This window comes from Gastrolobium bilobum, unplaced genomic scaffold (assembly GCF_033153095.1).
Source record: "Gastrolobium bilobum isolate Gb01-03AN ecotype WA unplaced genomic scaffold, APGP_CSIRO_Gbil_v1 utg8280, whole genome shotgun sequence".
Taxonomy (NCBI): domain Eukaryota; kingdom Viridiplantae; phylum Streptophyta; class Magnoliopsida; order Fabales; family Fabaceae; genus Gastrolobium; species Gastrolobium bilobum.
This window is the reverse complement of record NW_026897959.1, coordinates 159,697-297,500: the sequence shown is the minus strand read 5'-3', so window position 1 is coordinate 297,500 and position 137,804 is coordinate 159,697. Positions and strand designations below refer to the sequence as shown.

The following is a 137,804-nucleotide window of genomic DNA, read 5'->3' as shown; positions in this document are numbered from 1 at the left end:
AGCTACCTCAGCTCCTTCAGAGCCTTGTGATTGTGATGAGGAGAATCAAACTTTGTTTTGTTATCCAAGTTGGTGCAGATTCTTAATGTACGAAGCAGATTTTGGGTGGGGGAAACCAATATGGGTGACAACTAGTGGTTGCCCTATGAAAACTGGTTCGAATTATTACAAAAAAAAAAAAGAAAAGCTGATTCGAAACCGGTTCAGAAATGGTTCTAGTTTAGAATTGGTTTGAAACCAGTTCATAATTGGTTTGGGTCGAACCGGTTCGGAACAAGTTCGAACCATTTTTAAGCCAAACTGAACCGGTTCGATTTTAAAAAACAAGTTTGGTTTAAAGAACCGAACCAGTTTAAACCAGTTCGGTTCGGTTCTTCAAAAAATCCGGTTCGGAGCTACCCGTGCTCATTCCTAGAACTAATGTCTTTCATTCTTAAGATACTTTGGTGAAAGATCCCACGGTGTACTAGATATATGAATATTCAAGTTTTCGTATGTTAAATTATAATTCACTATACTTTTTGGAAATTTAGTGAAAGGTGGTACTTGGTATTTTAATACAATTTATTGCTCTAAACCCTACACGCAATTAAATAGCAGCAGAATTATCTAATGTTAATAAAATCAGCTCAGTTATTGACTCGGTCGAAGTATTGGGTCATTGGTTTAAACAGTGAGTCATTAGTTGAACGATAGTGGCAGACCCAAAACTTTTTATAGTAGGGGGCGAATTTTTTTTATATTATTAAGAAAAGTACATACAATTATATATGAACCTAATATAAAAGTTTGAAAGAGTTTTATTACAAAATTCAAGGTCAATTCACTTAACTCTTGCTCTACTTTTTTTATATTGTTAAACTCTTCTATAATTGAATCTGTGCTAAAATTCAAAACAATTTCTTTTTCAATATATATAATCAAAGAATCATCAAGAAATTGGTCTTTCATTCAATTTCAAAGTCTAGTCTTGATTATCTTTCATTCGACAATGGATGCAAACTCTTTTCCTTCCCAACATTTAGCTCAAAAAATAGGAACCCTTGTTTGTGTTTTGCTGTTGTCTTCTTTGACAATGATTTTCGCCACCCTCTTGATAATCAAGTGTGCCTGATTTTGAAATTTGTTCTTCAGCTCTAAAAGTTTGCTACTTCCGTTGAAGAAAACTACTATTTCAATCTCTAAAGTTGTGTTTGTTTAAGTTTTTTTTGAAACTTTCAGCCCAATTACTTAATTTTTTTAGTTCAAAATTAATTTTTTTTGGCCCAAAATTATATATATATATATATATATATATATATATATATATATATATATATATATATATATATTGTCTAATAAAGGATTAAAAAAATATATAATGCTTGTCATACTGATGTTTCAAGTTCACTAAATCACATCTCTAACTATAAATCAAATCAAAATTCCCTGCATAGTACATAATTGAGATAATATTAATATTGTAGGTACATAACTTTTGTAAGTCAATAAACAACAGATCACTCAAATATGTCAATTATGATTTTTTTATAAAAAAAAAATTTGGCAAATATTTTTTTTAAAAAATAAATTGAGCCGGACCATCGGTTTTCACTAAAATCAATCGGATTGTACCGAGTCTGATACTTAACCGATCTAATGTGATAATCAGATCAATCAGATGGCCGATTCACCAAATTCCGAATCGAGCCGATTCAGTCCGGTTTTTACTTCATTGGTATTAACATCACTCGACTCTCAAACAGTTTTCGGAAAGACTTTTCTTAATTTTGTGCTTACAAAGAGTTTTTGGAAAAAAATATCTTTGATTACACAATTTAATTTTATTCGGTATGCTAATAAATAGTGTGTCACGAAATAATATATATTTCTTATTTACGCTAATTTATATTCGTGAGCTATTTGTTCATTTTCTAAAATAGAAAAAATAAATCGATTTAATTTATCAAACACTATTATTAAACACTTATGTTATAATAAACAAAGAAGAAAATATATTTTTGAGACCATTTGATCTTTGAAAGCGGGAGACAACTGGAATCATAGAAAACTAATTATTCATTGTCTTCTTGTACTGTAGAAAGAAAAATATGTACTCAATCCCGAAGGATATAGTTTCAGGTATTCCACACGTAATAAACATTATTACATCTAAATCAATCTTCACAGTCCTTTTCTGGCTCTTTCGCCAGCGTTTAAATTGATAATTTATAACTTCAAAGCAATGAACATGTTAACTTCATAAGCTAATTACATAAAAATCCGGGATATCGTTTAAGACATGGTCTACGAAATGTGACAAAACGCCAGCTTTTCAACGTTTGTCCATGCATGATCTTTGATCTTTATTTTTCCTTTGCTATTTTTGAAAGACGTCCATTAGTAAAAATTCCAAGATTCCGTTCTCAAATAATGGAGTTGCGTTTCGCACATAAAAAGCTAGTGTAACTATTAGTTGACTGGTCTACCATCAATTTTTAGTCCCGTGTTGAATTATTACAAACAAGGAAATATGCACAAAAGCCATCACTTTATCTATAGAAAATTCCATTATTATCAAAAGCCATCACTATAGCCACATACTGGTATAGTGAGTTTCTTATCCGCATATGTGCTCTCCCCATGAGCCCCATTTTGTTCTTTAGTTGCATCAAACATTAACAGATACCTGAGATGAATTTTTTAGGTACTTTAGACCAAGAATATTTTTTTATTTAATTTTATCATTCAATATGATTACGATTTCATCTATCTAGATTGTCTCTTCATCTAATTACCTTTTAATGCTATAACTCAAGAGGTAGTACATGGGACAACTATCAATTTGACACGATTTGGAAAAAAATAAATATTAATTTTTCAAATTATTTTTTAAAATGCTATGATTGAATTCCGATATTGAATCCAGGGGGATAACTTTTGAAATTCAATTGGACTCACGTTCTTTTCCACGTGACAAACGTATAAAATTCGATACCACTTACTCAACCAGCTGAACTCACGTCCTTTTGTCACATTGCAAAACTTGTCCAGCTGGAGTGATGTTATTGTGGTCCGGGAGCAAAAAAAAAAAAAAAAAAAAATAGATAGAAATGAAGTGAGGAAAAGAGAGAAAAGGTTGAAGAGAGAGGAGAGAGAAATTTTTTTTAATAAAAGTATCAAATTTTGAGTGAAAGAACCATAATAATCCTGGAACATATTAAAAAATTCCATCCAACTGGCGCAATAGCTAGACTTTAGGTGTTGGAGAAAGGAAAATAATTTTTCAAGTATGACATTATGATTTTTTATTTTCAAAAGATGGCACTTTGGTTATTGTCCTGTACAAAAGTAGTGAGATTTTTTTCAAGAATATTTAATAATTTCTCACCCTTTGAGTAATAGTAATAATAATGATAATAATAATATTGTCACAATTTTTTGTCTCATTTGTTTTAGGGGAAGGATATTGTGACAATCAAGTTATGTTACTATCAAGTGACTACCAATCAATCTTACCGTTAGATCGATTATATTGATCCAACGGTTATATTTATTTCTATCTTTGTATGGTCATGATTCCCCAAATTTAATACTTTATATTTGTTTTCACCTTTGTATGGTTATGATTTCTTATATTTAATGCTTTCACTTTAAATATGGGGAATCATGACCATGTAAAGATGGAAATAAATATAACCGTTGGATCAACATAATCAATCTGACGGTGAGATTGATTGGTAGTCACCTGGTAGTAACACAACTTGGTTGTCACAATATCCTTCCCCTTTGTTTTATACCTATCTCAAGGAAAATAATTCATACACACTAATTTTTTTTTTTATAATAACTAACAAAAACTTAATTATTGATTAACAATCATAAATTAGTAATCTAACTTATTAATGATACGTCATTATAATATTAGCCTCATTTTTATACACAACAAGCATCATTCGAGGCTGGTGTCAGCAAAAATTGTCATAACTCATTAGCCCCAATTTTTTTTTTTTTTTTTTTTTTTTTTTTGTTTAGACGAAGACAGATCATAAAAGAGTTGGACTAATGACTTTGACGAAATGGGACCATATAGCCCCATTTTTTTGACCATATAGCCCCACTTTTTTTTGTCATAAGCCCCACTTTTTTGACAACTTCATCTACGAAAAACTCCATTATCATTTTGAGGATTGCATTATAGACACATACTGGTACAGCGAGTCTATTCTGATCATAATGTATGCTATCCGCTTTGAGGCCATATATAACCCAAAAATGGGGTTTTGGGTTTGTGAAAAATAAAATAAAATCAGTGTATTTTAATAAAAGTAATAATACAACAAAATAGTGAAATTTTCAAAAATTCATGTATTGTTTTTCTTAAAAATCAAAACGTTTTAATGTTGGAGGAAATAATTTCATCGCATGTTATATATATATATATATATATATATATATATATATATATATATATATATATATATATAGAGAGAGAGAGAGAGAGAGAGAGAGGGGTAAGATCCTTTGACACATCATTTGAGAGTCATTGGATCAAAAAAGATCAATGGTGTCACATGCTTACAAATCAGAGTCATTGATCTTTTTTGATCCAATGGCTCTCAGATGAGGTGTCAAATTTGAAATTTGACACTCGTGTGAGACCGTTGTTGCTCCAAAAAATCCTGAGCCTGAACGCCTAGGCTGTGGACAGCGCATTCGTAGACCACCAATGTATCTACAAGAGTTCTCATGTAATAATGTGCATACACACACACTTCCTTGTGCTTCTTCCCAAGGCAATCCTTCCTCAAGTACACCCTACCCCATTGCTAATTATGTTTCTTATTCTAAGTTTTCATCGCAGCATCAACGATTCCTAGCTGCTATAAGTGTTTAGAAAGAATCCCATTCTTTCAAAGATGCCATGTGTGATGAACGATGGCGTGTAGCAATGAAGAATGAAATCGACGCGCTTGAACAAAATCACACACGGGTTCTAACTACTCTTCCTCCTGGGAAAAGAGTTATTCCTTGCAAATGGGTGTACCGAAATAAATATAACTCTAATGGCAGTATGGAGCAATTCAAAGCTTGACTAGTTATTGTAAGAAATAATCAGATTGAAGGAGTCAACTTTCATGAGAAGTTTGCTACTGTCACCGAAATGGTTAGTGTTCGTACATTTCTCTCTGTAGCTGTGGCCAAAAATTGGGAGCTTCACGAGCTTGATGTGAATAACACTTTCTTAAATAGGGATTTCAATGAGGAAGTTTATATGTGCTTTCCTCCTGGTTTTCATTCTGATACACAAGGTATGAATTGTAAGCTCAGAAAATCATTGTATGACCTTTGACAATCTCACGAAATTGGTTTGAAAAATTGCACTCTTCTCTTTTGAGTTATGATTTTGTTCAGTCACGGGCTGATTATATACTTTTTACACTTAAGCGTGGCACCAGTTTTGTTGCTCTTTTGGCTTACGTCGATGATATCATTACTGCTGGTAATAATCATGCCTGCTGCGAACAAGTTAAATCTTATTTACATTCCTGTTTCAAAATCAAAGACCTTGGCAAGTTAAAATATTTTCTTGGTGTTGAGGTGGCTCGTAATCTGTCAGGTCTTGTTTTAAGTCAACACAAGTATGCTTTAGAAATTTTGTCTGATACAAGGATGTTAGGCTCTAAGCCATCCAAGTTTCCTTTGGAACAAAATCACTATCTTGCCTTGACTACTGAGAATTTTTTTCCAGATCCTGCACGATATCGTTGCATTGTTGGTAAATTGGTATATTTAACCATTACACGCCCTGATATTACTTACGCGGTGCATATTTTGTCTCAATTTTTGCATGAGCCAAAGGAGAAACATTTCACTGTGATACAATGTTTGTTGCGTTATATAAAAATTAATCTTATACAGGGTTTGTTTCTTCATTCTAATTGTGATCTCTATATGCTTATAGTGATTTCAATTGGGGTAGTTGTGTGGTGACTTGTCGCTCTCCTACTGGATATTTTGTGACTCATTTTGTCTCCTATCTCTTGGAAAAAAAGAAACAAGTCACAGTCTCTCATTCTTCAGCTGAAGCGGAATATAGGGCTATGGTTGTTGCTACTTCTGAAGTTCTTGGGCTAAAATCATTTCTATGTTCCTTGGGAGTCGATCATTCTCAGCCAGTTAAACTTTATTATGACAACTAGGTTGCTTTGCATATAGAAGCTAATCCAGTCTTTCATGAGCGCACGAAACATATTGAACATGACTTTCATTTCATCAGAGATTATATATTGGCACGCGATATAGTTACAGCTCACATTGGTTCGCGTCAACAACCTCTTGATATCTTTATTAAAGCACTGGGTCATAATTCATTTCAAAGTATTTTATCCAAGTTGGGCATTTCAAATCTGCATGCTCCAGGAGAGTATTAGAGGAAGAAAATACTCTGCATTTAATATGTAGATAATGATAGGATTATAATAGTTGTCAGCATAATTAGTATGCATTGTCAGCATATCGTCAGCATAGGATTAGAATTAGTTGTCAATATAATTAGTATGTTAATATTCTACTTTAAATAGAATTAGTTGTTAGCATAAATTCAAAATTCAAATTGTAAGTCTTTCTATTGTATTCGTTTTGTATTTAAGAGCCATGTTGGCACAACAATAAGCCAATAAGATGGGGTGTATTCTTGTCAATTTTATTACCTGTGACAAGAGAAACGTTAATATCATATATGGAAAAATATTTTTCTAGCCACATGAGATAAACTTATCTCAAGCTACCCCTTTTAACTATGTATTACAGTAGTACATAGTTATAATATTAAAGTTATTTTTTTTCTGTCCACATCAGCAGACAAGTTCTGAAAAGTGACTGAGAAAAGAGAAAAAAAAACAAATTTAACATTATAGTTATGTACTATCCGTAGTACATAGTTAAAAAAGATAACTTAAGATAAACTTATCTCAAGTGGCTGGAGAAATATTAACCCCATATAGGGATTAATGTTTCTCCCATAACTGGAGATAAAGTTATCTCCTATATCCCCAAAATATCATCGTTTTGGGGTTGAAAATTAAAAAGTAAGGATATTTTAGTAAAATTCATGATTTAAAAAATGCAAAATTTTCAAAGTACACTTTATTTTTAATCTAAACCTCAAAATGACATAGTTTTGGAGTTGCATGAGATAATTATCTCATGACAGGAGAAATATTTTTTAATATATATGTATGTATGTATGTATGTATGTATGTATGTATATGTATTTTGATGTATGTAGATTATTACTTTAAATTTAAATGCAGTTTAATTAAGGTTGTACAAATTAATAGACGTATAGCGAAAAACAAAATGATTTTTTTTTACTCCCAAAATACTTAAGAATTTATCACAAGTCACAACAATAACAAAAACCTTTTTTTTTTTGGAGTTACCCAACCCTAATTATCTCTTTGAGACGAGTTGGCTTCCTCCGGTATCCCCACGAGCTTCGACTCTTTGAGCCGGCTATGGGACTAATCTAGAGTGCGGGGGAACAGTGATGGCTAAAGGTTCAGCCCCCTCCCCAAGAATGCATTCAGCGGGAATCGAACACATATCCAACCCCACAAAAACCTTATTAATAATGATAATAATTATTATTTATCAAATTTCACTATTTTTATCCATTGTGTTTCATACTTAACTCATTCTTTTTTTTTCCTAGTAAGTAACTGAAAAATGACTTGCTCAAAAATTTTTACACCATTTTTATTCTGAAAATGAAGCTATATATCATTCGTTCACATTTATATTGATTGGTTATGATGAGGTAACTTCACATTCCAAGACGTCATAGGCCCAGCGCAGGCAAATGTTGTCAAAAGCCACTTTTTTTTGTTTTCTAGAAGGCAATTCAGCAAATAATTTTGACTACATTACCAACACATTAGTTCTAGAAGGGACCACACCATGCCACCAATAAACCAATTGGATACCGAAAACAATAGCAAGTTGACTCAGGTAAAACATGCCGCACGTGGACTAGTGCTATGCTGGCGAGAATCTGAGTAGAAAATCCAAAGTTATGAGTTGAGGTAATGTGTTTAAGAAAGAAGGATTTGGGGCACGGTTGGTAATTGAAAAGTTTGGAATGCTTAATAATATTACTTTCATCTTAGAAAATTCTAGAGATAATATGCTTAGGCTACAGTCCATATGAATCCAAAAAATCATGTTTTTACTTACTAAGCTTGTATATAAACATATTATTAAATTATATTATAAGTAATGTTTTTTTCATGTTATTGGAGAGGAATGAAGTTTCCTACACACTCAAATTCATGGTGGGACCCACACATAAAAAATAAAGAAAACAAAAAAATTATTGCACGCAAAAACGAACTCTCATAAACACAAGAAGAGAACTCTCCTACAACATAAGAATTCTTTTTTCCTTATATTATTAATATATCCAACAAAGAGTTGAGGTATAATGTACTAAAGAAATAAATAAAAAAAGTTGAGGTATCTACTAGCTACTTTAAGCACCAAGGAAACTCCTATTAATTGAAGTACCCCTCACCAGTATATATAACTCGTAGATGCCATTGCATACTTCAAAAAAACTACTCAATAATCATTAGCTCTTATACCCAATGGCTTCCTATAACCAAAGCCACTATGTTTTAGCTCTGTTCCTCATTCTCACTATATGGACATCACATGTAATGTCTCAAAGGCTTCTTGATGCCTACACATCCGAGACACATGAGAAGTGGATGTCACTTCATGGTAAGTCTTACAAGGATGCTGCTCAGAAGCAAAAACGTTACCAAATATTCAAGGACAATTTAGGGTTCATTGAGTCCTTCAATGCTGCTCAGGACAAACCCTTCAACCTCAGCATTAACCAATTTGCTGACCTAACCAATGAAGAATTTAAGGCTTCACTTAATGGTCAGAAGAAGGCCCATGTTCAGGGGCCATCAACACAAACGACATCGTTTAAGTATGCCAATGTAACTTCCATTCCTACTACCATGGATTGGAGGAAAAGAGGTGCTGTTACTCCAATCAAGGACCAAGGCTCATGTGGTATAATAAAAGATTTTATATTATAACCAATTACTATATCATTCTGCTTTCCATATTCATCACTGCAATTATATTCTATATTAATTAACATGGTTTTTGTTTGCAAAAACAGGTAGCTGTTGGGCATTTTCAACTGTGGCTTCAACAGAGGGTATCCACCAAATAACCAAAGGTGAATTAGTGTCACTCTCTGAGCAAGAACTAGTAGATTGTGTTAAAGGTAAGAGTGAAGGATGCAATGGTGGTTATGTGGAAGATTCATTTGAGTTTATAGTGAAGAAAGGAGGAATAGCAAGTGAAGCATACTATCCCTACAAAGGAGTAGATAGGAAATGTAAGGTTAAGAAGAAAATAACCAATCATGGAGTTAAGATTAAAGGGTACGAGAAAGTTCCTGCTAATAGTGAAGAGGCACTCCTAAAAGCTGTGGCAAATCAACCAGTGTCAGTTTATATTGATGCTGGAGGATCTGCTTTCCAATTTTATTCAAGTGGAGTGTTTACAGGAAAATGTGGAACTGACACAGATCATGTTGTTACAGTAGTTGGATATGGTGAATCTCATGATGGCACCAAGTATTGGCTGGTGAAAAATTCCTGGGGCACGGAATGGGGTGAAGAAGGATACATAAGAATGAAGCGAGACATACATAGCAAGAAAGGTTTATGTGGAATTGCAACAAATCCCTCTTATCCAATTGCTTAAGTACTACTGTTGCTAATCCATGAATATGAAGGTTATAGTACATGCACGTAGTATGTGCAACCATCATTTTCGTTTTTAATATTAATATATATATATATGTGTGTGTGTGTGTGTAGGCAGTGTTCGTACGGAATAAATAGCTTGTGTTTGAACTTATGGGTATATGTAAACCTTTTTTTTTTTTTTTTTTTGATAAATTTCAACCAAATAATGAAAATAAGTTATTAATTAGTAGTAATCTGTGTTCTTTTATTGTTGTTCATTATATATTAACCTAAATAGTTTTGATCACCATATATAAGCATTGAATGGTTTCAGCTGTAATAACAAGTTGTCATATATTTAATTAAATTGTCCCAACTTATAATTGTTAATATAATGAAGTTTATTAAATGAGATGTCAAGAAAAGTTAATGATAGTATAAATTTTTTCTACAGGAGAATACTTCAAAATTTGTCTGTTATTATAGATTTATAGACGCATTCAATGTTTTGTCCCCGTCGCTGTTTGTTTGGGTTCTCGAGAATTGAAAATAAAAATAAAAATCACTCATTTGATTTACAAATTAAGTCTTATACCCAATATTATTAAAACCAACTAATTCATTAACCTGATCCAAGTACCGAGTTATTGGTCAAACTGTTTGATCGGGTAAATGAAAAACACGAAGATTGTGATAAAGCTTATTGCATTATTTAATATATAGGTTCATTTTTTCTGCAATTACTGCATATAAATTATCTGCAGTAAACCTAATACGACGTCGTTTTAGGGCAAAATTATGATGTTTTTATAATTTTAATTTATTTCAGAATTATTATAGTTTTTATAATTATAATATTTTAATACTTCAATATCAAAACGACGTCGTTTTGAAAATAAATGCAGATAATTTATCTGCAATAACTGTAGAAATATCTTTCTTGTTAATATATTAACATAACATTTTTCACATGCATTTAACGTACGAGAAAGTTAGGGAAGGGAATAAACACAAAACAAAATCGCCTCAAAATGCAACACATTACTATGTAAAAATTCCCCCGTCACAAATAGTACAACTTGTGGCATTCCGTATAAGAAGTTATTTGAATGTTCAACGCAAAGAACAGTAGCCAAGGACCGTTTCTTTTTAATTTTATATCAGGCTTATCTTATTATCTCTTAGATTTTTTAATGTCTCATATCTTTCTCTTATTCGTTTGGTAGCGTTTTATTTATGGGTTAATATTTTGTCATGAGAAAATATTTTTTTTCTATATACACAAATCAAAGGTGGAGTTTTTTTTTTCTTGTCTCCTCTATTTTGTGTGTGTATGAGATTAAATTTTTCTAATATAATATGAGAAAAGATTAATCCTTTATTTATTTTATTGTATCAGGACTTATTAGTATATGAACACAATATTGAATCTTCTATTATATGAAATGAGCTACCTGATCAGTTTGGGTTTGCCCCTCTTCTGTTTTCTAATATAAAACTAAAACTGAGATCTATATTCTAAAAACAAGCTATTTTCCATAATGGGGTTCATCCATTGGAATACAATCTTATTCTGTTTAAGGTTAAGATATTCCTCCTTTAGGAGACAATTTTTTACAACCTCAATATTTAGGTCTAGCTGCTTTTTTTAACATTCCCTATAACTGGTTAGTATAAATGATATTATATTAATTCTTAAATTTTATTTTAAATAAGAGAACAAAAATTATGATGAGATTCTAAAGCAGCAGATATAAAATAAAGCATATGATAAAATATTCTTAAAATTTAACTATACACATGACTGAGTCAAATACATTAATTTCTTATCTCTAAACTATGTTACATCAAGTAGGAACTTTAACTAAGCTTGTATATACGATCTTCAAGAACTTCGTACGATCCTCATAATCTTTAATAATGATATTTCATCATACTCCAATGATACAGTATTGGCCTGTTTATTTTCTGGAAATATTAGCATAAAAACAAACAAACGGGAGATAAAATCTAAGTAATATTGAATTTTCGAACCATAACCAATCCAGCCACTTTAGTGGAAAATATCATTCTCCAAAGTAAATTTATAAGGATAAAATAATTACAGAAACAATCACATGTAATAAATTGTATAAAATTTAACTGAAGTTATTAGTGCCCAAATTCTATGGATCTCTGAATATTATATATATGGAGAGAGATCATTTGACTCAAGAGTAAGACTTATAAGTCTTCCTCCTCATCTCAGCCTATATATATAGATCATTTGACTCAAGAGTATGACTTATAAGTCTTACTTCCTATCTCAGCATATATATATATATATATATATGGGAAAAATACTTCTCAAGCTGTTTGAGACAAATTTATTTCCGGCCACCCCAAAACTACGTCGTTTGATTATTTATTTCCTCATATGTATTGATTCACCTTTGAATAGTCATGATTTCCCTTTTCTCTCTCTTCCTTTATCACCATTGATCCATCTTTGTACGGTTATGATTTAGTAACCGGAGATAACTTTATCTCCGGCAGCTTGAGAAATGATAAGCTATATATATATATATATATATATATATATATATATATATATATATAGGGGAGGGTTCTTTTGACTCCAGAGTAAGACTTTTAAGTCTTACTCCAAATCCCAGCCGTTGATGGACGGAAATCAACGGTTGTCATTAATAGTATAATTAATAATTAATTAATTAATATAACTTCCTAAATTATAACCGTGGGATGGACGAAAATCAACGGTTATGATGGAGAGTAAGACTTATAAGTCTTACTCTTGAGTCAAATGATCTCTCTCCATATATATATATATATATATATATATATATATATATATATATATATAGGGAGGGTTCTTTTGAATCCAGAGTAAGACTTTTAAGTCTTACTCCTCATATTAACCGTTGATGGAGGGAAATCAACGGTTGTCATTTGTAATGTAATTAATAATTAATTAATTAATATAACTTCCTAAACTATAAATCTTACTCTAGAGAGTCAAATGATCTCTTATATATATATATATATGGGGAGGGATCATTTGACTCCAGAGTAAGATTTAAAAGTCTTACTCCTCATCCCAGCCCTTGATTTCCGTTCATCCAACGGTTAGCATTTATTTAAAATTAATAATTAATTAATTGTTGTTACTTATTAAATGTTAACCGTTGGATGAACGGAAATCAAGAGCTGGGATGAGGAGTAAGACTTTTAAATCTTACTCTGGAGTCAAATGATCCCTCCCCTATATATATATATATATATATATATATGGGTCAAGATTGTTTGATATCAAATTTTAACTATTGACTTCCTTGAATCTAATAATTTAATTTATTGAGTCATACTTTTTCATTAATCATTAATTCACATAAATTATAATCATAAATTAGCGAAAATCAACAATGTAGTTTGTAAAGTCAAAAAAAATCATGGCAAAACACCGCTTAAGCAAAAACTGAAAAATGTTAGGGGTTTGTTTCAGTAAGAGTCCATAGAAATTGCTCTTAGGTTCTCCCCTTCCACCGCTTAACAGCAACGGTTCGATGACTAAGCAAAGAAACATATGTAAATCAGTTAAAATGACTATTCACTAATAACCTTAGCTCAATGGGATAAAACAATAATCATTTTGAGTCCTTCTGTCTGTTCTTATCTTCTCAAATGTCATTCGATATGATTATTGTTGAATATGAAATTATTAGCTGATGATCCGAGGTGCTTCGATTATTCCTAAAGGGGATTTACCGTAATCCTATTTCAAATAATGAAGACAAAATTCATTTTAAGGCTAGAGTTCTCTTCATGTTTCAATCGTAGTTGATTTCTATATCCATTTTCTTTTATAATATTCTTCGATATTATGGACGACTACGTACTACCAAATAAAATAAAATAAAGCGCAGCTTTTCCATGTTTGTCAATGGATTTGTGTGTGTGTGTGTGTTAGTTCACATTGAAAGATATATCAATTAGTCAAAAATTACAAGAGCCCATTCGCAAATAATGCAGTTGTTTTTCGCGCAGAAAAGCTACTTTAACTAATAGTTGATTTGTCCATCATCAATTTGTATTCCCATATAGAATCATTTGAAACATAAAACTTTTCAGAAAAGCAATCCCTTCATCTACGAATAACTCCATTATCATTTTGAGGATTGCATTACAGCCACATTTTGGTACAGCGAGTTTCTCTCATGATCAGAATGTATGCTATCCTCTATGAGGTATGTGTATATATATATATATATATATATATATATATATATATATATATATATATATATATATATATATATATATATATATATATATATAGAGGGATAAGATCAACTTACACCGGCGTAAGAATAATAAATCTTACACTAAATCTTAACCATTGATTTCCGTGCATCCAAGGGTTGAGATTTATTGAGAATTAAAAATTAATTAATAAGTGAGACCTAATAAATCTTAACCGTTGGATGCAGAAAATTAATGGTTAAGATTTGGTGTAAGACTTATTCATCTTACACCGGTGTAAGATGATCTTGCCCCATATATATATATATATATATATATATATATATATATATATATATATATATATGATTGAGTGTAAGACTTCTAACTCTTACACTAGTGTAAGAATATCCTGCCCCTATATATATATATTAGGATCTTTTAACACCGATGTCAAATTTTAAAATTTGACACCAAATCCTAACCGTTGATTTTCGTTAATCAACAGTTAGGATCAGGTATAAGAATAATTAGTCTTATATCAAATCTTAATCGTTAATTTCTGTGCATCTAATTGTAGAAATTTATTGAGAATAATTAATTAATGAGTGAGATCCAATAAATCTTAACTATTAGAAGCACGAGAATCAACAGTTAAGATTTAAGTAAGACTTATTATTCTTACACCAGTATAAGATGATCCTGCCCCAACATATATAGGTTATTCTACCTACCTTTCTTTTATGCCTATCTTACCTATCACTATCTAACACCGTTAGGTCAGAATCTCAAGAGGAGAGAAAATGAAAAATATTAGTTGAGATTCTGCTTTAACGGTGTTTGAGATTGGTAGGTAAGGTAGACAAAATAACTGATATATATATATATATATATATATATATATATATATATATATATATATATATATATATATATATATATATATATATATGAGTTCATCTTTTCCTAAGTCACTTGAGATTACCTTATCCCTGGACTTCCTAAAACTACGTCGTTTTGGACGTTATGAGAATTAATGAAGTGTGCTTTGGTAAATTTCATATAATAAATAATCAAACAAAAATATCAAAACACCCTTCACTAATTCTTCTAACACCCAAACACCCTTTATTAATTCTCCTAAATCCCAAAAAAAGACGTAGTTTTGGGTGGCCAGATATAAGGTTATTTCAAGTGACTTGAGAAATATTTCTCTCTCTCTTTCTCTGTATATATATATATATATATATATGTATATATATATATATATATATATATATATATATATAATAATTCTTCAGTCAATGGAAATAAGTTATCTCTGGTGAACCCAAAACAACGTTATTTTAAGAATGCGAAAAATATATTTTTGTAATTTAAATTTATTCTAGAATTATATTAGTCTTTATTATTATAATTTTGCTTCACTTTGGCGCCATCATGCTTTGACTTTGGTGCCACTTGGCTCCATTTTGGCGCCAAGTGGCGCCATGCTTCTGTGCATTTTTAATTCTTCCAGAATCCGGCGCCGGTTGGCGCCACTTGCAAAGTTCCGCTGTGAGGTTCGCAAACTGGCGCGGGTTCGCGCCAATGTGGTGCCGGTCCGCGCCATGTTGCTGTCCATTGTACTGTGATACATCTGTGTGGAGTCGCGTCTACAAGCTTTTTATAATTTGTAATTTTCACTCTTTTTTCCTGTATAAACACAACCAATAGGTGAGAAATATTATTGATATAGAAAGAATCAATATAATTAGCAAATATATATTTAAATTGCTCTTTTATGACTCAATTCTTATCAATTTTAACACAGAAAATCACACTTGCTAGAGGCACATCATAATCCCTCTTGAATTAAGCATTAAGCAAATGAATTAAAAGTCTACAATCTATGTAAGCCTATGTCTAGGTCATGCACAAATTGTTATTCTACCCTTGTCCAGACTAAAACCCCAATATATCTATTGTGAGTCCTAACCCTCAAAGCCCTATAATTAGAGTGGCCAGTGCTAAACAGGATATGGAAAAATTAACATAGGTAGAATAAAACAAACTAACTAATTAAATTATAAAAATTATATAGAAAATATAAAGGATTCACATCGAGTCGGTGATCCCAACTACAAAAAGAAATTAGCCAGACATATTCATGTCTGACTTAAACAAATTAAAAGAATAAAAATTGTTCATAAACTAAGAAGAATAGAAGAAGAAGAATAAAAACTCAATGGTCTTCAGTCTTCAACTCCGGTGGAATCCTGATCCCCAACGCGAGTCTCCAAGATTTGTCTCAATTCTCTGATCCACACAATTCTCTCCAGCCAAAGATGTCCGTCTCTGAGAGTCTAAGCCTCTATTTATAGACTTTGTGTCTTGCTTAGATATCTTGATTAAATCTTCGTCGTAAATCTCCGTCCAATCTTTCGCTGATACAGAATAAGATTGATGACTGATTTGTCCGCACCTCCCACGCTACTAGCGTGGATCCCATGCTGTCAGCGTGGGAGTTCGGTTTACTGTAAGAACCCGCACCGTTAAATTAGGAAGTTAATTAAGTAATTATGAGAAATTAGAAAAAGAAATTCGGTAATTGACCCTAATAATTATGATAAGGCCTAAATAATTATGGTAAGTGATTAATAATGCTGAAAGTCGCTTTTCTGACAAAAAGCGCAGATACCGGTTCTGCTCCTCGGTATAAATGCGTACCGATGAAGTATCTCGGAAAATTATAATAAGTGTGAGAATATTCCTAGAATAATTTATAGGACTTGTAAAACAAGTTTAAAGTTAAAATAATGAGAACTGGTGCCAGAACTGATAATGGCTATGGAAAAGCGCGTACCGGAAAGGTGCTGCGAAAAATAAAATAAAAATAAGATAAATCTTAGAAAAATGAGTAGGTTCAGAACCCTAAGTTTGGGATTAAAATGCTAAGCGTAGCTATTAGCGCTAATACAGTGCAATTAAGACTTAAATAGCTATATATAGATAAGGGCACATGATCCTAGGTTATTTGGTGCCTCCTACGTGAATATTTTCTGAGCTTCAGTTGCTGCCTTCCCCTTGCCACCTTCTCCTCTCTTCATTTGCCAAGGAGCCACCTTTCTTCATGAAACCTTCACCTAAACACCATTGTTGAGTGAGCTTTGTTCTTGTGAGTGTGTGAGGTGCCTTCTTTTCTGAGTTTGGCCTCTGTGTTGGAAGTGTGAGGGCTGAGTTTCTTTGTTTGGGTGTTGGGAGCCATTTCCTTGGTTGTGGGAGCTCCAAGGAGTGATCTTTGGTACAAAGAACCAACCTTTGATCACCATTTTTGTGCACCTTGAGAGACAGAACTATGGAGCTGACTTGAGAGCTCCAAGAGCATCATCCACCTCTGTTTTGAGCTTGAGGTAGGATCATCACCTTTGATTTGAGCTTGGGGTAAGATCATCACCTTTGTTCTTGAGTTTCTTTAGTTAAAAATGAAGCCTTGATGCATGTAATGAACTAAACTTGATAACTTAAGGTTGGATAAGGTTAAACACACCTAGAAATGCATGTTTAAGCTTCTGAAATCGTGAAATGAACCACCTTTGGGAGAGATATCTCGCAAAATGAAGAACTGCATTCTGTCGCGAAATATCTGGATATTAATATCCGGATATGATATCCGGATATGAGGTCTGTTGATATCCGAATATGGATATCCGGATATGCATATCCGGATATTGATATCTGGATATGACCCCGACATATATCCGGATATTTTGGGTTTCTGAGAACAGTAACGGTACTGTTCATACAGAAGGCTGTTTTGGGTGTGTGGACCCTAGATTGATGATGTGAGACTTCTGTAATAATTAAACTAAGTCAGAATCTATGTGATTAAGGGCTTGTGGCTTTGTGAGAAGCCTAAAGACATGAAACGTAAAAGAGAAGCGTTGTCTTTACTTTATATGCTTATGAGATATGGTTGTTGATATGATTACTGGTCCGAAACAGATTGTGATTCTGCTGTGTTTGGACTTTGAGCTTGTGTGGACTCTTGGCTTGGATAGCTAGCTTGCAAGGTAAGCTTTCGTGTCCTCGGTTTAGCCATTGTTTGTTCCACCATGTCCCATGGGGGGATGGTTTATATGCATGATGTGTTTTTCATGTATTGTTTTATTGAAATGCTTTTGAGTTGTTAAGTGCAAATGCTTATGCTGATTATGTTGGGATGCTGGATTATGTTTGTTTCTATTATGCTATTAGCTTCATGTTATGAATTATTGAGATGAGACTCTGCTGGTTATGTTGTTTTATTTGGTGAGCATGGGGATTGTCCATGTCACGTTGACTTGACTATGTCTTAGTTTAAATTCGAGTTGTAATAAAGTATCAGGATATTGTCCGGACTATGTGTTGTAGATCCGTGACATAGATACTCACTTGTTTATATACGAGGTATTTCAGTTAGCTGTCTTTTGCAATTTACATACAGGCAATGTTTTGAAAATGAATTAAGTAATTCAACTTGGTAATGATAATGACGTCATAATTGAAAGGAAAAAGATATTCCGCATTTTATATTAAGCATGGCTTAATATGATGACATGTTAACAAACCGGGTATACACGGACTGTTACATTTTATGGTATCAGAGCACTTTCTAGGGAAAAACCTGTATGTATTACAATAACTTAGGATGTTTTGTGGTGAGTCGTGTCTATGTGTTCTCTCTATTGGGTTTTTCTATGATAATGCATATGTGACCACATTGCGTGGGCCTGATCAACTTATTCTTTGTGTAAATTGTGCAGAGTCATGGTACTACCTCGGAGGAACCGAGACACTAGCGGGGATCAACCTGATCCTGTCCTGGATGCATTGGCTGAGATGTAGACGGCTCGACTAGCCGACCAGGAGGCCATAAGAAAGGCAAACCAAGCTATGCTAGACGCTGTCAGAGAGGCGAACAGGAAAGCCACTGAGGATGTATTGGAGGCGAACCGCCTGGCGAACATGACTATGATGAGGGTCATGTTGGAGGAGATGAGGGCTGGTTCTGCTGTTGGTCAGTTCCCTCCGCCACCACCCCCACCTAGTCTTCAGGACGAGAGCCTGAGTCACGTTGAGGGTGTCACTCCTCTTACTGGGGTGATGGAACGCTACATGGAGCCTGCTGAGTACCGTGATGTGATTGACCGTCGGCTTAATGCTTTTCGCAAGCATAAGCCACCTACCTTTGATGGATCTTATGATCCTATTGCTGATGCAAGATGGCTACAGGCGTTAGATAAGATCTTTCGGGTCATGCAGTGTACCGACCCGCAGAAGCTGATGTTCGCCACATATATGCTGGAAAATTTAAAAGAATTGAGTTATTATTAATTTGAAAATTCCAATGTAGAAAGCAGTGAGACATTGAATGAGTTGTCTGCCACCACAAATTGTTCACTTAAATTTTCATTTATTTTATTTTGATTTATAGATTAAATTTTATATTTTTTAATTTCGACGATTTACTAAAGGAAGAAATTTTTCAAATGACATGTAGTGTGAACATATTTATAGATAATAAATTTAAATTTAATATAAAATATAAATCAAATGAAAAAATATTTAAAATTTTAAAAATATGTGTATAGTTGTAAAAAAGATGAAAAAAATATTAAATTTAAATGCAAAAAACAAATAAGAAATGACATATTTATACTACAAAAGAAAATAAATAAAAATATTTAACTTAAAAAAATAATACAAAAAGAGACAAAAATTCGAACAAGTATTTTTTTAAAAAAAACAATTAACATAAATATTTTAAATATATATATGTATATCTAATCTTAAACTTACAAATTAAAAGATAAAAAATTAATTTTTTGAATAATATGTATAATTAATAAAAAAATTACATCTATCATTCTGTAAAAAAAATATATAAAAATTTAATCACTTAAAAATGAATGACCATTTAGTGACCAATGACTATCTAACTCCTGCATCGTAAAAAGATGTTTGTCATTAAGTATTTTACAAACTATTTTAATGTTTCTCATTATTTTTTGAAAGGAATATTGTTAAGCCTATTAATAATATTATTTAGGGAAAACTTCAAAACTTCCCCTATGAGTTATCTTATTTATCACTTACCCCCCTCATAAAATTTCTGAATCACTTACAGTCTTACACTCTTATTTAGATTTTTTTATCACTTACTCCCCTGACTTAAAGTTTTTTTTATCACTTATCTCCCTCACTTAGGGGGGTAACTGATAAAAAAACTTTAAGTCAGGGGGTAAATGATTCAAAATTTTATGAGGGGGGTAAGTGATTATAAGAAAAGTAACAGGGGTGAGAGAATATTTAATGTTTATAATTCAAAGGTTTTAAATTTAAATTTTGAACTTAATAGGTGAGAAAAGAGTTTCAAGCAAAAATTGAAATGATCAAAAATTAAAATTTGATTAAACAGAGTATCAAGAAGATAAATGATTACACATGTGCTTACAAAAAAAATGATTACACATGTAAAATAGTTAATTTATAATAAAAATTTAAGGTGCTAAAATTAAAATTTAATAAACTTAAGTATAAAGGAAATAAATTTAGAATATACTACTTATTTAATCTTACGTTATAATATCTATATACATATATACACACACACATATATATATATGCGTGTGCGCGCGCGTTTAATATTTTCTAATGTACAAAACCGTAAAACATGTGTCATTCAGCTGGTATCATACTATTTTATGAAAAGATAAAATAAAATTTAAGCTAAAAGTATGTTAGCACACTTGATATCAAGTTAGAATACAAAGTTTTAATAATGATTTAAATTCTTTAATTTATCTTTTTTTTTAATGTGTAATAGAGTTTTTTTCTTTCAACAACATTTTGTTTGCTAAAAAAAGTAAATTAGTGTATATATATATATATATATATATATATATATATATATATATTCTAATTGTTTTTACTTAAATAATAACTTATTTGATTATATTAAATGCAATTCAATTCTATTCACCAAACATTTAATTTAGTAGAATAATTTTTTGTATCAACTCATATTTGTTCATTATATTTTTGTTATAAATATAATAAAATATGCACAATGAAGACAAAAGAATTTAAATTTTTATTTTAAATAAAAAATGACATTCATCATTCTATAAAAAATAAAGAGTAAATACTCTTTTTCGTCCTTGGAAATTTTTGCGAAGCACAATTTAGTCCCTCGGTTTTAAAAAAGTCATATTTCAGTGTCTGATTTTTGAAAAAAAAGGGACACGTTTATCCTTCTGTTAAGTGGAAAGTGACGGCCCTGTTCACGGACGCCACCTGGAACGTTAAGTGGCTGAGTCACTAACGCCTTGCCCTCGTGGAGAGAAAACGACGTCGTTTAGATAGGCCCCTTGTGTCTAGTTGGATGTTTGGACATGTGACTGTTGCATGAAAGGGTGAGTGACCCAATATAGTCCCTGTCAAATTAGAAACCCTAAATCAGCCTCAGAATAAAAAAAACCCCAAAACATAATTTGTTGAAGATTGAAAATAGTGTCAAGTAGAAGGTGTTTACTGGCTATTTTCTGGTGCGTAGAAGACGATGAGTATGTCATCTGGCTTGGGGGGATGAAGTGGGACTACGTCTTTTGGGTGTCAGATGTTGGTGAGCAAGAACTGAGTATGAATGAAGTGGGACTACGTTCTTGTCACTAACTGATTCTTACTTTCTTGAACAACCTGACGGAATGGAGGTCGAAGGTGCAAGATGTTGTTGAGCAAGAACTGAGTATGAATGTGCAGGAAAGAATGCTGTGATGATTGCAAGTGTTGTAACAATGAAATGTTATGTACGAAATGTAGTTTTTCTTCAATGAAATTTAATGACTTGTTGAGAAGATGCAATGTAGTTCTGTTATTTGGGCTATAAAATGTGTTTATGTGTATAATGCTAACTTCATGCTTCAATACAGTAAATGTCAAATTTGTTGCTGCAAATGGGAATTTGAGAACTGGATATTGGAACGTAATGATTTAAACTAGACCCTAAATTAGTCCCTGGAATTATGTATCGAGGGCCAAATAGGTCCTTGAAAAATGCTATCGTGGCACGTTTTGGTCCCTCACAGTTAAAAATTGGACATGACCTGTTTAGACTAAATTGGACACAAGCTGCAACTTAAAAGCTGCATTTTTTATTCAAAAAAAAAAGCTGCATTTTAAAACCTGCATTGGATTGCAGCATAAGCCAGATTGCAGCAAATGGCAGTACAGAATTGAATTCAGCAAAGGAACTTGTAGTAAAAAATGCAGCAAAAGAAACTTGTAGTAAATGAAGATATGAGACAGTACAGAGACATAATGCAGCAAAAATTGGACATGAACATATTGCATTGAATTGTGTCCAAACAGCAACGACCAAAACCCAAACATCAACCACCTGCACTGTAGGCAGAATGAAAAAGACTCATACACAAATTCAAAAATAACCATACAGATACATATCGCAGCAAAGAGAAAAAACTGATATAAAAAAGAAACTTGTAGTCATTCATAATGGAACTTGTAGTCAGTTACAATTCAAAACTCTACCATCATAATTAAAGGCTTGCCAGAAGTTATGGTCCACATAAACCATTGTAAATCATCCTTCAAACTATTCCCCTGTTGTTTTTTTTTTTGCTTCAAAATACTCCCAGACAGAGACATATTGTGATTCAAAAAAAAAGCATACACTTCAGTTAAATGTCTTAAATACAAAAAAAGTGGGGGCACCAAAAATTACAGTCATGAACATTGTTGCCTATACAACAAAAAGTGAACCCCTACACAAAAAAACTGTATCCAGATTTCATTCAAGCTGGTCTTGGTGGCCTAAACCCAGGTGTGGCCATGAATTCCATAAGCCTGCTCCTTGTGCCACTGCTTGTTGCATTGACAGTTTCAGTTGACAATTGTTCTGCTGGTGGTGTGGCTGTAGGTGGTGGGCTGTTGGCCCTCATGGCTTCATCAGGTGCCTGGGACTGCCTTGAAGGTCCTCCTTGACTCAGAGGGATCTCCTCTTGATGTGGAGCTGTTATGTTGACATTAACTGCATGTGAAGGTGCTGCTGCTATCCTCCATCTCTTGCTTGTAGCTGGTCCCTTACAGGTCTTTGCATAATGACCAGATTGCCCACATTTACCACAAACTGCAGCACGTGCCCTCTTTAATTTTTTTGTTTTGCTCACTTGCTCCTCAGGTTCATCCTTCTTCCTATGCTTTTTGGGACGGCCAATAGGCCTTTTCAGTGGTGGAGGAATGGGTTTAGGCTCATATGAAGCAGGCCAATATTGTTCCAAATTTACAGGGTTCAAGGTATGTGCATAAGTGGCATGCAAAGCATCCACTGTCAGCCACTGATGGACATAAAGCTCTGCTGGTTCATTCTTGTGGCATATTGCAGCAATTGCATGCTCACATGGCATTCCTGTGAGCTGCCAGACATTACATGCACAAGTCTTGTATGTAAGATTGACACCAACCCTTTCACCCTTTGCAGTCACTTCATATAAGTCTTGCTCCAAGTTCCCTGTCCAAGTTGGTGTCCAGGAGTTGCTTAACACCTTCAATTGATCCAGCTTTTTCTGTTGAGCTGGGGCAATTTTACCCCTAACAGTACCCAAAATTCGTTGATGGGTAGCCATTCTCCTCATGATATAGCATCTCAGTTCTTCACATAGGCTGACAATGGGCTTGGACCTATATGCAACAATTTTTGCATTCCACACCTCAGCCATGTTGTTGGTTATATTGTCACACTTGGGCCAGTGACTAAAATATGCCTTAACCCAGCATGAGGGGTGAATCTTGTTGAGGTATGCCCAAGCATCTTCATTCAACTCCTTCAATTTATCCATTGTTCTTTGGAATTGGGGCACAGTTGTGCATCGTGCAGCCTCCCATACTATTCCTCTAATGGCTTTGTCCTTCCATTGCTTAATAAAATTCTTCCACACGTGCTGCACACAGAACCTATGATGGGCACCAGGCATGACCTCCTGTAATGCTGGTATCAAACCCTGCATCCATATATCAAGCAACAACAAAAGTGATCACACATGGCTAGTAATGAACAGCTTTTAAAAAAGGAAAAAAACCTTTGAAAAAAACATACCTTTTGCTGATCACTTATGAAGTTCCATCCATGCACTACACAACTGCCAATGTCTTCTTGTAGCAAGGTCAGAAACCACTTCCAATTTTCCTTGGTCTCACTGTCAACAACTGCAAAAGCAATGACATAAAAGCTCTTGTTTGCATCCTGTCCCACTGCACTCAATAGCTGTCCCCCATAGTAACCTTTCAAGAAACATCCATCCAGTCCAATCAATGGTCTACAACCAGCTTTGAATCCTTTCTTGCAGGCATCAAGGCAGACATACAGTTTGTTAAAAATTGGTGGGCTGTTAGGGACTGGTTGTGGAATTACTTGCATCTGGCAAGTGGAGCCAGGGTTGCTCCTCAAAAGCTCAGCTAGGTAGTCCCTTAGCTTTCCATACTGTTCCTTCTCACTTCCTTCTATGTTTTGTTTGGCCTTGTGTAGTGCCTTCCCTAATTTCTTCAGATGAACATGGACCTTGTACTCTTCCTTTAAATGGTCATAAGCCTCGGCTCTTGTCATATTGGGCTGTGTGACCAGCCTTTTCTCCAACTTTGCAGCAACCCAATCCCTGGTGGCCCTTTTATTTTTGAAAATTCTGCAGCAGGTATGGTTGTCATTGAATGTCTTGACTTGGAAACAATTGAATTTGTTGCTCCAAGAACAATATATCATCCACTCACAGTCAGCATTTGAGCACTTGGCTCTTGATCTTACCTTGTCATTCTTAAGCCATACAAACTGCCTCCCAAGACTTATATTGTAGTCTTTGACACCTTGTTTAAAGTGCTCCAAACTGGCAAACTCCATTCCAAGCTCGAGCTGTACTAAACCAAAGGGCTGGTCCTCATTAAACTTAGGAAACACTTCCCTTTCAACCTCCTCATCCCCACTTGAAGGTGGAGTCTTCAATTCTTCAGAATTGTAACCATAGCCTTGATCTTCAAATGACATATTTTGCTCATCCTCAGAATTGTTAACTGTCTTTTTTTCCTTCTTTCCTTTCACCTTCTTTTTCAATGCAATAATTGGTTCATCATCTGTATCGTCTTCAACACCGGTGGCGGAGGCTTATAAGGCTCGTCTTCTACACTGTCATATGAATCACTTGACAATCCATTGCCCTCCCCCTCTTCATATTCATCATCGAGAGTCATATGGGAGTCAGACAAACTGTCAACTGAATCACCTAATACCCCCTCCTCATCAGCACTTTCAGGAGGGGTTGGATCTGCAGCCCCACCCAAAATCTCAGGAATTGCAATGCAACCATCAAAATATATGTCTATTTTGTTCCCATTACTTAAGGCAGCCTTGACCATTTGCAAAATATCAGAATCTTTTTCAAGAAGATGCAACCCAACCTCTAAATCACTCTCACCAGGCTTCAACCACCACATCCGCCTACATTTGTGGTAACCATACCCCTTGAACAGAGCTTCAAGGTCACGAAGGTTTACATAGTCTCCATCCATTTCTGGTAAATCATCCACTCTCCCATTCACATAATTCAGCTTCCCTTCATCATTCCTAACCAACACACCACCATGATGATATCTCATGACTATATACTGATCCATCTGCATATAAAACAGAACATAATCATTTTTTACACTACCATTATATTAATTTACAATATCATACAAGTAATCACTACTTAACAATATGGCTTTAGGGCTTTTTTAATGGCTGCATAAAACTAATTCCACGACATTGTCATAAATAAATTTGGGGCTTTTTTGGTAATCACTACACACACCAACTTAAAATAACAAATGGGGGACCACATGCAACAAGTTCCAAAAAGATTCAACCAAAGGGGACCACATTAAAAAAAACCCTAACTTTGTCATTCCTTAACCACACATGGGGGACCACATTAAGCAAAAACACCATTTTAAATACGAAAGAGGGACCGCAGATAATAAACAAAGAAACGAATTTCACGTACCTTGCACGACAGTAACCAGAGTCACAACCGTTTAACGATCTCTTCAACCTAAACCACACTACTTCCACAAGCTTCCAACTGCAGAAGCCACGTACAGCAACAAACCACCGTGGGTCACCAACCTTCACCGCAACTGAAGCTCACGAGCTGAGGAAATAGGGGAGGAAATGCCGGGTATGGACGACTTGTGTGACTGTGTCAACTGAGTCAACAACAGGTGTAGATCAACTCACATGCCATTCCTCAAACGACATTGTTCCCTTTCTGAAATACCTGATACAACCTTCCAATGTAAAACGACGTCGTTCCTTTTCTCTCCACGTGGGCAGGGCGTTAGTGACTCAGCCACTTAACGTTCCAGGTGGCGTCCGTCAACAGGGCCGTCACTTTCCACTTAACAGAAGGATAAACGTGTCCCTTTTTTTTAAAAATCAGACACTGAAATGTGACTTTTTTAAACCGAGGGACTAAATTGTGCTTCGCAAAAATTTCCAGGGACTAAAAAGGGTATTCACTCAAAAAAGAATTACCTGATTTGGATACCCGAGTCAAAAGTTATGGCTTCAGAAGTTTTATGATTAATTTTTTTTTTTGAAAAAAAAAATATGACACGTGTCAACACCTGATAAGTGACGCCTAAATTAGACGTGATTGCCTCTTGAGTGACGCCCAATTTAGACGTCTTTAGTGACATCCAAATTGGGCATCATATTGTGTAATAAATGTGTAATTATTTTTAAAATTGTAATAAATACATAATTAAATTATTAAAAAGTATTAAATTAATTTTTTTTGCGCAGTAGCCCCCCAATTTTGAAATGGCACTTCAGCCTCAAAAATGGGCACCCAAGGAGATTAAGCCATTTGGTTCTCTTATATAAAGAGGATAGAAGAATAGAATAAAAAAGAAAAAAGGAGAAAAAAAATTCTAAAGAAAAAAGAAATACCAAGTAAGAAAAGAAAAAGAGTTCTGAAAGAAGACAGTGGAAGAATAGTTAAACTCAAATTTGTTGAAGAAAAGGAACAAAATAAATAAATAATTAATTAAATAAAATGATAAAGCTTAAACAAAAAAATTGGATAAATAAATAATAAAATTTTATTTTTTCGTACTTTTTAATTTTGAATATACTTTTTTCTTTTTGTTTTTTTCCTCAAAATATAGGTTCATAGTTTAAATTTTTTTATTTTTAAATATTTGGGATAAAATTAGTTATTCACACTCGGATGTACCATATACTATTAATCAAGGTTTTTGATAATCGACAAATGATTATCTAATTCAGTACTACTCCACTAAAAGTTCAAACTTCAACTCCAAGATTAATAACATATATAATATGAATATGCATCGCCCTTTTATAGAATATTAATAATTAATTGATGAATTTTCTGTTACTCGATCAATTATTTATCCGTTTGACTGTAATAGTTTCTCTAATGAATTACATGCATTGTCTAGTGTCTTCAATATCCAAGTTTCAAAACATATCAAGGGGACATATCTTACAAATTTCATATTGTTTATCTCATAAATACTGAAAATCAAATAATCTCACTCCCAAAATACCGAGTTATTGGTCATCAAAAGAGCATACCTCACCCATTGGTAAATCACAAAATGAAAACTATTTAGCTACCTATTTAAAATAAACTTATTATTAAAAGCAATCACATAACTATAGTTAACTGAAAATTTGATACCTTATGATAAAAAAATAGCATTAATCAAATATCTCATTTATCCTTTCAATGTGAATATTAATTCATACAAATATTTTACAATGATTCAAACAAAAACATTTCAGAAAATATTATAGTCTAAATAAAACACCCAATTTTATTTAACAGTTGTGAACCAATTCATCAATCATGATAATTTATGATCATATCCTCCACGAACGTATCCAAATAATCATATAGTCCACAATTGATCAGGAGCTTAATATTTGTAAATTGTGTGAACAAAATAATGAACAATACATCATTTCTAATATTCAGAAAATGATTACCTTATTTCATTGTCTTATTCCAAGAGTACAATGAACACAATATCTCTCATCCGCCTGATTGAAGTTTGGGATCGTCCTAAGACTCAAAGAAGTAACATGCCGCTCAAACATAAGTTTAGACAAACTATTAGTAACTGAGTATGTAAGATCCACCTCTAATACTATCTTAGTTTAATACAAACCTCATAGCTGCAGGTCGGTTTTCTTGAGTTTATCCACTTGACAAGTTGAATATGTGAAAACTCAAGTTTTCAAGACTCTCACCAGAATATACCAGCATATAATTTCTCGTTTTCTGAAGATACTTGAGTACATGATGTGCCTCCAATTTATTATGTATTAAAGGTTAATATGAGCATGAAATTGATTTAAAAGTAATTAAAATTTATAAGAATTATAATTAAATTGTTATTTTATTTTCAGCAATATTCTCATAAAAATTCTTATATTTTGCAGTAATTTTCAACTCAATAAAGAGATAAATTAGAGAGCTCAAGTGGATTTGCTTTGGATTTCTGAATCATTGAAGATTTTATTGAATCTTTCTTGAATATTTTTTAAGGAAAGTTTTCCTTTGAATATAAAAGGGAAGATTTGAAGGATTGGATCAAAGATATGATTGGAGATTCTGGTGAAGATTCCATTGAAGATATTATGAGAAATTAAAAGATATGGTTTCATCACTATAAAATGCAACTCTTGGAAACACATAAAGGCAAGCACATTGAGAAGGAAGAGAACACCGGATACCAGAGTTTGAGATTTCAAAGAGAGAGGAGTTTGAAGGAGATTGAACAACATTGATTCTTCTTCTTCTTCTTCTTTTTATTTCTTTGTTTTGTTTAAGCCAACTATGTCTGGCTAGTTTATTTTTGTAGTTAGGGTCATAGATCCGATGTGAACCCTTTTGATATTTAAATTATTTTTACAATTCTTTTATTTCAATTAGTTTTATTTTACCTTGAATGAAATTTCTATATCCTTATTAGAATTGATCTATCTTATACGGCTTTGAGGGTTAGAGCTCACAATAGACATATTGGAGTTTTAATCCTGACTGGGGTAGAATAACAATTTGTGCATGATTTAGACATAGGCTTGTATGAATTGCAAACTTCTTAATTCATTGAACTTAATGCTTAATTCAAGAAGGATAAGACATTGGAATTCTAATTGGGTTAAAAGGTTAAATACACTAAGATATTAGGGTTTAACCAATTAATTTAAAGAAGATGAATTGTCTGAACAATTGAAATAATTGATTATAAGAATTAATTTAAATTGATAAGGGGGATCAAAAGTGAAGAGTACCCTGACTACACTTCTTTATTATAATTCCTTAATTGTTCTTGCATGTTCTTGATAGTTTTTACAATTACTTTTCGCTTTATTTTAATTCAACAATTATTCTCTACATCAAATTGATTTATCCAAATTAAAGGGAAGAGTGAGAATAATATTTGGTGCATTAATCATTGTGGGACGATACTCTACCCACACTTTATTACTTGAAACGATCGGTATAGTTTGTCGTAATCGCAACAGTATATGATTAACAACAATCTAGTGTTCCTCTAAGATCAGAATGGTTCCGTCTTACTACTCCCACTGTGTGGCAAATGTCTGGTTTAATGCACAACATGATTTACATGAGATTAACTATTGCCAAAGCATAAGGTATTCTACTCATGCATTCTTCCTTCTCAGGATTCTTTAGAGGTTACTCTTTAGAAAGAAGAATTTCACGTTTGAGAGATATAATTCCTCCCTTACAATTTACCATGTTGAATTTTGGGAAGAGTTTTGTTAATATAAGTAGTCTATGGTGATGCCAATAACTTATTTTTTCGATCTTGTAAGAGTTTTATACCAAGAACATATTGGCTTCCCTAGGTCTTTCATATCAAAATGTTCACTCGACAAACTCTTTATGCTTGACATTACCTCCATGTTGTTTCCAATAAATAGCGTATCATCTACATAAAGTATCAGAAAAGCTATTGCCTCCCCTTAGATCCTTTCACACACACAATTCATCAAGGTTTACAAAATCAAAACTTGATAACCTGATCGAACTTGATGTTACATGACCTGAATGCTTGCTTAAGTCTAAAAAATCACAACTTGCATATTATGTGTTCCTGCCCATTGGCTGTAAACCCTTTTTGGTCATTGCATGTAGATATTATCTTCTAAATTCTCATTCAATATGGTTAGTCTGGCATTCATCTCCCAAAACTCAATAAAATCTTATAATTAAGAATTGTAGCAGCAACTAAGAGAATTTGGATAGACTTAAGCATGAAGTATGACAAAAAAAATTCTCATAATCTATACCATCTATTAGGTGTGATCTTTTCTTAAAATCATGTCTATATATCTTCTCTTTGCCTTGTAGGTCCATATACACCTAGTGGGTCTTACCCCTTTTAGTGCCTTTACTAGAGTTTGAAAAGAGTTGAAATACAAGTATTCTACCTCGGGGTTCATTGTTTCGAGTAACATCTTCCAGTGCATTATCGTAACTAGTCGGATCAATGTCACTCAACGAAAGATAACTTGAGGGTTAACAAGGTTTTCTCTCACTATAAATTTATCACATTAGACCTTATGTACCTACAGGTGGATCCAAGTTTAGGTTAAATGGTGGATCTTCAATTTCTTGATGATCCACATATTACGTGTTAACAAATGCTTGATATTTTTCGTCTACATGTTATACTAATTTTTCTACTAGTTCCACTTGTATATTATTATGTTGAATTTCCAATTATGGTTCTCGTGTTTGTTAACCTAGAGCTATATTTTCCCTTTTTTGAACAATCAAAAGAATAAAGAATGAGCTTTTAGAGATTTTCTGGAAATTCTTTATCTGAGATAAGTCTCATCAAGAATAACGTTACTCATGGGCTTATAATTTTTCATATAATCCTCCTCTAAGAAAGTCATGTGAGTGCTCACTAAGACCTTCTTATCCTTTGAACTAAATAAGATCTAATCCCGGGTTCTCTTAGGTAGCTAATAGATAATCACTTTTCAGTACAAGATTTCATCTTATTTGACCGTTGTTGTAAGACGTGTGCCGGAGCACGCTAAATTCGAATATGGTTTGAACTGGGCTTGCACCCTTTCCAATATTCTATAGGTGTCTTTATAACAGACTTTAAAGGAACCAAATTAAGAAGGTGCATTGCCTTCTGTTAGGCATCTCCCTAGAACGACATTGGCAATGATGAATAACTGAATATGGACTTCACCAAGCCTATAAAATGTTTGTTTTTTGCATTTTGCAACTTTGTTCAACTAAGGCGTTTCTAGAATTGACAGTTGTGAAAACTATCCCCTCTTAAATCAAGTAAGACCTGAACTTTCCAGATAAGTATTCACCACCTCAGTTAGACTGAAGTGCTTTGATTTGAACACCTGAATACTTTTCTTCCTCAGACTTAAACTTCTTGAAATTTTTCAAAAGCTCCAGACTTAAGGCGCACTAGGTTCACATGTTCAAATCCAGAGAAATCAGATATAATGAAATACTCATAACCTTTTGGCTTAAATGCTTATTGGTCCACATACATCAGTATGTACCAATTCTAGTTAAATAGTTGCACAAAATCCTTTGACCTTGTACAATTGCTTGGTCATTTTACCTTCTAAATAGGACTTACATGTAGCTTTTAGTTCAAAGGCTAGGAGACTTTTAGTTCCTCTTTTAACTAAACCATATTTCCTTTTTGAGGTGATCTGACTCAATCGCAAAAGCAAGAGATATGTTCCTTTTGACACTTTTATTTCTTTGGTGAATGTTCTTGTTCATCATCTGTTTAATTCAACATAATAAATTCATATGGAGTATATGACTAGTGTAATAAAGACCATATAATGTACCGGAATAAATAAAATAAGATGAACTTCTTATTGAAATTGAAGAATTAAATTGTACTGTCAAACTACGTTTACACAAATAACTAACAGAAATAAAATTCCTCTTTAAATCCAGAACAAATAAGCAATCATCCAAAATCAAAGTCCTTAAAGTATCAAAAGATAAAATAACTTGTCTCACTGCTAATGGAGACACAAGCTCCTTATTTTCAAGCTTAAAATTTCTTTGTCCACTGCTAACAAGCCCTCTATACTTGAACTACTAGTTTTTCTCATCACTTCTAGGCAATCTTTCTTCGAGTGTCCCTTCAGTCCACACTTGAAGCATTTGTCTTTCAGCTTCTCTATAGCAATTGATTTGACAACTGATAACCAAGTTATTTTGTTCTTGTTACCACCCTTGGATTTTCCCTTGGATTTAATAGAACTCTTAACTGAACTTGCACTAACTGCACTCTATTTAGCGGAACTACTAAGCGTAGTATATATGTCATCAATAGTTTGAAATATCTTCACTTCACTCTTAACCATATTTACGTACTCTTGCAAGTGTTTGGAAAAACTAATAAAAATATAGCAACGACTATATGATATGGCCTTTTTTCAATCTGAGTATTGCGTCTTAATTACCTCATACACATCCTTGTAGGTTGCTGAGGTTTTGACATGGTTAGGACAAAATTCATTTTTTTATGTTTAAGAACAATACCGAGATTCGCTTTCCACTATTCAAAGTTGGTATCATCTATAGGTTTTTGATTCAAAATCATTGCTAAAAGATTAAAGGAAGTCGTTTTCTAAAAAACATACAAGACACATAATTTAAAAGCAAATAATGAAATAAACAAACTATTAACTACTATTGTTTATTGTTGACAATCTTTTAGTTTTCTTTACAAGGCTTACGGTGGGCAAGTTACTTGTAAAAACTAAAATTGTTATTTGGACCTTCAGTACAATTACCATATGAAGGGTTAATAATTTTACCAAAGTTGAATGTAATTAACCACTGTTTAATTTCAAAATTATCCTTGGTAGCTAAGCATTGCCGACGTTGGGTCGTACAACACTTTATTAAAACTTTGAAATTATTGACATTTAATCTAGTAAAATCCAATTATGCTTATCTGGTGAGGTTTTAGTCATAGCCATTTCACTAATAAACCCACAAAAGGAGCTCGCAGATTTTAAAATTAATTACTTAATTTAAAAATTCACTTATTCAATATTTTTTTAGTGAGAAACAAGCTTTGTCGAATGTAAAATTCATTATTTATTTTTAAAATTATCTTTAATAATTTAGTATTGCAGAGTGATGGGTTGTACAATACTTAATTAAAATTTTGAAGTTATTCATGCCCAATAAAATCCAATCATTCTTATCTGATAAGTCTTCACATGATTATTTTATTAATAGGCCCATTATGCGCCTAGATGTTAAATTAATTTCTTAATGTAAATCTCCTCCCATGATTATTTAGATCAAACCTAATAAAATTCAATCATGCTATCGGCGGGGCTTCGCATGATTATTTTATTAATGATCCTATAATACGCCCAGAGGTTAAATTGATTTCTTAATTTAAATTTCCTCTCGTTCAACATAAGCGAATTTCCAATTTCCTAGCATTGTGCAATTGAGAGTAACTTTTGTTTGATTTCAAAAACTAAGTAAGCAAGCACGTCAATAAACGTACATTACTAAGCTTATCATAATTTTGAAAATATTAAGGTCCTAAAATCTGATCATGATAGGTAGGGGTGTTCCCGATCCGGATTGGATCGGTTTTGAAGCAAAAATATCCGATACAATCCTTCGGTTTGATGATTTAATCATCCATTCAGTTTAATTTTTTTAATTTCGATCCAATTCACTCATATTTTATTTGGTTTGGATTGGATCGATTTTTCGATTTTTTGAAAAGCCTAAAATTTTAGCCATACAAATCCCTAGCTATATCAAAATAAAGTCATACAGAGTTACAAACCATTGAAAAATTCAAGTGTTCAAACTAAAACAAGTCTTAAAACTTATGAATAGTTAAAATAGATTAATAGACAATAAAAAACTAAAACAAGATAGTTTTCTATCAAGAACATCCAAGATTTCAAGTCTAAAAAATAACTATATTCCAAGTCACCAACTTTCAAAAATAATAAATACATAAGCATTGGATAGGTTTGAATTGGATCGGTTTTAATCATCCACATCGAAAATCGATCCAATCCAATTAAAATATATGATTTTTTTTCGATTTTTAATTTTTCGAATTTCGGTTATCGGTTCGATTACCGCGGTTTGAATCGATTTAGATCAGTTGATGAACACCCCCTAATAATAGGCAGCGTGTGATTCACACAATATGATACGTGATTGTGGTATGCAATGTGTGTTCATCATATGACCGTTTTAGAAGAATCACAAATTTACTCACAAAATTTTAAACAATTCTTTTAGAAAATATTTTCAAATATTTATCTATATTTGAATTATCCTAAATAATTGACTTAATTATTAATCTAGATTTTAGGAATCATAATAATTATCATTTATGAGGATAATTTGAAATTAAAATAATTGTTATTAATCATTAAATTCGTCATGGACATAATTCGAAAATTAGAATGTCATAATGACCATTAATCTAGCATATGAAACGTAACAACGTTACATTTATTTTTTGAAATATAAATTAATTTTCATAATGACTATTAATCTAATTGTTCAAATATAACAGTCATCATGCTCATGTAATTAATAAGTTATGCAACAATATGATACCACCTATTCTATATAGCATGTTATCACATCAAATATGTTATCAATCGTATAATTCATCGATTCATAAAAAATAAAGCAATTATTAAATAGACCGTATAGACCGTTACAATTTGGAGTGCAACGAATCATCATGGTTCAAATTACCTCTTGTAGCGTAGACCCACGAGAAACCTCCTTTGTGTAGGTGTGGTGCTCCTTCTCGCCTTTGCTCTCACGGAATGTCCCATGCACGAACTGGCCTCCTCAACGTTACAACACGAACCTCCTTGTTGAAGATTGCTTCTAGTAGACCTTCCAAGCTATCTCTCAAGAGGAGAAGAGGTCGGTGTGTGGGCGCTCTCTCATTTTTAGAAAGATGACCTTACCTTAGCCAATGCAACAGCAGAAGACCAATGACTGATGGCTAAAAGTGGAGAATATATATGGGTACCAAAAAATTCTAACCCTAAACTTTTTGGACTCTAGGCTTCTTCAGCTCTTCTCATACTCTTAGCACAATTGGACTTAAGTAAAAGAGTGCAAACCCAACAAAAGGGTGTTGTATTATTAAGATTTTTCTTAACATTCTGAACTCTTTAATTGTAATATCTCAATATAAAAGTGATTAAAAAAATAATAACATGTATCAAGACTTTGTGGAGAGTAACAATGAAGACCTTCCCATGTGAAAGTTAAAAAAGCAAAGAGAGATTATATGAAAGCATAGTAACTCTAACGAGGTGTTTCAATAAAGTAACAATTTTATGATTAATGTGTAAAAATTATCTATTCAATGGCTGAAGAAGGATATATATAAATAGAGAAAATTTTCCAGTAATAAGTGAAAGAATGAGTTATAACTACTTTGTTCCCATTCAAATGAATAATTATGAAGTTTACAATGGTTACAAGATGGGTTCAGTGTTGATCTGATAGTTTATTGACCTGGTTGAACATGTTTTTTGCGCCTCTTTTGTTTCATTAATGGGATGAAGAGGTTGTTAGCTTTGTGGCGTTCAAGTAAAGATTACTTTCAATCAGTGTATTAGGTGCATAATTTTTATTTTTATTTTCATTCAACCTCCTCGGGTCACTTTATTTTTGAAGTACGGCCCTCAAGGCTACCCCTCATTAGAACAACAAGTGCATTAAGCTTCGTCATCAGAGAAAAGATGAGACTAATCCCTCATTCGAGAAGAGAGACACATCCTTTGACCTCAAAGATTTTCTAAGAATTTGCTTGAGACAAAGTTGCCAACTGAACGGAGTGCTTGTTTGGAATCTTCTTTTTATAATAAAAGAGTTTTTTTTATAATTTAAAAAAATTCAAAAGTCAAAAACTCTAAGAAGGAACTTTTTTTTAATCTCTTATCAGCTTATCTTGAAATGAAGTTTGAGCTTTTAAGTAACGGAAATCATTTTCTATCATTCTCTTGTGCTGTCGAAAAGAAAATATCTCCTATAAAAAAAATAACTACGTAATAAAGGTAATACAGAGTTATCATATTAAAATTATTTTTTCTCTCTTATTAGACATTATTGGTTGATGTGGCGGAGAGAGAGAAAATAATTTTACGATTATAATTATATACTATTTTTAGTATATAATTATTTTTTTTGCAAGAGATAATTTTTTTCCTGTAACATAAGGAAAATTAAACCCTTTAAGTAATTTTTAAGTTAAGAATTTTATGTAATCATCAAATAATTTTTAATTTTTTTACTTTTTTACTTTTTTTTTTTTTTTACTTTAGCTAACTTAAAAGTAGCTTTTCGCTAAAAAAAAGAGATAGTTCAAAGAGACTCTTAGTTTTATCTACTTTTTGGATGACATATTATCTTCTACTTTTCTCTCTTTTTCTCATTCAAAATTTTATTAAAAAAAGAATAGACTTAGAACCAAATTTTTTATTTTTTATTTTATCTTGCAACGTATTGGCAAATTAGCTGACATTTATAAAAAAAAAATGATGCCGAATGAGTTGAATGCGAATGAGCTGACATTTATTTTTTGGTTGCTGATTACTCTCAAAATCACTAATATATTTATGTGTAAATTATTATTACTTCTCTTAGTAGATGTTTAAATTAAACAATATTATTATTTGTTTTTAAAAAATTACAGTGTTATTTTTCAATTTACTTCAGCGCGAATGGCCTCTTAAAAGTAACTTTCTCTCAGTGATCGGCTGTTAGTTTTAAACTTCTATTATCGACTTTGAGCTTCAAACGATGAAATAAAAAGTGTGCCAAGATTTATTTTATATTTGAACAGCTTATTTATCTTCTGGTATGATTTTTTAAAAAAGAAATTTTGGAAAATTTAAAAAATATTTTATGCTTTCATCCAATATTTAAATTTTTTAATTGAACAACTTTTTAATATTGTAAAATAAATAAATAAATTTTTTTTACAGAAGCTCAAAAACATCTTTAAAAAGAAAGCATGATTTTTCCCAGTATTTTATCATTTTTTTTTTAAAAAAAAAACCCAATATAAACATCCTAAAAAAGTGTAAAGAAAAAAAGAACCTATTAAAAAAAGTAATTCAAAATAACACATCCAAACATGCCAGCTTATCTTAAAAATGCTTAATTTGTGATTTTTCTGATACTTTTATTTTTAAAAAAAATAAATAAATAAACCAAACATTCTAGAAATTGCCAAAAGTAATTTTTTTAAACAAAAAATATTTTTTCATCTATAATAACACATACAAAACAAGCTCTATGATAACAAATCATATACTATGATAAAAGTACAGAATTGCATGAGCAATTACTTGCACTAGAAAGAACATTTTCTCTTTTCTTTATTCAGCCGAGTGATGCCTTGATTTACAATCAGTGCTATGGCGATACATTTCTTGATGAAGACATTGATAGAGAGTATCCTTAACTTACATATATGACGCTTAAGAAGAGAACCTGAGTCCCCAACAATTTCTAACAAATTTATTCCATCTTCTAGCTACAACTAGAAACCAAAAAATACAAAAGAATGAACAAATATGGTTTTTACATGACTACAATTTATATTCTTGTCCACTTAAATTACACAATCATTGTTTCTTGAGCACAATGTGGCCATGCTCATCCTTATCAAAAAGACGCTCAATTAATTCATCCCAGGATTCATCCACTGTGCTCCTATTGGTTGAACCAAAAGAAGACTCAGCTTGTGACCTTCTTGAACTCTCCTCTCCCTCCTCATCAAAAGTTCCATACTGTGATGGTGGTGTAAAAGCATGTGGAACATCTAATGTTTTAGCCCTATGTAATGCTGCTTTGTATTCTTGACTATGTCTTGTTAATGTTTCCTGCCTCTCCATGATTTGCTTTGCAGGTATTTCCATGCTAGTATCTTTCTCCCGCATCAACTGCAGTTAGCACAAACAAAATGGCAAAGCTTGACAATTGCATCCAGTAGTTCTAGTTAATTACAGTTAACACAAAACCTTCACTTCCCCCAACAAACAAAATAAAAGATTACAAGGCTGATAGACTTACATCTATAGCCCTTTGAGCTTCTTTCTCTATCCAAACAATGGCATGATCAGATGTAGCATTACAAGAAAGGACTATATGCTCAAACCTTCCATCTACTGGCACTGCTGTCCTCACAACTGGGGGAAACCTTCCCATTCTGCATACAAAAGGTGTTGATGTTAAGCCAAAAGAAAAAGATGTGTAAACATCTTTTTTAAACGTGACCGTAATAACATATTCCAGACAATCAAAAAGGATACAGTTGCACTTAAACTGCAGATGATTTCCAAAAGTACAGTTACAATTCCACATAAGCTCTTCTGGGAGTCCTTAACCATACCTGAAAGGCTTTCTCTCAACAATGTGATAGAGGCGACCGGGTGCATAGAGTCTCCTTGGATCTTTCAGCATCTTCTCCTCTGGTATACATGTATCCCTCATGCACCTCAAGCACAATAAGCATGGCAAACTGCCAACCAAAGAAAACATCTTACCATGAAAACATCTAAGTTACACTGACAATCATTTCCACCAACTGAATTGACATCAACTAATCACAGCCTGAGTCTCAGTTGTTAATTCATATTCTCAGTACTCTCGCAGTGCTCCTTAAGCCGAGCCTTACAAAAATCTCAGCTTGTTACAAATAACTTGCACTCAACAAAAGAAAAAAAAAAAAAAAAATCCTACAAATTAGGCACTTGGCATGCTCCGCAAACCACCACTTGCAAAATCAAAGAAAGTGAGCATAGCCGGAGGGACCACATAGCTGATAGACATGCAGAATGATGCATAGTCAAAAAGAAAACAAGAAAGATGCATATTAGGAAAGGGAAGATAGCACACCAAAAAAACACGGTAGAAAAGCCTGAAATTGATCAAATAGCATCTCAAATTTATCCATTGGAAGCCTCAAACAGAAAAGATAATCTCAAAACTGAACTTTGTTGACCCAAAAATCTAGGGAAATCGGGAAGGGAGTTCAGAATGCTAAAAACTGACTCGGTTGTGAAAATGGTTTAAATTGGTTTCATCAATAATTCAGTCAACTAAGTTAACAAGCAGAGACTTCAGCACACTAGAACACTCTAGCCTTGTATAACAAGCAGGATAAGGGAGCTGCTCTTATACAGGGCCTTACAACATACCAGAAAAGAGACTTGAATATATCTTCCAATGGAGTGGCTGTCCTTGGTAAGAAGTCATCCTGATCAAGGAAATCAGCAGTTAACTTCAAAGTACAAGTATCAGCGTGAATCAAGTATAAGGAAGTTTGTGATGCCGCTTAAGCTCAACATCTGCTAAGCTAAAATTTTATATGATCTTAAGCATATACATATAATAAGTGTGAGCAACAAACTATTCACAATAATAGATCATGTGACAATCATTATGTTCCACATAAAACAGACTTTGAACACATTAAAATTCATGCAAGTCCTCCATAAATTGTTTCTCTCCAGCACGTGAAACAGTTCATTCATCTATAAATCACTCTCCATTAACCCCAACTGGCGAGGGTGGGGTCCTTGTATGTAGCATTACCCTTGCAATCCTTGAAAGAGTTCATTCATCTATATCACTGGAAAATATGACTGTGGATATGATGGTTTTTTAGAAACAGACATACCACATAACTATTCTCCCCGGCCTAAAAAAAGAAAAGAAAAGGAATAAAAAAGGAAAATTAAACAACAAGGATGAATTGAGGCAAAGACATAAGCATTGAAATAAAACCTGAACAGAAACAGATCTTTTTGTCTTCCTATGATGTTCCTCTCTCACTACATATAATTAAGAAACATCTGTATTTTTATGTACGGATATCTGTAGACTGTACGTATGACAACCAATTCTCTCAAAGCAGCAAACTAAACATAAATTGTCGCTTGGATTTTGAGGTTGTGGCCTGTGGGACTCTATATTCATAATTCATCATTTTTTATTCCTTTACCATGTTGTAAGTATATGCAAGGCTGGAGCAATTCAGGAATGAAATTCAAAATTTAGGTACACTTTGCAAATCATGTCCTCGGAATACACAAGGTAAGAAACAAACATTGACAGAAGGCAATTTAAAGCAGAATACCTTCCATACCAACAAATGCTTTAATTTTACCTTCATCACATTCTACTGGATGTAAAAATATTCCAAAGGATGTTAATTCAACTAAACAAATAAGAATCCGATAACTTGCCTGAAGCACAACAGAGTTGATGACATCTGCATATCTGACTGCCAAATTCAGTGACATGCACCTAGCAGGTGCAATAGCATAGCACCTGACTCTCTTCCTCTCAATATTTCCTAGTCTTTCTCGATTCTGCACCACCACCATGCTCAACATTGCGGCTACTCCTGATCCAAGTGAATGTCCAGCAAAAGTCAAAGAATAGTTTGGATACTTCTCTACCAATTCCCTCAAAACTTCACATTCAGCATCCAAAACCCATCCAGCAGCCTTCAACAGCCCATTATGAACATAGCCCCCATCAAACTTTCTCTTCCCCAATCTGTTATCCAACAGAACAGCATAGTCACTTTCCTTTGCCAAATTTAGTCCCCTAATGGCAAGGACTATATCCGCATGATCATGATCAATATACAGTATATAGGGTGGTGCCCGCCCTTCTGTTTCTTTGTATGTCTTTCTGAGTATTAACCAATCAGGGTTAATTCCATAGCCACCAGGGGGTTCCCAAATAGGGTGTCGAAGATCATCTTCATACACTGATAAAATATAGCGACAAAGACGAGGGACAGGCTCAAATTCTTCTGCAGTGGCAAGGCCCCAAGTTTCACTGTCATGGCCTGCAGTATGAAGACATCTTTTCCAAGCCCAACGAGCACAAGCCAGACAGTACACACACTCAACAAGAGGCACACCACACAAGATTGACATTGTGCTTACAACCTAGGCATACTAAGTACGCCGAAAACCAATATAGATTTTCCACAGAATGGAAAATTTTCTGAAAGTAATGACTTGCTTATACAGAACTAAATATGAACTTCAAATGTAAAACTTTATTTCTAGTACAATAAGTGAGATTATAAAAATTGTAGATTCAATAGTGACCCCTAATCGGAAACTGTAACTTCGAGTAGCAGATATACCACAAAAATAAAAATAAAAAATAAAAATTACGCAAGAAGAATGGGATGAAAGTTCAAGTAGGTAGATAGGTGCATGAATACAATCAAGTAACAAAAAATTGTATTCAAAACAATCTGTAGCAATTATACAATCTGGAGAATATAATAAACTCACAAAGATTTCCAAAGGGAGTTGAAGAACATCAAAATTGGAAATAAAGATGCATTCCAGGGAAACCCAGAAACTCAAAGACTCAAACTTGGCAACTGATGAAACCTCATCCAATAATGATCAGTTTGATCAAAATTTCAAAATTGGCTAATAAGAAAAAGACTCGACTAAGTGCAAGCAACAAACAAACAAAAAAAAGGGAAAAAGGAAAGACACCCGGAACCGAATTTCAGTGTTGATCAAAGAACCCAGAGAAACAAATCACCAAAAGAAGAAACTTTGGTTGGAGGCAGAGAAAATCTGATAATGCCATAGGCTTTCATGGTCGAAAACAACCTCGGAGGAGCTTCTGATGTGTGATAGAGGACAAAGTTGGTTTTTGTAAACTCATGTAGTACAGAATTGAAATAAAGAAATGAATTTAAAAGAAAAGGTTGCTACACCTGAAAGTCAATGGTCTTTTGGTTTTGGGTTGGGGTTTTCCATTGCTGGGAAGTTGGGTGGTGAAGATGGCACGTTGGAGGGTCTGACATAAATAAACACAATTATCATTGGGTTTCATATTTAAGAATTAAGATGCAGTGTTGTCAGAGTAAATAGTTGTTAATTCTAGATCTAGTGGCATTTACTGTTGGGACCGGTCAAGGTATCATGTTATCTTATCTTAGGCATATCCACGATTGCAGCTTTGTTAACATCATTTCATTGAGAATTATTATTATTTAACCAAATAGGCACTTTCGTAATTAATCATGTATGTCAATTTCCTCATATGTATCGAAATTGAAGTTCTCAAATGAATTTTTAAGCTAAGGTAAATTTTTAAAGTGCACATCATATAAGCCTAAATAAGGAGTTGTGGCCTTACAAAATTAAAGGATCTATTAATGTCATGTTGCATGAGATAACAAAAATAAGATTGTGGAGTCTACTATTTTTATAAAAAAAAAAAATTATGAACTCCATTATTTTATTTCTGTTGCATGAGATAATTATCTCATGTAATATGAGATGATTATTTCCCTAAAATTAAACTACCTGTAAGTTCCAAACATATGTGCGTTATGTCCTGCAATGCATTTTTTTGCAACAGAAAGCAGATACGCAGAAAGGAATATCGAGCTCGCTGGAGAAGCACGAAAAGGTATGGAAAATTAGCATAAGAAGTAACCTTAACCCAATGCACAATTGATTGTGGTTTAATATAAGGTTTAATGTTTCTCGATCAAATGAAAATAAATTATTTTCAAAGCTCAAAAGGACATTGTTTAAAGATAAAAAATTATAATAATAAAGACTAATATAACTTTATAATAAATTAGAATTAGAAAAATACTTTTTTTTCCAATCCATAGAAAAACATTAATCTCTTTTAATATATTCTATTTTGTTTGACAACTCCACCATACACTAATGCAAATAACATCGGATCATATGTAACCTTTTGTTTTATATATCACATAATTTGTTTTTGTCATCAAGCATTTGACTTAACTAGTATATTACCCGTGCAATGTACGGAGAAAAAATATCAAATTTTTTGTCGTCCGTCGTGGTTGGTTAATCACACTGCAAATCTTATACTTACAAAAAACGGTGTTGTTATTTTGTTCTATATTTCAGGTGCAAAAAATTACAGCATTGACACAGAGCTTTGCAAATATCAACCACAACCAAAAATCTGCTATTCAGAGGGATAATTAATTTTGCATACAACTACATCATAATAAATCATAATACGTTATAATACACCATGTTAACATGAGAAAGGGATATAAAAAGAAAAATGCGTACAAATCATTGTTAACTATAACATTCATCAACAAAATCAAGGTAACAATAACACCAAGCAAATAAGGATTTAAAATATCAGTTTTTACCTATAATATGAAAACGTTATTCATTCAGTGTCATTTCGTAGCAATCATTGGAGGGATGAGTTCAACACTTACTAATTATGTCATTTCGTGTGTGATTTTTGTTCCTCGTGCCTACGATACAGAAGGCAAAAACACATTAAATAAATAACACTAATATGTTAACACCCAAAAGTCATAGTATCAGCAAAAAAAAAGATTTGATTAAATATTTTTAAGAACAAAAAAAAAATGTTGTCTGAACGGAATTTTAATGCAACTTAATCAAATAAGCATGTATGAGTCATATTTTTTTCTTACATTGCAACAAATGCATATGAACAAAATCAAAGCAACAACACTAATCTTTGAGATAAACTTTCATTTATTGCAATGACATTTAAAAAATAATAATAAATAATTATTATTTGCAAAAATTTGTGTCGTTAGTATTTGGAATTTTATAAATTTGTATTTACAAAAATTAAAATCAGATTTAGGAATTTAATTAAAAAAAAGAAGGATGAAATTTTAATTTAATTATAAAAATGTGTTGCTGAGCCGGCCCTCCGGGCCGAGTCCAGTTTGCCACCTCTAACTATCAGCATGTAAAAGGTTTTTATATTTATCCACACAAAAATATTTTTATAGTTGCATCTAGGTTTTTATATTTTATATCAGAGATTATCTTTCATTTACTATAATCAGATTCATAAAATAATAATAAATAATTATTTTTTTTGCAAGGATTAGTGTCGTTAGTCTTTGGAATTTCATAAATTTATATTTACAAAAATTGAAATAAGATTTAGTAATTTAATTATAAAAGAATAAGGATAAAATTTCAATTGAATTATAAAAATATATTGGCGAGCCGGCCCTCCGGGCCAAACCCAGTTCTAAACCTCTAACTGTTAGCATTTTATATAAATATTTTTTTTTGGCAAGAATTAGTGTCGTTAATCTTTGGAATTTCACAAATTTGTATTTACAAAAATTGAAATCAGATTTAGTAATTTAATTATAAAAGAAGAAGGATAAAATTTCAATTGAATTATAAAAATATATTGGCGGGCCGGCCCTCCGGGCCGAGCCCAGTTTTTCACCTCTAACTATTAGCATTTTATATAAATAATTATTTTTTGCAAGTATTTGTATTAATTACATTTTTGCAAAATTATTATATATATCTTTTCCCATTGCATAAATATTAAATGTTGAACTCTTTTCCCATATATCAAGTTCACATAATTTTTTATTTAATTTATTTCCAAATTTTGAATTTATTTTACAATATAAATAATTTTGTTATTTTACAATGTTTTTTTAATGTTTTTTTTTTGTAATCATGTTTTTTTATGCAACATTAATAGGGCTAACAATTATCCATGCAAAAAATAGTGGGATATACAACAAAAGAAAAGTAGAGGTCTTTTTTACTCATAATATAGAACAAAAGAAAAGTAGTGGGACACTAAATAAGTTGTCTGCCACAAAAAAAAATTCAAAATTTTTCCCACCATTACAAAGTTAAAAATTCAAATTTAAACATAAATTCAAAATTTAGAAGAGTTGACCAATGTAGAATGCAGTGGGACATTGAATGAGTTGTCTGCCACAAAAAATTGTTAACATAATTTTTCATTTAATTTATTTCCAAATTTTGAATTTATTTTACAATATAAATAATTTTGTTATTTTACAAAAAAAAAATTAATGTTTTATTTTTTTTTATGCAACATTAATAGGGCTAACAATTATCCATGAAAAAAATAGTAGAATTTACAACAAAAGAAAAGTAGAGGTCTTTTTTACTCATAATATACAACAAAAATGAGTAGTCGGACATTAAATGAGGTGTCTGCCACAAAAATTTTTCCAATAGTTTTCCCACCATTACAAAGTCAAAAATTCAAATTCAAAATTTAGAAGAGTTGAGTTATTATTAATTTAGAAATTTCAATGTAGAATGCAGTGAGACATTGAATGAGTTGTCTGCCACAAAAAATTGTTCTCATAATTTTTTATTTAATTTATTTCCAAATTTTGAATTTATTTTACAATATAAATAATTTTGTTATTTTACAATATTTTTTTAATATGTTTTTAATGCAGCATTAATAGAGCTAACAATTATCCATGCAAAAAATAGTGGGATATACAACAAAAAAATGTAGAGGTCTTTTTTACTCATAATATACAATAAAAGAAAAATAGTGGGACATTAAATGAGTTGTATGCCACAGAAATTTTTCCAAATTTTTTTTCACCATTACAAAGTTAAAAATTCAAATTCAAATTCAAAATTTAAATTTAAACATAAATTCAAAATTTAGAAGAGTTGAGTTATTATTAATTTGGAAATTTTAATGTAGAATTAAGTGGGACATTGAATGAGTTGTCTGCCACCAAAAATTGTTCACATAATTTTTCATTTAATTTATTTCCAAATATTAAGTTTATTTTACGATATAAATAATTTCCTTATTTTACAATATTTTTTTAATGTTTTTGTTTTTTTATGCACATCTCAATCATGAAAAATAGTTTATTTTATTGTAAATTTTTTTTAACATAACTCAATAAATATAAACTATTAAATTGAGAATTATACATCATGCAGTTGCTTTCTGGACGGCAAATGCAGCCTTAATCAAGACTCTATGGAGGGCTTTTTGACCCTTATAACCCTTTACTAATAATTAATTACCAAATTGACCTTTATTATAAACTATTTCAAAAATTTAACCCCCTCAAAAAACATAACACCAATCTGCCCCTGTTTGACCGTTGACCATGAAGCCTACCCGGGTACACCCCTACCTACCCGGGTATCTGTTGAAATTTTTTGTCTACCCGAGTAGAGAGATGTGTACCCGGATATTGTTCTTGATTGCTTGAATTATTTACCCGGGTACGGATGAGTGTACCCGGGTAAATCTTGTTCTTATATCAAAAGATTCTGAGGTAAGTGGTCCTCCTTTTCCCTTATTAACTTTAACCTGTTGTATTTCCTATGTATTTATCCTTAATAATGTAGTGTTGGATTATTCATTTCTTTTATTTTTATTTTTTTAAATATCTGCAGTTATGCATTCTTCTTTCATGTTTGCTAGCTGTATTTTGCAATGTGAGCCAGTACCTTTGCATCGGGCGCTTTTCAGCTGTTTCCTTCCAGGTTTTAGGCCACATGAAAACAGTATGTGTTCTGACATTGGGATGGCTGCTATTTGATTCAGAGCTAACTTTCAAGAATATAATGGGAATGATTATCACAGTTGTTGGTATGATAATTTACAGTTGGGCTATGGAAGCTGAAAAGCAGTCCAATGCAAAGACATTTTCTCAAGTGAAAAACAGCCTGACGGAAGAAGAATTAGACTATTGAAGGATGGAGTAGAAAAGAGTCCTCTCAAGGATGTTGAACTTGGTGAGGCTAAAGGATAGATTGACTTAGATCTTGGTGGTAAAATTTAATGGGAAACGAATGCAGTCAATTATAATGTTCATTGCTTTAATTTGGTTTGTGCTTTTTACCCGGGTACACTCATTCGTACCCGGGTAAATAATTCAAGCAATCAAGAACAATACCCGGGTACACACTTCTCTACTCGGGTAGACAAAAAATTTCAAAAGATACCCGGGTAGGCTTCGTGGTCAACGGTCAAACATGGGCAGATTGGTGTTATGTTTTTTGAGGGGGTTAAATTTTTGAAATAGTTTATAATGAAGGTCAATTTGGTAATTAATTATTAGTAAAGGGTTATAAGGGTCAAAAAGCCCTCTATGGAGAGTAACAATTAAGACGTTCCCATGTGCAAGTTGAGAGCAAAGAGCGAGCGATTATATGAAAGCATAGTAGCTCTAACGAGGTATTTCAATAAAGTAACAATTTTATGATTAATGTGTAAAAAATAACTATTCAATGGCTGAAGAAGGATTTATATAAATGGAGAAAATTTTCAAATAATAAGTGACAGAATGAGGGCAAAAAAATTAAAATATTACACTTTTAATAATTAATTATGAATAGGTTGTAGTTTGAATACTATTTTCGAATTTATTGCAGTCATTCACGTTCAAAATGGGCTGGACAATTCACGCCCAAGTTGGGTGTGAAATACAGGAAATTCACGCCCAAAGTAGGCGTGACAATTCACGCCCAATCCAGACGTGAATTGCTTGGCCTATAAAAACCCCAAAAATTTCACTTTTTCATCTCACATCTTCTCTCTAACTTCTCTCTAAAGTTGGTCTGTCTTCTCTCTAGATTATTTGTGGAGCATTTTGCGCAGCGAAGCCCTGTCGAACAAGTAAGTCTTCATATCTGTTTTATTAATTTTTTAAAATTAATATTATGCATGTTATAATAGTAATTTAGGGTGTTGCACATTTAACTGTTATTATAGTGATCTAGAAATATGATAAAGTAGTATCTTAAACCCTGGGAATATAATAATGACTTACGAATATAATAGTGGCTCTGGAGTACAATAGTGACTGTGGAATATATTAGTGAACTAGGAATATTGTACACATTTAATTAAATATTTTTTGTAGGCAATGTAATTTAATATTTTTTTGTAACACATGTAATTAAATATTTTTTGTAACACAAGTAATTAAATTGTTTTTAACACATGTAAATTAATATTTTTTGTAACACATGTAATTAGTTAATTTTTGTAACACATGTAATTAATGTAATGACTTTTGAATATATTAATGAAACCAATTAATTTATTATTGTGTATAGTAAACTTATGGCTGACTCGTCATCGTCGGAGTCACCTCGGTCTACATCTGATACTAAGGGTCAGGGCGAGCCTTCGGATCCCAGGACCCACGTGCTTGTAGGACCATATAGGTGGGACGTACTTATGAAGCGCACGCATGTTTCACAGGTTGTGTGGAACGAGGAGAAGTGTCGCCAGTGCAAGACTAGACGTGGAAAGATGCAGGGGGCCATCTCCTGATGATATTCCTGATGTCGTGGCAGACTATCTACAGCAGGCTGGCTTCCTACATGTTGCCCGCATGCGGCATATTCAGGTACGCATATATAAAAGTACCGGTCATGAGACTTTTAATTTAATAATAAATGTGAAAAACTTAGTGTATGCTTAAGCAAGTTTATTTTGATAATAAATGTCTGCATTTATTTCAGATTGATCCCGCGCTGATCAATGCTCTGGTGGAGAGGTGGAGACCAGAGACACATACGTTCCACATGACGCAGGGCGAGATGATCATTACGTTGCAGGATGTTGCGGCTATATTGGGATTGCCGACTGATGGGAAAGTGGCTACGGGTGCTACATCCACGAACTGGCGAGTCATGTGCGAGGAGGTGCTTGGTCACACCCCGCTCGTTTCAGAGAAGCCGTACGGGGATGTCAAGCTCGTATATAGGGGTGGCAATTCGTGTTCACAGGTCGGGTTCGGGTCGGGTTGGATCTGACACGAACACGAATAGTCTTAACCCGAACACGACACGTTTAATAATTCGTGTTATATTTCTCAACCCAAACACGACCCGATAATTAAACAGGTTGACACGACAACCCGGATATAAACACATTATTCTTTACACGACCCAACCCAACTCAAACGACCCAACTCGACCAACTTGTTTGACAGCAGCAACCATTTGCTGATTTCCACCACAGATCTCCAAGTGGAATTTTTTCCAAGATTAAAAAATGGAAAAGAGAAAATTATCTCAGTAGCTGTTGGAAACTTTTTGTTATTTTCATTGTTGTGAAGCTTTTGAAAAGAGAAAATCATCTCAGCAGCAACCATGTCGGAAACTTCTCGAAGATGGTACATAAAAAAAATTTATTTTTAAGGGGCTGGGCGGAAAACTTCAGCAGCAGCAACCATGTCGGAAAATTTCTTCTACAACCCATGTCCCGTGCACTGCCACTAAGAAACAAAGAAAGAAATCAAATTGATGAAGATTCAAGAAATCCCCAAAAGCATAAAAAAAAAAAAGTAAAACACCATGGGAGAGGGCGGTCAGAAAGTGGAGACCGGAGACGACACGGAGAAGACGCTATAAAAACCGGTGGAGAGGGCTGTGGGAGAGGGGCTGCAGACGATAAGCAGAAAGGAAGAAAGAGGGACGCTGCCTAATTGAACCCTAAATCTAACATATTGCTTTTATACCATCTAATAAAATAATTTTATAAAAATAAATAAAAATTATATTTGCGGGTTAGAGCGGGTTCACGGGTTGACCCGTGACCCGACACGAATATTTTCGTGTTATATTTTTCCAACCCGAACACGACCCATTTATTAAACGGGTTGACCCGAACACGAAAATTTCGTGTCGGGTCCGGGTTGGGTTGGCGGGTCGTGTCATAAATTGCCACCCCTACTCGTATATTTAGACAGACATTATGTGCATTTGGGTGCAGTTGTTGCGGATCCACAACAGGTTATATTTTTTTTCTAAGGCACACATTGCGCGTATGTTGGGATCATGGCTTCTCTGCGACAAATCTGAAGGTAGCGTTGTCAGATGTTGCTACATTGCGTTGCTTGCAGGAGATTTTGATGACATTGGTCAATACAGTTAGGGATCTTCTGCTCTCGCACATTTGTTTAGACAATTGTGCGAGATTACTGACCCGCGCAGATCAGACATGGGTGGGTGTCATATACTGCTGCAGATATGGGTGTGGACCAGGTTTCCACCTATTGTTCCTCCTCTTCCTCAGCCTACTCACCCAGAGTGGCACTTCGAGCACCGGTATGTGTCATTTGTATGAGAATTATACTTTAATTTATCTGTCACAAATTATTAATTGACACTGTTATATGTTTCATTTTGCCTAACAGGTTAAATGGTTTAGCCCGCTTTAAACCACAACACCAGCTTCTATATCGGGGGACGCTAGACACGTTGACTAGGGACGAGGTATGTTATATTTTTTTGGAGAAATTATGATTATAATTTTCTCTTGTTGCCAAAATCATACGTTATGGAAATTCATCATATTTTTTGTAGGTTGTTTGGCAGCCGTACGGGGACTATCATTTCTTGGACATACCTGCAGATGAGCGATATCTTTGGTTGGCTAGGACACCGATCATATGTTTTCATACGGTTGAGCAGTGCCAACTAGATAGATGTTTAAGACAGTTTGGTTTGGACTAGCCGATACCTTTGAGGCCTAAAAAGCTCAAAGGGGTTCATGATCACACGCTTCGAGGTAAATGGCCTGATAACTGGCAAGTTAAGCTCAGACCATACATACATAAATGGCAGATAAGGGCTCAGCACATAGGTCAGCTGCCCCCATTGGCTGGGCTGATGTCACCAAACCATGAGTATATGGATTGGTATCGGCTCCGAGGAAAGCGTTATGTATCCAGGAGGGCGGCGAAGATTGGACACAGTGTATGTTTTCTAAAGTCTCTTACTTTCTTAGTTTTTTCATTTATTGACATTGTCTTATTAAATGTACGCGTTATTTGCACCACACTTATTTTTATTGTAGATTGATGGTCTGGAGATGCTTTACTTCGCGACTACTCCTGAGCATTTTGAGACCTTCGATTTAGACTGGGTTCATGAGGAGATTAGGCGCTTAATTTCTATATTCAAAGAGTCCTCCAGGGTGGAGGAGCCAGGATCACAGGCTCCCCCGGCCCAGACACAGGATGAGCCTCAGATATTTCTTGACATTCCTACACATAGACAGGAGGGACGAGGGCTAGGATGCCGTCGAGAGCCAGTGGCACCACTTCCGGAGCCTATACATGCCCCTAGGCCACGCATGGATATGTCTGGATACTTCAAGACCCCTCCCAATCACCATACATGATCGCAATTGCTTTTTGTTTTGCATACCATGCCTTTTTGTAAGAAACTTTGAAGCCATACGCACGGGTGATCCTCTCCTGAACAAGTGAAATTGACACTGATGGCTCCTCTCGTATCATTCCTAACAGACATATTGTAGTTAGACATTAAACCTTAAACCCTAACTATAAATTCAATTTCCTTGACAAAATAATCAAATAACATACCTAGTACGAGTGAAGCAATCACATCAGCATCAAGCTGTCTATGACCCTGAGAGATATGATCATTCAAGCAATTGTGGTCTCCACCCCATTTAGTAACCTTCCATTTTTCACCGTACGTTGGTTTTATTACCCTAACCCTCCACGGGCAACCCTGTTCATACTTACAACATTTCATACTTAATTTGGTAGGTGTGCTCTCAAGGACGATCGCTTCTTGATGCTCTTTCATTAGGTTTATCTTGATTGCCATCTGCGCCTCTTTTTTTATTCAAATTCTTGCTTAACATACAACTTGTTACCTATTATCCATGGACCATTAATTGAACCTGAGCCTGAGCCAGAACTTGAACCGTCGTGGAAATAATCTTGTTCCCTCGGATGATCCCAATTAATGTATGTGTAATGTGGAATTTCTTTCCAAAATGGAACAACATCGTCACCTGCAAGTACGAAATTAAACATGAAAACCCAAAAAGCTGCAAATATAAATGTATATTTTCAGTCCATTAACTTACTTACCTTCTGGAATTGGCGGTAACTGAGTGGACGCAACGTTATGATGTTCCTGGACATGAGACTCCCCCACAACATTATATTCTAGGATTTGAGTTTCAGGAATACCACATTCATCATCGTTGTCTGAAGTGCTAGCATCCTCAACAATTAGTTGATCTTCCATTGCAATATTTTCATCATCGTCATCCTCACCATCATCTTCCATAACCCAAGTAGGGTCATTTTTTCCTTCCTCAAACAGATTACCAACTGGAGCACCAAATGATGATGCATTATGTGCAAAATTTAAATCAACTGACCTCACGGGTATTGCAACATCCTCTGTTTCGGCAATATCCACGTATAACTCTAAAAAATCTTTTCTTGACTGGTTGAAAAACTCTCTGATTACCATTTCTACGTCTTCATCGTCAACAACTTGCATACTAATGTATTGTGATTCACATCATATTCTTACAGTGACCATATTGATAGATTGTTTACCTTCAAGCGCTAACTTTTGACGAATTTTTTGATGTAGTTCGCTAATTGTTGAGTTCCCTGTGATACGTGTTGGCCTTTTCTCGCCTTCAGAAATGACACCACGTCGACTTTCCATTTTCATACCATTATAATATAAAACAACACGAACAAAATCAGAATGTGAACTCATTCTTAACTATATTAATAAAGAAAAACACAAAATAGAGTATGCATAAGCAAGTGAGACTGTATCGAAGACTAAGAAGTTAAGATGAAGAGTTGTGATGAATGTGGAGATGGTAGGTGTTTATATAGGAAAAATATATGGTATTCACGCCCAAAGTGGGCTGGAAAGGGGGCTGAGTCACGCCTAGATGGGGCTGGAATACCCTTTGATTCACGCCTGCATGGGGCATGACTAATCACGCCTATGTTGGGCGTGAATGGCGTGGAATTCACGCCTATCATGGGCGTGATTTGTCCCGTCTATTTTGGACGTGAATGACTGCAATAAATCCGAAAATAGTATTCAAACTGCAACCTATTCGTAATTAATTATTAAAAGTGTAATATTTTAATTTTTTTGCCAAAGTATGAGGTATAACTACTTTGTGCTAGTGAATCCCATTGCGTGTGTATTGAACTGGAAAATGTTCTCATTCTCATTAATTCGATAAAGGAATTACACATTCTATATATTACATAAACAAGCTTAAAGACTAAGTAACAAACTCTAACTGAATAACAGAATCAGTTATTCCTATCTCTATCGTGATTGGTTCCACGTGGCTTTCCTGTGTGTTGAAGTGGGAAGTTGTCTTGATTTTGATGGTTTGGGCCTGGATCAATCTGTCTTACATTTGGGCCTGAGTTTGATGAACATGACTCAGGTAAGAGCCCCCCACAAGCTGGACTGAGTAAATTTACCAGTCCCAGCTTGGATATACTAGAAAGAAACGTTGAAGAATGCAGCGACTTGGTGAACACATCTGCGATTTGATGAACAGAGGATACAGGTAAAAGTCGAAGTAAACCAGAACGAACCTTGTCACGAGTTACATGACAATCAATGTCAATATGTTTGGAACGCTCGTGGAATGTTGCATTGTGAGCAAGATATATGGCAGATTGATTGTCACAATATACAGAGGCAGTATGCCATGATAATCGAAGGTCGTGAAACAGATATTGTAACCATTGGAGCTCGCAGGAAAGACTAGCCAAAGCTCTGTATTCTGCTTCTGAAGACGAACGAGAAATGGTTGTCTGTTTCTTTGAACGCCAAGCCACCAAAGAATCTCCAATGAAAATACAAAAGCCAGTAACAGACTTGCGGGTAAGTGGACAGCACGCCCAGTCTGAGTCAGCAAAGGCCCGAATGGATAAAGAACCATTAGCAGGATAGAATAGCCCTTTAGCAGGTGCATTTTTCAAGTACCTTAGAACACGATGAGCAGCGGTAAGATGATGGTCACATGGAGAGGCAACAAACTGACTCAAATAATGAACAGCATAGGCAATGTCTGGTCTGGTTGTAGTTAGATACAAAAGTCTGCCAATTAATCGACGGTAGATAGAAGGATCAAATAGTGGAGAACCTTGAACATGTGTGGAAGAGGAAGATGGTACTATAGGGGTGGAAACAGGTTTGGCAGCAAGGAGTCCAGCATCGGTCAGCAACTCCAACGCATATTTGCGTTGATTAAGAAAAATCCCAGATTTAGATCGTGCAATTTCTAAGCCAAGAAAATACCGTAGTTTGCCAAGGTCCTTTATACGAAAATGAGCATGAAGATAATCTTTAACCCGTTGTATTTCAGGCATGGAATCACCAGATAGAACTACATCATCAACATATATCAGCAGTACAGTGAAAGAAGAATCTGTTTGGAGTGTGAACATGGAATGATCTGCTTGAGCCTGGATATATCCCAAGGACATGAGAGAAGATGACAACTTGGCATGCCATTGGCGACTGGCTTGTTTGAGCCCATAAATTGACTTTTGAAGCTTGCAAACGAGATTGCCAGAAGAAGAAAATCCAGGGGGAGGATCCATGTAAACCTCCTCATTGAGGTCTCCATGTAGAAAAGCATTATCCACATCTAATTGTTCAAGGAACCATCCCTTGGCAGAAGCTATGGTAAGTAGTGTGCGTACAGAAGTGAGCTTAGCAACTGGGGAGAAGGTATCAAAATAATCCACTCCCTCTTGCTGTGTGAAACCTTTGGCAACTAATCTTGCTTTGTACCTTTCGATTGATCCATTGGACTGGTACTTAATCTTGTAAACCCACTTGGAACCAATTGTTTGCTTTCCAGGAGGAAGTGGCACCATCACCCAAGTGTTGTTCAATTTTAGAGCATGCAGTTCTTTGTCCATGGCTTGCTGCCAGTGTGTGAACTTGGCAGCTTGTATATATGTGCGTGGCTCAATATGAGATGAGGAGTTTAAACAGAAATGATGATATGAAGGAGTACAAGAGTTATAGGAAACAAAATTTGATAAGGGATACCTGGTGGGAAAAATAAAATCACTTGGAGTACTCTTGGTAGCTGTGGAGAGCCCAACATGATAATCAACAAGGTAACTTGGAGGCAATCGAATACGTGTGGAGCGGCGAAGATTGTCATTTCTTGATTTTGATGGTGTGTCATGTGCTGAAGATGATGGCTGTGAGGTGTCATGAGTTAAGGATGGTGGCTGTGAGGTGTCATGGTCTAAGGGTAATGGGTCAGGGTGCGTGGCAGTAGTAGGAAGTGGAGTGGAATTGGTTGTGGCAAGTGGAATTGATGGTGGGACTTGAGTATCTGTGGGAGTAGAGGAAAGATGGACATCTGGCATATTTGAGGGAGAGTAAGAAGGATGAGGTGGCTGTGTGTAGGGATGGAAAAAGGCATAAGGGGAAGTGGTCTGATCAATTGAATCAGAAAAAGTGGAGGATGGGGTGTTTGAAATAATTGTTGGTTGGAATGGGAAATGTGATTCATAAAACACTACATTTCTGGAGATGAAAATTTCCCTAGAGGTTAAATCATATAGGAGATACCCTTTTGTTCCTTCTTTGAAGCCCAAAAATACAGCTTTACGAGCTCGAGGAGTGAATTTGGTGCGATGAGCTAGCAATGTTGAAGCATAGCATAAACAGCCAAAAACTCGGAGATGTACCAGTAAAGGAGGAGTACCATACAACCTGTGATATGGTGTTTGATTGTCCAGAAGAGGTGTGCATAACATATTGATAATTCGTGCAGCATGCAAAATGGCATAACTCCAAAATGAAAGTGGCATGTGAGCTTGGAATATGAAAGCACGAGCTACATTTAACAAATGCTGATGCTTGCGTTCAACTAATCCATTCTGTTATGGAGTCTCAACACAACTGGTTTGATGGAAAATTCCCTTTTTCTTGTAAAACTCATGCATAGTAAATTCTGTTCCATTGTCACTGCGGATTGATTTAATGGAAGTGTTGAATTGTGTTTCAACAAAAGCAACAAAATCATGAATGTGCTGTCGAGTTTCACTCTTGCTTTTCATAAGAAATATCCATGTAAACCGTGAGTAATCATCCACTATAGTAAGAAAGAAACGATGACCATGTATTGATATAGTAGAAAATGGGCCCCAAATGTCAGTATGATCCAAATCAAACACCTTACTGGTTTTAGATTCACTAGTACTAAAAGGAAGTTTGCGTTGCTTTGCTAAATGACATGTATCACACGGGGTTACATGTGTGGAAGGAATAAAAGGGAAATACAAAGACATATGATGCAGTACATCCTTTGACAAGTGTCCCAATCTTCTATGCCATAGGACAGGATCAGCTGCAGTACTTGTGATAGCTCCACATCTTTTATCCACTTTACTGGTATGTTGAGCCTCTTTATTGATTATCATGTATAAGCCATTTCTCCTTTCAGCTGTACCAATCGTCCTCAGTGATGGCAGCTGTTTGATAATACAAAATGCAGAATCAAAGGTGAATGAGTAATTACAAGTTGTAACAAGTTTTGATACAGATATTAAGTTGACATGAAATTGTGGAATGTAAAGAACATCATGAAGGGTCAAAGTGGGTGTCAAACTAATGGTGCCTGAAAAATGAGCAGAAATATTGGAACCACTTGGAAGAATCACGGATAAAGGAGTGATGGCATGAATTGAGGAAAAATCAGAAATGGAATGTGAAATATGATCAGTAGCACCTGTATCTACAATCCATTGAGTATTTGAGCTACCTGATTGTTCCTTTCCTTCTACTGTGTTTATGCTGGAAATTTGAGCAACATTGCTTACACTTGCTGTCACAGGTACATTAGCAAGACTAGTCGAAGAAGTCTTTTGAAGGAGCTCCATTAGTTGTTGGTACTCATTTTTGGTCATGTGCATATAAGGTTCTGACCTTGAGGCAATTGAAGTTTCTTCATGAAAGTTATGGGGATCTGTACTCGCAACATTGGTACTTGGAATTCTATTGTTTGTCCGGTAACCTGGTGGAAATCCATGCAGTTGATAACATGTTTCAACTGTGTGGTTACTTCTGCCACAGTGAGTGCATATGCGGTTGGTTTGAGATCTTCCACCAAAGTTCCTGCCATCAAAGTTACTGCCTCGTCCTCTACCACTAAATCTGCCACCATAACTAGAAGGTCCTCTGCCAGTAAATCTGCCACCATAACTAGAAGGTCCTCTACCAGCAAATCTGCCACCATTATTGGCAGGTGTATTTGTAACATTAAAAACTGATGACTGACTCGCATCAGTGACATGATTATCCAATTTTAATTGTCTTTCTTGTTGAGATACAAGTGAGAATGTTTTATTTATATTTGGCAATGGACTTATTAACATAATTTGAGATCGTACAGGAGCAAAGTGATCATTCAAACCTCTTAAAAATCGAATAACCTGCTCCTGCTCACGATACTCTCTCATCCTTGTGATTGCACCACATACACAAGGAACAACACAGATACAATTAGGAAGAGGTTTAAGGTTGTCTAATTCATCCCATACCGTCTTGAGATGCGTGTAGTAATCAGCTACAGATCTATCTCCTTGATTCAGACGAAAAGCTTCTTCTAACAAATCTGATATTCGAAAGACATCTCCCTGAGAAAATCGTTCTTGTAGATCTATCCAAGCATCACGAGCATGTTCTATCCATATGATTGATTTCACTATGGATTCAGATATGGATCTCTGAATCCATGCCATCACCATTGTATCACATCGCTGCCAAGCTGCAAAAGTAAGCTCATCTTGATTCGGTGCAGGAATTACACATTCTATATATTACATAACCAAGCTTAAAGACTAAGTAACAAACTCTAACTGAATAACAGAATCAGTTATTCCTATCTCTATCGTGATTGGTTCCACGTGGCTTTCTTGTGTGTTGAAGTGGGAAGTTGTCTTGATTTTGATGGTTTGGGCCTGGATCAATCTGTCTTACATTTGGGCCTGAGTTTGATGAACATGACTCAGGTAAGAGTGTGTGAGGTGAGTACACTGGTTAAAATGAGAGGAGTAAATTGTACTCGATGAAATTCTTGAATTTAAAAAAATATTTTAAGGGGGCATTTGTTATGCGAATTTTTTTTGGTTACATGGAAAAGTAAACTTGGGAAAAAATTGTATGTCACGTTTGATATAAAAAAAAGGGAAGTTTTTCGGATAAAAATATTTTTCATTTTTTGGGTTTGTTTGTAAAGCTACGTATGGCAATATCAACTTTTTGCACATCCAATATGTGGAATACTTTTTAGCTCGAGGATGTGAAAAAGGAACCACAAATGAGATGATCAAAATAACCTTGTGTGATTGTATGATGTGTGAAGATATGGAGTTGTGGTGAAGTGACCTCGTGGGGTTATTTTCGTAAAGTAACCTTACTTTCTCATTAATATTTAACAATCAACCAAACACATACTTAGTAAATTTAACCACCAAATTTTCAAGAAAATTTGGTCATACCAAACACCTTTTTACTAACGTTTCAGTAAAAATATATTTTTCACTATATTCTAGTAATAATTATTTTTCTGATAAATACTTTTTTTTTTTACCAAATAGCGAAGGAAATAACTCATTGTATAGGCAGGCTCATTGAAATAGGCCAATGTGACCGGAACACATTCCCTTCGTGACACTTTCATCTCTGTTTGGTTTGGACTAGGAAAAAGAAAGAAAGACGAGAGAGGAATTTTTAATTTGAAATTAAGAAAAAATTGAAGATAATTTTTTCTTTCTTTCTAAAATCTCCTTTCTTCGCTACCTTTTTATTCATATGTTCTTGTTCGAATAAGAAAAAAATTCCAGTTTTTAAAATTCCTCTTCCGTTTATTTTATTTTTTCTTTCGGTCCAAGTGGGGGACAGAGAAATGTTTTTAAGATAATGTGTATGTATGATAAACAAAGAAAAATTATATTTAAATGATATGCCTTTCCCTAAATGATATATTTTCCTTAAAACTTATATATATATATAAAATAAATGGGATAGAAAGACTTTTAAATCTGACTCATGCTACATTGCTACATAAGAGTTTCACCATTATGGTGAGACTGCTTTAGGCTAATTTAAATATGTAATAGTATTTATAAATAGTATACTAATAAAAAGTAGAGTGGGGATATTCTAACTACCAAAAATTTTCATTACTAACTTACTACCCATCACATTACCATTGGATTAAAGAGAGAGAATGTTAAAAAAAATTTGAAGAGAGAGAAAATATTAATCTAATGATGATTAGATAGGTAGTAAATTGGTAGTGGAAAATTTTGGTAACGAGAATATTCCTTCTCTAAAAGTATATGCAATTCCAAAATATTATTAAGTAGTTTGATTTTTTTTTTTTTGAATACAAATTAAGTAGTTTGATTTTGATAGGCACGTGGTTTACTTTCTCTCTCTCTTTTTGGAGTGAAAAGCAGTTATGGGCCGGGTCTATTTGTTAGCCTGAAAGTGGATCCATGACCCGACTTGAGTCTCCGTAATAAAAGGTGAAGTAGCTCCCTCAGAAACCCTAGCTTCTTCTCTCCCACCGCACTCTCTGAGTCTCTGGTGTTAGGGTTTCCGAAGCCACGAGCACGAGAGGTAAAGTCTCTTCCTTTCGATTTTCTTCTTACGATTCACTTCACTCAGATCAATGATTTCGTTTTGATTGTTCTTCATGGCTTCTTGTTATGTAAACCATAAACAACTCTGAAATGAAAGTGTGTTTTTGTTTTGGGACAGGGCAATGGCTCCTAAACAGCCTAGTACTGGTCTTTTTGTTGGATTGAACAAGGGTCACGTTGTGACCAAGAAGGAATTGCCCCCACGCCCCTCAGATCGCAAGGGGGTAAGATTGAATTTTTATATGGTTCAATTTTTAGTCTTTTATTTGAACTTTCTAAGATTGTTAATGGTGTTATTAGAATCACAAGATTATCCAATGCAGTGACTGTATGTTTAGCATCTGTAATTGTCTTTCTGATTGAAACAAAGACAGAGCACGGTTATTGGTCTTGCTGAATAATCAAGCAAGCTATTTTGTTTTTCCAATTGTCTCTTCTCTTTACTGTATGATAATGCATGTGTGTCTTGACTTTAGATAATTTCCCTCTCTTTCTTGTTTTAACTTTTAATTTATCTCTCTTGTTTTGACTTTTAATTCGAGGTTCATGAAAATTATAAAATTATGTCAAAGGTTATCCCTTCAACCTAGGGAGAGAGAAATTTTCTGTGTACTAGGTGCAATAAGCTTAATTCCTTAAATAATTACTTACACCCTTTTAAAACCTAATTTCTTACTTTCTGAAATTTGAATTTTTCTTCTGATTTTTCAAGTGAGGTAGTTTATTGCCATTTGTGGAAATGATGTATTGTATTTGTTAGATTTTAGTTTAATTTAGTACTTTTCTTATTTTGAGGGAAATTACCCTATTTCCTACAACAACTTTGTCTGTACATTAGTGAAAATCGTGTAACAGAAGCAAAGGTTTAAAAGTTTGATACTCTGAGTTCTTAGTACTGGCATTGTTTTTCAGTAGTGGGCACTCTGATTTTGAACCCGTATCTGCAGTCATTTTTTTTCGAAATTGAGCCCAATTTTCTGAGACTTATTTTACCTTTTTCACCCTTCATAAGCTGTAATATGGGTTGTAAAATTTCAACTATTTATGCTGCTACTCTCTGTAGACATAACAAAACAAGCTTAAGATTAAAAATGGTAGAAGCATCTTCTGATGGTTCATCTTTCTTTGTTCTTGACTTGCTTATCTTTAATGTGGTCCTAAAGAGTATGTTGACTCAAAACAGAAAACAAGCAAGAGGGTGCACTTCGTAAGGAATCTCATACGTGAGGTGGCTGGCTTTGCTCCCTATGAAAAGCGTATAACTGAGTTACTCAAGGTTGGCAAAGATAAAAGAGCACTGAAAGTTGCAAAGAGAAAGCTTGGTACACATAAACGTGCAAAGAAGAAGCGTGAGGAGATGTCCAACGTTCTCCGGAAGATGAGGTTGTTCTATGTTCTTTTGTCTGTATTATGCATACCCTATATAATTTATTAATAATATGGCTAGCATTCTTGAATGTAGACTTCTTGGTAGTAATGTTTTTTGTTAATTTTGTAATTTTGTGCAGGTCTGGTGGTGCCGGTGACAAGAAGAAATAAGTCTTATTTACTTCATTCTAGTTTTCACTAGATGAATCAATGTTTTGATGGACAAGCTGTCTTAATTTTGTCTTGGTTCAGTTAGTTTAGTTTCAGTTTTTATTCTTAGATGTTTTATTTAATTGGTGACATTTTTCATGGAAAAAAGTACGATCGGCTTATTTCCTATTTGGCCAGAAATGTGAGTTAATCTTTTTTCAAGCGAACATTGCATTTGGACCATGTTCTTGTTTTTATTTATTTATCTATGTATGCCTGTCAATTTTTGTTGTGAAATTATCTTGGGAGTAAAGTCGGGTCCCTACAAAAAATAGTCCTTTTTTCAGATGAAATTCAAAAGAGATTCATTTTAATCTTTTTGAGGGATTAATGAGAGTTTTTTTTTGAATTTGTGAGTGATTACGATTTCAATTAAATGGATTTACTTTCAATTTTTTAGAGATTTTGAGAATAATTTTTTTCTGTAAGAGATTAAAGTGGGATTGTAATTTTTATTTTTTATTTGTTAACGACCCAGCTCTTGTCTTAAAGTTCCTTTTAGCGTTGTCAAATGGATTTTTGGCCCATAATAATTATAGTAATAATCTGTAACACAGCCAGGCGCAAGATATGGAACCTAGCATACCACATTGATCGAGTGATCTGCTATGGATTTTTTTATTTTTTATTTAATTTTATTATTATTATTTATTTATTTTTGGGGAGGGGTTGGGCTACATTGAAACCTATCAAAATATGTTACGAGTTTATCTTGAAACGTGGATAGGTAGGTGGTAAAGGTTAGTTGAAATTTTGAAGAATGATAAACAAGTAGGAATGGAAAAAAAAAATATAGGTAAAATAATTTCTCTCTTTAAAAGATATCCCTGTTTTCGTGAAGCATTAGCTAGTCTATTTCGTACGTAAATTCCAATATTTGATAAGAGTGGTTTCGGTTGTCGAATGATACTTTGATAACATGCACGGTTGTATAATTTGTAATATTTCTTATAAAGTGTCAATTAAAATAGTTTTCACCAGAAGGTTATATAATACCGATTTCGTAAGTTCTTGCACGTCTAATTATGGGCAATTTAACTGCATCTTGAGTATTCACAAAAAAAAAACTATATCTTACGATAGGTCTGACGGTCACACATAGAAGCCAAAATTTAAGTAGAAAAAGGCTGGGTTATCGTTAAGATAGGTACTCGCAGTTTTGGGGAAATAACTGGTGTAAATTTTAATTTGTTTGCAACAATTTTAATAATCTCCATCATTCATTAAACATATCTGTAGAATGTGGAGTGTGGATGATGCCGATAACCGGTCCTTCACAGCTGTAAATTGTAAGGAAATTATTTGACGGTAAAACACGGTACGAATGAGTATGTAATAATATGAAGAAATATGTGAGTGTTTCGAGTCAAGAGTGGTCATGAATCTCATGATCAAGTCTAGTACTCAGTTTGCTTCAAGACAATCTTGAAACTTGTTTTTTGGGTTTATTTCATACTTACATAAAGGAGATAAACTGCAGACATGTTTGAACTATAAAAGGCAACACCACGTTGAATTAAAATTGCTTACTATTCCATCATAATTCCTTCTGGTTTCAGCTATACAAAAATGACATGATTCACATGAATATGTTGTATTTTCCGAAATTCCCTGAATATGATAAAAGCACGGAAAAAAGGGAGCTTCTCCTAATGATCTTAAGTTACTCATTTGGTGTAACATGTCAGGTGCTGACGAGGGTGGAGAGTGATCATTGATGTGTAAGGGCACAGACAAGGAGCGACTTTTAGAAGTCTTCCAGCGGCGGGACAATGAATCGAATTAACACCCGAGGTATAGGACAGTACACAGTTGATGATAACTTATAAGAATTAATTGGTACTACCTATACTAACAAGATGCATCTATTTTTCGATAGCCCGGAACAGAAAAACTCCATAAGTGTGTTTGACTTGCAGTAATTCTGGGATAGGTAACATTTTGGAAAGTTTACTAGGAAGTGTGCGAGTGAGGAAAAAGCACACTGAACAATCTCGTGTTAATATATGGGATAGTCATTGATTCTTGAAGGCCCACGCCCTGAATCCAAGATTTAATATATATGTATAAAACCAAACACTTGGGCTGTAATAAGCTAAGAACTGTGATTTTATGACTGGACTATACAAGAGACAAAATGAGTGCTTCTGAACTGTTTTGTGTAACTGTGAAGTGATAACAAATAATAAACTATGTCGAAGCGCGTTAGCCTTCCAGGAAGACTTACCATATCTACACATTAGCACCACAAATATGAGTAGATCTAGATAAGAAATGTGAGACTAATAAAAATTTATCAGTTTTGCTGATTTTGTGGTATTGAAGAATACAAGTTGGGGAGAAAATAGAAGATGCTAATTACTAATATGGTTTATTTTGATTATTCACATCAATTGTAATGACTGCAATTCATATCTTTTTGAAACATTTGTATATTATGAACCATTTTTGTGTTAATACATGAAACTCACTAAGGTTCAAGGAAGGGTCAGACCCATTAAGAGGGTCCATAGTAAACAGTCTTATCTTGCATTTGTAGGAGGCTGATCACATGGATCGAACCTATGATTTCACAACACCAACGCTGTGCGAAGACTCCCCTCCTGGTCGCTAGATTGAGTATTATGGCATAAAAAATGTTATTTTATGGGAATTGATGAATTGAATATTGGTGCATATTTGGCATAGAATTGAATCCTTTGCGGTGCAGTTTCTGTCTGCAGTAGGATAGAGAGAGAGATATACAATTGAAAGAAACAACAATCTGCATTCAAATTTCAAAAAATTGCAAAACTTACTTTGTTAACTGTAACTTATTTTGTTTGACCAATCACATATTTTTGCAACTAAAAAGTTTTCCCTTCATCTAACATATATGAACTGAACAATTATAAATTTCAATATCAATATGATTTTATGTTAGAAGTTGACCACAATGTGTCACCAAAGAATCCTAGCTTTTTCTCGTGATCAATCAGTATCTTACATTTGGGTGATACCAAAGATTCAAGAAAACGGCAATCCTCGAGTCTAATCGTAAGTTTTATACAACTTGAGCAGATCTTAACCAAAATCTATTTTTTCTGTGTCATCCTAAAGACCACAAGAACCTAAATAATTGAGTACAAAATCTTAACCTACATATAGCCACTTCTCACCCTCCCGAGCTCTCACAGGAGCTTCCAAGATTGTAAGTTATGTCATGCACCAACACCCTGATTATGTTGCTTCCTGATGATCTTGAAACATCCATGCACTCTTGCAGGTCTGCATCACAGGCTATCAAAACCCATTCTTGATCATCATCCAGGTACTTGATATCAAATGTACCCACCTCTAGTTTCAATCTTTTGGCAACTTCTTCTTTCAATTCCACAATCCCACAGGTCAAAGAGACCCGAAACCTTATGATATCTTCTCTATATGTTGCCTTAATAGTCACATTCTTCATTTCTTTCCTAGCTGCAAAAGGTGTCACTGTTTTATCAAGAGTATTCATGCATTGCTTAGGAGCCAAATCAGAAGCTGAAGGATTAGTCCCACAAGCTTCTGGAACCAGATCCTCCAAAATGGCCTCTGCTACTGAAGGGCACAAATTTCTCAAGTCTTTAGAACTACCAGCATCCTCTACAAGCATTCCTCCAAATGGCTCTTCAAGTTCTGTTGCTACAATCTCAGGCATAGGGTAAGCAGTTGAACAGTTCAGTGCATTAGTTGGCTGCAGTGTTGATTCTGGTGATCCCCTTAGCACAGCACATTGCTCATTGATGGATGTAATGAATATATCTTTTACGGGTGAACTTTCATTTAGGGGACTACCTTGGCAAGAACCATGAGAAGTAGGAATTGTACTATCTTCACTTGAGCCACTCCCAGTTCTAGTCCTTTTTGGATCTTTTTCAACTTCCCAAGTAGAAACACATTTATCATGTATTACTTTCTCAACACTTTGTGTCCTTCCTCCTAGAAATTGATCTTCCATTCCAGCCTGTCTATTTGTTTCTAATATTTTATAGGCCTCCAATTCATTCTCTTTCAACTGAGGCTCTGATGGCCCAATGCTTAGTGAGGCTTGCTGGCTGAACTTATTTGAAGTAGAAGGCTCAGGAATGGAACCAACAGCAATGGGAAGTGGACTTGTTCTGAGAGAATTCAAATCAAATGCTCCTTCTGCACCTTGGACAGATTCCATAACACGCTTGAGCTTGGACAAGGAACGGTTAACCTTGTTGATCTTTCGAGATGGCCAACGCGATATCCCATGCTGCCTACAGATGCGCTTCATTGTAGTAGGACAAACTGTACAGCAAGAATATAGCTAAGAACAATATGTTTGAGCTACTTCTTTCTTTCCCTTTTTCTTTGGATAAAAGAGGTGCTACTCATTTTTTGTATTTAAAAAATAAAAAAATAAAAAATCAATTTGTATGTTTGGTTGCATATACATTCTTTGATAATCATATATCTCCATATAGCAGCAGATTCATATATACAAGTTAGCCAAAAGATGCACTTCATTGTAGTAGAGCAAACATTTGTATTCTTGGATAAATATATGTTTCCAGCAAGCAGCAGAATTATAAAGATAATAAACAAAAGTATCACTTATCACTATATTTCAGAGTATGAACATACCACCAAGGCTCTTTGCAGCATCTTTTAGACTCCCAGCGAAATAACGTTGCAAAACTTCGAGACTAATTGATTTCTCAGTTTTTCCACGTTTCCTCTCTGAGGGTTTCTTTATGTTTTTAGTGTCTAAGGAGGACATTTGATCAATGTTTCCACCTGCATTGTCATCAAGACTCCTTCCATCATCTATGTCATTACAGTACATCATTATTTGCTGTTCTGATAGATCCAGTGGCACTTCCTCCCCTATATTTGGTGAGACATCAGGCCTAGGCGGTGATTTAATAGATTGGGCAATTGGAATAGATTCAAGCCTCAGATTAACTCTTTCATTTTCTGCTTCAATAATTTCAATTGAACCATCCTCCTTAAGTTCAACACCAGCAGCAATCTTAAGACTCTGGAAATGCTGTTTCATTGTTGCCAATATGGATCCCAAAAAAGTCTTTTGTTCATCAAAGTCTGTGATCCTAGGAGGCAGAAAAAACTCTAATACATAATCATCATTTCCGGTATGCGAGCTTCGTAAACAGATTGCAAAACAGCTTGTTAACCCAAACATGAGAGCATAATGAACTAAGGGGTAATCAGTTTTGCAGAATTGGGTAATGTTTCTGCAGAAGCACATGCTATGGGACAAAAAAGCCCTCCCAGCAACCCCTTGACCTTGTTGTAAGTGATGCTCAACACAGGCCTCATGAAAACCCCATAAATGAGCATCTATGATATAGAATGCTATGTCAGTTGTAGACATGCAAACTTGCCCCATGCAACTACCATCAAAACTAGAACAACTTTTCTTTAGACCACCACCTTGGGCCAAAACAATCCGATGCCTACAGGGAACCCATGTTTGGGCTAGAGGTAAATTATGAGTTTCACACACCATTGTCAATATCTCCAAGATCTCTGATAATGCATTCTGGCGGCCTTCATTACAAATCTGGTTTAAAATCTTTGCCAAGTTATATCTGTGAGAATACAGGGGAAAGATATAGAACAACAAAAATATCTAGATATAACGGATAGAGATTCATCATGCATGACAGTAAAAATCACCTGAGTGTATGAATGTTCCAAAATTTCTGAACTCCTCAAATTTACTGCCTGCGAGGAAACTGACAGCAGGTGATTGGGGAATCTAAACATGTTTGTAATCACATAAAATTTCTAACATTCTACTACTTCAGGTAAATAATCTCATAAGCATTACCTTTGTGAATACCAATCTTGATATACTATAATTTATAATCAAACATGAGCAAACCATAAAACTTAGTATAAATAGCAAAGTTGAAAGAAACCCAACCTCAAGGGCTTTGCAGATTTTATCAACCTCAGGAGCATAGTTTATCTTCTGTGAAGTCATTATCAACTCCAGTACACCAACACATGACTGCAATGAACGTTCAAACACAGGCAAAGCCAAGGATCCACGAACATTGTAATTTTGAGCATGATCTCGGCGTGGATATTCTTTATTAGTATAATACTGAACATTAGGAGTCCATTCTGGTAATTTGTGCTGAAAAACCCGACCAGGAAGTCCCAGAGTTGCATCATTCTCCCCATCCACAGAAAACATGTACGTCAGAGAGACGGTTCTATATTGATGGAGTCCATTACTATGTGGATCAAGAACAAAGGGTTGACCTGAAGTTGTAAGCACATACCGATTACCATTCCTCACAGGTGCCCAAACCTGTGCCAGAACATTCTGTTCAGTCAACTCTTTGAAGTAGCGAAGCGCTTGTGCCATCCTTTCCTTGATTGCACAATACCCATCCAAATTTTCTAAAGGTGGCACAAGGGGTGGCAAAAGTTTTTTGTTGTCATCATTCTCCACTGGCTTTTCAGCTATTGAATTTGAATCACCTGAAAACAGTAGCTTCAGTTAGAAGAAATGAAGCCCCCACCAAAAACAACACAATACATGTTTAGCACCAGAAGGCATTGGAGAAGACTATGAAAACTTCACAACACCTTTGAGCTCAACATCATAGTACATACAGAACTTCCAAACGTAATAAATACTCCAAGAATCATTTAAAAAAATAAAAATTATAGCATACACAAGGAAAAGGTAAAAGCCCAACAAAGCAATTATAGACAAAACTCTGGCCTGTAAATATTAGCTTGCTTGAACACCACTGAAAGGAAATACATATATTTGAAGCCATGAAGCTTCAACCGTTGAGTTTAAAAAGAGGGACATGAAAGAAATTCAACTTCAATCTCATAAAGTCCATCCATATATCATTTAAGCCCTATAATCAAGTTCCTCAGCAATCAAATAGAGCTTCAAGCACAGTAATTGGCCATTAATTTATTTTTATCTTTTTTTTAAATCTTCAGCACATATAAACTTCGAAATAAAAATAGGCGAAAGAAAACTCCTGATATAAATGAGTATATAGCAAAAATCAATTCTGGAAATGTTACACTTTCAAATCAATCAAAACAAATTTACAGTCAACTGGGTATTAAGCAAGTCCAAAAGATGAATGAAAATTCCAAAACTCAACTCAAAAGAAAACCAATCCGAAAGTAACCAAAACATACAAGAGAAGATCTTGTTGCAATCAGAGAAGGCTGAAGCTGCAAGCCTGGCATGCCTATCATCTTCACCATCAGAAAAAAACCATAGAGGAGGAGAGGAAGGTTGGTCAGAGGGGTTGGAGAACAGAAAAGGTGACAAGGGTTCGGAGACAAAGGACAAATTATCTAAGCACCATGAACTTTCAAGGTCCAGATCAAAATCCATGGCGCACCCAGGTTCCTCTGGTGGCTTTGACTTGAGAGGAAAGTCTGGATTTCCTTCCTCAGATTCTGTCATTTTCTCAAGGTTCTATTTTGATGGAAATTTTGTCAGTGCAGCAGAGTGATAAATATTGGAACTTTGTGAAGATCAATTTGATAACAGCATAGAATAGATAATGATGATGATGATGTTGATGACGGGTAAAATTAAAGAAAGCATAGATAGTATAGTTCCGTGTCAAAAAATTTACAATGACTCTACCACTTGCAAGTTGCAACAATGGTTGAATAAAATATTCAATAAAATAAAAAAAAAGGGGGAAAAAAAATTCCTGTTGTGGCAACAACTACCACAAAAGTAGGGCACTTGCACTTGTCTATGTCTTCTTTATTTTATTTTATTTTGTGACTACATTTACAAACCAACCACTGATACATGCATGTGTGGGGGAGAGAGAACAAAAAAGGAAACAAAGGAAAATTTGCCTACGATTGTGCAGATATAGAAAGAAAGTGACAACTCGCTTTTGTGGTTGTAACAGCAGAAGCAGCAGTTCGAAGTCGTTTGTTTGACATGCACATGCATTTCCTTTCTCATTCATAAAAACGGGTGGTTGGATTTGAGTATGTGTCAAGTAGGGTTGGCAAAACGGGTAAACTCGGCTCGACCCGTCCCAACCCGCATTTAACCCGTAAAAAACACGTCGGGTTAGGGTTGGTCTGAAAAAATAAACGAGCCAGAAAACTCAACCCAACCCGACTCGAGCCGGGTTAGGGTTGGCTCGATAATAAGATCGCGGGTTGGCTCAAAAAAAGCTCGCGGGTTAGCTCGAAATGATGTCAGTGGGTTGGCTCGCGGGTTGGTTAGCTCGAAATATTGGCTCGCAGGTTGGCTCGCGGGTTGGCTCAAAAAAATTGATTTTTGTGGAACTAGTCTTATTTGTTCTCCAACACTGCTAAAATTATCAACACTGCCAAAAGGTTCCAACTTTGATCTCTTCAAAAGTACCCAGATTGGAAAAAGAAAAGATTGAAGTAACAAATCTTATAATGTCAACAACAAAGAAGAAGAATAATGAATCCATTTTCATATATATATATTGGAGTAAAATAAAAAAGAAAGATGAGAAATATAGAGAAAAGGGTATTGCACCTTGGGAGTAGTGGATTGCGTTTGTCAAGAGAATAGGCCAATAGACCCGAAGATGCAAGGTTAATGGTAACAGGGTGAACAAGCTATCCAAGGGGGCAGAAGAATCTTAGGGTTAAGGAAAGTGACAAGTGACGACGATGTGAGCGTATGACAGTTTTGGAGTTTTCATATTTTTTTAATACAGTCATATTATTATTATTTTTGAATTAAAAAAAAAATTCCAACTTGCAAGCTGGCCCGTTTGACCCACGGGCTGGCTCGTTTGGGTCTGGATTGTATCGGGTCGGGTTGGGTCGGGTTGAGTCGGGTTGGCAGCTCATTTAGGCCAACCCAACGGGTTGGTTCGTTTTTGCCATCCCTATGTGCAAGTATCCTAAGAACTAATTTAACCCCAAATGATTAAGTTGTTATGTGAGATTATATTAATGATTTTATATATCTCAACACGCTTCCCTCATATGAGAGTCCACTGGGCTTGAAAGGTGGACAATGCACAGGCCCACCTACCTGAAGATTGAACCCGGTGTACCGAGGCTCTGATACCATGTGAAGAATCAATTCAACCCAAAAACTTAAACTGTTGGGTGAAGTTACATTAATGATTTTATATATTATGTTGTACAAATCTTTTTTGTCTCATAAAACAAACAAAAACTATGATATCATAAAAGTAAGGAGGAAATAACAAAGGGTTTATCATCTATCATTTAACATGACCACAAAAATTTTCCTACACACACAACATTTTGTGGGACCCGCAGCAAAAAAAAAAAAAAAACTCTGACACGCAAAACGAATCTCTATAACATAACACAATCACTTTTCCTACAACATAACTCTTATAAAACTCAATAACTATTATTAAAGAAGAATTAAAAGAACAGAACACATCTTTTATTGTGTAACACATTAACTGTTTGTAGCAATGCGTCAACGAGAAAAAAAGATAGTAAGTTAGTGGTGATAACTAAAATGTTTCTTAATGACTTTAGTAAAATTGGTTGGATAGCTTAATCCCACAGAAAGCAACAATTATTATGATAATTAATCTCTTGTGCGTTTTCTGATATGTGCAATTAATTTTGGACCCTTGCTCACATGGACAAAGGAAAAGCATTGTAAATTCCCCACTTGTGTTGTGGATGCAGTGAATACGAGAGGACCAACTTTCCAATTTACTATTCTCTAAAATAGTGACTGAGGAAGTGGGAATCAGAAAGGAAATTACAATAAAATATAATGCAAGAAGGTCAATGTGCAACTGAATCAACTGAAAGCATCCAAAGAAAGAGGCACTAGTTTTTGTTTGATGATGGATAATGTTTGCTTCTTGCACGCTGCCACGGAATGACTATTTTTATGTTTTGCAGATTCAAAAAAGAAAACAGAGAGAAAGATGATTGAGATGTAATATTTTTTTTTTTTTTTAAATAAAGAGGGGCTAAGCTCGAGGAACAGAAAGAAATTACAAATCAGAAACTAACAAGCTAGACATATTTCTAACATCAGTAACTATAAGTTCCATCAACTGAGGAGGAAGATCTTTAAAAATCTTGCAATAGAGATTATTAGTCTGTCCAGCTTTAATTAACCAATGAGCACATTTGTTATTTTCTCTCTTGGTATGAATAAGATGAATAGTCCAATCTACTTTTAAGCATAATCGATTGAGATGTATACTTGTTAATATATATGATATTCATTGAAAAAAAAACAATTATTTGTGTTAATGGATCAGTAGTGTAAAGGACATTTGGATAGCGTAAATCTCCTAACGAATAATTAATTCATTAGCTTATTCATAAATAAATAAATAAATAAATGTTATTAATATTATATTTTTTTGACATTTTAAACGAGACATTGATTTTCCTGATAATAATGGAGAAAGTTATAACCAAGTAATTAGGAAGAAAAAGGATAATTGAAATATATTTAATCGCTTTATGTGCTGTAATAAAACCTAAATCATAAGCCACGTTTATGGGCTAGAAAATTTAGATATAACATAGTGAGTCCAAATCGAACCGAATGATTGAACATCGACTATTATAAATTTAATGTCCCAATCAGGAGCAGTTACGAAATCTGAATTCTCACACTCACAGATAAGACTTTGGCTGCCTTGCTGTCTCGAGGTTGAGGATGGATATGCTAGCTATATGTACCACTAAATAAAAATAAATTAATTATAAATTCATCAACGATGACTATTCGTTATTGTATGTCAATAATGTCTTACTACTCACTAACACTTATGTCGTTTGTAAGTAAAATCAAGGTAAACATAAATTGTATTATCTATATTTAGATATTTATCACTAAACGATAAAGTTATACTAATAAATTTAGATTTCAAAATTAATAATACTAATAAATTTTGTATTAGTGATAAAGTTACTAAAATGGGTACTGCCAAAAAAAAAATTACTACAATGGGTGACTCTTGACCTGGCTTCGACCGAGCCTAACATGAATTGGCATGCGGTGCTTTGGACCAGTATAAAAGTTTGAAAAATATCATAATTAATTAATATTATTATTTAATCTCTCTAATTTAAGTCTATCTAAATGTTATTTTAAAATAAATACGGTCAACGGATTAACATGAATAATTAGCGGTCCGAAAGTTATACTAATAATTTATGAACTCAATTTATATTTGATCCGTTATTAGCAAGCTCGTATTTGACCTAACTCATAATGGATTAGCTTTAATAAAATAAGTCTAATTACTAATGGATGACGCAGCATGAAGCAATATTTTTTGAAGTTTTACTAGCTGCCTCAAGCTCTTACATATTTCTTTGGATTTATGTTACATTAATGCAAAAATACACCAACAAGCACATAGTTCAACCGGTAAGAAGTTCTTACAGCTTTATCAGTAGAAGAAGAACTTTGTCATCCATACAATCCTACTTTGTTTGAATGAGACTAATCAAACAATAGATAAACCGATAAATAATATTTAATTATATAGAAGGGTTATATTTATCTTATTTAACATGAGATAAATTAAATTCCTACACACACATAATAAAAATGGATCACACTTCTATTTTTTCTCTTTCTAATTATTTATGAGTTCCTCTTATAATTTTATTTTACTAACATAAAATAATTATCTCTAATAATAATAATAAAAAAAATCCTACATAGAAAATCCCAAATCGGATAGAAATCTCATGAGATACTCCAAATAATTCTAAAACGAGGTGGGCCAAAATTGCTATCTCAACTTACCAATGATACACGCTCCACGATTATACGTTTTGCTACATTGGCAAAAATATTGTTAGAATATATAAACAATGACACGTGTTATTTAAAAATTAGAGAGAAAAAATAAATTATTCGAATAAATATATTTTAGTATTAAATTACAGAAGTAAATTAATGATTAACACTCGCCTATACACTTTGACCGCAAATAAAGTAAGTTGTAAAGAGAAGAAGAAGAATCAACTTTATGGAATCATATAAACCTGTATTTTAGACAAATCATGTCAGAGATTTGTTGGTGTTAAAATTTTGTATCAAGTTCAATTGCTAAATGCATGGAATAGCTTCAGCAAATACTACTTTAGAAAATCAAGAAGATATTATTTTTAAATTTTATTCTTATTCCGTGATATTCTTATTATGTAAAATAAGAGAAATGATTAATAAAGTAGAATAATATAGTTAATTTTTTAAAATTAAAAAAATTAATGATTTTCTTAAGATTTGAAAAAACTCTTAAACAATTAATATTAAAAAAAAAGGTGATAAAACCTGCACCGAATGGGATACTTCTTAGATGTTGCCACCCTAGAATCTCGGCTTTTTGACCCTTTTATCCCTTATTAAATAAAAAATAACCATTTTGTCCCTGTTTCAAAATTATACCTCACTTTACCCCTATTTAATCGATTACATAAAAAATTTAATCGACTAAGTGTAAAAAAAATATATTAATCGATTAAAAACCTTTTTTAATCGATTAAATATCGATTTCTTCAAGAAAATTGCAGAGGAAGAACCCACCACCAACAACTTCATAAAGACAACAACAACACACAAGAAAAGAAAATGGAAACCATTACAAAATACTTGTCGCTCTTGGCTATCTGCCTCATTTTAGTGCATCACCAAAGTGTTGCACATGAAAACAGAGGAAAAGACCTAATTAACGAGGTATGTCAACAAACAACAACGAGGGTGTCCTTTCTTCGGACCCAATCATTAGTCCAAGAGCGAGTCTACAAGACCTAGCAATGATATCACTGAGGGAGGTAGCAGCAAATGCCTCAAGCATACTAACTGATGCGAAGAGCATGATTGATAACCCTGATTTGGACCCTGCAATTCAACAGGGTTTGGCTGATTGTAAGGAGACATTATTGGACGCTGCAGATCAGCTTGAGGATACTCTTGCTTCCATATTGGCTAATTCCAAATATGATGCTCATTTATGGCTTCAGGCAGCATTAGCAGCAATTGATTCATTAGCTATGGAAAATTTTGTTAAAATTTTTGAGGATACTATTGCTTCCATATTGGCTAATTCTTTAAACGCTGAATGTATTACTATAAGAATACACAATTTTCCATCTAAAGATTAACACGAGCATGAGCTACGGTCATCATAGACAGGAATAGTTAGCTCGTGAGTTGCAAGCGTTCTTCCTCTGCAATTTTCTTGAAGAAATCGATATTTAATCGATTAAAAAAGGTTTTTAATCGATTAATATATTTTTTTTACACTTAGTCGATTAAATATTTTATGTAATCGATTAAAGAGGGGCAAAATGAAGTATAGTTTTGGAACAGGGACAAAATGATTATTTTTTATTTAATAAGGGATAAAAGGATCAAAAAGCCCTAGAATCTCTCTGTCCTCTGCTAGCTACACTCTAAAACCTGCAGAGCGCTTTGTTTGCTTCGATTGTTGCATTTATGATGTTGACAAAATCAAGATGTTGCTTCTTCTTTTTTCAAACTAATTAATAAGATGTTTCTCATCCAAACCGATTCAAATCGCGATAACCGAAAAACTGATAACTGAATAAACTGAAAATTGAAAAATCAAAAAACAAAAAAAAAAACCCGCAGATTTTAATTGGATTGGATCAGTTTTCGGATTGATTGATGAAAATCGATCAATTCCAAACCGATTCAATAAATTAATTCTCCTCTCTCTATTTCCCCAATCATAGCCCAAAAATTTTTAAACCCAAGACTCATTAACTCATCAACTAAACCCAAGAAAAATCTAGTCACATCTCATCAACAAAATTTCATCTGTGTAGAGCTTCATATCTCATTGCCACAAAAAAAAACTATATTATCATTTACTGATGCTTTTGTATTTAAAAAAATAATAGTTACAAAGCTAATATATACCAAAGATGTTATTTGCACAATAATCATGAAACAAATTTTAGGATTTTTAAAAATTCGAAAACCGATCGAATCTAAACCGAAAAAAATTGGATTGGAGTGGATCGGATCGGATTTGAAAAAAATCCAAACCGAATGGATGATTACATGATTAAATCGAAGGGATTGGATCAGATGATTTTTGCTTCAAAAAACAATTCAATCCAGATCGCGAACACTCCTACTGTCCATTAATCATTATTTTCATGTCTTTTTTTAATTTGTATTTTTTTATCCAAATCAATTTAGTTCGGTCAATTATTTTTTTTTCATTTCAAGATTCTCAACTCGAAACTTTGTTTAAGATAAATAAGCCTATTATTGATATAAAAAAAGAGCTTATTATTACTTAAATTAATAATTTTTTAATATAATTGTGTCAGGTAAAATATCTCAATTATTTATTTATAATTTAATAACAAAGTTTGAAAAAATATTAATATAATTATTAATCATTTATTTATAAATGAATGATTGACATCTTATAAATTATAAGATATATTATTTTTCATGTTACATGATCTCATGCAATGTATAAAAAAGAGAATGAAATCATTTAAGGAGAGGAGATAGAAAAGATAAGTGAATTTTTTTATTTTTTTTGGTAGAGGAGATAAGTGATTTTTATCTACTTTTTTATGTGTTTGAATAAGATAAATTATTTCATATGATATGAGAAATAATATTTGCTGTGTTATATTATGATTATGTTAAAATAGGAAATGCTGACATCAGCGTCATTCTACATGCTAGACTAAGTCGATTAAAGCACTCTTGTAAAACCCGGCCCGACTCGTCCGGGTCAACCTGGAACCCGGCGAACCGATCGTCAGATCGGCTCGGGTCAAGTATTGGACCGGTCATGCATCGACCCGGTCAAATTCGGTTAAAATCTGAATAAAATCGGCCAAACCTAGTGACCCGGTCGGGTTATGGATTTAAAAAAAAAACAAAAAACCAAAATTGTTTCATCTTATCAGGAAAAAAATGTAAAACTTATCTTAAAAACTTTTTGTAATTTTATTTGCTAGTATACTCTTCTACAATGACCTCAAATTTTAGTTTCCAATACTCAAGCAATTTACAGAATAATAAATTAAAGAATGTGACATGTGTCATTTTATTGTAGTTGAATTTGAAAAATATGAGTTTAATGTCATTGAGAGGTATGTTTATGGGAATTCTGAGTTGCAATTTAAATTGATATAGTAATAACATGCATTTTTATTTATTTATGCTTCATGTTTTTGAGCTTATTTAGTGAACTTTGTTTAATTCATTTTGGATATGAAAAATATAATTGAATTTATATGTTCATATTTATATTATTTTTGTATATCTATATATATCCGGGTCAACCGGTGCAACCAGTGACCCATCGGTCCGACCAGTAATCCAGTGACTCAGTACCCCGACTGAGTCGATGCCCGGGTCGAATTTAACAACACTGAATTAAAGTGATAATCTCTGATAGCATAACAATATAATTGGCACATCTGAAGTATCTTTTTAAAATTACATATGGTACGTATATATTCAAAAATAGTGATGCAATGCAATCCAAGTTACCAAATAATATTGTTTATCATTCTTTTATTTCGATTGGGATTATATATTTTTTCGTAATATCACCATGTAGTTAGACATTTGAAATATAATTGTAGAAAGCTAACCAGAAGTCGTACATATCCTTGAACAAACCTAGGATAGGATTTATTTTTTTCCGATAAGCATGCAAAACCATCCTATTCTTAATTGATTTTTTAAGTATTGTTAACCTAATATTATTTGGGAAAACACAGCCTCGATTTACTCTTTTTCAACGTCCCCATAAAGGATTTCAAGTAAACTTCTTTCCCTTAATTTATGCAAGGTGTATGAATAGAAACATCTAGACACATGGAACATTTAATGTAAATTTTCTTGGTGAGTCTCAAGATTAAAGATTCTCAGTGAATTTACAACTTTCTGTTTGGCTATAAAACCGCCGGTTAATAGACTAAACTTCTATTTCGCGATCCTTGTCATTGAGATTTGGAATGTTTCCTTCCCACAACTCAAGTAAATCTTTTTTTATCCAAGAGATCGCAATTACGGGTCCCAACGTAGAAGGCACCTACATAAACCAAGGAAAGGAACATTGTTATAGGTGAAACCAAACAGTTATGTCTTGGAACCCTCATACTCCATTACGGCATAAAGACACCCAAACCTGAAGCTAGTTATACCCGGGTTTGCAAGAGTAATTTAAAATTTACAGTGTACTAAAATTTCCTTTAAAATTATATGTTATTAAAATAACAAATAGCAAACCCCAATGCAGAAAAACCCCCACTTGTGATAGGGGTGAGGTTCTACTATAGGCAGCGGTACCCTTACATTTTTGGAAAGTGATTAATTTCTAGACTCAAAACAAAGGAGCAACCCTATCACTACTTTAAGGTTCGCCCTATGCTTAAATATTATTAATATAGGATATTTGCATTACATAAGATGAATGAGGAGATGAAGTATGTTCTACGAATGGAGCACCATTAACAATCATGGTATTCAGAACGATGGATTGGGTGTTGCATAGTTTGAAATTCAACCAAGCAAATAACTTTGAAAAATACTTAGGTACACATGAATATGATGTACTATGTATTATGCAGTGGACCACCAGAGAGAGACAATTGTTTTGACATTTTCAGATTTGGGTCCTACAAAACAGATTTTGACAAACAGATTGCATGTTCCAAATGGTTCAATGTGCAAACTCAACATACACCATATATATCCAATAATCTCTCCCTATGGCATCAGAAATTGGTAGTAAAAAATGTTCAATATTTCAATTCACTGCTCCAATGAAAATCCGGCAAACACCAAAGTAATAACTACCATATCTTTTATTGCTAAATGCATATAGTAGGAATACAAAACCCACTTTTACAAGAGAAACAGAAGGGGTTATACACAAAGGCCATCAACACCATAGATACATATGCTGCTAACAAAAGGGAGGGGAGGCAATCTAAGAAACCAGTTATTATGATCCATAAACAGGGCCAATGATCACTTAACATAGATAATGGATGGATGAATAAATCCTCAGTCCTCATGCAACAAAAATTGGAAGTTTTGACTTATTTAGCCCAAAAAAAACATACACTCAAGACGAACACAGTATGTTCAATTCGAATAGATAGATGGCAATTCATCAAGTTGGTATACGATACTCAAGGACTAGAAAGAGAAATAACAAAGTTAACATTATGTAGATTAAGCAATCACTGTGACTACTTTCATTTATCTTTATACAAAGTAAAATTCCCCAATGTATAAATAAAATATAATAGTAAGAACTTATGTAATAAATACAACATCACCTTTATCCCAAACTAGTTGGGGTCAGCAGTTGATGAACTCGTATCAAAACAAGAAGAGAAAAACTCATGGAATAAATGATTAATAAAATTTGTGAAGAAAATGCAGCAATAAAACTGGTCTGATGACAAGAAGAAATAGAAAAAACAGAAGTACCAGATAAAGAAGTGCAGGTTGAGGTGAGTGAGTCAAGACACCAGCTGCCAAAGCAGTTACCAGGCCAATGGCATACCCAGGTAGCGCATACCATATGTACTTGTGCCCCTTTGAGGAATATAACTCAAAGAGATTTACTGTATCCCTGCTCTTGCGATAATCAAAGCAAAGGACTAAAGCAAGCAGCATGCCTGGAATAGCCTAAAAAAAGATGAGCAAAAATTATAAAACATCAGACACAAAGTATCAAAGATACAAGACGTCAAAAATTTATTGAAATCATGGCTAGTCTAGGAAGACACAGAACTGCAATGATATTACAAACACGGTAACTGATACAGGGTATACACACATGATGCACAGGAGTACACAGGAAACTTGGATCATAATATATCCAATGTCATTACAGCACAAATCATACACGTAAATTTCATTGAAATCAAACCACTTTGTAGCACAAGAAGCCTTTCAAAATTTAGATCAAATATTAAATTGATGCAGGAGAAATGGGAGTAAAAAGGGGGGAGGGGGAGTAAATGTTACAGTAGAGAACAAAAAACTTTTCTTTTTTATTAGCAGAAAATGTCCCTATTAAGATATTAAAAAATCATAATAAATGACAATTCCCATAACCCACATAAAACTTGACAAGGCATGGCCCAGCAGGAAAACAAGAGAGAGGTGCACAACATTAAACATTAGCACAACCAATTTAAATCAAGTAACATGCAGCCTTCCATAGTTCCAATTATTCTACATACAGTAAATTCAATGCGATATACCAAATGAAAGGAAAATCTAAAATTTTGAAACAGACAAACAGTTAAGGACGTAAGCTTATATAGCTAATAAGAATGTCATACCATGTCCCCTAAACCAAGCATCATGAAGTCTGTCGCATTCTCTCCAGGAACAACACCACCCAACAAATTTCTCGGGAAAACAATCTTTACAGGCAACTCCAACTTCTTCGTAATCAGTTGCAACCCAGGAAGACTTAAACTATTGGCAACTGTGTGCACAGGATTTGATGCTTGCTGCGTTGCCACTGATACCATGACATTTGCCCCAAAAAATCTTTCAGAGAAGAAAACCCAGAAAATGTCATATACGAATAGACAAAGAAGGAGCATTGCACAAATCTTTATGTTTGGAAGACGCACATGGCTTACAAATGCGATGCATATAGAGATGCCTAATAAATTGTTCAGTATCCAATGCCCGGAAACAAGCCAAGCAGCCACTATGAAAGAGCACACTAACAACAGCATTGCTTGGATTCGTGTAAAAGATTTTGAGCAACAGCGTGAAACAAATGGATCAGCTAAACCAAACTGTGACTTCAAATAGGCAACATAAGGAGACAAGCAGAAGTAAAGGGAAGATACGGAAGCAATAGCAGTGAATGCTGTGAGAAGCTGCGAGACAGATGAGAACAAGTAGAACATCAAAAGCAAGCTAAAAGAGCTCATCACTGGGATCATTAATGCTTGAGACCTATCCAATGTAATGGATGCTTCGGACAAATCAAGATTACGCTCCATTTCTTTCCCATAATTTAGAGCTCGAAATGCAGATCCAAATGTCACAGCTACAGCTGTAGTGATAAGCGTGACAGGTGCAGGCTCTAGCAAATACACAAGTTTCCAAAGGGATTCCATCTTGCAAGCGGCACAACTATCTTAAAACCAGCTTTCATGCATAGATACACAACTTAAAACCAACGACTTTGCAACCAAAGTTGCACAGTTTTATTGGTTTGGGGCAAAAACCTAAGCAGTTAAAACCGTGCAACCTGCATATAGCAAAGGAAGATTGTAAGCAAACGTAAGTATCTCATTTAAAAACAAATAAAAATCAAACATTGTAGAATCCTGTGATAATGTTTTCATCTCTACCATCAAACGAAAAATAAAATAAAATAAAAAATCCATCTTTTTTCAGAGTATTATTGTCAATTTGAAGCAAACAAACCCAACAGAAAAAATTCACATTATTATTATTTATTTATTTTGATAAAATTCACATTATTATTTTATATACCCTAAATATATGACCTTTATGATTTCTTTTTTACAAAGCAATTAAACTGAGTATTTACCCCAAATTCAAACCATTCAGTTATTCTCTTTCTTGCGATTACCAAAATTAACCAAAGAAACCGCGCGCACTTACACCCACACACCCACAGCGCAAAAGATGAAATCTTTGAATCTGTGATTAAAATGTTACCGAAACCCGATCAAAACTCACCACTAAGATAAAAGCGAAGCACGATCTGGAAGAGAGGGAAGAATTGGAATTTGGGGAATTAGGGTTTAGGGAAAAGGACTAACCTTGGACTTTTGGCAGTGCTTTGAGAGACCCCTTTGCTTTGTGTGTGCTGAACGAGGAGACCACCTTTTTCTCAACGTGAAGTGAAGTGAATGTCAATTTTTCCCAATTTTCATTTTCACCCCAACATTTCAGTTTTTTTCCATAGCTTCCCCTCGTTTTTTCATTTCCTCCTTCTTCATATGCGCGTGAAGGTGCCACGTGATATGAGGAATAAAATATTGCATTTTTTGGATTATCTTAATATTTAGGGAAAATCTACTTCTTTATTTTTCAATAGCTTGTACACATTTTTATTATAATTTATTTTTATAAGTTAGCCTAAACCTACGTCAAATAGATTGGCACCCTATTTGGTACGTAGAATTGGTCATAGAACTAGATCTTGAAACAGATCAAATTTGTATATTTAAAAAGTCATTTAGAACTGGTGTTTTAATTATATAAACTAATTCCATTAAATTGGTGGTTTTTTGTGCGTTGATGGGAGGTTTATGGATGAGGTGTTGTATTTATTTGTTTCATATGATTTTTTATTTTATTTTTCTATTTTCCACTCATTTATTAATTATTGGATTAATTCGATTCGATTTAGTTATATAAAAAACCCGAAGTTTTGTCTAAGATATTTTCAACAGAGCTACGTACCTAATTAACTCACATGCTTAATGATATAGATCCATGTAATTTGAATAGGATAGTGTCCAAACCCCAATGTGATTGATTTGATTTTTTGGTTAATTATTCTACGTTATGTTATAATATGTATAATTACATTATTACAGAATTTATAATTAAATAATGTTTTTTCATAAAAAATATTATCTATCTAACAAGGTCGCAGTAGAAATAAATTATGAACCTAAGCAAATCTTATGTGTAATATGATACATTCAAATCTTAAAATTGGAACTTTAACCCAATAAATGAATTTATAACTCCACAATATATCGTATCAATTTTTGTTTTGACCTTCATCCTAGTCTTTCAAGTCATGAGAAATGTTGATGTATATCTATTTATTACTCAAAACATTTATTTAATCATTAATTGATCAGGACGATAGACAGTTTCGTTAGCTAAGCTTGCAATGTTGCACATTAGTAGTAAACTAGCAATACCTAAATAGCATGTGAAAGTGTAACTGAACCTTCAGCTGCAAATGCACAATGGACGATGTGAATCTTGCAATGTACGTGGAGGATGGTCGGCAAAACGACCGTTTGCATAAAGATTTTCGTAGTAGAAGCTGGGATGAGAAGATTTGTTCAACTAAGGTAGTCAATCGCATTTGTTTGATTAATGGGATCAGTCTCGTTTGAAAAGATGACAGGATCAGTCTCCATATTCCACTTCATTTTTGTTTGAGAAGTTTACACGTTTAGTTCTTGCTGAGAGGGTGACGAAACCAGTCTTGTATGAGAGGATAATAAAACCAGTTTAGCTAAGAGGGTGACAGGACGCATTGTCCCTTGCCACCGACATAACAAAAAGATGCTGAAATTCGTTAGATTATTGATTAAATTAGTTAAATAAATAAATAGTAATTACAATTAGTGATTTAATTAAATAGTAATTATAATTTGTAATTTCTTAGAATAGAAACCCAATTAGTGAAGTAATTAGTGAATTAATTATTAATTTTTATAAATTATTTTGCATGTTATTTATAAAACTGAATAAATAGCAACACAAATAAATGTGCCACCCATTTATAGATAATTACCTATAAATAGCAAAAGACAAGATAGCTTACCTATTACAGCCTCAGAAATAAATTTATAATCAAGTTGTCTGTTATCTCGAGAGATAAATATTCTCACACAAATATGATTTCCAACTCATTTACTAACCACCCAAGTGTTGCTATTATTTGGTTTAATTGCTCTTACTCTCCAAATGCAACCTTATTCATGGTTCCGACATTTCATAGACAACTTGGTCGTAGTACTCTCAATCACTACAGCTTATTGATGTTCATTCATGCAATAATATTTTATTGCGGCTTGGACATTGTGCTTTGGTTTTATAAATAACATACAAAATAATTTATAAAAATTAATAATTAATTCACTAATTGGGTTTCTATTATAAGGAATTTAAAATTATAATTACTATTTAATTAAATCACTAATTATAATTACTATTTATTTATTTAACTAATTAATTCACTAATCTAAGGAATTTCAGCTTCTTTTTGCTGTGTCGGTGGCAAGGGACAATGAGTCTCGTCACCCTCTCAGCCAAGACTAGTCTCGTTACCCTCTCAGACAAGACCGATGCCATCCTCTCAGCCAAGACTAAACGTGTTAACCTCTTAGACAGAATTGAGGTTGAATCCAATGTGGAGGCTGGTCTTGTCATCCTCTCAGACGAGACTGATCCCGTTAGTCAAAAAAACACAATTCACTGCCTTAATCCAGTAATTCTTCTAATCCCAACTTCTACTAAGAAAACCTCCATGCAGTTCTTCTTAGTACAATCATTTTGCCGAGGATGGTCTCCGAAATTAAGCTACACGCACATGAACTTGGTGACTGTAATTAATATAATGTAATTTTTTATGCAATATTAATTCTTGAAAAAAAATAAAAAATAAAAATATATCATATATCTTAAGTAAGACACTCATTATTGCAAACAAATTAATTTATTATTATTTAAATAAAAAGTTACGAAAATATAGTCATTTTGAACCAATTTACGAATCTATTGCACTCAATTTGTCACACACAGGCGAAACTAGTCTAGCCCAACATTGGCGAATCACCTGCATGAGTTTCGCCACACAAAAGCGAAACTAGTCTAGTCTAACATTGGTGAAACACTTGCCGGAGTTTCTCCCTACCTAGGAGAAACTAGTCTCACCCCACACAGACGAAATAACTGTAAGAGTTTTACCCATCCAGACGAAACTCGTCTCACCCCGTTTGGGCAAGACTCTATTCCCCTATATATATTTATTTAAGGTAAGTATCAAATATACTTACCAATCACCACAAACTTGCATAAAGGAAAAAAGCAACCATATGCTTCAACTAATGCCTGATAATTTTTACCTTTAGCAACGTCACCCAAATTTTCCCTCCAAGTCCAAGTAAAACCCTCGCAAAATTGCATAAATGCCAAAATTCTGTTCCTAAAAAGTTGCAAAACCCTTAAACCCTTATTCCTGCATGCGTAGCTTTTACTTTGACTTTAAAAGTATAACTAATGTGGTCTCTATTTCAGTTTTTGTTTGCAGTGAACTTGTTTCTTGTTAGTTAGAAGTTGCTTTTTTTATGCTTATTTCAGTTTCGCTTTATACAATTAAGTAGGTTTGAAGGCTCTTTGGGATTTACATCATGCTGGGTGCATTGCCCATATTGCCTCTTCCTGCTCCTCCCTCTGATGGAAACCTAGGTCCTCTCCCTCTATCTTAAGTGACTGGGGAGAAGAATGATGAGAATCCGTCTAGTTAGGAGCAAAACAAAGCATCAGTTGTTACCCACACTAAAGGCCGTTTGCATAGGCTTTTTTTTCTTTCAAAAACTGCTTTTTTCTTGAAAAAAATCACTTATCAATTTTAGTTCATTTGGATAAGTGCTTTTAAAAAAAGCAGAAGTCACAAAAAAATAAAAAATTTACTTTTTCCTGAAGTTAAAAATTTTAATTTCTAAAAAAGACAGAAGTGAAAAGTGAAATATTTTTATCAAAAATTAAATATTTTTATAAAAATATAAATAATTTTAACTTTTGTATAAAGTTTGTATAAAAGACTTCTAAAAAAAAAAGATAAAAGTTACTTTTTTTTTTTTTTTTTTTAAGGGAAAACAAACGGGCTCTAGAACCATTGGAATTATACATCCACCTCCGGACATTAAAATCATTGTTGATCAAACTTCCCAATTCGTTGCCAAAAATGGGCCAGAATTTGAGAAAAGGATTATAAGAAGAGTGACTTTTATATATGGGAATATGGTAGAGGTGGCTGAAAAAGAGAACTCAGAGGCGATTCAAGGTGAGGATTCTAAGAAGAGCGAAGAAGAATGTCCAAAGGATCAGACTGGAGGATTAGATGTTTCATGTGCTCCTTTTTCATCATCCCTCCTAACTTTGACACCAATTTAGGATTTTAAATTATAGAGTCTCGCCCAAGTGGGACAAAACTCCTACAAACATTTTAACGTGTGTGAGGTGAGACTAGTTTTATTTGGGTGGGGCGAAACTCTAACGGGTGGTTTGACTGTGTAGGACGAGACTAGTTTTGCTTGTGTATGACAAAATATATGTAAATTGGTTCAAAATGATTATATTTTTATAATTTTCTATTTAAATAATAATAATTTTTATTTTATTATTTTTGTACCACACCAAAAAAAAAAATTTATTTTTTTTGCCCACTCGTCAATAGATTTTTATAAAATAAGCAAATACGTAATTATTCTAACTAGTGATTGTCTCTAAAGATTATGTAACGGGTTGTCAAAAGAAAAACATAACCAAAAGAAAAAACTTTCAAAAGATTGTTAATTTTTTTTAAGTGCTCTTGGTTTATGTTTGTTTTAGTTTTTTAAGAGAAATGTTGATTATTTTTTAAAAAAATTCTATTAAGAGGTTGTCAAAATAATTTTTTTTAAATAACCTAATTTAAATATATATTTTCTCTAATAATATTGCTTCTTCAAACCATTTTAATTATGAGGTTTAATGCTTTACATGTTACAGGGAGATAGAACTTTCTCCTATATACATATAAAAGTGTATGAAACATATATTTTCTCTTTCTCTCTCTTCTCTTCACTTGGATTCATACGGACTCCACACACTTCTATGTGTATGTAGGAAATATATTTATCTCCTATAATATGAGAAATAATAAACTCTTAATTTTATTAGAGGACTCATAATTTAAAAATATTAAATAATAAAAAATTCGAATTGGTGATGTGGGGCCGAAAATAAATGGCAAAAATATATTTTTATGCAGAGTAGATTGAGGCAAAAAGATATCCACTCTTAATGCTTTTTTTGGCTTTTCAGAGTTCCAATGATACAGAAAGAACAAGTCATAAAAAATAAATAAATTTTCCTATCATAGTTCACAATTTTTCTCTCTGAGATTGCCAAAATGACAACTAGATTTCATTCATCTTGTTGTTGTGTGTGGTGTGACTATTACCCCATGCTACTCTTCTAGCTATGGTTTTTAGTGAAGACAAAAGTTCTTTCTACCTCCCTGACTCACAAATTTTTTCTTCACATTTTTTTGAGGAAGGGGACGACCGCCACCGTTAACACCCTCTGACTGCACCCCTGATTAGGGGGTCGTGGTATTAATACCTATTAATTAAGTTTCGCGGGGAACACCCTAAATTTAATTCTTACAAAAATATTTAAATTATCAATGATCCCGAACAACTAGGCAACCATTTGGACCTATTTATTCATCACAAGAATCGTTTCATATTTTTGTTTTTCTTTTTTTAATTCTTTCCTGAATTCTGTTAGAGATATATAATATAAAATCATTAAAGGTTCTTCGCTTGCTAGCTTAAACTTTTGGGTTTAATTGATTATTTGCATTATTTCAGAGTCAAATGTGACTAAGTGGTCATGACTCATGAGTTCAGTTCTTACATCCCCTATTCTATTAATAAATATAATTAACTATTGTAGAATTTTTTAGCACAAGTTAGGTTTGATAGGTTATCTACCTTTCAAGTCCGATGAGCTCTTATATAAGGGAACATGTTAAAGAAATATAAAATCATTAATATAACCTCATCTAATAACTTAAATTTTCGGGTCGGATTAATTTTTTACACAGTGAAATTAAATCCGTACAAGGGAGAACAAAAAAAAATGAATATCTCATAAAGATATAATATAAAACTGTTAAAGGTCAATCACTTACTACCTTAAACTTTTAAGTTGAATTGTGAATATTGCTTTCATGTTATTATCTCATGCACTCACAACTTAAAGAGGAGAGGAGAGAGAATAGAGGACAGATGAGAGAGAATAGAGGACAGAGAAAAAATATAAAGTGAATCTCACCCTTAATTTGTGAGTGCATTGAAATAATATTCTTGTATTTCTTATATGATCCTATTGCTACCTTCATTGATGGTATACAATTTGTCTATGCCACATAGATAAAAGGATAGAGAGAGAAATCATAAAGGAGTCAGTGGAAAAAAAATGATGGAGTCACTTATTTTATATCCTCGTGGCAGAAAATTTTTCTGCTTCAAAAGCAAAAATAATAAAATGAATCAGATTCAGATTCTTAGTGGAGACAAGAAATAATAAGCTATTCATTGGCCCAACCCATCTCTTAACACGAGTTTTAATTTGGTTATTGAGCTGATTGAAAACAAGAATATATGGGTGTGTTTGAATGTGTTTTTGTTTTTTTGTTTTTAAAACTATTTTATAAAACAACTTATAAAAGTTGTTTTGTAGAAAATAGAAGAAAACAAATTTGTTTGATTATAATTACCAGAATGCCATTAATGAAATATTGTTGTCCATATTTCTATCTCTTTTAAGAATAAAAATAGGAAAAGAGAACAAAAACAAGTAAGAGATATTCTCTATTTTTTCTTTAAAAAAAAAATAAAAAAAGATGTTTTTAGAACAACAAATATAGAAAACTCATATCAAATAAGTTTTTTAATTATTTTGATTTTAAAATTAAAAAACTGTTCCGCAGAATAGAAATCAAATAGAGCCTGTATCACGGGATAAGAGATCGAATCCAATAACTTTAAAGTCAAGAGGGCTGGGCTCCGGTTGCAAAAATACTCTTTCATGCATAGCAAATCAGCACGGTCTTATTCACTTAAACCTAGCTCGTGACAACTAAAGTAATATACCTCTATTTACATTTTACTATAGTGTTTTTGAGTGACACCTATTTTCTTCTAGTAAGTGGAAGTGACATCTGGTTCCACCTTTCCAATCTGAACGTGAAGAAAGTAAGAAAAAAAAATTAAAATTTTATGATTAAGTTTTGTTAGAATTTACAATCTTAGTTACATATCGTGGCTAATTCAAATTTATTTGTAATTTATAATTCTGAATTTGTTTTTGGGCAACATTTTCATCTGATTATATCCTCTCTCTCATCATCACATTCATAAGAGAAATAAGGAAAAAAAAAAAAACCTATATCCTCTCTCTCTCTCATTATCTGTAATGAAAATCTTATTCATGTGTGGTCCTGATCTAAGCCTTTCCTTACCCAACGTCACCGAGTTAGTTAAGCACAAGTTGGACAACAAAATGGACCTACCATGATTAGATTCCCAGACTACCAAAGTCTACACTTGTTCCTTCTTTTCCCCAAGCTCTCATCACAGAAAAGAACACACAGCAATGCGAGTCTAGAGTCAGACAAAGTGGTTAAAATACCTGAAAATACCCACTCGTAGATCCATAACTTACGCAACATTCCAAAAAGTTGCATTGACAAATCCATTCTCCTAAACCATGTCATTATTTAATACAAGATTATAATATATTTACAAGCCACTAGGATTGGTGTGAGATTTTAATGGTTTGTATTATGTTATGTGTTCAATTTTCATCATTGAATTGAGATTTTGGACAAAAAAATTATAATGTCTTTACTTAAATTAGGGAAGAAAAAAATAAAAAACGGAAGAGAAACTGATAAAAAAAAACCACACTATATTCTTTGAATAACTTAGAGGTATATTGGATTGAGATTTTAAAAAAATTTAATGAATTATTTTTGGATACAAAAATCATTGGTATTCAATTAGGATTTCAAAAGATTGAAAAAAAAAATCACATGGTATTCGATTAGAATTTTAAAAAATTATTTTAAAGTGGTCTAAATCTGATCGTATTCAATCAGGATATTAAACAAAGGAAAAATAATATTGTGAAATTAAAAAATATGACGATTTATTGGATTTTCTAGTTAGAAAAATATTCCTGCAGTTAATGCAGATAAGTTATCTACATTTACTTCCAAAACGACGTCGTTTTGGGATTGAAAGATTAGAAAATTATAATTATAAAGACTATAATAACCTGAATTAAATTAATATTACAAAAATATTATGATTTCCGTCCCAAAACGACGTTGTATTGGGCTTACTGCAGATAACTTATCTGCAGTAACTGCAAAAAAGTGAACCCTTTTCTATTAATGTGATTTTGTGAGACTTTTGAGTGAGAAGTATAAATAGCATGTTTCTCTCACAATTTTAACCCAACCTCTATGATTTATTGAGATTTTCTCTATTAAAGTGTCTCATAATTACTCTAGGAGGTGTTTGGTTTGGGGTAAATTTTCAGAATGATAGATATATCAGTAGTGGGAAACTAAGAATGGTGCGTTTGTTTTGTTGTCCTTCTTCATTTAGCCACCTACCGTAGATGCATAGGAAACGTAGATGCATAGCATTTCGTCCTCAAAAAGTCGGCCAAGGATGTCCTTCACGTAGGTGGTATTTACAAAAAGCAAGACAATTTCTCACACCATTTTTTATGCCAAAGACGAGCGTACCCCTTCTGTGCCAGCGTCTAGGTCGCAATCCATTGTTGAATTCTTGTCGCTTGCTCCAACATCACCTCCTTTATCACTAGTCACTACGTATATTTGGAGCTGATTCTGAGCCATCAAGCTCAATTTCTGTATCATCATGAAGAACAGAATGACTAGAGACATCAGCACCTTGGCGAGGTTTACTGGAGGTCTGAGATGGTGATTTCCATTGTGTAAGGTCCTGTCTAAGGTTAGAAAGAGAAGCCAAAATAGAGGCCCCAGCCACAGCTGAAGGGTCTCCACTTCTCTTTTCAAGCTGCAGAATTTTCCATCACCACTTTGAACTTCTGCACCCCTAACCAGACCTCAGTATTCAGTTGCTGGAAAATCTAAGTCAAAAGTAAATTAAGAAAATCACCGATGCAAAGACAAATTAAAAAACAAAATAAATACCTTGAGAAAAAGGAAACAACAGATGATTAAAGTAGCATGCCACCGTAAAAATATTGTACAATCAGGGTTATTTTTGTAAACTTACCTAATTTCCCCATCTATATTTTACCTACAACTAAACATAGATTTTAAAAAAGTTACCTAATTTCTCCGGTAAATTTTTTTCCAACCAAACAACTTTTTTTTCCTTTTATCTACCTATCTCACTTTCCAACAATTTCCCTATATATCACATTTCCCTAAAATTTACCCTGAACCAAACACTCCCCTAGTCTTTTCTCAAAGTATGTTCTTTTTTTACTTATATGTTTTCTCTTGTTTTGGCATTGCTATGATTTATGGTTGTACTTGTCGTCTATAATGATGTGTTCCATTTTATTTTATTTTGATATATTTATCATAGAGTTGACAATAAACATGTTTATTATGCAATTTGTATATGTATAGGATCTCAATCGGAGACAACAATGTATGCATGTGCTCTCTTTTCCTCCTACATAATCGTTAGTTCATTCAATTTTTTTTTTATTGTTTGTTGATTGAACTATTTAATGTTGGTTTGGTTTATGGTAAATATTATATAATCATTTGAATTCGTGAGATTGGGTTGGTGAGTACCTATATGGGTTATATAACTGGCTCCATGCTATCACTTTTTCATCTGTAAACCCAACATTTGCAGAATTTGTACAAACAGTATATTGCCAATAAATAATTATCAAGTCATAGCAAACATTATAACATATGAGATTCTTGTTTTTTTTTTTGTTATCACTTTCCTTTTTTAATATAAACTGTGATTATAATAAAGTTACATCAAATTATTGATTATGAAAATTATATTATGCTTTATTTTTTTAATGAATATCATTGTATTTCTTTGTTATTTTTATATTAACTCTTTTAATTTTGAATGTTTGTTAAAAATTTATATGATTTTTTATAATCTTATAAATTCATTTTATCAAATCAAATCTTATAAAATTTATTAAAATCTTTTAAAAAAATTCTTTTAAAAAGTCTTTAAAGTCACTGCAATTCTATATAGTCGTTTAAAAGTTACAAATTTTTTTATCTTAAAATAATATTTTAAAATCTTAATCCAATACACCTTTAGTTTTTAAAAGTAATAATAATACATAAGGATCTATTTATCTCATGCAACAGAGTTAAGATAGTGGGCTCCACAATTTTTTTTAAAAAAGAAAAGAAAAAATAACGGACTTCACAATTTTGTATCTGTTATCTCATGCAACATGAGATAATTATTTTCCTAATGAATATAGAAAGTAAAGAAAAAACCAATCAAAATATTAATAAAATAAAGAAGTATTAACAGAAGTTAGTTGAAGTTGAGAATAGCTTGAAGATTCAATGACACCAAAAACCGAACCCCACCGCAGCAACATGGTTTGGTTACCCTCTTGATCCATGTTCTGTTACGTGGTGGGTCCTCCGTAACCAAAAGCTTCCGTCCAATTTCTTCTCATCTTTTTTATTTTTCAAGATGCAATTCCCTCCGTTCTCAACACGACAAGGCGCACCCATAATTTCATTGATCACATTCCAACATTGAGCAAAAGAAAAAAGCTTCTACCTTACGACTCCGCTTCTTTTTTACTTCAACAAACTGCAATTCTGAACCACATAAACACAGATTCTCCGATTTCATTCCTTTCACGGTTTCCTTTTTCCTTTTTAGTTTTTAGATCCAGTCTATGTCATATTATCATTATTATTATTATAGTGATGAATATTATAGTGATGGCGACGCGAATAAATTACTTTTACCCAGAATTGAACTCTATCCATTCTGTTTAAGCAATCCATGAGAAGTCTATGTCACTTACGTGGATTTCCAATTCAGTTCATTCGTATGTGTCGTGCTAATCTAAATCCATTGCGTCTCTTGTGATTTCTCTATTTATTCCCCTCCTGCCTCAAAACCAAATCCAGACGAAGAAGAACCCAAAAAAAAAAAAAAACAGCGCAGTGACAGTGAGCACAGATCTTCTTTTCTTAATTTTATTTTTCCTTATAGATTCAGAATCCAGGGATAATTCGATTATCTTATTTTCTTTGAAGATGAACGTCATCGTCGCTTTCGTGTTCTTCTGTTTAACGACGGTGGCGCCATGGCGCGTTCGCTCAGAAGGAAGGCTTTCGGTGAAAATGACGCTGGTTCAGAATGCTCGCGCTACTGGTGCTCGTAAGTTATTTTTATTTTTTTATTTTCTACGTTTAACGATATATTAATGAGAATATCATTTTTGCATTAAAAACAAACGGTAAACGATATCTGTGGAAGAGAGGGAGAGAGAGAAAGAAAGGCCTCTCTCTATAACAGATATCATTTTTTCTGTTTTTAATGCAGAAATAATATCCCTTATATTAATTTATTATTAATTATTAAAACTTCGTAAATTATTTGAAGTTTGTTTGGATGGAAGTGTCCCGGCGTATCATTTGGACAGAGGATATGGGGCTGGACAAGACAACTGGCTGCTACAATTTGAGGTACACTGAATTTTCTCTCTCCCCTTTTTAATTTTTTTTCTTCTAAACTATAAGGTAAATTAAATGATGCCGAAAAGAGAATAGATATATTAACATATCCATCCTATCTAATGTATGCATTATTTGCATTTTGCAAGACCTTTTAGAAAAAAACGTATAGAATATGGTGTGAAATAGTAACGAAAAAATTAGCGTTGTTTTGTAGTAGCGTTTGAAAAAGTGGTGTCGATGTTTTTTGGGGTGGTTTTTGGGGGAGAAAGGTGACGATTGGTTGTTTTCGAAACGCTATACGACAGCGTATTTGTGTCGTCCGCCTAGAGTATTGCGCGCGGACTGCCTTGGGGAAATGGAATCTGCTGTTTCACTTCCCCGCGCCGAAGATACAATTTAATGCTGACGTGGTTGGCCTTTTGTTGCTGAATCGAAATTTTAGTAGTCATCGCTGTATCACAGTTTTTTTTTACGGCATTTCATTTTTTATGTTGCATAAGAATTAAATTTTTATGTTGTGACTAAATTAATGATAGACTTCATATTTATTAAAAAAAGAAATACACGTAAATCGAAAAATCATAACATGAGAATTTTTTTTTTTTTATACACAGAAATACCATACTATATTAGAGTTTTATTCATGTATATTCTTCATTATTTGGATAAAAACTAATTATTGAAATTTAAAACTTTAGAAATCTAAAAAAATTAACCTTTTCTAAGTAATTAAAATGATTATAAAGCTGATTTTGTAAAGGATTTAATAGTTTCCATATATTATTGTTGATTAAATAATAATTTTTTCCAATTTGTAATTTATTATTTGTTTTACTAATTTTAGTTTTAAAATTAGTGCTAATGAATTAATAGTAAATAATTAAAATAGATTTTTTTTTATAAAATTAGAACTTTGAGGTAATTCACCATTTTAATGTACTTCCTTTAAATTAATTTGGGTCTAGCTGTTATTGTAACGGTCAGGGTGCAATTATATTAATAAAAGTAAATTTAAGGGCATGTTTGGTGTATAGTATAAGATATGATATTGTATAAGATAATATCCTCCAATATTTTAAAAATTAATATGTCACAAAAAATATTTTAATATATTAATATTGAAACGATATATTAGTTCTTGAGAATTGTACATGTAAACAATATTAATACATCAACTCTTTATCAGGCCTAATCCCACCCCCTTAGGCCTGATTAAGTTATATATCGTTTTGATGTATTAAGGGATTCTGCTGTATAAGCTTATACTATACGATGATCACACCAAACAACTGAAAATGTCACAACGTATAGTATAAGCACCAAATATGCCCTAAAACAACCATCGACATGTGACAAGATATTTTTTTTAAGAGGTGATAATATGAGCTGAATTCGATGTGTCAATCAGTCAAAATTGGGCGAGTTAGTGGATTGAGATATGTAACTTAACTCGCCTCAACCTGTCCCGCTTGGTTGTGGGTCAAAATGAGTTCGCGGTAGATTGGTTCACGAGTCATTTTTTTTTACTATTAGGTAGTATTTTATTTGTCACTAAGTTTTAATGATATATATTTTTTTTATCTTAGTACTTCTCTAAGAAAAATAAAGAAGAAATTTTTTATTTATGATAAAAATTATCTATATATAAAGACAAAAATAAGTTTCTAAACAATATCTGATTGATTATTAGCATATATTTAAGTTTGAGATTAGAAAAAAAATTAAGGGATATATGAAATGAAAATAATTAATATTATAAAATTAATAAAATATAATTTATTTTTAATTATTTTTTATGTTATTGACCCGTCAATTCATCATAAAATATGATCAATTAGACTTTTCAACCCACGTTCGGGATTGGGCGAGCCAAATCATTTTGCCACATATGATTTTTCTCATTCAAGACCTCTCATGGTGTCATAATTTTGGTATACCGCCGTTCTCCCTCCACATGCAGGGTGATCACGGGTGGATTGAAAGGAGTTAGGGTGGACGCCTGTTTCTCTCTCTCAAAATTTCAGTTTTGGGACATATTTTGTGTCAAGTAAATTTCAGAATTATATATAATTTCGCACCCTTAAAAAAGGGTTTTCTCTCTTAATTTTAAACTGAAATAAATATAATTTTGTCTCCTTTCCCAAAATTTCAGCCACTAAAGGTGATTTTAGGTTATGAATATGCGGGACGTCCCGATTTGGAGGATTGTCTGATTGTTCTATAAACTGAGCTAAAGGCATTGGTATAAATGAACTAGGCATATGAAGGAGGTTTCCGCCTTGTGAACAAAGAAAAAAATGATGGTGTGTAGTGTGTGGTAGCTTGTAAGAGGCCTTGAGGAGGTGAATGAGTCAAAAGGTCATTTATAACGGTGCAGGTGTGTTATATAAAGGGTTACGAAGTGTTCCTAAACACGCGACATGAAGAGTGAGTGGTCCTTATAAGTGTGTGCCCGCGGGGTGAGTATATTCTTCAACAGTTGGAGGTGGTTAGCTAGTGTGTGAGAGAGGTGATACATTTTTTTAATAAAGATGCTTTAATTTATCATGTAGTGTGGAGTCAGTGGATAAGCATAAAGACCCAGAAGGCCAGAACTGCAATCCCTAATGCATGGGTTGGACTTGGAAATTAGTTATAAAAAAAAACATATTTTTTAACCGTTTTAAATTATTCGAATTATAATCAATATTATTTTTTAGCGCAGGAAGAAACATATTTAACGAGTCATCTACACAATAGAAACGGGACATTTATGAGGAAAATGACCCGCCCATACAGGCAAACCATTTCTAGCTTTAGGAACCTCGTGTTGGAAAATCTGAAGTTTAAAATATACCTTAATCTCACCGACTTTTAATAAACCTAATATTTTAATTGGTACATAATTGCTATGCTTAAACAAATAAAATCCATGCAGGATTTTTTACTATAGTTTATTAGTGATAAAACTAAAACAATAATCATATGCCTGATTTTTTTTTATATATATAGTATGTACTTTTCATATTATTCTTTTTTTGTATGTATATATAGTATTTTAATGTTTGTTGTACAAATTTTGTACATGTAAAACGTACTAGTAATTGTTTACCTAACAATACTTAAAAGGGTGGTCATAACAATTCCACACTTACAAAAGCGGTGTGTCTCGATAGCGTGGAGTCAAAGATAGAAAGCAATGTTGAACCATAAAGTGTCATGTCAGAGAATAAAGTTTCATACCAAACTTTGAATCAAAGCAAAGGGATGGAAATCTGAAATGTTGAATTGAAATGACAAAGTGGTTAAAATGCAGCTAGTGAGTTCAGTTAGCAATCATGGATTCATGGTGGAGCCTAAATCCCAATTGAAGAAACTTGGTTAGGTAGTCATAAATCATTAATGTTAATCACCGATTATGGTACATGACAGGGAGGTGGGTGGTGCAATGACATGAGATCATGCTTGGACAGAGCGCAAACTCGCAGGGGCTCAACACGCTATATGACCGAGTGGGAGACCTTCTCTGGTATTTTAAGCAACAATGCCACCCTTAATCCAGGTAAATCAACTTTTGCTTTGTTTTGTTTTCTTCTTTTATTTGAGAATTATAATAACTTGAATTTAAAGGTCCCTTTGTTTTAATAGAATATATAATTGACTGTATATAATGTCACTTTTTCAATTAAAAAATTTGTTCAAAAATATTTCTTAGAAAAAGATATTTTTCAAAAATATTTTCATAGTGTATATATTTTTTCATAGTTTTGTTGATAAATATGTAGATTTCTTATCAAATCCACTTGATTATTGAAACGAATATATCCTTGAAAGGATATCAATTAATAATTATGCTTACGCCATAACTTCTTGAACCTTATATACAACAGGGACCTATATACAATGTTATTAAAACCGGCTCGATCATTGACCTGATCGAGGTATTGGGTCACTGGTTCAATCAGTGAGTCACTGGTTCAATCGCATGACCCGGTAATTATATGTAATTTTATAATTTATATTAAAAAATTATAAACATACTCAGATATCTAAAAAAATGATAAAGATTTCAAATATTTTAATATAAAAAAATAATAAATCACATATTATTATTCAATAAAAGATCTAACAAAAACATAATGATCGTGATACGAGACTTTAGGTTCAGAAAACGACATCTCTAACTATAAATCAAATCAAAATTTTCTGTATAATGCATAATTGAGATAATATTAGTGTTGTAGGTATATAATTTATGTAAGTCAATAAGCAGAAAACTATTCAAATATGTCCATTATGATTTTTTTTTTGAAAAAAAAAATTTGAATTTCTTTTGGGACCGGACCGGGTCATCGGTTAACCGACTGGGTCATCGATTTTCACGAAAATCGATCGGGTCAGACCGGGTCGCACTGACTTTGATGCATGACCCGTCCGTTGCTTCAACCGAATCGGTTATATGACCGGTTTATCGTTTCCCGGATCGATCCGGCCGGGTCGGTCCAGATTTCTTGTCTATATATGTGCTGATGTGTGCAATTGCAGGCATTAATATTTTTATATTACAATTGTTTTTGGTTCAGCAACTACAAGAAAAATTGAGTTTATAACCTCTTTAAATTATTCAAATTTCTCTTAGGAAAATACTATTCTCATGTTATATGAGATAAACTTCTCTCCCTACTCCCTTTGATAACTGTGTTATTTTTTCTTTTATTTTATTTTTATTTTTCAGATAGTGGACCCCACAAGTTTATCTCTATGACATGAGATAACTTATCTCCTTTAACTTGAGATTAATAAAACATTTTCTCCTAACTGCCTGAGGGATAGATATATACATTAAAGAATAAGTACTATTAATTTTTTAAATTACTCAAATTCCTCTTCACAGCCTCGGGGATAAAGGGATATAGACATTATACGATAGACGTACTAATAGCATTTTTCTTTTTTTCCTTTTTGGTAACTAGGGAGGGCATAATTAAGCCCAGAAAACAACTAGCATTTTTCTAATTGGTAACATCATCGTAGGTATTTTTTTTTTAATTTTACTTTGTACTTTTTCTGTGGCGGTGGTCTTTATAAATTAGCTGTCCTTTGATTTTAGAAACTATGGTTAACTGACAAACAGGGCAATCCAATAATGTCGAGTGAAGCTCCACAATAGCGTCCATGTACCGCCAGATTCCCTTTCACGTGCTCTTGTTGCCTATTTTGCTACCTCATGTTTTTTCACCTTCTTCCATTTTCCACTTAGCTTTCTTCTGCATAAAGCTTACCAATCTTGTATGCTTCTGTTGTCATTTAGGCTCGTGACTGTGAAATGACAAATACCACCATTCCCGTTTCATAACTCTAAACTGTCTTTGTTTCTTGTGGTTCTTTATTTTCTTCTTTTCTTAATCCCCACTTTACCATTCTTCATCTCAGCTGTTGTAGACATACCGTGTTTCTATCTAAAATTATTTGGGATGATGTGAGCATTATGATAGGTAATATATGTTGCCTTTAGATCCGTGACCTATGCGTTGTTTCTTTTCGTGAAGAAAAAAAGAGTAAATATTTTTTTTTGTCTTCAGCAAATTTTACGATGTCCGCTTTAGTTCTTAGCAAATAAAAAATGTATCCGTGATCTTCAAGAAATTCAAAATGGACCCATTTAGTTGAAATTATGGTCCCTCGCAAATTCAAAAAAGACTCACATTAGTTCATCAAAAGAACTCAAATTGGTCCACTTTGAATTTTTTAGTGATCACGAATAACTTATTTATTTGTTAGGGATTAAAGTGAGCATAGTAAAATTTCTTGAGGAAAAGGTATTTACTCAAGAAAAAAAACATTTTCCCACTTTGTAGAATAAAAAAAAGTTATCGTATCAACTGTGAGGTAATGTATCTTCAGTTTAGTTCCGTGACCCATTCCTTGCTTCTTTTCATGCATGAAAAAAAAAAACATTTTCCAATTTTGTAGAGCGAAAAAAAGTTAATAAATATTAAATTTGTAGATGTATGAAAACAATAATACAAATATTTTGTTAGAGAAATATAATATTAAAATAATGAGTTCGATTTTTTTACAATGTAGATAATTTATCTACAGTGAGCCCAAAACGACGTCGTTTTGAGGCAGAAATCAAGGTATTTTTGTAATTATAATTTATTTCAGGGTTATAATAGTCTTTCTCATTATAATTTTTTAATTTTTCAACCCAAAACGACGTTGTTTTGAGAGTGAATGTAGATAATTTATCTACATTCACTTTAGAATTGATAAGTATTCAGTTCAAGTTTAAACTGTTGACTTAAATTGGTTGCTTATTATAATATAAGAACCAAAATAATTATAGAAGAGAAATTTTTTTTTTTTTTTTGATAACAAGAGAAAAATATTTATCCTTTTAAATGACACAATTTATATCCTTTCACTCTCATAAAGAGGTGAGACCCACACCTTTATTTTTTTTGTCAACTCTCTCTCCTCATTTATTTATCTCTTTCTCTCTCTTAAAATGACACAATTTTACATCCTTTAAAATGACATACATTTTCCCCATTATAGAATTACAAGTTTGATCCTTAACATTTTTTTGAGTCGAATTAATTGCTTTACATATTTCAATGACTATTCATTGTAACATGATATGTGATTTATAAAAGAAAAAAATTCCTTATAAACACTTTAGTCTTATTATAATTTTTTTAAACGATTCAGATAAACTTACCTTAAAACTAAGCAACTGTCATCGCTTTGTTAAAATATGTATGGAAAGAAGCGAACTATTTTTTTTTTCTCTTCTGTTTCCTATTTAATATTTAGACTTTATCTTTTTGGATGTTCTTTTTTCTTTTTTGTAATTAAAATCTTGCGTTTGTCTGTGATCGGTGTTCATACCAGACTTTTACAATTGGAACCGTGTGAAGCTGAGATATTGTGATGGAGCTTCATTTACTGGGGACGGTGTGTTCGACAATGGGGTAATTTTCTCAACGCCTCTCCCCGATACGACATTATTCTTAAGCAGAAATCATAGTATTTTTATAATTTTAATTTATTTTAAAGTTATAATAGTTTTTATATTTATAATTTTTTAAAATTTTAATACCCAATCGACGTTATTTTAGAATAAATGCAAATAATTTATCTGTATTAACTGCAGAAACATTTTTCCATTTAATATATAACAGTAGACAAAAAAATTAGGTAGAATAATATATTGGAAAAATATTTCTCAAGCTGCTTGAGATAAGTTTATTTCCGATCATCCCAAAACTACATCGTTTTGATTATTTATCTTCTTATATTTATTGATTCACCTTTGAATAATTATGATTCTCTTTTTCTCTTTCTTCATTTATCACCATTGATCCATCTTTCTATGGTTATGATTTAGTAGCCGGAGATAAAGTTATCTCCGGTAGCTTGAGAAATGTTAAGCCCATAATATATATATATATATATATATATATTAAAAAAGAATAAGATATTATGCATATTTCTTTTATAACTATTTTTTTTTTGGTAATCTTTTTTATATCTATTTTACCTATTCTTATTATATCAAAATCTCAATTAATTTTTAATAATTCTTTCTTCTGATGATATTATGATTTAACATGATAAAAAAAAATTAGTTAGTAAAGTAGACATAAAAAAAATAAAAATAGACACATTGTCTTATCCTATTAAAAAAATTCCAAAATTCAGGGAGGGGTAGTGCGGTGGCCAACCCAGCCTCTCCAGTCTCCCCTAGGTCCGTATGTGAGGGAGTGACTTTCCCAAGGTTCAGGGTTTCAGATTTCAGACTAAACCAGACCAAATTCTGGTTGTAAAAAAGAAAAAGAAAAGGAAAATTACCGTAAATTCGGGAGGGTAATGGTTTAGTTAACATCACGGGCATTAGTGTTACATCAACATTTTTCATGTATCTTGTTACTTGCAGTATAAAATCAAGTTTACTGAATAATGTAACTCTTCGTGTTTGTGATATGAACATCAGACAACAACGCTTTATTTCAAAGGGCAAAGGATTTGGGAAGCCATTATTCACGACCTTCTACCAAAGGGTTTGGGAAGGGCAAGAAAGGTACACTACTCCTCTATGGTGTTTGCTTTCGTTTGTTCTCTCAACTAAAGATATATTACTAGCAGTTTATGTCAACTGATTGTATTATATGATGTGAACGAAATTTATAATACCTTTGTATCTCTTGTCTAGGCTTTGCTTTCAGGATGTTCAGCAGGAGGTTTAGCTACCTTTCACCATTGCGACGATTTCACCAAGTATTTGCCAATTAATGCTAAAGTTAAATGCTTGAGTGATGCGGGTTTTTTTCTTGACGAGTATGTTTAGTCTATCTTGAGTAATTTCAACATAATCTTCAGCTGAATTTCTCCAAAATCTTAATATTAACATTTCCTTTGCCACCCTTTTTGCAGAACAGATATAAGTTTGAAGCACACTATGAGGATCTTCGTCGAGAGTCTAGTTTCATTACAGGTAGTCTTCAATAAATGCGCCATATATACGTGCTTATGTTTTGAGGTACTTATCCAGTGTCTTGTGCAACAGGGGGTGGAGCAGAACCTGAATAGAAACTGCACCAGTGAGCTGTACCTTCCATACTTGGTATGTTTTCCCATGAAGTTGCATCATTAGCTCAAGAAAATTATACAAGATTTTGATGTTTGTCATGTTTCCATGCAGTGCTTCTTTCCACAATATGCGTTGAAATACATATCAACACCATATTTTATCTTGAACTCTGCCTATGATGTGTTCCAAGTAATATTTTTTGACATATTTTTTCCTATATTGCACATTATCTTAATTCATATAATTGGCGAATTATGAGATGAATAAACTTATAATGTCAACAGTTCCATCATATATTGGTGCCATCTTCTGCTGACTTGCATGGACGCTGGAATCACTGCAAGATGAACCCAGAGGCGTGCACACCTGACCAAATTAATATTTTGCAAGGTTCCTCTTCCATAATTTGTCATTAACTAAATTCTTCCTTCTCGTTATAAATAAAACTGATTTTCCTTACTCAGTGCACTTTATTCAGGTTTTAGGCTCCACATGCTTGGAGCTTTAAGGCAGTTCGACATATATTCAACAAGAGTGGGAATGTTCATAAATTCATGTTTTGCTCATTGCCAAAGTGAATTGCAAGATACATGGTTTGGAGCTGATTCTCCAAGAATAAACAACAAGGTAACAATCTTACTCATTGACAGCGAGACATGATAATAAACTTGTTTTTAGTATGTGAGATTTAACTAATTTGTTAAGTGAACATCTATGCTGTGCAACTTATTACCCAGACTTCTGATGACCAATCAAGCCGAAACCCTGTGTAAAATAGGAGAAAGAGTTCGAATTATAAAATATAACAGTCTAAGATCTTGAACTATGTGTCGTCATTGTAGTATTATATTATTTAATATTCGATTCTTTAACAAAAATTTAAGGTTTACACTTAAAAACGAAGTGATCCTCGAACTTTCAGCATAGTGAATTTTCTAAGTCAGCGACATGGTTAAACTGCTCTATTTTTTACAGACTATTGCCGAAGCGGTTGGTGATTGGTATTTTAGCAGAAACAGAAGCAATGAAATAGACTGTGCATATCCATGTGATACAACTTGTCGTAATCTTATACCATAAGCTCAGGTAATTCCTTCTTATACTAATATTGCATACTAGTTCTCTTGGATATCATGTTGACTTTAAGGCCCAGTGATCTGTCTCAATTTGAAATGTTGGCAGGTCATTTAGAGGATTAAACTAAAAGTTTATCCACAAGCTTCTCTAGTTCTCATAGTGAAGGTCTTAAGAGTTCTCTAAAAAGAGGATTCAGAGGGATTTTTTGATACGAAGCCATACAAGTACACAGTGAATGCTAGCAGATAGAAAATTCTTTGATATGAACAAGAAAGGTGATAAAGGAACCAAAAGAGAAAATGTGGTTTCAATTATTATTTCTAAATTATTTTTTTACTTAATAAAATCAATTGGCTTTTGTTTCTTATGTCTGAAAGCTCTCGTCATGTCTTGAAACTTGATACATGTTATCAATCCCACTCAACCCTTGAAACTTGATACATGTTATCAATCCCACTCAACCCTTCTTCTCTCTGAGTTTTTATCCAAAGTACTGGGCACATCACTTCAATGCTTTTGCACTTACAAGTAAATAAATGGATCGTCTAAAGTGGTGTAACTCCTCTGAATAACAAAAGGAACTGATTATATGTAATTTTAATATCTTCTAGCTAAAAAGGAGACATGGCCAGTTCTTTTTATATTTGGTGGTTTTATTTTTGGGGTTGCCACCTGTAGTTTAGCAGTTCCCTTCTGCATAGCAGCCCAAGGCAAACTTCAGAGTTTAACTATAGCTTCTACGTTATTCCACCGTTTTAATCTACCTCAAGCTCGTGGACTTTCGGAAATAGTTGGACATATATTCTGAGTCTGAGAGGAGTTTATCTCAGATCCTCAACAGAGACATATATAGGTAAGCTCTTGGAAGGTTTTTATAAGGAATTGAATGCCTAAGGCATCACCTTTCCAAATGACTCATATATTTACCTGTGAAAACTGTTGGATATATTAACAATACAGTCCTACAATATGTTCCAATAGCTGATAACATTATTATTTGGATTTATATGGACTAGAACGTAAACACAATTGAACATTCCAAATCTTATGTCTCTGCTCTATCCAAACATAGTCAAAATTTAGTTCTTCTGGTTATCACTAATCACTATTAAAATGAGATTTGTCTTTCAATAACATCATCAAAGGCTCAACCGAAACCAAAACTTATGGCAAACAATTAAGTTAGAAATTAGAATGTTCTTTGGACAACCACGTATGCGCCACTATCGATATCAACTCTACTAAGAAACAGAGAGTTGAGAAGTTGTTTGTTCTTTCCTTCTTTTCTCTTCCCAATTCCCGCCTACCAAATCATTGTCATTATAATTCCAGTTACTAAACAGACATGCTTATAAAGAAAACGCAAGACAAACGAAAATATGAAAAAATAAAAAGGAAAAGAAAGAGAGATGGGAATAATTTCTAACTCATAATCCCTAAAGATCTGCTTGAAATTAGCTTTAGCTTTTTTTTTTTTTTTTGTTAGTGGGGAAATTTTCTTCAATACTCGCGTACTAACGAAAGTTGAGTTAATCTTTTACTCAATTTGGAAAAAAGTAATATAAATGACTTTTATCATTATACCCATCCTCTTACGATTATTAGCAGTTAAGTCTCATTTTTTCTACAGGTATTCATTCCCATAGTACCAAAAATATGCTCGTTGGTGGGGTTCTTTATAGGATGCAATTTTATGCCAACAATCTATATGATTTCTTCAATATATTGTAGTGACCCACACGGCCACACCTATGTTTTCTTTTATTTTTCAAGAAAAATCTGAATCTTGCATATGTTACAATCAGTATAGATTACAAAATACAAAATCTTTAAATTAAGACTCTTATAGTATGAAATCAACCACTGTTCCTGCAAAGTTAAAAACTTCCTCGGAGGGTCCGCTGAATGAACATAAAGTGCCATGTAAGTTGAAAAGAAAAAAACGATCAACCGGGCAAACAAGAATTGCTCCAATCAAATGAAAACAATTCAGAAACGTTCAACGGGTCTTCAGATTGCCAAAAAAGATTTCTCTTTGGCTATGCAGGGGGAAAAAATTGAATTCAGCACCAACAGACCAAGAACTCGCTGAAATTAAACTGAAAATTTTGGAATATATTTAGGGTTTTGATTTTAATTTCGGTATATTTAATATTGGGAAATTTTATATAATAAAGACATTTTTATATTTTACATGAAATCACAACGGGCCTAAACTATTAAGTTTGAAGGGTTAAATGATATATGCTATAATCATTAGGTAAAAATGTGTTTTTTTTTTTTTTAAATTATTTAACGTAAGTTGTAGTGTTGTACTACATCAAGGGGTTCATTGTTGCTCTTGTCTCTTTATTAGGTCTATTGGGACTTCCCTCCGAAATTGGTCAAGGTAGAGGTGGTTTGGACTTTGGAAATATTCAGCTTCTGCATCACTAGTGGATAAGCTTCTTCTATGGCGGTTAGTAAACAAACAGTGATGACCTAATAACTACTTGATTTGAAGCAGAAGAACATCATTTTGTTTTTGTGGAAACCCTGCATAGGAATTTCCTTTATCATTGGGCATTTTGCATCCAGTTGCATAAAATATGAATATGAATGTACTTAGCTCAACAAGACAAAGTTTTTCTACAAGGGTAATTACGATAAAAATATACTTACCATGAAAAAAATTTACAACTTTTATAATTAATTTAATTATCGTTGATTTTCGTCAATTTAACAGTTATAATTTATGAGAATTAATAATTAATTAATAAATACGATCCAATAATTTTTAATAAATTATAACTGTTAGATTGACAGAAATCAACGATGATTAAGTTGATTGTCAATGTTATAAACTTTTTTTGATGGTAAATATGTTATTACTCCCTAGTTATTTCTTACATTTGTAAATAACTAACAACATTATAATATTATATTTCCCACCAAAACATTAAACCACACCTTTCATATCACATCCACCTATCCTCCAACACCACACCACACCACACCACACCTCAGCGCCACCACCACTGCCACCACCCTTTCACCCGAAATTACCAAAACACCATCCACGTTATGCATAACCAAAACATTTTCTTATTCACATTTCCTACATTACCCACTCTCTCTCTCATCATCCTTCATCCTATTCCTACAGAGGCAAAGCTCATCAACAAGAAGAACAGCACGAGAACGAGACACGCTTCCATCAGAAGAATCAATTGGGTTGTTCCCAAGGCAATAATGCGTTGCTCTTCCTTCAGTTCTCACAGTGGCGTTGATAACGATGACAGCAACAACAACAACAATAGTGCTTCTTTCCGCAACTTCAAGCTGAACGAGTCCACCTTCTTGGCTTCCCTCATGCCCAAAACAGAGATTGGCGTCGACCGTTTCCTCCATTCTCATCCAAACTACGATGGCCGCGGTGTTCTCATTGCTATCTTCGGTACCCATTTCATAAAGCTCTTCCCTTTTTGTTGTTGTTGAACATGGGTTGTTTTTGTTGTTCCAATTTGAGTACTGGGTAACTGGGGATCGTTGAGGAAGGGTAAATGGTTAATGAAGATTTGGTGGTGTGAGTGTGACCCTGTATTTTGAGGTTGAGGGAGACTTGAAAAGTTTGTGTCTTTAGCTGCATGGATATACTTGTTGGGGGTTGCAATCGGTTGCTTTAATTATTAAATTATAGCAGTTTTCTTTGCTTATTGATCAAAATTGTTGACTTTGTTGGAGTCTGAATCTAAATGATGATTTTCATTTGGTTTGGATGGGTTACGTTTCATGATATCATTTGTGTTGGATTCCCAGAAGGTGGTTGTGGTGAAGGTAGATTAAAATATAAGCAAAAACATGCACGAAAACTCTCAAGGACGAACTTGTATTTGTTGAATGTCATAGTATGTAAGTGTGAAATAGTGGTCGAGTTAATAATCTCAATCAGTCAAAGAGTTTAGTTACATTATTTGAAACTTTGTTTCTCCATGAGTTTTCATTTTAATTCACTTAATTGCGTAATTATTTTAATCAAGTTAAATCAATAAACTTATAAGGACTAAAAACACTATCTAACAAATTCTAAATAGTGCGTCCAAGGTTGACAGACTTTGGAGTCTATATCAGTTTTCTTTTGAAAATTATTGAAAATATTGCTTGTGTCTTTAGTTAGTTTTTTCTGTAAGCTATTTATTAGCCTCGAAAAGAGAAAAAAAAATAACACTCTTGCTGTTGTTTTAATGTAATGTAGGAAGTTTTTCTGATCTCTCTCTCTCTCTCTCTCTCTCTCTTTTTAAAGTTATTATGTTTTGAAGAAAAAACTTGTTGGAATGCATGTTAAAAAGTAATACAGTATCTCCATTTCAAGCACATGGTTGGCTATTGATGCAAACACACGGGATGAATACAAGAATCAAAATGAATTTGAAAAGATATAACCTGTTGATCGGATGCGTGATTGACAATTAGTTGGTCAGTGTAATGAATTATTTTGTGCTATAGCAAGTTTTTCTTTTCTGAACAATATTAGTGGTTAGCTTTTGGTGTTATTTCAATATCTGAATGACTGGATTTCGTAGCCCTGTGTAAACTATTCTTTTTTTGTGTTAGGGGGGCGGGGAGGAGATTCTTGTTCATTGTTCTCTGTAGAGTTCTTCAGTAAAACCAACCTTGATTTCATTTTATTAATAGATAGTTGCAATTTTCACCACTTAGTTCTGTCTCTAGCTTGGTGCCCATCTAATTTGCTTCGTTCAAAAAGTTTCATAACCTTAATATCTATTGTGATATGTACCAAAAAAATAATAATATCTATTGTGCATGTATTTTGATATGTGTTAGTGTTATGCTGTAATTGGTGCTGCCATGCTGGTTCTTATGGCAAATGTGTTTAATCATATGATCTGCATGTTTTCAGATTCTGGTGTAGACCCGGCAGCTGCAGGATTACAGATTACCTCAGATGGGAAACCAAAAATTCTTGATATCCTTGATTGGTAAATAGAAGCTACTTGATGTTTGACTTTTATTTGATATGTGTTATAGTAAATATGTGATACCTTTTTTTTTTGTCTTCAGCACTGGAAGTGGAGATATTGATACCTCAAAGGTGGTGAAGGCTGACGCTGATGGTTGTATTTCTGGGGCATCAGGTTAGAGCTAGGGAATAAATAGTGGTCAGACATTCTTCAATATATCTTAGTATGTGCAAATTGCTAATAACTTCATAGATATTGGAACAACTTCATATCTCTACAGGCGCTATTTGTGATAACTACAAGCTGCTGATTATCAATCTTAAATTCATACTCGAATCAATCAGTGAAGTGACAACCGTGGGCTTTTCACACTTCTCATTTTTGAATGTGAAAAGGATAGCTAAAATAAACATAAAGCAGTTTACATTGAGTAGGACAATCTGTAGTCAAATTAGTACAAATGATTATACGTGTAGTGAATACTTGATTTCTAGTACCTGAATGAAGTAACAAATAATGAGTTTAAGCTTTTCTACTTAAACTATTCTGATGTGTGCCTGATGGGAGAAAGTTTATGAGGGTATGTGAAAGGAAGCGTTACAGGGGATCTAGGCCACATAGTAATCATGAGGTGGCATAACTAACTAAGAGGAAGGAGAATGTGGGGTCTGGAGGTTGGTTGTTACATGGTATATGGCGTGGGAACGAGTTCTGTGAGAGGCATCTAAAATTTGTTTAGGATTTGGAACTGGGATTGGGAAAGTCCAGGCATCTCTGAAGTTTTGGGTTATCTTTTGTTTTTTTTATACTTTTATTTCATTGAACTCTGTAACTCCATGGCTGGATATTGCTATACCAGTACTCTGTATTCATCATTTTACAAATATCAGTAAACTTGCTATTTCAATTCCATTTTCAGTGTTTTGTTGTCACTTCTTATTGAATTACCCCTAAACCTAACAGTGCACTATAACCCTTATTTATTCTTCACGTTATTTAATATTGTTGAGAATGAATATTTCTTTCTTTTTCCTTCTACCTTTCCTCTCTCAGTATTTTTGCGTGTGATCCCTAGTATTGCAAATATCTATAGCTTCCCAGTCATTCTTGTTTCGTGTTACTTTTCTTTCTTTGAAGATAATTACCGATTCTGGACAAATGATTAGAATCAATCAGAGTTATTATGATTTATTCTGATTTAGGAATTATTGTAGCAGATAGTTTTTAGGATTCATTTCTTTCCTTGTTTAGCTAGGCTGTTTATTTTCTGTAACTGGACAGATCCTATTGTGATTTTTAGGTACCAGATGTGGGTCCTAAAATTATGGGTAAAGATACCAAACACTTGTTTATATTTTAACTTCCTATTACAATGGAAATTAGAGAATTCCATCATCCGATCCTTTATTCTTCCTTATTCCTAGTCAAGGAATGTAAACTGCATTAAGCTCTTGTTTGTGCTTAAATGTTCATACTAAATTTGTGCAGGGGCATCTTTGGTTATCAATACCTCGTGGAAAAATCCTTCTGATGAATGGCATGTGGGTTATAAATTGGTTTATGAGCTTTTTACAGAAAAATTGACTTCTCGTTGGAAGGTATCATTATAGTTTATTGAAATATTATAGTTGCTCTTTAGACTTCGTACCTATGGCTAATAGATCTAATTTCCCCTTTTCTCCTCCTAAAATTTTTATGGGCAGAAAGAAAAAAAGAAAAAGTGGGACCTGAAAAACCAGGAGGAAATTGCTAAGGCTGTAAAACAACTTGATGAATTTGATCAGGTTAATTGGAAAATTTGCTTGATTTTTATATATTCCATTACTTCAATTCACGATCTACTTTGTTTAGTAGGCACTGGACATCACATTTTACAGAGGCAAGATGCTGCATGTGTTGTGTTAAAATTTGTTGTTTAACAAATGTTTCTTATTTTCTTAGTATTTGCTCTTGTCTCTCCTCTTTATTTGCATGCATAACTTAAATACTATTTTTGGAAAAAGAAAGGGAATTCCCACTTTTGGTGACAGTTGTACCTTTTTTGTCATATTTCAACATGCTACGATTGCTCTAGTTTTCATCTGCAAATACTCAACAGACAAATTGCCTCATAGCATTAAGAGCAAAAGAGAAGGAAAAAGGGAAAGAAAATATGAAATGGATCCTATAAATACAAATTAGCATTGTGAGATGCGTGATTATTTCCTTTAGGCTACTCATGTACAAAGATGAAATCTTTTATTTGATTTTTTTTTATTTTAGTTACCAGATGAAGTTGCAGATTATGTTTCTTCTAATTTTGTAAATAGCTATAATGCTTCTCTAGATATAATGTGCTTGATTGCATTCCATTATATCTTTTATTCCAAATAACTCAAAATGTTATGCATTTTCTAGCAACACATCAAGGTGGAGGATGCTAAACTTAAAAAAGCTCGTGAAGATCTCCAGAATAGGATTGATCTTCTAAGAAAGCAATCTGAGGTGGGTGCTGAACATGTTACATACTTTTGTTGTCCTGTGTATTGCTTCATTTTCCTCTCCTTGAAACAGGAAACAAGTAATTTATTCCAGTTTTCATTTAGTTGTATGACATTCAGAATTTCTTTATTGCCCAACACCTTTCTGATGTTTGAAATATAATATTGTTGGTAAAATGGTAGAATCGTGGTGTTGAATGATGTGTTACGGGGCCCTTAACCTTTTTATGGGATACAGTTGTTTTCTTGCCTTAGCTGTGGGTGTTGGCCTATGGTTTTCTTCATGGGAGCTTCTATAATGGGTATGAAGGGGAATTGGGGAGCTGCAGAGAAGTTTAAATGAAATTGTGTGTTATGCACTATACACTGATCTCTTTTTACAGTGTGATTACAACCAAGTCAATAGAGTAATAAGGGGACTAATTAGGAGCAAATTAGAAGCTAACTTACAGCCTAATTGCTAACTTAATTGCAGTAATCCACATAATTGCATTTAACCAAGGCATGTTGTTAACACATGTGCTAAATCTAGCAGGGCTAATATTCTCTGTTTTGTTTCTTTGTTTTGGTGTTTTTAGGGTTGTTTTGCAGATTATCTTGTGCTTCTGCTATGTACTTTTCTGTCACGTTTAATATATTCATTACTTTTCAAAATTGGTGATTGAAGAAAATCCAAGGGGTAGTGTGGTAGTGCTTTCAGAGGCTATGGTGGCATGTATTGGGTGTGACAATGCTAGTAGCCATGATGTTGCTGAGTGAGTTGGGATGATAATGTTGGGGTTGTTATGGTGAACTACTGCTATGGCCAAAAAGAAAGGGCTAATACTTCAAATATGGCAAGGATAGAAATTGTCAAGGTGTTTGTGGTAGTGTTAAGGCTGATGCCTCTGATATTTGTAGTGGACTTGGTGGTTGTGTGCAACACTAGTGATTATGCAACTCCTGTTATTACTTGAAGTACTGGTGGCCTTGGCACTGGTGACCAGGGGCAAAGCCTAGCAATAAATATTTGAAGAGGTTACAAATCATCAAGGTTCTTCAAGTTAAAATAGAGGTTTTGATGAAGCTAAACATGTATTTCTCACAAATAAAATCATTAAAAAAATAACTCTTGGATTTTGAAAATTTATGGTGGTCCGTGGTACACACCTACTCACACATACACACACTAAAAGAAGACAATTATACTTGTGTTGTGCTTGTTTACTTGCTCCCTGATCCCGCTCAGTATTTAGTCAATTGAATTTTCTTACTCAAAAGGCAATGCTGTTCTATGTTTTAGAAGTTCGATGATAAAGGGCCTGCCATAGATGCTGTTGTCTGGTATGATGGAGAGGTCTGGAGGGCTGCTCTTGACACACAGAGTCTTCAGGACGATCCAGATTGTGGGAAGCTTGCTAACTTTGTGCCTTTAACTAATTTTAGGTACATTTGGTTGCCGTTGTTATTAATTTATTCTAAATTTTAATCCCAGTTGATTGCTTTCGTGAAGCAAAGTCTTGTGAAATTGGCAGATACTCATTTTTGGACAATGGATTTCCTACTTCTGAGTCCCTGTGTGCTATTCACATCACAAATTAATCAACCTTCGATGTATTTGTCATGGCATATCCCTCTCTACATGTCTTTTTACCCTTTTACTCTGCATTGAATCAAAAACCATGTTGTCATATTGAATTATTTATGAATTTTTATTGTGTTATTCATACTTCAAAAAAATGCTTGGCGGGATTGTAAAGGATGTATATGCATAAGTCATAACGATGTAAAGCACATTTTAAAAGAACTAAAGGAAAATTTTAAGTGATTGTTGATTCTATCTTTGATTTAAAATTTTCGAAAGGATGAGTAGGACTTGCATGAGATGTATGGTGCATGGAGTTCTTGTGTTATTTTCAAATCGTTTATTTCTTTTGAAAATTTGAAATTTTATGTGATGTACATCCTGCATAATATTGAACAGCTTTGGTGACATTCTGGAAACAGCAGCTCTCAGTTTATCTTGTTTCTCTATATGGATTTTAAGATTTCTTACTGATTTATGTATCACTTAACAAAAAATTCAACATTAACAACCAAGCTTATCCCACTAGATGGGAAAGGCTACATGGATCAATGTGCCATTGGGCTCTACCAAAAACCAAAATTTTGGTAAAATCATTTCTAGCAAGGTCTACTTTAATAATTTCTCTTAATGCTTTATGAGGTCTTCGTTTGGGATAAAAGTGTTGTTGATGTTGATGATGTTGCTTTATGAGGTTTTCCTCTACCTCATTTAATTGAACTCTATCTTTTATTTGTTCCAACTTCTGAGTTTCCTCATTGGAGACTATTGTTCTTCTTCTCACATGACCAAACCGCCTTAGTCAAGTTTCCTCCATATTCTCTTCATATTTCTCTAGGATACGTTTGTTCCCAATCTTATCTTTTCTTGATTGTATGTTCACCCATCCACCAGGCATTCTCATCGCTCCATCACAAATAATGCCAGGAAAAAAAAAACAAATAAAGAAAATTATTATTTTCCAGAAAAGTAGCAACCTGATAATTAAGCAGGAAGAGTTCAGTGGTTCCCCCATCTTTATTGTAGTTGAGAGATGTTTATGTGGTTTAGCTACTAAAGCAATTATCATTTTAATTCTAATCAGTGTGATAGGCATTAAAATTTTGAATGTTACAGCCTATTTTTGTGATCCGGTTCAGGACTGAGAGGAAGTATGGTGTCTTCAGCAAATTAGATGCTTGTACATTTGTTGTGAATGTCTATAATGATGGGAACATCTTAAGTATTGTAACAGACAGCTCCCCTCATGGCACCCATGTCGCTGGTATAGCCACTGCATTCCATCCAGAGGTACAGACATAATTTTGTCCATATAGTGCAATTCCTATGAAGAACATTATACATTATAATATATGGTATGGTACTGTTGTTAGGAACCCTTGTTGAATGGAGTTGCGCCTGGAGCACAATTAATATCTTGTAAAATTGGGGACTCTCGCTTAGGTTCAATGGAAACTGGAACTGGTTTGACTCGGGCACTGATAGCGGCTGTGGAGGTGCTTCAAATTTTTTTTCCTCATTGCATAATTATCCTGCATATTTCAACAGCTGAAATAGATTTGTCTTTGATATTTGTGTGTTTGACATAATTAATTTTGTTTTAGGATTTTCTGATGTTTGACATAAGTAACACATTGTAGTATGGCCTTGTCACATTTCTTTTGCAGCATAAATGCGATCTTATCAACATGAGTTATGGTGAGCCAACATTGCTGCCAGACTATGGACGCTTTGTTGACCTTGTGAATGAAGTATCCTCTGAGACTTCCATTTTTACTGGGCCAGTTATATCTTTCCTTTGCTATGTTCCATTCTCTAAGCTATGGATGTTTTGGATGATTTATTTCTAGGCAGTAAACAAGAACCGTCTGGTATTTGTGAGCAGTGCTGGTAATAGTGGACCAGCATTGAGCACTGTTGGTGCACCTGGTGGTACCTCTTCAAGTATCATAGGTGTTGGCGCTTATGTTTCTCCTGCTATGGCTGCTGGTGCTCACTGTGTTGTTGAACCTCTATCTGAGGGGCTTGAATACACTTGGTATATTTGCTTCTCTGTGGAAACTTTCTAATTGGATGACTTCCTTTACCAATTTTATCTTTCACTTTGTTCTTCTGGGTTTGCATCATTATCATTGCATGATTGATGGAAATAATTTGCAGGTCTAGCCGAGGACCAACAACCGATGGAGATCTTGGTGTTTGTGTAAGTGCTCCTGGTGGCGCTGTTGCTCCTGTCCCTACATGGACTCTTCAACGGCGTATGCTCATGAATGGGACATCAATGGCATCACCGTCAGCCTGTGGGGGAATTGCATTGCTCATAAGTGGAATGGAGGTTCTAGGATATGATTTTTATTTAGATTGTATGATTTTGTTGGTGTTAATTTGTACACATATCCATAATTTTCCAATGTGTATGATCTGCATGCAGGCTCAGGAAATTCCTGTGAGTCCATATAGTCTGAGGAAAGCCCTTGAGAATACATCTATTCCCATAAGTGATTCACCGGAGGATAAATTGTCCATTGGGCAAGGGCTTATGCAAGTTGACAAGTTCGATATTTCCCCGTCTTTATTTTCTTGGAAATTGTAGTAAATGGTAATTTTATAAGATTTGGCATTGACTTAAATCAAATACTCAATGACAGGTGTTATGAATATATACAGCAGTCTCAAAATATTCCATGTGTTTGGTATCAAATAAACATCAAGCAATCTGGAAAAACAAGTGAGTTCACATTCTCTCCTGGACATTTCGCCTTCCCCTTTTGAGAAACAAGATGAAGGAAATAGATATATTTTGGCTTCCCCTTATGCGTTTATTCATGCCTGTACAATTGGTGCGGCATGTCATTTGCAATAGAAATTGAATTATACGGGGATAAAAAAGGTTGCTGACATATAAATTGTAATAAAATCTTATATTGAAGTAAGAGCATGTATTGAAATTGGCAAAATTATATCCCTTTACATGAATGCTGATTGCAGATCCTTCATCACGGGGCATCTACCTGAGGGAGGCTAGTGCTTGCCAACAGTCTACTGAGGTGAGATCATTCTTAAATGTGGTGTGCATTAATGATCAGAGAATATTTTTGGGTCAGATCCATGTAAACTATAATTTTAAAATGGATCAAAGTTCGAATTATGGGAAAACAAATAACTGAGGACTGATAGTTGTATCTAATTCTCATACTTGGATAGAATCATAGAATAATGAGAATTTGTTGAATTGACAAAAACCATTAGTTTACCTTGCTAGCTTTCTTCGGTGACAATAAAAAGACAAAAGTAGTGTTTGCTGAAATTTTGTTTTTAGAAAAATTGTTGAGGAGGTATATAATGAAACTCGTAGCTCTATTGCAATTGTTCTTATGCTGGTAACAGGTGCTCATAGTCATAGTTGCTTTGAGTTTTCTATTTACATATATTTTATCAAATGTATGCATATTCTAATCTTTATATCTGTTAACAGTAAATTTTAGTGTAATTCTTTTGTGCTGTCAATTGGTAATTTTCTTTATAATTTGTAGTACTTATTGACAGTGGACGGTGCAAGTTAATCCAAAATTTCATGAAGATGCTGACAAGTTTGAAGAATTGGTTGTGTTTGAGGAGTGTATTGAGTTACATGCTTCAGATAAGACAATTGTGAAAGCACCCGAGTATCTACTGCTCACTCATAATGGTCGTACCTTCAAGTTAGTCAGCTTTCCTTCATTGTTATCCTTTCATTTTTAGTGTAAATGGCCATTTATTTTCAATTTAAGTATTGATGTTAGAGATATATAAATTCATTGATGTAGCCTCGTCCACCAGCTTAAGCTTTTGGGTTGAATTGATTTTTTACATGGTATCAGAGCCTCGGTGTCATGGGTTTGTCCTCACTGCCCCCCATTTAATTAATAATTAATTAAGTCTTGTAGAATTTCTTAGCACAGGTAGGCAAGGCCTGATGCATCATTCACCTTTAAAGTTCAATAGGCTCTCATATGAGAGTGCGTGTTAGAGATATATAAAATCATTAATGTAGTCTCACCCAACAGTTTAAGCTTTTTGGTTGAATTAGTTCTTTACAATTGCTTATGAGCTCATCCCTTTGTGGGGAATATTTGTGAAGCATTCTTTGTTTCATGTTATCTTAATTTTGGTTTTGAACTATTATTAGGTAACATGAACTTTCCGTTTCCAGTAATCAAAATTAGGCATAGTTGTTTTGTGAAAAAAAAAAAAAAACAGAAACAATCTTCATGGCACTTTCAAGGTCATATACATCATCCAGACTTTTCATTATCCTTGGAATTACTTGATAAAGGGTATTCTAATATATTATAGAATTGTAAATCATATGTACAAAAGGGTTCTCTATTTATAGAGAATCCAAGACCTAGAATACTTGACCTAATGGGCTAAGCCCAATACAACAAATAACAAATAAATAAATAATAATAATATTTACAACACTCCCCCTCAAGCTGAGGAATAGATATTTATCATTCCCAGCTTGCTAGTAAGTTCTTGAAATCTGTCTGGAGGAAGCCCCTTTGTCAATAGATCAGCTAATTGACGCCCAGTGGGAATGTATGGAGTGGTAATCAACCCGCTATCAAGTTTCTCTTTGATGAAATGGCGGTCGACCTCAATATGTTTAGTCCGATCATGTTGAACTGAATTATGAGCTATACAAATAGCGGACTTATTATCACATAGCAGTTTCATAGGTCCCTCATATTTTATTTTGAGATCATCAAGTACAATTTTCAGCCACAGTAACTCGCAAATGCCTTGAGCCATAGCTCGAAATTCAGCTTCTGCACTTGATCTGGCAACCACATATTGTTTCTTACTTCTCCATGTCACAAAGTTACCGCAAAGAAACATGCAATAACCAGTGGTAGAACGACGGTCAGTCACGGATCCAGCATAATCAACATCTGTGTAGACTTCTAAAGATAGATTGCCATCATGTCGGAATAACAATCCTTTACCAGGAGTACCTTTAAGATACTGAAGAATTCTCTCTACTGCCTGCATGTGTTTTTCCTTTGGATCGTGCATAAACTGACTGACAACACTAACAGCATAAGCTAGGTCTGGTCTAGTATGGGCCAAATATATCAATTTCCCAACCAGCCGTTGATATTGTCCTTTATCAACTGGAGGACTCTCTTCTGCATAGCCCATCTTGTGATTCTGCTCAATAGGAGTATTAGAGGGTTTACACCCGAGCTTTCCTGCTTCTTTGAGAAGATCAAGAACATATTTCCTCTGGCTGATAAAAATTTCTTTGCTTGAATGAGCTACTTCTATCCCTAGAAAATATCTCAGATTCCCAAGGTCTTTGACTTCAAACTCAGAGGCAAGCCGTGTTTGCAGAATTTTTCTCTCCACAAAATCATCACCTGTGATAATAATATCATCAACATATACAAGGAGCACAGTAAGCTTCCCATTTTGAGAGTGCTTGAAGAAAAGAGTGTGATCTCCTTGACTCTGTCTGTATCCTAAGGTCATCATAACCTTAGTAAACCTTTCAAACCAAGCACGAGGTGACTGCTTCAATCCATACAAGGCCTTTTTTAATCTACAAACTTTATTTTCCCCCTTCACAGAATCAAAACCAGGCGGGATTTCCATGTAGACTTCTTCTTGTAACTCACCATTGACGAAAGCATTTTTCACATCAAATTGATTTATATCCCAATTGTAATGGGCAGCAAGGGATAACAAGATTCTCACCGTATTCATCTTTGCAACTGGAGCAAAGGTTTCTTCATAATCAATGCCATAGGTTTGAGTGTAACCTTTGGCGACTAATCGAGCCTTGTATCTCTCAAGAGTGCCATCAGAATTATATTTCAGGGCATAAACCTATCTGCATCCTACTGCTTTCTTTCTGTTGGGTCTATCAATAACCTCCCATGTTTTATTTTTCTCCAACGCATTCATCTCCTCTTGCATGGCTTGAGCCCAATTCCCATCTTTCAAGGCTTCATGTACTGATTTTGGGATAGAAGTAGAATCTAGTGCTGAAACAAAGCTTTTGTGCTGCACAGAAAGATTAGTAGAGGAAACAAAGTGGGAGATAGGGTATTGAGTACAAGAGGGTCAGGAGGAACAAGATTTCTTGGAACAAGTTCTTTTTCCTTTTCTTAGGGCAATAGGTAAGTCATCAGAAGCAGAAGCAATGGGTAAGTCATTAGAGATATCAGAAGAAATAGACAAATCATGAGAGGCAATAATATTAGAATCAGAAACAGGAGATTCAGAAGAAACAGGAGACTCAGAAGAAACATGAGATTTAGGACTTACCAGTGGTTCAGACGATTGAGGTTGCTGGTGAGACAGTATGGGTTGTTTCCTCCTCTGATATACTAATTCAGGTGTCAAAATTTTCCGTATCTCAGGTGTATTTGAAGGTTCTGACACACCAGGAGCAGACACACTAGGAAGAGAGAAGACTGATCCAGACTCAAAGAAGGAAGGGGACGAGTCTTCTGAAGAACTGTTCTCCCCCTGACGATGAAGACCCAGGAAATAAGATTCAGATTCTTGAAAGGTGACATCCATAGAAACAAAAAATTTCCGACTTGGTGGATGATAACACTTGTACCCTTTTTTATAAGGGGTATAACCAAGGAATACACACTTAAGAGCCCTAGGATCCAACTTACTCCGATGTTGTTTATGAACATGGACAAAGGCAACACATCGAAACACTCTTGGTGGAAGGCTCTGCAATATGGGAACAGAAGGAAAGAAGGAAGTCATGGAATGAATAGGACTGATATTGTTAAGGACCCGTGAAGGTAAACGGTTGATCAAAAAAGTTGCAGCTAACACTGCTTCTCCCCAATAAGAACTAGGAACAGATGTCTGGAAAAGTAGTGCTCTAGCAACTTCAAGGAGGTGACGATTTTTTCTTTCAGCAACCCCGTTTTGTTGAGGGGTATCAACACATGTGAGCTCATGAATCATACCTCTGTCTGAAATGAATTGTGACAGGCGTTGGTTGACGTACTCAGTACCATTATCAGATCTTAGTCTTTTAATACCTTTACCAAACTGAGTCTCAACCATGTGATGAAACCGAATAAATATCTCTGGTACTTCAGACTTGTCTTTCATCAAGTATATCCATGTTACCCGAGTATAATCGTCAATAAAAGAAACAAACTACCTTGCACCTGAAACACTGTGCACTTTAATAGTGCTAGAAGGAAATGACACTCGATGGTGTTTTGCAAATTCACAAACCTCACAATGAAAGGTCTCAACCGACTTATTGAGAAACAGAGAAGGGAACATAGACTTCAAAAGACTAAATGGTGGATGCCCCAGACGCTTGTGATGGAGCCAAATCATAGACTCTGCAGTAGAAGGATGACGTGTCATTAATAACTGATTTTTGCTAGCATGGTCTGGAAGGAGATGATACAACCCATCCTGTTCATTAGCAACTCCAATTGTCTTCTTTGTGGTAAGATCCTGAATAACACAATGAGAAGGAAAAAATGTGATAGAACAATTCAAATCAGTTGTAAGTTTTTGAGTGGAGATAAGATTAGTAGAAAGCTGAGGAACATAAAGAACATTTTTAAGAAACAAGGAAGGTTGAATTTGAATGTTACCAGAACCAATAACTGATTTATGGGATCCATCAGCTACGGATATAGTATGACTACCAACAATAGGATGATAAGAACAAAACAACTCAGTACGACAAGCCATATGATCAGTTGCACCAAAATCCAAAATCCATGAGGTTTTAAAATCAGTGCAAGAAGTAAGAAGAGATATAAAACGTGTGCTCTTACCAGATAAGATCAAAGAACCGTCATTCTCGGCCATTCTTCGATAAAAAGTTAACAACCAGCGATAAAATCAACCAAACAGATTATCAAATGAAGTCCGATCAGTGAAACAATCACAGATCCAGACAGAGAACAAGGAGACGAGAAGAATGGCGGTGGTCCGAGGCCAAAATAAGGTGTCACGCGCCTCCACGCGCCGGTGGAGGTGGCTGCGCGTGGGCTTCATGTGCTGGAGCTTGGGCGGCGCGTGAGAGCGCGTGGGCTGTCCTCTCCGGCTGAAATTTTTGCACGGTGGTCGTTCGGCGAGCGCGCACCTGTCTGTGGGTGGTCGCAGTTGAAAAATCACCGGAAGGTGGTCCAGACGCGATGACAGATCTGTTTGGAGGTGTTTGGGCTGTGTAATCGGTGTTCGCGGCTGTTTGGTGGTGTTTGGGCTATGTAATCGGTGTTGAAGGGTGTAATCGAAGAAAAATAACAGTGAACAGTAGTCCTCTTGGTCCAAAAGGTCCCCGGAAAAAATTTTCCGGTGGCGGCTGATGGCAGCAAGAGACAAAGGGATCAGGTTTTTTTTTTTACTCTAAAGGCAAATAGGTGCGGAAGCAGATTCCTCAGATCGAAAGCTCTGATACCAACTTGAAAAAGGGTATTCTAATATATTATAGAATTGTAAATCATATGTACAAAAGGGTTCTCTATTTATAGAGAATACTAGACCTAGAATACTTGACCTAATGGGCTAAGCCCAATACAACAAATAACAAATAAATAAATAATAATAATATTTACAACAGAATTGTCCTAGTATAATCTCTAATCCCCCACTTCCATCATCTTTATACTTCTTAAATGTAGTTCTTCCATCAACAGTTTATGTTTCTTTGCTTCTTTTTATTTCAACTGAGTTGCTTTTCAATGATGCTAATTTGTAGTTTTGTTTTATTAATGACTTAGAACTTGTCTTCTTCTACTTTCAGCATAGTTGTGGATCCTACCAATTTATGTGACGGTCTGCATTATTATGAGGTCTATGGTATTGACTGCAAAGCACCATGGCGTGGTCCTCTTTTCAGAATTCCAATTACCATAACCAAGCCCATGGCTGTAACTAATAGACCTCCACAAGTTTCATTTTCAAAGATGTTATTCAAGCCAGGTGTGCATTAGTCAATCAAGTTAATCTTTATGCTTCTGTCTGCTGTTGGCATACTAAGGTTGGAGTTTGGGATCTACATATTATGCATTCCAGCCAGCCATGATGTTTTCTTTTACCTTATACTGAAATTGTTTTTGGAAATCTCAAGTGTTTTAAATTTTTTATCGCATTGCATTTGCAATTTGGGTCTAGTTTCTGTCCTTTTGTCCTAAAACCAATGCGTATCTTTTTTTGATTCATTAGGCCATATAGAAAGGAAATATATCGAAGTGCCACATGGTGCATCTTGGGTTGAAGCAACCATGAACACATCAAGTTTTGATACAGCTCGAAGATTTTTTGTGGACACAGTACAGGTACACTGTGCAGCTTGACACTATGTTAGAATAAGTATGGACCTTTTTTTGACATGCTTGCTATGCCCAGATATCTCCATTGCAAAGACCTTTGAAAGGGAGGAATGTGATAACTTTTTCTTCCCCTGCTGCCAAAAGCTTCACTTTTAGGGTAGTAGGTGGTCAGACATTGGAACTAGTCATTGCTCAGTTTTGGTCAAGTGGCATTGGTAGTCATGAGACTACCAGTGTGGATCTTGAGGTAACTGAATTCATTTTTGTTTGATGAACTTATTTTACCCTCCTGGATATTGGGTTATTATTTACTCTTTTTTTCGTTAAATAAAATTAAGCTGAGTCTCTATTTTTTGAATTGGCCAAGCCACATGATGATTGCTCCTCTTTCATTCAGTAGGAGATCTTGAGGATGTATCTCAATTTCTTTATTACATTGGCTTCTTTATTTGATCATGGTTGCCAAGAGCTTATTGTGTGTGTGGCACAAAATTTGGAGGGGATTTTTAGCCTTTTTGGTTTATGGATAGAAGAAGATATATATTAGAAGGAATAGAAAAGAGGATATCCTCCATAAACAAGAGAAGATGCAAAAACTAAAACTAAAACTTCCAAAGACATTATTACAAGGGATACGTTTGCATTTATAACAAGATTCTTGAAGGATACGTTTGCTGAGCAACACCAAAGAGATTCCAAGAAATCAGCATTCCTCTGTACCAAGTTAGTAACCTAATGTTTGTAATCCACATCACTACGTTTCTTGAATCTGTAACATAGCATCAAACTGTTTAGGGTTTGATCGGCATCAACAACTGAAATTTAATCTTGATTGGGATGCAACCCTAATGGTACCTTAGATGGTCAGTTATTTATTAAAGACAATAATAGAGCCAAGGGAAAATAATAAAAGCCTAAATTAATTAACAATGACTCACTCAAAGAGGAGTTAGAGCCCAAAACTCGTCTAAAACAAACAGCTGCTGTAATGAGCTCTGTCGTGAACAGAACTGCAGTGATATGAAAAGTACCAATGGCCCATTAATTCAATTTAATTCTCGAAAGGAGCATAATCTCCCATCATTTAAACATAATGATGCTTTTGGTTTGCATATTTCCCCCTTTTTGTTTTGTCTATACAGTTCAAGTTGATTTCCATTAATTAATGGAGGAAAGCATGCCCTTAAAAAGCATACGGATAAACTTTCTTTGCAATTCATATTTGAACAAAATTGTTTGTGTGCATATCAGCATTTAGATGTGGAAGCACACGTATACAACCATATTTCCATTAATTCTTCTGTGACTGCAATTTTTCTCATAAACAACTTCTAGTAGAAGAAGAATTAAGGAAGTGAGAATATTATGTAGTCTGTCATTTTTCATTGAAGATACAATGTTGCTAATTTATATCAAATTCCAGGTAGTGTTTCATGGTGTAAAAGTCAATCACGAGGAAATTGTACTTGATGGGAGTGAAGCGCCTGTCAGGATTGATGCTGAAGCACTACTAGCTTCTGAAAAACTTGCACCTGTAGCAATTCTAAATAAGGTAGTCCTGTAAAATTTTCTTCCTTCTTTTTGTGCTATTCCATTATGCTTGTGATGTGGCACTGTAACGATGTTAACTATTCTCCTAATTTATGTTAAACTTGCAGATAAGGGTCCCGTATCGACCAATAGATGCTAAGATTAGTGCACTTTCAACTGATCGTGACAAACTCCCCTCTGGAAAGCAGATACTAGCACTGACATTAACGTGAGTAGTTATAAATTCCACTATCCGTTTCATATTCTTGTGCAAATTTTAGATGGCCTGTTTTCATTATTCTGATTTTCAGATACAAGATCAAATTGGAAGATGGAGCTGAAGTAAAGCCTCAAATACCATATCTAAATGAACGGATATATGATAGTGAATTTGAGTCTCAATTTTATATGATTTCTGATTCAAATAAGGTATTTTGATATTTAATTTCCTTTTTGCTTTCAAAGATGACGGGTGGGTAGCTTTAGATACTATTTCTGAGGCTAATTTTTTTTCATATTTATACATTCTGATTGTAGCAAGTATATTCAAGTGGAGATGTCTATCCGAACTCTACAAAACTTCCCAAGGGAGAATACAACTTACAGCTATATTTGAGGTACAACTCTTTCTGAGCATATATACTGGATGACCACACATGCTTGTTTGTTCCTTGTGGTGCTTGCCATTTAGTTATTGATAGTTATTCTGCTTTTATATATTTCACAATAAATTGTGAAAATTCACAGTTAGTTACTGAACACTGGAGGTGTTGTTTTAAGGACTTCAAAGCTTGGTTTAGTTGTTAATATCTGCAATAAGAAAGCTGGAGTTTTAATCGCTAGTGGAATATTTCAAGGTTTTAAATGATTGATCCTTTAAAGGTGCGTTAAACGTGGTCCTATCAACATCAACAACACCTTTATCCCAAATAAAATTGGGGTCGGTGGTAGATGATCCAATCTTTATCCCAAGCGTGGTCCTATACTGATGATAATTTATTGTTTCAGGCATGACAATTTGCAGATTTTGGAAAAGATGAAGCAGCTGGTGTTATTCATTGAGCGAAATTTGGAAGAGAAGGTAGTAGATCATACTCTGAAAGATAACATTATGTTATCCCTTGTATCTTTTGCTTTAAGTACGTCTCATTTGTCATTACATGATTGTAATTTTTTTCAGTGGAGTTCATGAACTTAATTGTAGTTCTCTGACTAGTAGGCTTCTCAATGATCAGTGGTTATGCATTGTGAAACTTTTGGAAATATGTGGTTGGCAAATTGTTTTACAATTGGAAATTCTAAATCTTACGGATAGTATTTGTATTTGAAAATTCTAAACACATTATTAATTAAAAAAATATTTTTTTAAATTTCTCTCGTAAAAAATTTAGAATTTAATTCATAGAATATAACCTTATAGTTCCAAAAATCATGGAAGGAAAATCTAAATTTAAAATATTACAGATAATAGGGGAAAATGTGACTTTTTCTCAATCGTTTTGTATGATATATATATTGGATGCTAAAGATTGTAATTCCATAATGCGTAGTCTAGCAAAGAATCAAGTTACTTCCCAATTTGAAGTATTGTTTTAGGTAGAATTAGAATTGAGCATCTTGTTTGATTAGTTGTTCCGCAACATCAACATCTGTTACAGTTCTGGGTTTGGGGTTGAAGACTTCATTTGGCAAGATTCAATGTAAACAAGAGAAAGTAGGAAATGAAAGAAAGAACAATTCTTTATTGAATAGCTGGAAAGAGTACAAGGACATGTTACAAGAGCAAGCTCTTCTCCAGGGACAATCCCCTTCACACTCAGACTTCTCAGTCAATCTACAATACACCCAAGATGCCTTCCTAATGGAGATAAACTCCTTATATACATACACTTACCCCTGTTTCCCGCCAAACTCCCAACAAACTTACAACCTACTAAGAACCTGTCATCTAAGAATAACCATCCTACTATTACTTGAGCATATTCCTTGGGGAATATACTTTCCTGACAGTAGGCTTCTCCCTCCCTAGATTGCTAAACGTATACTTTATCACAAATTTGTTGTGGTTGGTTTGATTAGTTGTTCCTAAATTGAAAATATTTTTTTTCTAGGAAGTCCTAAATTGTAAACCCCTCCCCCCATCAACTTATACTTCTTGAAATACTTGTAGAGGATATAAATTTTAAATACATCATTAAAACTCAGGTCATATATTCCATTCCTTACATATTTATTTAATTATCATTTATATGTTTTTTTTTTTCCAGGACATAATTCGGCTATGCTTTTTCTCTCAACCAGATGGTCCACTGATGGGAAATGGTTCCTTTAAGTCCTCAACGTTAGTTCCAGGGTATGTGACTGGGTTATAGTCCCTACCTACCCCCTTAAGGTTTAAATGTCATATTTTGTTGTGGTCTGAGGTTTGCTTATTGTTAGTATAAAAGAAGGATTCTATCTTGGCCCACCACCAAAAGACAAGCTTCCCAAGGTATATTTTCTCCTTTCTTAAGCTTTTCAAGTATTTGCATTGAACCATAGGTAGTATGGAATAATCTTTGTGGTATTTCCACAGAACTCTCCCCAAGGATCTGTATTGTTGGGATCAATATCATATGGGAGACTATCATTTGCCGGTCAGGGGGAGCATAAAAATCCAGAAAAGCATCCTGTATCATATCGGGTTTCGTATATAGTTCCCCCAAATAAGGTTATTCTCTACGTATACAGTTACCCGCCTTAAGGTCTTCTTGTGTGCTCTATATTGAACCCACATATATGTGCTGGTTTGAACAAGCACCAAGCTGTGTGGATGTATCTGCTATCATAGAATATATGCTATAAATTAAGGTCTAATTACATTTTCCTATTACCTTCTGATGAAAGATTGATGAGGACAAGGGAAAAAGTTCTTCCTTATCTTCCAAGAAGACAGTTTCTGAACGTTTAGAAGAAGAGGTATGTGAGTCATACTTCAGCAGAATATGCACCCTTTTGCAAGATATTTTTGTCCAACTACGGTTTCACATCTGTTTATGTCCATAACAGTTTAAGATGTGTATATATGTAACAAATTATTGTTAAGAGTATCTTGTGTCCTTGGAAAGGGTCATATTTTGTTTTACCTTTTGATCTCTGCATATCTAAAAGCATTCTCCAACAGTTCTTAGTCGTCACAATATAGATAATTAGATACTACATATTTCAGATAGTATATTTTATGTCCTAATGGTAATTTAAGTTGGCCTTGACTTGTCCATCAGGTTCGAGATGCAAAAATAAAAGTGCTTGGAGGCCTAAAACAAGAAAGCGATGAAGAGCGCTTGGAATGGAAGAAGTTGTCTACCTTGCTCAAAGTCAGTATAGAATTTTATCTGAACTTCTAGTTTTGGTGGCTGGCTGAATTTATCTACTGCATATACATAAAAGTAGGTGGATCCCACTTTTTCTCTTCTTCTTATAGGGCTCCACCCACTCTCATGTGTATGCAAGAGATAAAGTTATCTCCTACTTGTTGGAAAATTAAAAAATTAAAATGATAAATACTAATATAACCTTGGAATAAATTAGAATTACAAAAATATCTTTTTCTCAATCCAAAACAACGTTGTTTTAGCCTTACTGGAGATAAGTTATCTCCAATGACTGGAGATATACTAAACCATATATATATATATATATATATATATTTCATTTAATGTCATTCAAAACTGTACAGTGCTGTTTATTCTTTGCGCATTCTAGATAAAATAACATAATACCAAAATTTGTTATATTTCCTTGCAGTCTGAATATCCAAAGTACACTCCGTTGTTAACAAAGATTTTGGAAGGTTTGGTTTCTAGGAGTAATATCAAAGACAAATTTCATCATGATGAAGAGGTACATTTTGTTGAATCAAATTTTTGATATTATTTGCCCTTCTCCCTCTCTTATTTTCCTCCCAAACCATAATATTTTTATTAGTATACTTTTTTGAAAACTAAAATGAAATTTCTTACATTTTATGTATAATCTCTTGGAATACAAGAAGAGTATAAACTAATATCTAATGAATGTTAAATTTTGGGAGCTTGATCTACATGGTGTGAACTTTTGATCTAACTCTGGATTTCATGAAAAGTGTATCCTATGAGAGTTATCCACTGGTGTATCTATGATGTAACTCTTACACTACCATCAATGGATCTTGAAATGCTTACACGCACACACAGAAGGTGGGGCTCTAGTGACTCTAGGATTTTAAGTCTTGTACAGTTACTTGGTCAAATATTTTTTTTTTGCAGAATCCAAAATTTACCAATTGACTCATTAGTCTCTAATCTAATATTTGACATTTATTTTTTGAAAGCATATTATACGTTAGTGGAAAATCTTAACAATCTTATTATCATGCATACAAAATAAATTACCAAAGTAATTCTTAAATTCTATGAAATTTGAGTCTGATCTAATGTCTGTACGATGGATGAAATTTGGTGTTGATAAAAAGTTGTTCAATGTGAATCAATATAAAATGGCTAATCCTCTGGCAATTATGATTACGCTTTGTAACTTGTAAGTAATTGACGCAGCAAATGAGGTGATTGATATTATTGATAGATAAGAGTTAGCAAAATTTCGAAAGTATATGATAAGATAAAATAAAGTGGAAAATTTTAGCAAACCTACCAATAAAATCATGTGAAATTATCATAATGATCGTGCATACAAAATAAAGTACCAATTAATATTTAGATTCCATGAAACATATAAGTCTGATTCTAATGATAAATTTCAATATAATGGTAAGATTGATGAAATTCAGTGTTGATGATAAGTTGTTCAATTTAGTAATCGTATAAAAAAGCTGTCTTTGTGACAATTATGAATACGCTTTGCAGGTAATTGATGCAGCAAATGAGGTGATTGACAGTATTGATAGAGAAGAGTTGGCAAAAAAATTTGCGCTAAAAAATGATCCAGAAGATGAGGAAGCGGAGGTTGTTATCCCTGTTACCAATTGCTTTTAGTTACCCCTGTCTCCCACTTCTGAATTAGTTTCAACTGTTGATGCAAAATTTAAAAAATAAATAAAATTGACATGGCATGTGAATTGTGAATGATATTAGTTCAGAACAGTTTGCAATCTTATAGTTAACTATGTTGGTACTTGACTATTTATAATTATAGAAGGTGGTTCTGTAACAGTTTGGCTGAAAATGGAAACCTCTTTATGCGCTGAGAGTGTATATAATGTTAAATCAATTGTTTTTTTTTTTTGATATAAATGGAGAGCCTAGCCCAGAAAGAACTACAACTGTAACTGATGCATGCTAAAATTCACATGCTCCATCAGCAAATTCAAACTAAAAGAGTTCCAAGCCAAATCTAAACTAACAGGGGAGACTCAAACAACCTTAACTCTTCACCCTTGTAGTTTAACCCTATCTTAGCAAGAGAGTCTGCTAAAACATTACATTCTCTAGGGACATAATCCACACAAAAATGTTTAAATTCCTTGGCTAACTTCCTGATCCTGTCTATTAGAGCTGCGTGACTACAGCCTGCATCCTCATCTTCTAGGCAAGCAATGGCTTCCTTGCTTTCACTACCCACCCAAGCATGGTCCAGATTTAGTTGCGCAGCTAAATTGAGACCCTGCAGAATAGCACAAAGCTCAGCTTCCAAGGGAGATACAGATCCTATACCGTAGGCAAAACCCTTTAGCCAGTTACCACTTGATAAGCAAACAAATCCACCACATGCACCTCTTTTGGTAGCTAAATTAACAGCCCCATCAACATATATTCTAACATCTGGATTCAGCAGCACAGGACCAGGCCTGCAGTTATCATTAGAAACTTTAGGATCAAAATTAAAAGGCTCCTTATTTCTACTTCTCTTCATTTCTTTCAAATAGCCTACGATTCTAAGAACTGGATCCTGCGGTCTAGAAAAAGACTCCTCATGGATAGTTGCATTCCTCCACTGCCATATAAACCAGCAAGTTACCACAAAAATTTCATTCCAAGAATGCCAGAGATGAGATGAAAATGGCTTAGCCAAGTTAACTCTAAACCACTCCAGGTCCTCAACACAAAGAAAGTTGTTAGGAAGTTTACCAGCAAACCAGATCTCCCATATGCTCCTAGCAAACTTACAATCCCTCAGCAAATGCATCAAAGTCTCACTGCCCTGAACACAGCTGGGACATAGCACTTCCCTTCCACTCCAGAGACTAATAATGCTCCTAACTGGCAGCTTATTGAGGCAAGCTAGCCATAAGAAGACAGCTAACCTATAAGGACCTCTCCATTTCCAAACAAAAGACCAAATTTTATCCATCTCCATCTTAGGCTCTAACAGTAAACAATATGCATTCCTTACCACTGATTTTCCTGAAATTAATTTCTTCCAGCAGAGCCAGTCATCAGAGCAATAGGAATTCGGGGCATAAATCTTGCTCAGCCTATTGCAAGTGAAGGAATCCAGAAACCTATTCAAGTAATTCCAATCCCAATCCTTTGAACAACTGTCTACCACATCACTAACCTTAAGGATCATATCAGTAATAGGAGGTTTTACTGATGCTATTTCCAGCATAGTGCTATGCCACCCTCCCCACAAATCAGTCCAAAAAAATACAGACTTACCATTCCCAATGTTCCATTCTAAATTCTGGTCAATCTTGCTTCTGGCTTCTACAATATGCTTCCACAAACCCGAGTCGCCATTCTTAGAGATTAAACTGCGATTAGGATCAAGTTTTCTACCATACTTCCCCAGCAAAACTTGAACCCAAAGACTGTTTTTATCCTCTACAATTTTCCAGGCCAGCTTGTGCATAAAAGCCTCATTTTGAAGCCTAAGGTTGATAATTCCCATACCACCACACTCCTTTGGTTGACACATCTTCTCCCAAGCTACATAATGGGCTTTTCTCTTGGCTTCCACATCACCCCATATAAAGTTCCTTTGCAGTGTTTCAATCTCTTTACAAACATGTGCTGGAATAAAATTGTTCTGCATATGGTAACAAGGAATGGCTGAGATGACACTTCTAGCCAAGGTGATTCTTCCTGCCATAGAAAGGCACTTGGACTTCCAGCCTTGCAGCCTTGATTGAACCCTGGATATGACCTCCGAGTAGTGTCCCCTTCCTATTCTGCCATGCCTAAGCAATGCTCCTAGGTATCTGCCAAGATTTTTGACAGTTTTGAAACCACTTACATCAGCAATAGACTGCACGGTTTCCAGATTAGTATTTCTAGAGAAGTAGATGCAAGACTTTTCAAAACTCACACATTGACCTGACATTTTTGAAAACTTGTCTAGGCAATTGATGATACAGCTGAGTTGGCTTAAGGAAGCTTCTGCAAACAAGATTATATCATCAGCAAACATGACATGAGAAATTTGAGGTCCAGCTCTAATAGGATTCCAAGCTTTACCATCCACTTCATCCATAATCAAGTGAGTCAGCTTCTCCATACAAAGAACAAAAATATAGGGTGATAGAGAGTTCCCTTGTCTAATTCCCCTTTAAATCAATTGTTGTTTGCTAAGTTTATTATGGAAGTTCCTTCCATGTGGAAAAATGAATTTTGGTCTACTACACTACTACTTAAACGATGGATTTTCAGTTTGCTATTTGTTGGCAATTAATGATATTATAATCTCACTGTAGAAAATCAAGAAAAAGATGGAATCAACACGTGATCAGTTAGCAGAGGCACTTTACCAAAAGGGGCTTGCACTGGCAGAAATAGAGTCTTTAAAGGTTAGAGCTTGTGTTCTTTAAATCAATGATTGTACATTACCAACAATTTTAAACTAGTGATGTTTAAATGAGTGTTTGATTTTGTAAAATATAGCTTATTAGTAACTCCAAAATTAGGAAATATCCTTGTATGCTCAGCTGAGGTCAATTTTTTTTCCTTTCTTGAGCTCTAACCATGGATATCATGTTGCATCGTAAATGCTACTCTTCTTTCGAGTTTAGAATTACATTAGATCATGTAAAATAAAACTACAATTTTCATGATTTTGCCTGCTTGTGCTGTGTAGAATTTAGATAAGTTTATTTAGTTGTCACGTTACGGTGTTAGGAAAAGTCAAAGCTTTTCATTATGATAGTGGTAACATATAATTATTATTTATGAAATAAAAGTTGGTAAACTTATCTTGTATATTGTCAAAGGAGGTAGATAAGTACACGGCTTCAGCTGCAACAGAAGGTGCAAAACAAGATGTGGAGAAAACTGACGAGCAATCCAAGGATGTTGGCATTCGTCCAGACTTATTTGAAGAGAACTTTAATGAACTGAAGAAATGGGTTGATGTTAAGTGCACAAAATATGGAATCCTCTTGGTGACAAACGAGAGGCGAAGTCAAAGGCTTGGGACAGCATTGAAGGTATTTTCTTTTGCAAAGTCTTGTATTGGTTGCTGCCATGGATTACTCTTGCTAACACTAGTTGCGTCTCAAACTCAAACATATACTATAGTCATACTTTACTAGTCCTAACTCAGATATTCTTTCAAGTTCCCAATGCCCCTTTCCCACCCCAAACCGGATTATAACTGTTGCTCAATGGGCAAGGGTACGAAATTGAAAAAGTAATATATATAAGTGAGAAAGAGAATCGTTGTCAGGGATTGTGGATGCCAAGTACCAATTCACTATAGTTAATATTATTTAAACTATGATATCGGGATTAAAGGGAGCACTGAAAAACAATTAACAACAGAGTAAATGAGATTGAAAGGGAAATTGTAAAGAACCAATCAATCCAAAAGTTTAAACGGTCAGGTGAATGTGCATTAATGATTTCTATATTATATTTCTCTAACGTACTCCCTCAAATATGTGAGTCTATTTGGTTTAAAGTATGGACAATATATAGGGCCCTCCTAGCTATACTAAGAATGTAGAAAATCAGAATTCAAACATGTTTCCGTTTTTATTTCCTATTAATTAGGAGTGATTATGATTGATTAGGATTGATTGTGATTGATTAGAATTGATTGTGATTAGGATTGATTAGTCATCGCTTAGTCATTCTTAGCGATTCTTTCTTGTATAAATACTCACTCATGTAAATTATTCAATATCAATATACAGAAACTTCTTTTCAATATGGTATCAAGAGCGGGTTCGTTCCTACCCTAATTCAAATCTGAAATAACCATCCAAACACTTCCATCACCGTCAAACACCTCCTAAACACCTCCTTGAATCTGTCCAACACAGAAACCTAGTTTACTGACCTCCGATCAAGAAAGTGAGGTGACCATTCGACTCAGAAGGATCCGACGAGTTGACCGTCGCTGGACCCACCGCCGCACGCGCCGCCACACGCGCGGCCAGTCTCCGGCGCGTGAGCTCCACGCGCCGCCTTCCCGACGTCTTTTTCCACCGCGACTTGCACAGACCTTCTCGTCGGCTTCTCCCATTCCTGATCCAGAGGTCAGATAAAAAATTTACAAAACTTGATTTTTCATCAACAGTTAACCCTTCTCTTTCTATTCATGGCTTCCTCAAAACACTCTTCCGCCTCCTCATCTGTCCCAAATTCTCAGTCCTCTGGAGACACTTAGGTTTGCAGATCACCAATCACCGGTTGAACGGTAAGAATTTTCTGCAATTGTTTCAATCAGTTAAGTTGGTCATCCGGGCAAAGGGTAAGATGGGTTATCTTGACGGAAAAATTAAGAAACCTACTGAGAATTCTCCTGATTATGACGATTGGGAGATTAATAATTCCTTGGTCATGGCTTGGCTGACTAATTCTATGGAACCACAGATTGGCCAAACCTATCTGTTCTTTGATATTGCCAAGGAAATTTGGGATGCTGTTCAACAGAATTACTCCGATCTGGAGAATACCTCTCAAGTTTTTGAACTGAGAAATAAGTTGAGAGACTTTCGTCAAAGGGGTATGACTGGTTACTGAATATTTTACTGCACTAACGAATTTATGGCAGGAATTGGACCTTTATTATGCATCTGATCTTAAGAGATTGGAAGCTAATACCCAATTTAAAAAAACACTTGGAGAAGGAAAGACTGTATGATTTCCTTGCCGGACTCAACCGAGATCTTGATGAGGTTCGTGGTCGAATAGTGGGGCAGCGACCATTAGCTTCACTTGCTGACGCCTTTGCTGAAGTTCGTCGAGAAGCCAGTAGACGGAAAGTTATGCTGGGAGAAAAAGAGTCGCTTGATAAGTTTGATGATATGTCTGCATTAGCTGCCAACCGTACCATTGACCGTTCCTCCGGAGAATCAAAACGGGATGGTCGTCCATGGTGCACCCACTGCAATAAAATTGGTCATACCCGTGAGAAATGTTGGGAAATCCACGGGAAACCTGCAAATTGGAAGCCCAAAGGAAAAAATAAAGGTCGTGCATATCAGGTCTCTACTGATGACAAGGTTGATGAGCCTCATGCATCCTCTGACTCTGATGGTGTCTTTCTTAGCAAGACTTAGTTTGAACAACTTAAGAGACTTTTGACTCAACCTCCTAAGGCCACTAGTCATGTGGTCCAGCAAGGTACAACTTTCCATGTTGATAGTCAAAATCATTGGATCCTTGATTCTGGAGCCTCTGATCATGACAGGTAATCTTGGCTTGTTTTGTTCATACACTCCATATTCTGAACCTTCTCGGGTCAAGATCGCCGATGACAGTTTTTCCCAGATTGCGGGACACGGAACCATTAAACTTTCTGAGCTGATTACTTTGACATCAGTCCTTTATGTTCCTTCTCTGACTTGTAATCTCATTTCCATTAGCAAGCTCACCTCTGAGTTGCATTACTTTGCTAAATTCTTTCCACATGGTTGTGTTTTTCAGGAACAGGACTCGGAGAGGATGATTGGCAATGCTAGAGAGGATGGTGGACTTTACTACTTTGAGGAGGATGTGACTCATGAAGTTGTTTTCGTAGAAAAAAACTCTATGTTTCCTTTTGATTCATGTAATGATGTTATGCTGTGGCATCGTAGGCTAGGCCATCCAAATTTTATTTATCTTCAGAAGTTGTTGCCAAACTTATTTATTAATAAAAGTCCAAGTTTGTTTTCTTGTGATATTTGTCAACTTGTCAAGCATACTCGTGCTCATTATCCTTCTAAAGTTCACCATTACTCTTCCCCATTTTCCTTAATTCATAGTGACATATGGGGTCCAGCCCGTGTTAAAAATATTTCAGGTACTCGATGGTTCATTACCTTCATTGATGACCATTCTCGAGTCTGTTGGGTGTATCTTCTTGTAAAGAACCAATTCAACCCAAAAGCTTAAGCTGTTGGGTGAGGCTACATTAATGGTTTTATATATCTCAACACGCCCCCTCACACGAGAACCCACTGGGCTTGAAGGGTGGACAATGCACAGGCCCACCTACCTGTGCGAACAAAGAAATTCCACTTGAAAGAAAGTGGGGGGCGGCGAGGATCGAACCGGGTACACCGAGGCTCTGATACCATGTAAAGAACCTTGAGGTCACCACCCCAAAAGCTAGCTCAAAGGGTGGGAGTGCCCAAGGTCTTATAAATTTCACATTAGTTGCACATACAACCAATGTGGGACTATATATCTCAACATGCCCCCTCAAGTGCAAGTGGATCTGACACCATGTCTCAACCCAAAACCTTAAGGCATTGGGTTCATGGGTCCTTTCACTTGTATACTCTTCACTTAGCTCATTACCAACCAATGTGGGACTCATCACACTTGAATATCCCAACAATCTCCCCCTCAAGTGTGAAACCCACCATTGGTATGCTCCCCCTCAACCGAGTACCGCAAGCGCAAAGTACTCGACTCGCCTCCTAGCCAATAAAGGATAAGTCCGATGCTGCATCCGTGTTTAAAAAATTTCATGCCATGGTTCAAACCCAATTCCAAGTTGCTATACAAATTCTTCGTACAGATAATGGCAAAGAGTATTTTAACTCTATTCTTGGAGAATATCTTTCCCAACATGGCATCCTTCACCAAAGCTCGTGTCTTGAGACACCCCAACAAAACGGAGTTGCGAAAAGAAAAAACCGACATCTCCTTGAAGTTGCTCGGGCTCTTATGTTTACCACGAGTGTTCCTAAATATCTTTGGGGAGAGGCAGTTCTCACTGCCTCGTATCTGATAAATCGAATGCCATCTCGCATTCTGAAATTTCAGTCTCCTCTTTCTAGTCTTGTTCGTATCTTCCCTTCCTTCCGAGGGGTCTCCTCCTTACCTCTCAAGTTATTTGGTTGCGTTGTATTTGTCCATATTCCCTCCCATCAACGGTCTAAGCTTGATCCTAAGTCTCTCCAATGTGTCTTTATTGGTTATTCTCCTACTCAACGTGGCTATAAGTGTTATTCACCCTCTCTTCGTAAGGTCTTTGTCTCTATGGATGTCACTTTTTCTGAGAATGACCCTTTCTTCCCCTCGACTTCTCTTCAGGGGGAGTCTATAGGAGTAGATGAAGATCAGTCATGGAAACCTACTGATGCCACGGTATTACCTCTACTTTTGGAAACAAGGGGAGCTACAGAATCCTCACCATCAGGAGCCTCCTCAAAATGAGGACAAGTTTATAGCAGGCGAAAGCCTCCTCAAAGTGTGAATAACCCAGAGCCTCTACACTGCCAGGATTCTAAACCATGTTCTAGTTCCAGCACCCCAATACTTGAGTGTCATGGTGAAAATGATCTACACTTGCCCATTGCTCTCAGAAAAGGTACTCGATCTTGTACTACTCATCCTATTTCTAATCATATTTCATATGGAAAGTTGTCCCCAGGGTTTCGTGCTTTCAATACTATGTTGGATAGTACAAAGATACCGAGAAATATACATGAGGCTCTCAATGATAAAAAATGGAGGGATGCTGTCTTTGAAGAAATGAATGCTTTAGAAAGAAATGGAACTTGGGAGATAGTGACCCTACCCAAAGGAAAAAAGGCAGTAGGATGCAAATGGGTGTTTACAATAAAATTCAATGCAGATAATAGCATCAACAGATACAAGGCAAGATTGGTTGCAAAGGGTTTCACTCAGACTCACGGGATAGATTATCATGAGACTTTTGCTCCGGTTGCTAAAGTCAATACCATCCGAGTTCTCTTATCTCTTGCTGCCAATCTAGATTGGCCTCTGCAACAGTTAGATGTGAAGAATGCATTCCTAAATGGTGACTTACATGAAGAAGTCTATATGGATCCTCCACCTGGTTTTGAAAAGGGAAATGGATCAGTGTGTAAACTAAAAAAGTCTCTATATGGATTGAAACAGTCTCCCAGAGAATGGTTCGACAAATTCACACAAGCAGTCAAAAGAAGAGGCTTCATTCAAGCACAGACTGATCATACTCTCTTCCACAAACACTCTAAGGATGGTAAAATTGCTATTCTTATTGTATATGTAGATGATATAATTCTTACAGGTGATGATATTGAGGAATTGAACACCTTGAAGAAATTTCTAGCAGCTCAATTTGAACTCAAAGACCTTGGCACTCTCAAATATTTCCTTGGTATGGAAGTTGCTAGGAGCAAAACAGGCATCACTCTAACACAAAAGAAATATGTTCTAGATCTTTTGTTGGAAACAGGAATGTTAGGGTGTAAACCTGCTGAGACACCTGTGGAACCTAATACCAAGTTAGGTATTGAAGATGGGAATGAGGTGGATAAAGAACAATATCAGCGATTGGTTGGTAAACTAATCTACTTATCTCATACGCGTCCTGACATTGCCTTTGCGGTGAGTATGATTAGTCAATTCATGCACTCACCCAAGGAGAAGCATCTTAGTGCAGTCTATAGGGTGCTTAGATACCTCAAGAATACTCCAGGAAGAGGATTATTCTTTAAAAAGGGGTATAAAAGGACAATTGAAATCTACACTGATGCAGATTGGGCAGGCTCATCAGTAGACAGGAGATCTACCTCAGGCTATTGCACCTATGTGTGGGGAAATCTTGTTACTTGGAGAAGCAAAAAGCAAACAGTGGTTGCAAGAAGTAGTGCTGAAGCAGAATTTCGAGCTTTAGCTCATGGAGTTTGTGAAGGAATCTGGTTGAGAAGACTTCTTCAAGAGTTGAAGATTTCATATTCCCTACCAATAAAACTATATTGTGACAACAAGGCAGCTGTTAGCATTGCTCAAAATCCTGTGCATCATGATCGAACAAAGCACGTGGAAGTTGATCGTCACTTCATCAAAGAAAAATTAGATGATGGAAGTGTGCGTTTGATATATGTTCCAACCAAAGAGCAAACGGCAGATGTCCTTACCAAGGGCCTACACCGTCCAGCATTCGAAGACTTGATTGGCAAGTTGGGAATGATCAATATTTACCTCCCAACTTGAGGGGGAGTGTAGAAAATTAGAATTCAAACATGTTTCCGTTTTTATTTCCTATTAATTAGGATTGATTAGGATTGATTATGATTGATTATGATTGATTAGAATTAATTGTGATTGATTAGAATTAATTGTGATTAGGATTGTGATAGGATTGATTAGTCATCGCTTAGTCATTCTTAGCGATTCTTTCTTGTATAAATACTCACTCGTGTAATTTATTCAATATGAAATATACAAAAACTTCTTTTCAATAGAAGAAGACATGCAACACAAATATACCTTAGTCTCAATTAAAAAAACTAACATAGCAAAATCCACATGAAATCTCAAAAATAGGAGCTTCCATGACCTACTGTGCAATATATTATATATATAATAATAGAAGCACAAAAGCATGTCAAGTGAAGCCACAAAAAATTAAAACCCTAAACAAGTAGGAGCATTTTGAATGTAGGAAAGTGAAACATTACGTACCTGAAGATGAGAAGTATTTGACATCAATCCACTGCTAAAAAATGTTGAAAGTTGTCAGAAAACATCATAGTCATGATCGGAAAAAAATTTATCCATTTAAATTCTAACCTTTGACTTAAAAGAACTATCACAAAGACAAACTCCAGTAAGCCTAGAGCAAGATGCAGGCCTGATAAACATCATCATTAGTTTACTGCCAAGATAGCAATGTAGAAGAGGGGGAAGAAAAAAGATGAACTAAAGAAAATGATGTGACATTCACGTGAAGTGTCCAATGAAGAGAATGCCAATCCTGCTACCAGTCCATAAAATTGACAAGCTGGAGAGAATGTCTGGTCAACAAAGTAGTTACAAGCTAACCAAATGGATCTGAAATGGATTGGACCGCTTGATGCTGAAGCTTGAGAAGTTTAGTTGATTATTCTATATTGGCTTGATTTCACATATATTTCGGAGGCTCAAGCCAGGCAAATTGGCTTTAAAGAGAAAGATACTAGTCATATGATTCACAATAGTGATTGGGTGGTCAAAAGGGGAGACAAATTCAACCCTAATAGTCATAATAAGATATTACCGAAATTCCCAATCTTTTTGTTTCATAATAAGATATTACTGAAATTCCCAATCTTTTTGTTTGAACTAAAAGTACCTATTTTCAAAACTAATCCCATAAATCAGAATTGAAGTAAGATTAACAAAAAAAAAAAAACTAAATTTGCAGTTAATGAAAAAAAAATGCAGGTAAAAGGATGCAAACCTTAGATTTCCAACACTATCCACAGAAAAATTCCTTGAATTAGAAGTTCTGCGCAAAGAAGATAACACAAAATGATACATTAGAACCTTAGAATCAGCGAAGAAAAAGGTACCAAAGCAGCATTATGAAAAGAAAGAGATTCTTTGAACGTTAAAAGCCTATAATTCATTCAAAAGTACAGAGATCAATTCAGAAATGACATGTTGTAAGTAAAGGATGCCACCAAAAGATACTATAACTATGTATGACATCTGTATAGACGGATCAAATAAAAAAATAAAAAAAGTAAACAAGACAGGCAGAATGCCAACACTAAATAATTCTTAGCACCATTCCAGTGTAGCGTTCAATTCACCTAAACC

At 34.2% G+C, this 137,804-nt stretch overlaps 8 protein-coding genes and 1 long non-coding RNA gene across 12 annotated transcripts in view; 4 read left to right on the top strand and 5 right to left on the bottom strand.

Moving 5' to 3' along the window:
* The first annotated feature begins 8,627 nt into the window (after nt 1-8,627).
* On the top strand, nt 8,628-9,771 carry LOC133311777 (senescence-specific cysteine protease SAG39-like). Its single transcript, XM_061512880.1, has 2 exons — nt 8,628-9,066; nt 9,179-9,771. The coding sequence occupies exons 1-2, from the start codon at nt 8,628-8,630 to the stop codon at nt 9,769-9,771; spliced, it is 1,032 nt and encodes a 343-aa protein (XP_061368864.1).
* A 13,057-nt stretch (nt 9,772-22,828) lies between these two features.
* Nucleotides 22,829-25,068, bottom strand: LOC133311756 (uncharacterized). Its single transcript, XM_061512847.1, has 2 exons — nt 24,130-25,068; nt 22,829-24,034 (listed from the first exon to the last, which is right to left on the bottom strand). The coding sequence occupies exons 1-2, from the start codon at nt 25,066-25,068 to the stop codon at nt 22,829-22,831; spliced, it is 2,145 nt and encodes a 714-aa protein (XP_061368831.1).
* Nucleotides 25,069-37,559: 12,491 nt separating this feature from the next.
* LOC133311769 (uncharacterized) lies at nt 37,560-41,989 on the bottom strand. The gene is made up of 5 exons (XM_061512865.1): nt 40,411-41,989; nt 39,361-39,419; nt 38,553-38,681; nt 38,234-38,369; nt 37,560-38,103 (listed from the first exon to the last, which is right to left on the bottom strand). The coding sequence occupies exons 1-5, from the start codon at nt 41,113-41,115 to the stop codon at nt 37,786-37,788; spliced, it is 1,347 nt and encodes a 448-aa protein (XP_061368849.1). The 5' UTR covers nt 41,116-41,989; the 3' UTR covers nt 37,560-37,785.
* Nucleotides 41,990-59,343: 17,354 nt separating this feature from the next.
* Nucleotides 59,344-61,266, top strand: LOC133311772 (large ribosomal subunit protein eL36x-like). Its single transcript, XM_061512867.1, has 4 exons — nt 59,344-59,463; nt 59,605-59,710; nt 60,670-60,869; nt 60,995-61,266. The coding sequence occupies exons 2-4, from the start codon at nt 59,609-59,611 to the stop codon at nt 61,023-61,025; spliced, it is 333 nt and encodes a 110-aa protein (XP_061368851.1). The 5' UTR covers nt 59,344-59,463; nt 59,605-59,608; the 3' UTR covers nt 61,026-61,266.
* A 2,682-nt stretch (nt 61,267-63,948) lies between these two features.
* On the bottom strand, nt 63,949-68,679 carry LOC133311764 (protein NLP6-like). 3 transcript variants are annotated; one of them, XM_061512859.1, is made up of 5 exons: nt 68,259-68,679; nt 67,006-67,553; nt 66,756-66,803; nt 65,700-66,639; nt 63,949-65,363 (listed from the first exon to the last, which is right to left on the bottom strand). In XM_061512859.1, exons 1-5 carry the CDS (start codon nt 68,530-68,532, stop codon nt 64,219-64,221), a joined length of 2,955 nt encoding a protein of 984 aa, XP_061368843.1. In that variant the 5' UTR covers nt 68,533-68,679; the 3' UTR covers nt 63,949-64,218. The 3 variants fall into 3 exon arrangements, with proteins under 3 accessions (XP_061368843.1, XP_061368840.1, XP_061368841.1); XM_061512856.1 differs by having other exon boundaries at nt 65,700-66,651; nt 67,006-67,571; nt 68,259-68,678; XM_061512857.1 differs by having other exon boundaries at nt 63,950-65,363; nt 67,006-67,571; nt 68,259-68,678.
* Nucleotides 68,680-76,865: 8,186 nt separating this feature from the next.
* On the bottom strand, nt 76,866-81,033 carry LOC133311766 (signal peptide peptidase-like 1). Of its 2 annotated transcripts, none has more exons than XM_061512862.1 (4): nt 80,895-81,033; nt 79,422-80,353; nt 78,559-78,759; nt 76,866-77,149 (listed from the first exon to the last, which is right to left on the bottom strand). In XM_061512862.1, exons 2-4 carry the CDS (start codon nt 80,217-80,219, stop codon nt 77,033-77,035), a joined length of 1,116 nt encoding a protein of 371 aa, XP_061368846.1. In that variant the 5' UTR covers nt 80,220-80,353; nt 80,895-81,033; the 3' UTR covers nt 76,866-77,032. The 2 variants fall into 2 exon arrangements, with proteins under 2 accessions (XP_061368846.1, XP_061368845.1); XM_061512861.1 differs by having other exon boundaries at nt 80,812-80,940.
* Nucleotides 81,034-91,808: 10,775 nt separating this feature from the next.
* On the top strand, nt 91,809-102,352 carry LOC133311765 (pectin acetylesterase 9). The gene is made up of 14 exons (XM_061512860.1): nt 91,809-91,846; nt 91,934-92,057; nt 92,283-92,365; nt 95,768-95,897; nt 99,233-99,312; nt 100,335-100,421; nt 100,554-100,678; nt 100,775-100,835; nt 100,908-100,964; nt 101,043-101,120; nt 101,216-101,321; nt 101,410-101,558; nt 101,907-102,017; nt 102,114-102,352. The coding sequence occupies exons 2-13, from the start codon at nt 91,934-91,936 to the stop codon at nt 102,009-102,011; spliced, it is 1,185 nt and encodes a 394-aa protein (XP_061368844.1). The 5' UTR covers nt 91,809-91,846; the 3' UTR covers nt 102,012-102,017; nt 102,114-102,352.
* A 2,658-nt stretch (nt 102,353-105,010) lies between these two features.
* Nucleotides 105,011-132,337, top strand: LOC133311755 (tripeptidyl-peptidase 2-like). Its single transcript, XM_061512846.1, has 35 exons — nt 105,011-105,444; nt 106,909-106,987; nt 107,070-107,143; nt 108,458-108,567; nt 108,673-108,753; nt 109,367-109,453; nt 110,732-110,874; nt 112,153-112,303; nt 112,387-112,509; nt 112,681-112,764; nt 112,864-113,051; nt 113,174-113,348; nt 113,445-113,566; nt 113,662-113,741; nt 114,002-114,060; nt 114,560-114,714; nt 119,802-119,980; nt 120,224-120,336; nt 120,407-120,577; nt 121,754-121,882; nt 121,989-122,089; nt 122,172-122,289; nt 122,398-122,477; nt 122,869-122,941; nt 124,128-124,213; nt 124,300-124,351; nt 124,436-124,570; nt 124,747-124,818; nt 125,124-125,216; nt 125,647-125,742; nt 126,744-126,842; nt 129,530-129,622; nt 130,043-130,286; nt 131,149-131,781; nt 131,865-132,337. The coding sequence occupies exons 1-35, from the start codon at nt 105,072-105,074 to the stop codon at nt 132,335-132,337; spliced, it is 5,124 nt and encodes a 1,707-aa protein (XP_061368830.1). The 5' UTR covers nt 105,011-105,071.
* A 4,348-nt stretch (nt 132,338-136,685) lies between these two features.
* Nucleotides 136,686-137,804, bottom strand: part of LOC133311761 (uncharacterized) — a 1,655-nt gene continuing 536 nt past the window's right edge. Inside the window, exons 2-4 of the long non-coding RNA XR_009751588.1 lie at nt 137,443-137,490; nt 136,794-136,854; nt 136,686-136,716 (exon numbers count right to left, since the gene is read on the bottom strand). This is a non-coding gene — a long non-coding RNA (uncharacterized LOC133311761). The remainder of the gene's footprint in view (nt 136,717-136,793; nt 136,855-137,442; nt 137,491-137,804) is intronic.

Bases quoted from the DNA above. Each gene is read 5' to 3' on its own strand.
- LOC133311777 (XM_061512880.1), top strand. From the start codon at position 8,628: ATGGCTTCCTATAACCAAAGCCACTATGTTTTAGCTCTGTTCCTCATT. The intron at 9,067-9,178 runs GTATAATAAAAG...TTGCAAAAACAG, and splicing joins CAAGGACCAAGGCTCATGTG to GTAGCTGTTGGGCATTTTCA.
- LOC133311756 (XM_061512847.1), bottom strand. From the start codon at position 25,068: ATGTCATTTGAAGATCAAGGCTATGGTTACAATTCTGAAGAATTGAAG. The intron at 24,035-24,129 runs GTATGTTTTTTT...ATATGGATGCAG, and splicing joins TCATAAGTGATCAGCAAAAG to GGTTTGATACCAGCATTACA.
- LOC133311769 (XM_061512865.1), bottom strand. From the start codon at position 41,115: ATGTCAATCTTGTGTGGTGTGCCTCTTGTTGAGTGTGTGTACTGTCTG. The intron at 39,420-40,410 runs GCAAGTTATCGG...TTCCTTGATCAG, and splicing joins TCAACTCTGTTGTGCTTCAG to GATGACTTCTTACCAAGGAC. The intron at 38,370-38,552 runs GTATGGTTAAGG...TTTTGTATGCAG, and splicing joins GTTGAGAGAAAGCCTTTCAG to AATGGGAAGGTTTCCCCCAG.
- LOC133311772 (XM_061512867.1), top strand. From the start codon at position 59,609: ATGGCTCCTAAACAGCCTAGTACTGGTCTTTTTGTTGGATTGAACAAG. The intron at 59,711-60,669 runs GTAAGATTGAAT...GACTCAAAACAG, and splicing joins GCCCCTCAGATCGCAAGGGG to AAAACAAGCAAGAGGGTGCA. The intron at 60,870-60,994 runs GTTGTTCTATGT...AATTTTGTGCAG, and splicing joins AACGTTCTCCGGAAGATGAG to GTCTGGTGGTGCCGGTGACA.
- LOC133311764 (XM_061512856.1), bottom strand. From the start codon at position 68,532: ATGACAGAATCTGAGGAAGGAAATCCAGACTTTCCTCTCAAGTCAAAG. The intron at 66,804-67,005 runs GTTGGGTTTCTT...GTTTCCTCGCAG, and splicing joins AAATCTGCAAAGCCCTTGAG to GCAGTAAATTTGAGGAGTTC. The intron at 66,652-66,755 runs GTGATTTTTACT...AACTTGGCAAAG, and splicing joins TGGAACATTCATACACTCAG to ATTTTAAACCAGATTTGTAA.
- LOC133311766 (XM_061512862.1), bottom strand. From the start codon at position 80,219: ATGGAATCCCTTTGGAAACTTGTGTATTTGCTAGAGCCTGCACCTGTC. The intron at 78,760-79,421 runs GTATGACATTCT...ATCTTTTTTTAG, and splicing joins TGCTTGGTTTAGGGGACATG to GCTATTCCAGGCATGCTGCT. The intron at 77,150-78,558 runs GTACTTCTGTTT...TGGTTTATGTAG, and splicing joins AACCTGCACTTCTTTATCTG to GTGCCTTCTACGTTGGGACC.
- LOC133311765 (XM_061512860.1), top strand. From the start codon at position 91,934: ATGAACGTCATCGTCGCTTTCGTGTTCTTCTGTTTAACGACGGTGGCG. The intron at 95,898-99,232 runs GTAAATCAACTT...TGTTCATACCAG, and splicing joins CAATGCCACCCTTAATCCAG to ACTTTTACAATTGGAACCGT. The intron at 100,965-101,042 runs GTATGTTTTCCC...GTTTCCATGCAG, and splicing joins AGCTGTACCTTCCATACTTG to TGCTTCTTTCCACAATATGC.
- LOC133311755 (XM_061512846.1), top strand. From the start codon at position 105,072: ATGCATAACCAAAACATTTTCTTATTCACATTTCCTACATTACCCACT. The intron at 114,715-119,801 runs GTTAGTCAGCTT...TTCTACTTTCAG, and splicing joins CATAATGGTCGTACCTTCAA to CATAGTTGTGGATCCTACCA. The intron at 122,478-122,868 runs GTACAACTCTTT...TTATTGTTTCAG, and splicing joins AACTTACAGCTATATTTGAG to GCATGACAATTTGCAGATTT.